At 34.4% G+C, this 141927-nt stretch overlaps 14 protein-coding genes, 2 long non-coding RNA genes, 3 other non-coding genes and 4 pseudogenes across 21 annotated transcripts; 9 read left to right on the plus strand and 14 right to left on the minus strand.

The window, feature by feature from the left end:
* The first annotated feature begins 6805 nt into the window (after window positions 1-6805).
* LOC125583466 lies at window positions 6806-12897 on the plus strand. The gene is made up of 2 exons (XR_007320501.1): window positions 6806-12208; window positions 12394-12897. It is a non-coding gene; the product is annotated as an uncharacterized LOC125583466 (long non-coding RNA).
* Window positions 12898-13979: 1082 nt separating this feature from the next.
* Window positions 13980-16994, plus strand: LOC106390006 (UDP-N-acetylglucosamine transporter UGNT1-like). Its single transcript, XM_048750439.1, has 10 exons — window positions 13980-14340; window positions 14438-14514; window positions 14775-14936; window positions 15040-15173; window positions 15661-15791; window positions 15866-15910; window positions 15994-16091; window positions 16175-16282; window positions 16440-16496; window positions 16590-16994. The coding sequence occupies exons 1-10, from the start codon at window positions 14190-14192 to the stop codon at window positions 16662-16664; spliced, it is 1038 nt and encodes a 345-aa protein (XP_048606396.1). The 5' UTR covers window positions 13980-14189; the 3' UTR covers window positions 16665-16994.
* A 110-nt stretch (window positions 16995-17104) lies between these two features.
* Window positions 17105-17177, minus strand: TRNAR-UCU. The gene has a single exon. It is a non-coding gene; the product is annotated as a tRNA-Arg (tRNA).
* A 12-nt stretch (window positions 17178-17189) lies between these two features.
* On the plus strand, window positions 17190-21814 carry LOC125575685 (annotated as a pseudogene).
* A 182-nt stretch (window positions 21815-21996) lies between these two features.
* LOC106384786 (E3 ubiquitin-protein ligase KEG-like) lies at window positions 21997-25267 on the minus strand. Its single transcript, XM_022697703.2, has 5 exons — window positions 24734-25267; window positions 24296-24639; window positions 24131-24222; window positions 23586-24059; window positions 21997-23080 (listed from the first exon to the last, which is right to left on the minus strand). The coding sequence occupies exons 1-5, from the start codon at window positions 24789-24791 to the stop codon at window positions 22099-22101; spliced, it is 1950 nt and encodes a 649-aa protein (XP_022553424.2). The 5' UTR covers window positions 24792-25267; the 3' UTR covers window positions 21997-22098.
* A 135-nt stretch (window positions 25268-25402) lies between these two features.
* LOC111203709 (E3 ubiquitin-protein ligase KEG-like) lies at window positions 25403-32971 on the minus strand. Its single transcript, XM_048750440.1, has 3 exons — window positions 27971-32971; window positions 27426-27899; window positions 25403-26920 (listed from the first exon to the last, which is right to left on the minus strand). The coding sequence occupies exons 1-3, from the start codon at window positions 28048-28050 to the stop codon at window positions 26080-26082; spliced, it is 1395 nt and encodes a 464-aa protein (XP_048606397.1). The 5' UTR covers window positions 28051-32971; the 3' UTR covers window positions 25403-26079.
* Window positions 32972-42478: 9507 nt separating this feature from the next.
* LOC106390007 (pantothenate kinase 2) lies at window positions 42479-48469 on the plus strand. The gene is made up of 23 exons (XM_013830376.3): window positions 42479-42579; window positions 42726-42974; window positions 43060-43275; window positions 43349-43401; window positions 43644-43760; window positions 44044-44163; window positions 44257-44351; window positions 44427-44520; window positions 44609-44740; window positions 44842-44954; window positions 45037-45229; window positions 45954-46162; window positions 46283-46327; window positions 46420-46468; window positions 46582-46664; window positions 46754-46870; window positions 46947-47010; window positions 47099-47245; window positions 47326-47484; window positions 47563-47646; window positions 47732-47926; window positions 48006-48077; window positions 48165-48469. The coding sequence occupies exons 2-23, from the start codon at window positions 42728-42730 to the stop codon at window positions 48264-48266; spliced, it is 2706 nt and encodes a 901-aa protein (XP_013685830.2). The 5' UTR covers window positions 42479-42579; window positions 42726-42727; the 3' UTR covers window positions 48267-48469.
* Window positions 48470-48572: 103 nt separating this feature from the next.
* Window positions 48573-50517, minus strand: LOC106390008 (putative exosome complex component rrp40). The gene is made up of 8 exons (XM_013830377.3): window positions 50370-50517; window positions 50222-50296; window positions 50054-50140; window positions 49635-49691; window positions 49368-49460; window positions 49179-49251; window positions 49020-49095; window positions 48573-48929 (listed from the first exon to the last, which is right to left on the minus strand). Exons 1-8 carry the CDS (start codon window positions 50418-50420, stop codon window positions 48716-48718), a joined length of 726 nt encoding a protein of 241 aa, XP_013685831.2. The 5' UTR covers window positions 50421-50517; the 3' UTR covers window positions 48573-48715.
* Window positions 50518-64011: 13494 nt separating this feature from the next.
* Window positions 64012-65701, plus strand: LOC106390009 (vesicle-associated membrane protein 711). The gene is made up of 4 exons (XM_013830379.3): window positions 64012-64514; window positions 64735-64925; window positions 65014-65177; window positions 65357-65701. The coding sequence occupies exons 1-4, from the start codon at window positions 64298-64300 to the stop codon at window positions 65442-65444; spliced, it is 660 nt and encodes a 219-aa protein (XP_013685833.1). The 5' UTR covers window positions 64012-64297; the 3' UTR covers window positions 65445-65701.
* A 1726-nt stretch (window positions 65702-67427) lies between these two features.
* On the plus strand, window positions 67428-69841 carry LOC106390011 (uncharacterized vacuolar membrane protein YML018C). Its single transcript, XM_013830380.3, has 8 exons — window positions 67428-67755; window positions 67868-68227; window positions 68298-68515; window positions 68780-68850; window positions 68966-69067; window positions 69185-69302; window positions 69429-69564; window positions 69648-69841. Exons 1-8 carry the CDS (start codon window positions 67675-67677, stop codon window positions 69708-69710), a joined length of 1149 nt encoding a protein of 382 aa, XP_013685834.2. The 5' UTR covers window positions 67428-67674; the 3' UTR covers window positions 69711-69841.
* Window positions 69842-73887: 4046 nt separating this feature from the next.
* On the minus strand, window positions 73888-74793 carry LOC106412926 (glutathione S-transferase T3-like). The gene has a single exon (XM_013853795.2). The coding sequence runs from the start codon at window positions 74791-74793 to the stop codon at window positions 73888-73890; it is 906 nt and encodes a 301-aa protein (XP_013709249.2).
* A 1950-nt stretch (window positions 74794-76743) lies between these two features.
* LOC106390012 lies at window positions 76744-79054 on the minus strand. Its single transcript, XM_048750441.1, has 5 exons — window positions 78576-79054; window positions 77565-77621; window positions 77411-77479; window positions 77262-77330; window positions 76744-77136 (listed from the first exon to the last, which is right to left on the minus strand). Exons 1-5 carry the CDS (start codon window positions 78942-78944, stop codon window positions 76966-76968), a joined length of 735 nt encoding a protein of 244 aa, XP_048606398.1. The 5' UTR covers window positions 78945-79054; the 3' UTR covers window positions 76744-76965.
* Window positions 79055-80031: 977 nt separating this feature from the next.
* LOC106386225 (60S ribosomal protein L39-1) lies at window positions 80032-80796 on the minus strand. Its single transcript, XM_013826102.3, has 3 exons — window positions 80673-80796; window positions 80417-80520; window positions 80032-80286 (listed from the first exon to the last, which is right to left on the minus strand). Exons 1-3 carry the CDS (start codon window positions 80673-80675, stop codon window positions 80238-80240), a joined length of 156 nt encoding a protein of 51 aa, XP_013681556.1. The 5' UTR covers window positions 80676-80796; the 3' UTR covers window positions 80032-80237.
* Window positions 80797-82674: 1878 nt separating this feature from the next.
* LOC125583468 lies at window positions 82675-84114 on the plus strand (annotated as a pseudogene).
* A 1093-nt stretch (window positions 84115-85207) lies between these two features.
* LOC125583299 lies at window positions 85208-86479 on the minus strand. Its single transcript, XM_048749951.1, has 3 exons — window positions 85820-86479; window positions 85435-85751; window positions 85208-85268 (listed from the first exon to the last, which is right to left on the minus strand). Exons 1-3 carry the CDS (start codon window positions 86111-86113, stop codon window positions 85208-85210), a joined length of 672 nt encoding a protein of 223 aa, XP_048605908.1. The 5' UTR covers window positions 86114-86479.
* Window positions 86480-86502: 23 nt separating this feature from the next.
* Window positions 86503-88058, minus strand: LOC125583469. The gene is made up of 2 exons (XM_048750442.1): window positions 87628-88058; window positions 86503-87391 (listed from the first exon to the last, which is right to left on the minus strand). Exon 2 carries the CDS (start codon window positions 87387-87389, stop codon window positions 86526-86528), a length of 864 nt encoding a protein of 287 aa, XP_048606399.1. The 5' UTR covers window positions 87390-87391; window positions 87628-88058; the 3' UTR covers window positions 86503-86525.
* Window positions 88059-95263: 7205 nt separating this feature from the next.
* Window positions 95264-97275, plus strand: LOC106384790 (annotated as a pseudogene).
* A 5989-nt stretch (window positions 97276-103264) lies between these two features.
* Window positions 103265-103347, minus strand: LOC125584918. The gene has a single exon (XR_007321820.1). It is a non-coding gene; the product is annotated as a small nucleolar RNA R21 (small nucleolar RNA).
* Window positions 103348-103481: 134 nt separating this feature from the next.
* LOC125584919 lies at window positions 103482-103553 on the minus strand. The gene has a single exon (XR_007321821.1). It is a non-coding gene; the product is annotated as a small nucleolar RNA R21 (small nucleolar RNA).
* A 1632-nt stretch (window positions 103554-105185) lies between these two features.
* Window positions 105186-107854, minus strand: LOC106390013 (xanthotoxin 5-hydroxylase CYP82C4). Its single transcript, XM_013830382.3, has 3 exons — window positions 107169-107854; window positions 106358-106830; window positions 105186-105999 (listed from the first exon to the last, which is right to left on the minus strand). The coding sequence occupies exons 1-3, from the start codon at window positions 107767-107769 to the stop codon at window positions 105373-105375; spliced, it is 1701 nt and encodes a 566-aa protein (XP_013685836.2). The 5' UTR covers window positions 107770-107854; the 3' UTR covers window positions 105186-105372.
* A 5065-nt stretch (window positions 107855-112919) lies between these two features.
* Window positions 112920-115344, minus strand: LOC125583470. Of its 3 annotated transcripts, XR_007320506.1 has the most exons (3): window positions 113904-115334; window positions 113680-113750; window positions 112920-113588 (listed from the first exon to the last, which is right to left on the minus strand). It is a non-coding gene; the product is annotated as an uncharacterized LOC125583470 (long non-coding RNA). The 3 variants fall into 3 exon arrangements; XR_007320505.1 differs by having other exon boundaries at window positions 112920-113747; window positions 113904-115344; XR_007320503.1 differs by having other exon boundaries at window positions 112920-113750; window positions 113904-115344.
* A 21243-nt stretch (window positions 115345-136587) lies between these two features.
* LOC125583300 lies at window positions 136588-137960 on the plus strand (annotated as a pseudogene).
* Window positions 137961-138119: 159 nt separating this feature from the next.
* On the minus strand, window positions 138120-138980 carry LOC106384791 (early nodulin-like protein 1). The gene is made up of 2 exons (XM_013824701.3): window positions 138710-138980; window positions 138120-138625 (listed from the first exon to the last, which is right to left on the minus strand). Exons 1-2 carry the CDS (start codon window positions 138894-138896, stop codon window positions 138288-138290), a joined length of 525 nt encoding a protein of 174 aa, XP_013680155.2. The 5' UTR covers window positions 138897-138980; the 3' UTR covers window positions 138120-138287.
* Between the last annotated feature and the right edge of the window lie 2947 nt (window positions 138981-141927).

Below are 141927 nucleotides of genomic sequence, written 5' to 3' on the forward strand. Positions count from 1 at the left end.
AAAGATAATCATGAGATTTCTATTAATTACATCCATAATAAAAGGATATTGAATAAAAATGAACAAAATGACCTTGATGATGTTTTCTCATATATTGTGTCAAGTGAAATAAATGAAGAAATCGATGATCCAGAACCAAAATCTGTCTATGAATGTCAAAAGAGACATGATTGGGAACAATGGAAAAATGCAATACAAGCTGAACTTGATTCGCTTAATAAACGAAAAGTATTTGGATCTATTGTGCTCACACCTGCAGATGTGAGACCAGTTGGGTACAAATGGGTTTTCGTTCGAAAGCGAAATGAAAAAAATGAGATTACGAGATACAAAGCTCGTCTAGTGGCTCAAGGTTTTTCTCAAAGACCTGGAATCGATTATGAAGAAATGTATTCTCCAGTTATGGATGCCATTACATTTAGATTCCTGATGAGTCTAGCAGCTGATAAAAATCTAGAGATGCGTCTCATGGATGTTGTTACAGCTTATCTATATGGATCATTAGACACTGATATCTACATGAAAGTTCCTGATGGATTTAAAATGCCAGAAGCATTAAGTTCCAAACCTAAAGAGTTATGTGCAATAAAATTGCAAAGATCATTATATGGGTTAAAGCAATCTGGACGTATATGGTATAATCGTCTCAGTGATCATTTAACAAAAGAAGGATATGCGAATGATGTTATAAAAAGAACTGAAATTTTATTATATCGCAGGAATTTAAATAAGGAAATATTTTATACCCGTAGGAAGAAGATAACACTGATAACAAGAGAGGATGTGTTATTGAAGGAGAAGGATGGTGTGTAATACAATGAACGAAAAACGTCCGTATATATAGAAAGAAATTCATTGTGCAAATAGTGCAGCGGACCCCACATCTTTTATATTTTCTACAAACGCGGCTGCTCCTTTTTTTTTTACTTTCATAACACTCCCCCTTGGGGGCCGGTGTCACTATCCGCTCTCGCTTAACGTCTTTGTTGCCTCGTTAAAAACCTTTCTAAGGAAAACCCAATGGGAAAAACCATAGTAAGGTAAAAAGAGTACAACTACGTAAGCTCCCCCTCGAATGAGCAGTCATAGATCCTTCAGATGACGCATTCCAATGTTACGAACATGTTTTCTGAATACCGAAGTCGGAAGTGATTTTGTGAAGAGGTCATCTGCATTGTCGCATGATTGGACATATCTTACTTCAATCTCTTTCTTCTTTACGAGCTCTTGAGTGTATGAGAAGAACTTCGGATGAATATGCTTCGTTCTATCGCTTTTAATATATCCGTCCTTTGTTTGAGCAACACATGCTGCATTATCTTCATATAGAATAGTTGGCTCCGTATATTCGCCAATCCCGCTGCTTGAACAGATGTGTCGGCTCATTGATCTCAGCCATACACATTCTCTACTTGCTTCATGGAGTGCAATGATCTCAGCATGATTTGAAGAAGTAGCCACGAGCGTTTGTTTCTGGGAACGCCAAGATATAGCAGTGCCTCCGATCGTGAAAACGTATCCTGTTTGTGATCGGGCTTTGTGTGGATCTGAAAGATATCCTGCATCTGCAAAACCAATCATTTGACTTTTTGAACTTTTAGGATAAAACAATCCTAAATCAATGGTCCCTTGGAGGTAACGAAAAACATGTTTAATCCCATTCCAATGTCTTCGAGTTGGAGATGAGCTGAATCTTGCCAAAAGATTCACAGCAAATGATATATCAGGCCGTGTACAATTTGCAAGGTACATCAACGCTCCAATTGCACTTAGATATGGTACTTCCGGACCAAGTATCTCTTCTTTTTCCTCAGGTGGTCGAAATGGATCACTTTCAATATTAAGTGACCTAACGACCATCGGGGTGCTAAGAGGAGTTGATTTATCCATGTTAAATCGTTTCAACACTCTTTTAGTGTATGTGGATTGATGCACAAATATACCATTTTGTGAATGTTCTATTTGTAGGCCAAGACAATACTGTGTCTGTCCAAGATCTTTCATCTCAAATTCTCCTTTGAGATAGTCTGATGCCTTTTGTATTTCTTTTTGAGTTCCGATAATGTTAAGATCATCAACATATACCGCGATTATTACAAATCCGGATATTGTTTTCTTGATGAAAACACATGGGCATATAGGATCATTCACATATCCTTCTTTTGTTAAATGATCACTGAGACGATTATACCACATACGTCCAGATTGCTTTAACCCATATAATGATCTTTGCAATTTTATTGCACATAACTCTTTAGGTTTGGAACTTAATGCTTCTGGCATTTTAAATCCATCAGGAACTTTCATGTAGATATCAGTGTCTAATGATCCATATAGATAAGCTGTAACAACATCCATGAGACGCATCTCTAGATTTTTATCAGCTTCTAGACTCATCAGGAATCTAAATGTAATAGCATCCATAACTGGAGAATACGTTTCTTCATAATCGATTCCAGGTCTTTGAGAAAAACCTTGAGCCACTAGACGAGCTTTGTATCTCGTAATCTCATTTTTTTTCATTTCGCTTTCGAACGAAAACCCATTTGTACCCAACTGGTCTCACATCTGCAGGTGCGAGCACAATAGATCCAAATACTTTTCGTTTATTAAGCGAATCAAGTTCAGCTTGTATTGCATTTTTCCATTGTTCCCAATCATGTCTCTTTTGACATTCATAGACATATTTTGGTTCTGGATCATCGATTTCTTCATTTATTTCACTTGACACAATATATGAGAAAACATCATCAAGGTCATTTTGTTCATTTCTATTCCATATCCTTTTATTATGGATGTAATTAATAGAAATCTCATGATTATCTTTCGATTCATGATGCTCTGATTCATGATGCTCTGATTCATCAGAATCCTTATCATTTATTTCTTCCAAAATATTTTCTGCTATTTTGGGTGCATCATATATTTCAGCTTTCTTCTGTTTCCTAGGATTCTTATCCTTAGAACCAACAGGTCTACCACGCTTCAGGCGTGTTTTTGGCTCTCGTGTGCCATCCTCCTTTTCTTGTTCATTTGGCATTTTGATTCGAGCAGGAGCATTTGCAGCTGGTATATGAGATTTAGTTACCGTCTTGGTATCTACAAATGCATCAGGTAGCTGGTTAGCTATACTCTGTAAATGCATAATTCGTCGAACTTCTAGTTCTGACTCTTTAGTAGGAGGATCAAGATATAACAATGATGGTACACTCCATTTTATATCACTTCCAACATTTTTGTTTTCTCCCCCTAGAACTGGGAATACATTTTCGTCAAAATGACAATCAGCAAAACGTGCTGTAAAGACGTCACCAGTCTGTGGTTCTAGGTATCTTATAATTGATGGGGAATCAAAACCAACATATATTCCCAATCTTCTTTGTGGTCCCATCTTTGTACGTTGTGGTGGTGCTACAGGCACATATACCGCACAACCAAAGATTCTAAAGTGGGAAATGTTTGGTTCTCGACCAAACGCTAACTGTAGTGGGGAATACTTATGGTATGCACTCGGTCTGATCCGAATGAGTGCTTCTGCATGCAAAATGGCATGTCCCCATACAGAGGTTGGAAGTTTTGATCTCATGATCAATGGTCTTGCAATCAATTGCAGACGCTTAATTAAAGATTCAGCCAAACCATTTTGCGTATGAACATGAGCAACCGAATGTTCAACTTCAATTCCCATTACCATACAATAGTCATTGAATGCTTGGGATGTGAATTCACCAGCGTTGTCTAGTCTAACTCTTTTAATAGTATAATCAGGAAACTGTGCTCGCAGTTTGATTATCTGAGTTAGAAATCTCGCAAATGCCACATTTCGAGATGATAATAGACAAACGTGTGACCATCTACTGGATGCGTCAATTAATACCATAAAATAGTGGAATGGTCCACAAGGTGGGTGTATAGGTCCACATATATCGCCTTGAATTCTTTCAAGGAACTTTGGTGATTCTTTATCGATTTTGGTTGGCGATGGCCTTACGATCAATTTTCCTAGAGAACATGCAACACATGTCATTTTATTCCCTTGAGAAATCTCCTGGATTTTCAGTGGATGACCATGTGAACTTTCTATGATTTTACGCATCATTGTAGTTCCTGGGTGGCCAAGGCGATCATGCCATAACGTGAACTCTTCTGGGTTCCGTTCTACTACAAGATTTGATTCGATCTCATCGATATAAGTATGATGTAACCCCGAAGGAAGCTCTGGAAACTTTTCCAATATGTGTTTTCTGCCACATTTCTCAGAAGTTACATACATGTATTTCTTTCCATCCTCAGTTGCAGACTGAGTATCATATCCGTGAAGATATATGTCTTTAAAACTTAACAAATTCCTTTTAGAACTTGGAGAATATAGAGCATTATTTATGGAAAATTTTGTTCCATTCGGTAAAGTAAAGTTTGCTTTACCAGTTCCTTCAATCACGTCTGCAGGACCTGATATTGTATTGACGACAATTTTTGTCGGTTTTATATCAGAGAAATATCTCTTTTGTCTCAGAATAGTGTGCGTTGTTCCACTATCTGGTATGCATATTTCACGAATCCGTTTCTTGGATTTTGCTTCATTAGTATTCTGATCCATTTCTGAAATTGTCATAAATATTAATAAAAGAAAAACATAAAATTCATTCATATAAGGAAACACATAATAATTATAAAATAAGATGACGTTAAAAACATCATTATTTGTTTAAAACATGAAATATAATAATTATACATGGTAATACTGAAAACTATTCAATACTCTTATCATAGGCATTTCGATTCTCTTCAGGAGTAATCTAGTCCAGCTCATTAGCGAAGTCGGAGGATTCAAGGTATGAGGTCCCTTCAACATTTTCCGTGAGGTTCACCTCTTTAGCCTTTCCTTTTATGGACTCTTGATATAACTTGCACAAATGTGGGGGAGTACGACAGGTACGGGACCAATGTCCTTTACATCCACATCTGTAACATACAGTCTCACTTTTCTTTGTGGTATCCTCTTCGGTTTCTTTGCCTTTAGGAGGTTGTTCAGATCTAACCCATTTGTTAGATCTAATACTTTTAGGATAGTAAGGCTTTCCACGTTTGTTGTTGAAACGCCGACCACGACCTCGGTTGGTCTGGTTTCTCCTTCCCGAATATTCTACCGCTGTAGCATTCACTTCGGGAAATGCCTTGGCTCCCGTAGGTCGGGAATTATGGTTTTTGATTAATAACTCATCGTTCTTTTCAGCCAACATGAGTGTTACAATCAATTCAGAAAATTTGGTGTACCCACATTTTCTGTAAATTCGGGATAAGACGTTGTGTTCTTTGTGGAAAGTATTGTATGTCTTGTCAAGCATTTCTGCTTCGGTGACAGGGTTACCACAATATTTTAATTGTGCAACTATCCTCAAGATAGTGGAATTGTAATCTCTAACCCTTTGGAAATTCTGAAACCTCAGGGTTTTTCACTCTTCAAGAGCGTGAGGGAGATTGATTTCCTTTTGATTATCGAACCTATCTTTCAAGGCTTGCCATAGTACGGTTGGGTCCTCAACGTCTCCATAGTCGTGAGTTAGATTCTCTTCTAAATGCTTTTTCAGGAAGATTATCGCTTCGGCTATATGCTCGGGTGGCGATTTGTTACCGACTTCTATCGCTTCAGTTATCTTTTTTATTACAAGATAAGGTTTCACATTTGTGGCCCATCTGACATAATTTTCGCCGGTTACTTTCAGAGCCGGGAACTGGAGTTTCTCGATGTTTGCCATTTGTATTTCTAAAACACAAAATAATAATTTTATTAGAACTTCATAATTTAAAAACCGTTTACATTAATCATGCAAGCAATTACAAGGAGAAGTGATGTAAAGAAAATTAAACCGATATTCATCTTAAATTCACTCGGAGTAAATTCTCCAACGAATAAACCATAAATAGAAACACAAATAAAAATGGCACATAAAAACAAAAGTGTGTGAATCATCTTTCTTGAAATGAAAAATCGGAGGAGAACGATTTGAAATTTTTGAGAGAAGATGAAATGTTTTGGATGATGAAATGGAGTGAAAATGAGTTGTATTTATAGATGAAAATTACTGTTCATGACCGTTGGAGAAAAGGGAAAATTTTTGAAAAATTTTCTTTGTGACCGTTGGGGTCAAATCGAGTGCACTAAAAATCAGTCTGAAAATATCGTATTAAACAGTCAATCAAATCTATAAAATTTCATAAAAGTAAAAAATTATGGCAATGAAATATTTATGTTATGACAACAAATCATGTGACGGCTCAGCCGATCAATGCAGAGTAATAAATAAATTATACGGCGGCTCGGTCGACCAATTAGCAGTAAACAAAATATAAGGCGGCTCAGCCGACCAGTTAACAACAAACAGAAAATAAAGGCGGCTCAGCCGTCCAGTTAACAATAAATAGAATATAAGGCGGCTCGGCCGACCAATAAATTAATTAAAATATTAATAAATAATATAGGCGGTATTCCGGCTATTAAAACATAATATAAATAATAGTACAGGCGGTATACCGACCATTATAGCAGGGTATATATGATACAATAAATTTTACCGACGTAGTACAGGCGGTATACCGACCATTATCGCATATAAAAAGAACTATAAAACCTTATCTTCTTAGGATATCGGTATAGTTCGTCATGTCTTTTCCACTACAATCATACAAATGATCTCATTTGATATCATTATGAACGTTGAAGCCGTCAACGTACAACTGAGATTTCTCTCTGCTTTTTCTCTTATAAACTAGTAGTACTAATTAATTAATCAATAATGGGTCGCTTAATTTCAACAGAAGTAACAATTAAAATCAATAAGAACCGAGAAGCTTGCGTTAAAAAACACATTTTGTGTCCGGATGCACATTGTCTAGTTGACACACTTTGTGTGGACAACTGTTTTATTTATGACATAAATAACCTTTCCTTTGTGTAAGTAGAAGTCAACCGTAAGATAACTAGGTTTGTGACTTGTTGCAATTAATGATAAAATCTTAAACAAAAAAGTAGGTATATAGGTATAAGTGAATGGTCTGGGGACGTCAGATCTGTTTTTAAGTCATAAGATCTAACGGTTGAGGATAGATCCGTGGATGTTGACATAAGTTTGTGGATATATAAATATTAAAAGAATGAGAAACAAAAAAATATTTAATTTGATTTTTTTTTTAAAGTATTTTGGTTTTCTTCAATAGTTTTTTTTTGTTATTATCTAGTATTATGATATGTAAATTTGATATATGATATATATAGTAAATTATAATTCTTTTTTCTTCTATGTTTTGAGATCCATATGTATATATTTATTTTGATATTTTATTTTTTCATAAAATTTAAAATTGAATTAAGTGGACAGAGCGTCGTGGACAATGTGTTGTAGACGGTGCAATTTGAACAATTCGTATTTTAATTTTTATAAAATATAAAACTGATTTAAGTGGACACACTATCATGGACAATATATTGTGGACAATACAATTTGAAAGAATGTATTGTAACGGTGCAATTCGAAAGAATGAGTGATAGACGGTGTTAGTTATGGATGGTGCGTATGTGGAAGTGTATGTGCAATGTGAAAGAATGAGTTATGGATGGTGCTAGTTATGGATGGTGTGTATGTGGAAGTGTACGTTGGTTCATATAGATGATGACCAAGATCTACTAAAACAACTAACCATTTAGAACAATAACATTGAAAAGAAAGACACACTGATGTAGTTCCTTTAAAAGAGAAAAATAACAAATAATCATTTAGGACAATATGCTGAAAACAATTTAACATTGATGGAGTAGTTCTTGATACAAAACATATATTGATGAAGTTTTTCCTAGTTTATGTGTGTGTGTGGACAAGAGAGGTGTGGACTGCGAAGTTGGAGATGGACGAGTTGTGGACAGGGGATGTGTGTACATGGATGCCTTTGATAAAGGCGTGGACATGAGTACTGTGGGAGATAGATCTGTGGAGTTGAGCAGCATATTGAATATCGTGAGCTGTCCCAGACTTTTGTATAGTGACAATTAGATACCAAACATGGAAGCTACCAACCTAACTTCAAATCTAACATTGGTTTCAATAGTTAATGGACACAACATGGGCCAATCAAGCACATGATAGAACAGAGTAATAAAAGTAATACCTTGAAAGTGAACTCCATAGTTCATCTCTGAACAACATTAGCAGCAGATGCAACAACAAGAGACTATCTTCCAAACCCTTATTTGCTTACAAACAGAGAGAAGTCACACTTAACTCAAAATATACCAATGTTTAGATAATAGTTACGTCACATACATAGTTAAGTCATATCCAAAAATTGATATACAAGAGAGATGCGGATATGAGATTGATGGGTAAGAGAACGATGGGGAGGAGATGGATGGATACGAGCTTGGTGGACATGAAATTCATGGACGACAGCTTTGTGGATAGCCCATTTGTGGACAAGGAAATTGTTGGACATGAAAAGCATGGGCGACATGTGAATCAAATGTTGCAGGAGAGATATCGGCTTCGCTGTCTGCTTAAGAAGAAAATCAAAAATTTATTTATTTCTTATCTTCTTGTATATCAATTAGAAACAAGTATGAAAGAGGAAAAAAAAATATGTATATGAAATTCTCATAGTTCAATTAGAAGCAAACCTTGGATATATTCGGTGAAGATCTGGAATCTCCCAATCTGAGATTTCAGAATAGATTTTCCTTAGCCCCAACCTGAGGTTTCCATGAATTCCGGATTTAAAACATAAAGCGGCGAAAGATAAAACGACAACAGAAATTAGTGATTTAGAATTATAAAAAAAGTCTACAAATTTAGTGAAGAAAAAGAAGATTTAGAAGGATACGGAAGGTGAGAGATGAAGATGACGATAGATTGAGGCAAGATTGATTTTAAGGAATTAGGAAATATAAAACCAAAATGTGAAAGTTAAATGAAATTAATTATAGAGAATATTGAAAAAAAATTTGACACATGTTACGACATCTTCTCTCTATTTGAAGGGCAATTCAATAAATGAGCATAAGAAAGTGTTATTTTGACCCAATGTGTTGTAATTGATAACTCATAATGTGTCTTGGAAGGTAATTTTTTTGAAAATACCGGTCCTTTCTTGTCAAACTAATACGTAGAGAGTCAATTGGTCACCTATTTAAGTAATTTAAACTATTTGGATCATATCTTACGCAAAGTATGCATTTTGTTTCTTGTACTTCTATAACAATGGACTAGGCTGGGCAATGAGAGAAATTCCTCACTCAAAATCCAATGAGAAATAACTTTTGTGAGGATATTAATTCTTTACAAAAAGCTTATCCATTTTTTAAATCTTTCTTAGCCATCTTTTCAATAATGGCCTACTTGTAAAAATGCTGATATAAAAGAAGTGTCTAGATCAAAGATTCGTATTAGGTAAAGTTTTAAATTGACTAGGTCTTCCAAGCTGTCAAGAAATTAGTTGAGTTATGTTTCTGAAATCGAAATCAGTTAGATGGTTTTATATCAAAGGGAAATCTCTTGCCTTCGTTCTATATTAAAATGTGCACATGTGCATTTGTAAACAGAAGATATGTACATACAAGAGATTTGGTTGTTGAGATAGTTTTTGCATCTAAGATCTTTCTTCTTAAATTCAAACTCGAGTCTAGTTGTAGTATACATGATTAGTAAGAATTCATAGACCTATGTAATGTTCAATACTTAACTTTTCACCTTTTTGTATATCTCATGTAATTAAATTGTGAAATTCAAGGCCTAAACGTCAAACAAACAATTTCAAAAATCCACCAATAGTGCTAGTGGTTTAACGCAAGGAATTAGTTCTATCATGCTCCTAAATAATTAGGAAGAGATTTGGACCTGATCCAATCTACTCACAGTTAACATAAAAATAATTTCATAAATCTCTCACATTTGTGTCAGAAGCAATAATAGCTACCTTGACTGTTGAACAAGATTTAAGTTTAATTCTGTTGACCGCATGAGCTTTCGTTTAATGTGTCTCTCAGGATATATTCTTAACTTAAATACCCAACGTACATACATGGAGCGGTAGCATATGCATGGGAAGAATCTGAGTTCTTCAGTTTCAAAAAAAAGAATCTGGGCTCTTCAGGGAATGGTGTAGCTAGCTAATGGGCCTAAGCTGAGTTCAGTATAATCAGCCGGCCCAGAAAAAGCCCATATCACAAGAGCTAGTCAGAGTCATCATCAGTCACCAAAGAATCTGTTGGGCAGCAACGTCAACTGAAGTTCCTATCACAACGTCAGAGTCATCACTTCTTCTTTTTGTCTGCTATCTTCTATCCATCACACGCATAGGACCATCGATCGGATAGTAATCTCTCGGTTGAAGTGCGCCTAATAAAAATGTTGATCCAAAATGTACTTTATTATTAAAAACCTTCATGCAAATAATTCGTTAGACCTCTACGGCGTCGTGGTGGTGCACTCCTTCTCTGCTCAGGCCAGGTGAGCTCTGTTTTTCTGTTGACTGGAAGGCGAGCTGTGGACTGTTGTACGCAGGAGGGTTGGTACACGGTTCTCGTTCCGGTTCGTTAGGGTTTGTGGAGTTTGTTGTCGGGAAGTCGTCTATGGCTTTCTTGTAGCAGCTCGGCAGCTCTTCTCATCTCAGACACCCGGTGTTGTCACTGCCTGGTCCCTTATTAGAGATATATATCCCAAATCGGGAATTCTAAAAGACATTAAATAATATATAAAGGGTTATGAACAATCCACTAATCACCAATTGGTTTTAAATTAGAAGTCCATAACAAACCTAAATCTAACATAGTATCAGAGCCCAAATTAATGGCGGCCATTATGGAGGCTCAACTCTTGGGTTATGGCGGTGACCCTTTTGAGGCAATTGCACATCCCAGTGTCGGTTGCTTATCATTTGATTGCGATTGGTAGTGTTCTTGACAGCTTAAGTGCAGGTTCTTAGAGTTTCTAGGCAGTGTTTGGTGTCGAGTTCAGGTCCGTTTTTGGCGTCGAAGGTTTATATGTCTCGAACTTATATTGGGTTTGGGTAAAGCTAATAACTGTCCTATGGTAGGGTTTCAGACTAGGGGGATTCTGGATTTTACATCTACAATGCAGATCAAGCCGTGCACAGAATCCATACCGGAGAAATAACACTCTTCTCCTAGAACTTTCATAGGATAACGATGAATAGGCTGAGAAGAAGAGTACGACCTGATCGAATTAACAAACATATTTTGACCTGGTTTTGAGCAGAGTAGAAGACTTGGCTCCCGTGTAATTCCAAAAAACTTGATGAAACATGGATCGGTGGTGATCGATACCAAAGCTTCGAGACGCAACGTAAGAGAATCTCCGAGGTTAGATCGCTGGGTAACCAAAAACCTGACGTCGATTGTTTCTTCATCTTAGGTGAAGAAGACTCGGGAAGAGACTATAAGACCATGATTATAGCTGATCCTTAATGGAATTTTTAAACAAAATACTGATTTAATTTTTTTTTTTTGTCGATGGTTAATTATACTATTACAAACTATGAAAAATATTACGAGACGATTCTATAGCCGGCAATTCTACTTGTCTTATGAGGATTCACGTTTCACTGCATTATCCTGAGCCATCCTATGAGATCCATGTCTGACGGTATTCCATGCGCTATTTATATGATTTTCTCCATAAATATATATGCATAATTCGCCTTTGCTGGGATTCGAAACTCATACCTTCTGGTGTAGAAGCATTAATGAACCCTTAGTTAAACCACTGGACTAAGGAGCTTCCACAAATAACTGATTTAATTAAATCAAAACTAATTAAAAGGAAAATTATCCATCGTTAACTTGGGACTTTGGAGACCGATCTTTAGTATCATCAAACCATCAAACCTTTTTTTTTTCTTTTCTCACCGCATTCTCGTCTTCTCATTTTCTCCGTCAGAGGAGGAACCAAACCGATGACGGACGACCCTATTCGTCGCCGTCTCTGTTACTCCCGTCGTCGACCCAAAACGCCGTCGAAGCTGATTTAGTGATGGAACCTAACGATCAGTTTCACCGACTGAAAACGGCAGCGTAAGTGACGTGGAGAAGTTTCTCTGCGAGCGATTGGTGGACCAGTCGCAGCCGATCTCAGAGCGATTCAGAGCTCTCTTCTCTCCTCGCAACTTGAAAGGCCCCGGACCTCGCAACGCTCTAATCCTGGTTAGTTCAATCTCTGCTGCTCTCAAAACCAAAAGAAGTATGTTACTTTGTGTATGTTCTTAATGATATGTCTTTGCATCCAATAGTACGCCATGAGTTGAGTATATAGTTGATTAAGTTAAAATCCTATTTCTTCTGTATAAAAATACGGTTTTTGATTGTTTGTTAATATAATATAACAACAGGCAGCAGAATCTCTCGGAGCCATTGGTTTAGCTGGTAATGCTGAGATTTTGAAGCAAAGTTTGGTTCTGGATCCAGCACAAGAGGTTCGGGAAACGTGTGAGTTAGCTCTCAAAAGGATTGAAGATCTGAGTAGTGTTGATGCGGAGAAGGAGTTAGACACGACAAAGACGGCTCATGCTGCTGCTTTCTCCTCTGTACACCAGCTGAGGTTCTTCTAAACTTGACCAACTCTAAATCTTCTAGATGGTTTTTCAGTTTGTGATAGCTTATTTGATTAACAGCAGATTCTTCCAGATGAAATTAAAGGCATGTATGAGAGATATGCTGCACTTTTCGCTCTAAGTAATCATGGGGGAGAGTAAGCTGTTTCTGCCATAGTTGATTCTTTTGAGTGCTAACAGTGCCCTTTTACGTATTCCTTCGTTTGATGACTTTCAGTTTGTTCATGAACTTGCATAAGTGTTTGTGTTTGTTAAGAGCTTGAATCTTCAATCTTTGCTTCATTGATCTCCAAAATGAAATTGACTTTTTTTTTTTTTTTTTTTTGTTGATACGATTTGTCTAGATTGCTTATTTAATAAATAAATTTTATCTTTAATTTAAAAATTCTTAGTTAAGAAACTACCATTAGAGTTAGGTCTGGGCATTTTACCTGATACCCGAAGCTGCAGCCGAATCCGATCCGAAAAACCCGAACCGAAATCCGAACCGAAGTAGCAAAATACCCGAACATGTATTAATTTAAGAGAGATTGGATATCTGAACCCGAAAATAACCGAACATAAATATATATAACCCCATATTTTTAATTTAAATCTTTTATTTTACTTAAAATATTTATATTGATGTTACACATACTTTGAAATCATATAATATACATATAAGTACATATAAAATGATTTGATATTCACTTAAAATGCATCTCATGCTTTTTGTTTTATGTATTAACAAAAGTTACATTCAATGTTTTTTTTTAAATGACCAAATTAATGTTTATTTATTTTTGCAATGTTATCTCCAAATCTATTAATCACTCAATCTATTAAAAATAAAAAAATCAGTTAAGTAAAACTTATATTTTTAAATACAAGAAACTTAAAACAATGAATTTTTTTTTTTTTCAAAATCTAAATATCCGAATCCGATCCGAAATAACCGAACTCGAACTAAAAATACCCGAACCCGACCCGAAATACAAAAATACCCGAGCGGGTTCTATATCCCTATACCGAAATACCCGAAAATCCGAAATACCCGATCCGAACCCGAACGAGTATCCGAACGCCCACCCCTAATTGGAACAAGAAAATTAGGTGACTCTTAACTAAAATTTTTAACTAAAATTTAATACTTAAGTAGTTATTTTCTAGGGTTAATCATGCTCTGAACCCTAATTTATTCAGGCTGGGTTTTAATCACGTTGGGACTTGAGTATTATTAATAGCGTTAAAGCAAAAAAAAAAATCGAAAAAGTATGGATCCAATCAGGCTTAAGCCCATAATCTTCAATGGGGTTTAATTGGGCCTTGGACCACAAATAGAGAAACACGTGATATTCCCTCTTTAAATAATAAATAATTGCAAAAAAAGAAGGAGACAAAACAGAACAGAACACAGAGAGAGAGAGAGAGAGAGAGAGAGAGAGAGAGAGAGGTGTTTAACTCAAATCTCCCGTGTCTTTTACGGTCAGTATCAATCATAATCGGTGACGCGACTTTTCGCCGGAGAATTAGTCAGAGAGACGGCGAACGCGGAGGAAGACGAAGAGCGTGGAGAGAGTCTTCCTCTCTCGACCATGAGGAATCCTGTCCTTCCTGTTTCCGATCCTCCTCTCGCCGGAGAGAATGATACCTCCGACGGCAAAGGCGTCGACGATCGGCTTTTCAAAGGATCCGCCATGACCAAACGTGGCGCTTACGCTGCTCTCTCTTACATGGCCTGCGCTGGTGAATCTCTCTCGATCTCATCCAATTTATAGTGTTTCATCGAAATCCATGTGTTTGCTGCTGACATTGAGATTTGTATGTTCTTGTTGATTCGCAGTGATGCTTGTTCTGTTCAATAAAGCGGCTCTCTCTTCGTATCACTTCCCTTGTGTTAATGTTATCACACTCTTTCAGGTATATGCAATCTCACTTATGTTCTCTAAGGAGGGGCCGTTCATTTAAGGGCTGTAGACTATTTAATAAGAATTTTAATAAAAATATTTTTTTAAAAAATAAATTTAGGAATCTATAGTTTCTATGTAATTTTTTTCAAAAGTTTTGGGGTTGCAGGGCGAATGCTTGAGTAGACTATGTCCAGGACCGGCCCTGTCTGTGAGACTGTTTCTTTTCATTTTCCGACAGGAAAGCTTGACACTTTATTTGTTTTCCAACAGATGGTGTCTTCTACCTTCTTTCTATACTCATTGAGGCGCAAGAAGATCATCTCTTTCATAGCGGCTGATTCCTTTTCAGGTTCTGGTAGTACCTCAGCTTTTGTGCCGTTGAAGACATTGTTTCACACGCTTCCTCTCTCAATAGCATATCTTATGTACATGGTAACCATTTTTACTGAACATTTTTGGTTATATTTTGTTGTTGTTTTGAGTCCTTTGAATAGTAGCTGATCACAGATTTGTTTTAATGTGTACCTCCTGAAAGCTAGCTTCTATGGCGTCTGTTAGAGGGGTGAATGTTCCCATGTACACCACGCTTAGGCGTACCACGGTGGCCTTTACCATGGTGATTGAGTATATGCTCACAGGTCAGAGATATACTCAGTCTATCATCGGAAGGTGAATCACTTTTTACTATTATTTGTTTCTCTTCGTACTAAGAATAGCTCCCAGAATTATTCAGATAAATGTTCAAGAAATCGCTAGTCGGCCCTTTATAGGGGATTATCGATTAGGAGGGTGCGCTGACCAATTTTTTGAACGACTGCTAGACCGGTTTTAAAAATCGGTTTGTTTAAGCCGCCTAGACCGATTTATAGAACATTGGTTAACACTTAATAGTATCTCTTGGAAGAAATAGTCTCCTCGTGTTTGATCAAAATATATACGTGTATGGATTTGGGAGTAGTAGGTGAGAGATAATGTTAGCTCTATGTTACATGCTCCTGAGGTTTATGTGATATTTTATCCAGCTGACTGACACGCCTGTAATATAATGCTTTAAGTTTTTAAGTCCCTTCAAAGTACATGTTATTACCTCTAAAAACGAGAATCATGCTTCCTGGTTCTTATATGCACAACTAAACTCGTGTAAGATTGATGTCAGTGTCGGCGTTATCATCTTTGGCGCATTTTTCGCTGGAGCTAGGGACTTGTCATTCGACTTTTATGGATATGGTGTTGTTTTCTTAGCCAACATAACAACAGCTGTATATCTAGCAACCATCGCCCGGATTGGTACAGTAAAATCACCCACTTTCTTTGCTTTGCTCCTCTTCTCTCTTACTCTAGTCTAATGTCTGGTTCTACAGGGAAATCAAGTGGCTTGAATAGCTTTGGCCTTATGTGGTGCAATGGTAATCTAAACAAGATAGCAAAGTTGACTTTAAAATTCCAAGACTTGCTTTGAATTTTGTGAGTTTTTTTTTTTCAATGATAGGTATTATATGTGGACCTATATTGATGATTTGGACATCTATGAGCGGTGACTTGGAGAAGACAATTAGCTTTCCTTACCTCTTTTCTCCCGGTTTCATGGTATTGTAAATTGTTGTTGTGGTTTTATTATCTGTCAACTTTGTCTTTTGGGAGGCTGATGATCTGTTTATGTTCTCAACCAGGCTGTGTTACTCTGCTCGTGCGTGTTGGCTTTCTTCTTAAACTACAGCATTTTTCTTAACACCACTCTCAACTCCGCTCTCACCCAGACAATTTGTGGAAATATGAAGGTCGGTTTCAGTTCTGTCAAGTAGTAGGAACCTGTCTTGACTTGGGCTTCTTGAGAGTCAGTAGATACATATATAAGTATATATATATAGCTTGCATCTTGGAAATGATGAGACAGGCTTGTAGAGTTGCAATCTGACCATTACATCATCGTTGCAGGATTTATTTACGGTTGGACTAGGCTGGATGGTGTTTGGTGGACTCCCATTCGACTTGGTATGGCTCTTCACTCTCCCATTTACTCTATTGAACCAACACATACATTTTGCTACATCTCATTACTAATGTTTTGGGGGTTTATTCACGCAGATGAATGTGATTGGACAGCTTCTTGGTTTCTTAGGCTCTGGTTTATATGCATATTATAAGATCATTGGGAAGTAGGAACAAAGAAGAGCTAATAAAATAACAGGAGTGGCCATCATAAAGGCTCGATGAGAAAGAAACTAAGGGAAGCCTTAGAGTTCGAAGAGAAGTTGATGATAACCAGTGATGTTCCAACTTTGGTTTTTGCAGGTGAAGTAGACTAGTATTAATTAAATAATAATGCGATGCCTCATTTTTCGAACTTGTGTTACTCAATCAAGAAGGGCCAACTTTTTTTCATTGGGACTTGCTTACTCTTGTCATTTTCTTGCTTCTTTCCTTTTGTATATAAACCATAGACAAGTATTACTCAGTTTTCTTTGAATCTAATATAAATGCTTTCTAATTTTTGGTTTCCCTCGAAAAAAAAGAGGGTGAACTAACAGAAGAGTTGGACAGAGTAGTATATAATGTTAACCAACACCAGAAGTGGAAGAAAGAACAAAAATGGGAAAAAACACACCCAGTGGGACTCGAACCCACAATCGCTTGATTAGAAGTCAAGCGCCTTATCCATTAGGCCATGGGTGCATGTTGTTTATGTGTCCATGTATAAATGTATTTAACATATGGTTATCTATATTGCTTGCTCCAAAGGCAAAACATATCGAACCGGGAAAAACAGAGAGAGAGATCCCTTGACCCTGATTCTTTTCAAATTATCTCCACCATTCTCTCCTACCCTCCCATGGCAAAAATCTCCCACTCTGACTCAACTACGCTTATGACCAAAACGTTTTGGAACTAGACGTTTCTTAATATCAGCTTGTTGTTCTTGATTTCCGATGGAATCTCCACGTCGTTCTTTGGCTGCGTCTCTCTCGCCTCTCCGCCTGATCGATCGTAGGAGGAGTTTTAATTATAGTCAGATGCCTGAAGAGCCGATCTAACTCACTATTCTCAAGCTTGATGGATCTTCCTTTGGTACCATATAATTAATCATCTTTGCTTGCTCTGTTTCTAAGGCCTTGTGTGTGGGTTTTTTATTATCCTCTTCCTTTGTTTTGTAGATGTTGAAGTGTTGAAGACGGCAACAGTAAGGGAGGTCAAGATGGCTGTAGAAGCTGCGTTTTCTCACTTGCCCATCACAGTTCTTGGCAACGTCTCATGGTACAATTCTTTTCTTGATTTTGAGTTTAGTATTTAAAGACTCTTCTTGTGCCTATCTGTGAAGTGCTAAATGATTCTTGATGACACTGTGATTACTGTTTTGATGAAGGCCACATGTCTGGGGACAGTTCTGCTTATCCTATGACGATCAAAGATTGATCAACGAGGCTGACTACCTCGTTGAACTCGGCATTAGAGACGGAGATCAGGTTTGTAGTCGCCTCTTTTTTCTTGAGTGATGTACAACTCTTCGAGTGAAATGCATCCATGAGTCTACTCTTATGATATTGCTTAATCTTTACATTTTGATGTGGTAGAGTAGAGCAATATTATGTATAGTCAATTTTAGTTTCGGTTACATATTCCCCTTAGTTGTATTGTTTTAACAAGTTTTGAACAAACATCATTCAGCTTCGATTCATCTGCCATATATCAAGCTACTCCATCTTGATGATGAAGCACAAGAGCAAGACACCACCAGGTGTTTCTTCTTTGAAACAACTCAAACTGTAAGACTCTTTTATCTCTTCCATTGCTGTTTATGTTTTGCATTTGCATTACTCGGAATCTCCAAGTTATGAGACAGATGTACCATACAGATTCTCAGTCAAAACCGAAACATGGAAAAAGAAGAGAACACAAGGCCAAGAAGACGGAGTTGACTCCATAACTCAGACACAGGCACAGCCAAGCTTTCTCTCTACTGTATCAGGAGGTTGGCTCTCTTACAAGTCATCACCAAGTCAACGAGGGACTAAACACAGAAACGCCACTGCTTCTACTTCTGGTCACCTCAGAGTTCTTAACAAACTCATCACAAGATTTTCGTTTCAAGTGTTATTCGGAGAAAGATGTCTGGAACATGACCAAACTCATCTCTGAAACATGAACATTATCATTTGGTTCTTGTAGAGCTTTTGATTTCACAGTCTTCATGTTTACATGTAAACACTTGGACGCCTGGCCAATAATTTGCAAGGAACACTTTGATAAAAGTCTTTGGTTAAAAGCTGATGATAGTAATATATATAATTAACTAGGGTAAACCCGCCTTACGGGTGGACAAATAAATTAATTAATAATACCAACTTTTTAAAATGTTTGTATAAAGAAAATTAAAAAAAAAACTTTTTTAAATGTTTAATTTATTGTAACTAAAAGTAGCATTAACTTAGCTAATATAGTTTAACATTTGTATTTGTTTTTATTTGTCTTGTGTTGCTATAAAGCTTTTTTAGCTGAATAGTTGATGTAATTTATTAAGTTACTAAATTTTTGACATTTAGTGTGTCTTTTTGGATTGGTGATTTGTATTTCTTCTTTTAAATTATTAATTTTTGGTATTTTTTAAACGTTTTTTGAGAAATGTTTATTTTAATGGTTCAATATGTTTATTTTAATTTTGTAGTATAACCAATGTTATGTGTTTACGATGTTAACTTGTTTTTTTATGGGGTCACGATCCTAGTTTGGGTTTCATCAGGAGTTTAATTGTTCACGTGGTTATGGCTGCCATTTTATTGCAATAGTGTCCAACTACGTTTACCACGTTAATTCCATATGTAATTCCGTTTTTTCAATACAGTTTTAATATATGATGGTGGTCATATAATTACATGACAGTTTAAGTTACGATAGTCTTTTTATTCACAAATTTAGTTTTATTATTTAATGTGATCATTGTTGAATCTGCATTATGTTCTTTGGTGTGTTTGTGTAGATGCTGCTTTGGTTTCCGTCTCAACTTATATGTTTTTTTGTTGGTATCGCATGAATTGTTGACCCCCAGCAATTGGTGATTGTCGTCTTTTCGCATTGTGGGCACTATTTTTCATTCGAAGTTTTTCATGGTCTGGGTATAAATAATTTACGTTTAGTTAATATTTTGTATGTTATATTGTTAAAAAAATACGTGTATCACGTCCGTAGTTGTACGTTTTTAGATGTGAAGAAATCTTTTTTTTTTTTTTTGATCAAGATGTGAAGAAATCTAAAATATTTATTTGTCATGTTGGTATGAGACATATTGCAGAACACTTTCTACCTGCTCCACGCTTTGATTCCAAACTTTTCCTTAAGAAAGATTCAAAGTCTCGACCGTTATCATTTCTTGAAGTCACATTTGTGAATATTAAATAGATATGTGAAGAATATAAGGAAAACATCCAAGAAGCAGATCTATTTTTAGAGGATCATAGGGTTGACAGGATTGATCCCATGAAATCTGTTTGGGTGAAAAATACATTGAATTAAATGAATGTGAAAGAAATCTAAAATATAATTAGTTCTGTTTGTTTCCAAGCATTTATAATCGGTTACAAATTGATTTTTTTTTTTGTACGCAAGTTTAATAATATCTACACAATAAAGGTCTGATATACTGTGATTAACAAATAAAAGGTATATGAGATTCATCTTTGTGTCAACTCCTTTATTAAAAAATTATTACTGAAACCATTTGATTAGATAGCTTTCGTTCATCCTTCTAGCTTTCACAACACGTTTCCACGGTTCAAGCCATTTGGCTTTTTGAAGTTCCTTTTTAAGTCTTTCCACTTTAGCCACTTCAGCCCTACATATGTGAAGCATGAGAAGTCATTATTTACAGATCAAGCACAACAAATCTCTTGTGTGTTTACCTGCATTATATCGTCCAACTCTTTTCTCATTTATTTCAGCTTATACTGCTTAGCCCTATATTCCTAAAACATGAGAAGACATTACAGATTTACAGGTTAACCATAATAGCTATGTGTTTTAACGTCAAACAAACTAAGATGCATAACACCATTTTTGCTTACCTTTTTGAAAGACTTGGCTTTAGGCAACGACTGTAACATGAGAAGGAAAATCAGATGAAGAGACAGACAAAAGAAACAAATTATAACTATATCCTTTCAAAAAACACTAATTCTTGATTACCGGTTATGCTGCTTTATTTAGCTCACTTGGATAAATGATCAAAGCATTATCTGAAGGAAAGAGAATACACATACATATCTATCATAAAACCACTGAAAAACAACTGCTCCAATCATAAAACGAACCAAATGATCCAAAGATCTTATACAGCCACATACGCGAGTAGAATCCAAGACCAATTTTCTGCTGATCCCTTAAAATATATCTACAATACTCCTCTCCAGTGAAGAGAAATCTATTTATATCTAAGTTCATGGTAACAAACAAACAAACAAAGATGAATACAGGAACAAAAGAAGCAGGAGAGTGTTACCTTCAAGAGAAAGAGAAAAGAACCCATGATGTTATTGACCCTCTGAAACAAAAACAGATTCACCGTCGATATATCATAAGGAAGAGAAAACACAACTTTCGCATGGAGTATTGTCTTGTTAGAAAAAAAAAAGAAGGGGTGTTTAAGCATTTAGCCACCTATGTGTCTAAATGAAACGACCCCGACACAAACACCAGAAACAAAATCGAATACAAACCATAAGAACAGAACCGAACTACATAAACCCTAAGAGCAAAACCAAACAACAAAACTCCTAACAACAATAAAATATGGATGAAACCAAAAAAACGGTACCACTTCTATAAAGAAAACATAGGTAGACCTCGATAATTCATGTACATATGAATTTTCAGGGAATTTATAGTTGAAAATTTCACACGATGGCAGTAATGAAGATGCACAGAACGACAAATCGTGGGAGGAATGGGGGATGTTGTTAATGAACACATTAAAGACGACGACTGAATGCATCCGACTTCCGTAACGTTTCGCCTGCGACGATCTTTGATATTGCTTCGTCGGAGCAATAAAAACGAAGACCAAATATGGGTTTTAAGCAAAAAAAATATCATGGGTTTTAGATTTAAAGCCCCCACACTAAACGTAGCCCATATTTTTTAAATTAATAAAACGCTGAGTTTTGTTAAAGTGGACAGGTGTCGTGCTGTGGGCATCCGAATTGATGATGTGGCAGTATGTTAGTGCTATGGAGCGTGTAAAATTACAGGGGGATGTTCAATTGGGAAGATATCATTTTAAATATTCCTTTCTTTTTTTAATGTTTTTTTTATTTTTTTTCTAAAATACGATGAAAAAATTTACTGATTAGCCATTTTCCAATTGGCTGTTTTTGCATTAATTATTACTGATGCTTTATTACATTGCTTTTCTTATCATGAGAAGAGAGTGAATCTCTTCTTTATAGTAATAGATAGCCAAAATCATCAAACATAATACTAGAAAGTCTTATTAAGTTCAAAGAAGAAAAAGAAAATGTTATCATCTCATATAATAAACTCATGTATCCATTACTAACTAGACCATGTTTGAGACACAAAACCTAACCACATCCTTAAACACCAAAACTTAAAAAAACCATTTAGATTTAGATTTAGATTTAGATTTAGATTTGCCAGATTTCTTACGGTAAAGACCGACCCTATCCTGACCATTCCGAATCTGACAATCACATTGTCCACTCGAGCCAACTCGCTGTTTGATATCCTTTGATCTTCCCACTTTCTTCCCAACCAATAACCCTCCTAACGTCATTGCTGTCAATACACCCACGGCAATCAGTAAAGGTCTCACAGCCCAGTGAAAGTCCTCTAGATGCTGATATTTCTGCACAACTCCTCCACAAGTACTAAAATCCACAAGCTCTACTTCATCTGGATCAGCAAGACAGCTTCCATGTTCCTGTCCAAAAGGCAACGCTCCAGGGAACTTTACCTCGAGACAACCGTTTGGTAAAACATGATAGATTCTGCCAGTTTCCCAAACTCCTCTATCTTTACGTATCCATTTGAATCTTGGGGTAACAACAAAGGCTTTGATCTTCACAAACTGACCAACACTGTATCCTTTAGCCATCTGAAGCTGTGATGAAGTCCCTCTCCAGAGAGTTGGCAACCCTATAAACCCAACAGCTACAATTCCCTCACGGTTGATTGAATGGACAATGCCAACTGGAGAACACCTCTTGTCTGCCACTCCTACATACTTCAGACGTACCCAATCTCCAGAAGCCAAGTCTTTAGTTACCCTTTCAAGAACAGATACGAGAACCCTTAACGGATCATGAACACCATGGACTTTAACCAGAGCAAACCCATCTGAGTCGGTAGTGTCACGTTCTAAACCAACCACCTTTCCTTCTGGCACATCCATGTTCTCATGCTTACACAAATTGGCAGGCTTTCTTGAACGCACCGTGTCGCCTACTTGCAGTTGATCCTTTGAAAGGAACCATTCTGTGTAACCGAGATTAGCTGAGCTCTTCCTGATTTCTCTACTATCAACGCCTCTCCAGAAGGACCAGAACTCTTCCTCCTCTGAGTTCTGCAACCTGTATATCAAAAGTGTAATATGTCAAGAGGTACTAAAGCTAATGTTCAAAAAAATTGATAGGCGGTAACTAAACGATTTGTAAAAAGTATCCAGATCATTCTGAGGCACAAGCGAAACCTAGTTGTTAACAAATTACTGATTTATTTTTATATTTTTAAAGTAGTATTAGATATTTTAGTTTTAGGCTTAATTATAAAAGAATATTTTGATCGATTAAGTATTAAAACTAAATTTACAGAAAATAGACAAATTTTGAAATTTGTATTAATGTTATTGTTTAATTTAAGAGATTTAGATAATTTTAGATTGATCTAAATCAATTCACATCGTTTTAATCGATTTAAAACAGTTTTAACCGATTTGTTTCATTTCGGCTATGATCGATTTGCCCTCTGCGCCTCAACTTTAGAAAATTGACTAAGAAAATGTGTTAGTGATAACAAAAACACTTTTGCACCGATCTTATTCAAACTGAATATATATGGTGAAAAGGTTATATTTACCTCTTGAAGACGTGTAAGATGTCTGTCATAGAAGGTCGGCTTCGAAGATCATACATAAAGCAACCCTGAAGTAGCTTCTCAAGAGGAGGCGGTATGGCATTGGGGATAGTAAGCTTTTCTCTTTTTATGACCACTAAGTTGTATATTTCATCGATGGATTTACCACTCCAAGGTTGTACACCAGTGAGCATTTCCACAATGCTGCATCCAAACCCCCAAGAATCAGTCTCAAAGGACATGGGACCTCTTACTTCAGGTTGCCACTGTTCTGGAGCCATATAGTTTGGAGTTCCAAGTCTCATTATCATATCAGAACTTGGCAAAGGGATACTATGAAGTAGATAAGGGACTCCAACATCCCCTAGGATGGCCTTGTCGTTATCAAGGAGAAGAAAGTTAGAGGGCTTGAGATTGAGAATCAGAAACCCTTTTGCGTGAAACTCAAGAATCCCTGTAACTAGATCAATCCCGTATCTGCAAAATATAGACGAGAGGACATTAGTATTCTATATAAGAGCTGCTTAATTTTGTAATAAAAGACTTACCTCAATAAATCAGACAGTGAAAGCTTTCCTCTTTTAAGCAGCGCCATCTTGTCACCAACACAGCCCTCATAGAATTTCATGACGAGGCAAATCTACAGTATACAAATCTCTAATCAAACATGGGGGAAACTAGAGAAACACACATGTTTGTTTTTCTTTACTTACCCTTCCACTAATTATAGAGACTCCTCTGAGGAGACAAACATTCTCCATCCCTTGAGACTTAGAAACCAAATCCTTAAACTTATCTACCACAACTCTCATCTGATCCTTATTGATGGGATGAAGCATTTTGATGGCCACTTCATTGTCCTTTGTGGACTGATGATGAGTAGCCAGCCAAACATCACCAAAGGGACCTCTTCCAATTCGATGCCGAAGCTCCAACGTTGCAGAATCAATCCAAGGACTCGTGCCGGCTGCTGCTAAAGCGGTCTTAGACTCGCCTTCAATGATTTCGTAGTCAGAATCATCATTCTTTTTAGCAGAAATCTTTGAAGCCATATGATCTGAACAAGATAATGCAGTTTCAACAGTTAGCCTACAACTTAAATGGAACACAAGTCGAAGAAAGTGGATCCACAAGATAGAACAAACTCAAACCTAAGTTGGTTAAAGAAGAAGAGCCTTTTTTATCACTTTCCCTCGTCTTCGCCGTCATTAACTATATGGTTTAGGGTTTTTAAAGGTTTCTTAATCCACCGGCACTTCTTTATAGGCGTAAAGGCCACGTAAATTCTTTGTTGGACCTAATTTGGAGAATCCAGTTTTTGTTTGCCAATCTTTGAGATTAGCTTGAGGCCTTGTAAAGATAAACAATAATTTGGTAATCATATCTTATATATTAAAAGAGATATATTACAATATTTATTAAACTAACCATAAAATTAACTAGTAATCTATAAAAATATATATTTTAAAAAAAATAAAAACTATGAAATTACCCAATATGACTAAACTATATATGACAATTAATGATTTTGAGTAATAAAGATTGATAACAGTTTGCGTATCATCTTCTTTTTGTTTAATTTATATTATAAAAATAAATTAAATAATTAAAATTTAGATTTTTTTGTATATAATATATTTAAAATTTTAAAAACGAATATAAATTAAAAACTTTAAAGTTTCACATTGAAATTTTTGGTGGTCAATGTGGTAAATTGTTTTTATAATAAGATACAAATGATCATAAAATCACATGATTATGAAATTTCATTTAATAGATATCTATATTAAAAAATATATATCTATTTTAGTATCTTTAAATTAAACTATAGACCATATTAAAATAGATATATATATATATATATGATTTCAAAATTTAAGAAATATGTATTATACTTGATTTGATAAAAAATATATTTTACAATTTCAATTTATCAAATCATTAAAACATATTTTATACAACACTCTTAACGGATGATCTTGTTTTTCCGTCAAAACCAAAAATCTTATTTTCCAGTCAAAACCGGAAAACATGTTTTTTTGTCAATATCAGAAAATCTTGTTTTCTTGCCAAAACCGTAAAACGTTCTTTCCGCCAAACCCAAAAAATACGTTGTCTCGTCAAAAACCGTAAATACATTTTCCGTCAAAACCAGAAAATTGTATTTCCCGTCAAAATCGAAAATCTCATTTTTCCATTTTCCCGTTAAAACCGGAAAACCACAAACTTCCGTCAAAACCATAAATCGTGTTTTTCCACAAAATATGTAAACTTAATTTTAGATATATTTATTTGAATATTATAATTAATTTATTATTAAAAAAATAAAATCATGCTTCTTTTTAGTCTTTTTACCTAATAGTAATCAAATGCTATTATAATATAAAATGAACAATTTGGCATCTAGATGTTGCATCGGAATGCAAATAATAACTATAAAAATAAACAACATTTGGATGCAATATCTAGATGTTGTATGCTACAATTAGATGTTGCGTCAAATCCAAATATAAAAGCGAGCATGGTCTAAACCCCCTAACTTCAATGATGCCAATAGACCCATGGCAGCCAGTAAAGGACTCACAGCCCAGTGAAAGTCTTGTAGATGCTGAATTTTTTCCACAACACCTTCACAAGTACTAAAATCCACTATCTCTACTTCAACTGGATCAGCAAGACAGCTTTTATGTTCCTGTCTAGAAGGCAACACTCCAGGGAACTCCACCTCGAGGCAACCGTTTGGTAAAACATGAGAGATCCTACCAGTTTCCCAAACTCTACCTTTACGTATCCAATTGAATCTTGGGGTGAAAACATTAGCCTTGATCTTCACAAACTGACCCACACTGTATCCTTCAGCCATCTGAAGCTGAGATGAAGTCCCTCTCCAGAGAGTTGGCAACCCTATAAACCCAACAGCTACAATACCCTCACGGTTAATTGAATGGACAATACCAACTGGAGAACACCTCTTGTCTCCTACTCCTACATACTTCAGACGTACCCAATCTCCAGAAGCCAAGTCTTTAGTTACCCTTTCAAGAACAGATACGTGAACCCTTAACGGATCATGAACACCATGGACTTTAACCAGAGCAAACCCATCTGAGTCGGTAGTGTCACGTTCTAAACCAACCACCTTTCCTTCTGGCACATCCATGTTCTCATGCTTACACGAATTGGCAGGCTTTCTTGAACGCACCGTGTCGCCTACTTGCAGTTGATCCTTTGAAAGGAACCATTCTGTATAGCCGAGATAAGCTGAGCTCTTCCTGATTTCTGTACTATCAACGCCTCTCCAGAAGGACCAGAACTCTTCCTCCTCTGAGTTCTGCAACCTGTATATCAAGAGTGTAATATGTCAAGAGGTACTAAAGCTAATGTTCAAAAAAATTGATAGGCGGTAACTAAACGATTTGTAAAAAGTATGCAGATCATTCTGAGGCACAAGCGAAACCTAGTTGTTAACAAATTACTGATTTATTTTTATATTTTTAAAGTAGTATTAGATATTTTAGTTTTAGGCTTAATTATAAAAGAATATTTTGATCGATTAAGTATTAAAACTAAATTTACAGAAAATAGACAAATTTTGAAATTTGTATTAATGTTATTGTTTAATTTAAGAGATTTAGATAATTTTAGATCGATCTAAATCAATTCACATCGCTTTAATCGATTTAAAACAGTTTTAACCGATTTGTTTCATTTCGGCTATGATCGATTTGCCGTCTGCGCCTCAACTTTAGAAAATTGACTAAGAAAATGTGTTAGTGATAACAAAAACACTTTTGCACCGATCTTATTCAAACTGAATATATATGGTGAAAAGGTTATATTTACCTCTTGAAGACGTGTAAGATGTCTGTCATAGAAGGTCGGCTTCGAAGATCATACATAAAGCAACCCTGAAGTAGCTTCTCAAGAGGAGGCGGTATGGCATTGGGGATAGTGAGCTTTTCTCTTTTTATGACCACTAAGTTGTATATTTCGTCGATGGATTTACCACTCCAAGGTTGTACACCAGTGAGCATTTCCACAATGCTGCATCCAAACCCCCAAGAATCAGTCTCAAAGGACATGGGACCTCTTACTTCAGGTTGCCACTGTTCTGGAGCCATATAGTTTGGAGTTCCAAGTCTCATTATCATATCAGAACTTGGCAAAGGGATACTATGAAGTAGATAAGGGACTCCAACATCCCCTAGGATGGCCGTATCGTTATCATTGAGAAGAAAGTTAGAGGGCTTGAGATTGAGAATCAGAAACCCTTTTGCGTGCAACTCAAGAATCCCTGTAACTAGATCAATCCCGTATCTGCAAAATATAGACGAGAGGACATTAGTATTCTATATAAGAGCTGCTTGATTGTGTAATAAAAGACTTACCTCAATACATCAGACAGTGAAAGCTTTCCTCTTTTAAGGAGAGCCATCTTGTCACCAACACAGCCCTCATAGAATTTCATGACGAGGCAAATCTACAGTATACAAATCTCTAATCAAAACATGGGGGAAAACTAGAGAAACACACATGTTTGTTTTTCTTTACTTACCCTTCCACTAATTATAGAGACTCCTCTGAGGAGACAAACATTCTCCATCCCTTGAGACTTAGAAACCAAATCCTTAAACTTATCTACCACAACTCTCATCTGATCCTTATTGATGGGATGAAGCATTTTGATGGCCACTTCATTGTCCTTTGTGGACTGATGATGAGTAGCCAGCCAAACATCACCAAAGGGACCTCTTCCAATTCGATGCCGAAGCTCCAACGTTGCAGAATCAATCCAAGGACTCGTGCCGGCTGCTGCTAAAGCGGTCTTAGACTCGCCTTCAATGATTTCGTAGTCAGAATCATCATCATCATTCTTTTTAGCAGTAATCTTTGAAGCCATATGATCTGATGAACAAGAGAATACAGTTTTACCAGTTAACAACATACCACATAAATGCAACAGACAGATCAAACTTTATAAGCAGCCAATAACTGATCAATCACACAAGTCGAACCTAAGTTGGTCAAAGAAGAAGAGCCTTTTTTTATCACTTTCCCTCGTCTTCGCCGTCATTAACTATACGGTGTTAGGGTTTTAAAAGGTTTTTAATCCGCCGACACTTCTTTAATTATAGGCGTAAAGGCCACGTAAATTCTTTGTTGGACCTAATTCGGAGAATCCAGTTTGTTGTTTGTCAATCTTTGAGATCAGCTTGAGGCCTTGGTAAAGATAAATGATAAATCTGTAACGATCAAAGATAAATGATAAATCGGTAACAATCCCTTATATATTAAAAGTGAAACATTACAACATGTATTGTTATGTGTTATCAGTAGAATGACTGGTGATATATACTGTATATGTTAATATTTTTATTAAGAAATAAGTTCATCTAAATATATGTTAATACTTTTATTAAATTAAACATAAAATTAATTAGTAATCAATAAAAATATTATTCTTTTTCTCTTTAAATAAAATTTACAGCATTACCTAATATGACTAAAATATATATTACCATTAATAATTTTAAATAATAAAAATTTGATAATAATTTGTGTATCATCTTCTCTTTGTTTAATTTATATTATAAAAATAATTAAACTATTAAATATCTAAAATTTAGATTTTTTCCTTATATAATATATTTTAAAATTTTAAAAATGAATATAAATTAAAACACTGAATTTTTTTGTGGTCAATGGTTTATTTTGTGTCTAACTAAGGACTATGCATGTAAATTAATAATTACCTTGAGAACCTCAGGATCATTCCATGGACCTTTTTGTCAAGGGCATGCAACCTCCTTTGTCCTCACAAATGCAAGTGCCTCCAAAGAACTCTGGCAACTCATGTTTAAAAATACAAAAATCTAATGAATATAAAAAGATTCGATAGCATAATTACAAAACTTGTTTTTGATGATCCCAGAGACGTGTGATCAGGGGCGGACCCAGAAAATAAATTGGTATGTGGCACAAATTAAATTAATAACATAACAAAATATTCAAACTAATAGTTGTAATATGTTTTAGAATTTGATTATGGAACAATTTTCGATTTGAGCTTAAGCACAAAAAGTATGGATTTAGGAACCATAACTATTAGGTATTATTTGATTGATTTTGAAAAAAATATTTTTTAGTGTATTGGTAATGTTGTTCAAATATGGTTGTCATTCAAGAATCCAAATAATTTTTAATTATTATTTTGCGTTTTAGCTCATTATTTGTTAACTCTAATTTTAAATTTGTTTGTGGCTTTCTGTTCTACAAAAAAAGAGTAAAAAGTAATTACACAAAATTATATTTAATAAAATTACATGCATATAACAAATTATAATCGGTCATAAAGAAAAACTAAACACGCAATAACTACGTTACAAAAAAAAGTAAAAAGAAATAAACGTGGAAAATAAAAATAAAACGAAAAGTTAAAATGAAAAAAAAAGGTGCAGAGAACATCAATACTATTACCATAAGAATTATTAGTAAGTATACATATATATATATATATATATACAATTATTATATTTATATATCTACTCTCAACAAATAATTCAGTAAAAACATTAGCAATTGATTTTTACATTGCATGGGGCACACGATCTATAGGAGGCTCAGCAATTAAATTAATAAAACACCAACCAGTTAAAAAAACATAGTATGGGGCACGTGCCCCACCTACCTTACCTTGGCCATAGATCCGTCCCTGCATCGATAACTTCAAGCAGTTTGCTACTCCTTGAACATGAATCTTTGACGTAGTCTTGGGATCAAGAAACGACTTAACTATGCTCCGGAACCCGGAACCCGCATTGATGATGAACATCCGGTTCAACTTCTACAAAGAAATCCGGAACCAACAATTTTAATATATAGCTTAACTCGCGCACCCGCGCAGATGTAAATTTTTATTTTTATAAATTGTTTAGTGACTTTTTAAACAAATGGATTATTTGTCTAATATTAGGTTCCTATTAACCTACAATGACCTGTAAGAATCTGATTCGAATCCAGTCCGAAAACTTTATTATATCTAAACAGAGTTTTATTTTAAAACCTAAACTCAGTACCCAAAAACTGATATGTACTCTGAATATTCTTGCCTAACTAATTATGTAAACACATAAAAAAATATTTGTTAACCGGTTTGAATTTTTGTCACGAAATGAAGTAACTTCATTCAAATCTGTGAAATTATTATGGTTGATATGTAAAATAAATTATGTCGAATTATAGTAAATGAAATTAATAAAGTAGTTTGGAAAAGTGAAAAAAAGAAATGTAAAAGATATAATAGTTATATTTTGCAATTTTGTAATAAATGAAGTCGAATTAATTAGAAAAGTTAATAAGTTAAAGTGGTTATAATTAGGGAGATGTATTCAATATAAAATTTGAGGTGATTTGATTTTTAATGAGGTTTTAGATGATTTCACTTAATCGCAGATATTAAAATGATTTTTGTTAAACCACCCTAAAATATCACCTAAAACCATGGGATTTGAGTTTTAAAATTTTTAACTAAGGAACTCCACCCAAACACTTTAAAATCACTTGAAAACTTTAAAACTCCACAACTTAAAATATTTTCAATAACACTAGATTTGAGAGTAGTTAATAAAATATCAAGTTCAATAACACTGGATTTTAAAATTCATGTTTGAATAACAGTGGATTTGTTATTTTATTGCAAATCACCTAAAACTTCCAATTGAATACACCTCGCTTAGTCTAAAAAGAATGAAAATATGTAAGAAATCACTTAAAATTAGACAACTATTATTTTGTACTTCATTATAAATAGAATAGATTTTATCAAATTATGTATGTTATTTATATTAATGTATATATTTATTATAACTAATTTATGTATTTAAAATAAAAGTATTTAAGTAAATTATAATATGAAAAAATATCTTTATGAAATAGACCTAGTATGACTTTTATGGTATATAAAATTGTACTTCTCTTTTAATAGAGAAGAATATCATAAAAAGCGAACAGAACTCTTTGAATTATTTATTATTTATTTTCTATCTATGTGATACTATATGGGAAATAAATATTCGGTGATATATTTGTGGTTAACGTGGTAGCTGAAAATTAGGTTCTTCTTAAGTTAAGTTAATAGCTAGTTGATTGATTTTAGGAATATTTTGTAACTACAAAGATATTACGTGCAGTACACTTAGGGCCCGACTGGTTTAAACGCAGCGGTTGCGGGTGCGGGAGTTTGCGGATGCGGGTGATTGTGGTTTCAAGCGTTATTAAGCATTTTGTATGACTGGTACAACGTTTGAAAATTGTTGCGTTTGCGGGATATTTTTGATTTGTTGATTATAAGATATTGCATTGGTTTAATAATAAATTACTCATATTAACATATTATAACATTATAAAAATATAAAAAACATACTATTGTAATAAAATATAATAATTATCAATATAATATGATTAATAAAAATATTATTTTTATTTATAAAAATTTTAAATTAGTTGAAGGCTATAATTTTAATAAAATTTGCTTTGAAGATTTATATCAAAAAAAAAATTTAAAAAAAATTATTTCGTTTTATACTAGCTGATATTGTTTGTGAGTTTTAATTAATTTATAAAATATGCATATATTTTTATTTATAATATTTCCATTTTAAAATTTTAATTTTAAAATTTTAAAATTTTAATTTCAAAATTTTAAAATATTTTTGAAAATAATTTTATATTTATTTTTTCACCCGCCGCCCGCAACCGCAAACGCTACTGGAACCAGCTTTTTGGAGCGATTTGTAGCAGTTTAGAGCGATTTGTAGCGGTTTGTATGATTGTTTCGAAACGCTGTCAACCGCTACCAACCGGCTGCGTTTGCGGGTCGTAGCGGGAAAACCAGTCAGAACTTTACTAAAATAAAACTCCATGCAAGTTCGTATTTTTATAACTTAACACTAAACCGCAACTAAATTTCACAGTTGGATGTAAACCGAGTCACATTTATAATATGCATTTTTATGCTAAATGTACTTAATGTTAATTACACATAGGTTTGGTAATGCTTTTGTGTTTTAAGTGACAGAATGTATTTTATAATGTTAAAATATCAAAGGAATGAAAAAATGCAGTACATGCGGTAAACTCAACCGAGTTGTAGCCTGGTCTGAGGTTCAAAGAAATGATTAATTATAGTGGTCTTCGAGTTGGGCTGGTAAAGCCCGGTTGGTAAAAAACGTGAAAGCCTAATTACTTAGTAAAGAACTACACTTAACGTCGATGGCACAAGATGTAATTAAAATAGTGAATTCAGAGTTAATTTCTAATTGTAATTCAGTTTTAATAGATTAAGATAGATTAAGATAGACTTGTATTTTCCACCAGGTTTTCGTGTCAATATCCATTTATTCCCTAATGCTTTGCAGCCAGGTGGTAAATCCGTTATGTAATAAGTATAATTTTGCATGATCGAATCAAATTCACTCCTGACAGCTTCGTTCCAGAATGGAGCTTCTGGTGAAGCCATGGCTTCTGCCAAAGTTTTTGGAACATTTTCTACTAAAAATGCCATTAGGAAATCTTCTCCAAAAGATTTTTCTTTTCGAGCTCTTTTGCTCCTTCGAGGTTCATCTTTTTCTTCATTTTCTGAAATATCATTTATAGAAATCTCGACGTTTGTCTCAGTTTCCGAGTTCTTGTCATTGTCTCTTTCTTCTCGAGTTCGTTTTGAACCTTGTTTTTCCTTATATGGAAAAATATTTTCGAAGAAAGATGCATTTCTTGATTTCATGACTGTATTTACATGAATGTCTGATATTTCAGATTGATGTACCAGAAATCGATAAGCATTACTGTTATGTGCATATCCGATGAAGATGCAATCCACTGTTTTAGGTCCAATAGATACCTTCTTTGGTGGTGGTACAACAACTTTTGCTAGGCACCCCCACACTTTGAGGTATTTATACTAAGGTAAATTACCTTTCCATAATTCATATGGAGTTTTACCAGTTACCTTGTGTGGAATTTTGTTGAGGATATAATTAGTGGTAAGCAACGCTTCTCCCCACATGTTCTGGGGTAACCCAGATTCCTGCAACATTGCATTCATCATCTCTTTTAGAGTTCGATTTTTGCGTTCAGCAACTCCATTAGATTCTGGTGAGTAAGGAGCTGTAGTTTGATGGATTATTCCATGTTCTTTACAGAATGCATTGAATGGACCATTATACTCGCCTCCTCTGTCGCTTCTAACTATTTTAATAGTTGTTTTAAGCTGATTTTCGACCTCGAGTTTAAATTCTTTAAATTTTTCTAAGGTTTCGTCTTTGCTATGTAATAAAAATACATAGCAATATTTTGTGCAGTCATCTATGAAGGTCACAAAGTATTTTTTCTCACCTCTAGTTTGTAAGTATTTTAAATCACATAAATTTGTGTGAATTAAATCTACAGGTTTATTAGTTCTTTCAACACGAGGTGATGGCGTTTTCGTGAGCTTAGCCTGTACGCATACTTCACATTTTTGTTTACTTGTTTTGCATTTAGGAATTAGATTTAAATTCATTAATCTTTGTATAGATTTATAGTTTACATGGCCTAATCTTTCATGCCATATATTAAAAGACTCAACCAAATAAGCAACTGGCTCTTTCTTATTCATTGAAACTTTTGAAGCTACAACTTTCGGAGGGACTGTCATTACATTCAACTTGACAAGTCCACCCTTAACATACCCTCTTCCCAAATACATCCCATTTTTCCTAATCACGAGCTTGTCCGCCTCAAAATTTGTGGCGAATCCATTCTTGCTGAGCAAGGTTCCCTAGACCAGGTTCTTCCTCATGTCAGGCACATGCTTCACATTCGTCAGAGTGACCTCATGTCCAGATGTCATCTTCAAAATCACATTACCGCGTCCTTCAATCTTGGAGACTGCAGTGTTTCCCATTTTGAGCTTCTCCTCAATCATGCTTTTCTGATAGGTGCTGAACATCGCCCTATCGGTGCAAATGTGGGTGGTTGCACCAGTGTCATACCACCATTCCTTGGGGTTGTTGCTTTCAACCATGTTGGCTTCAGTCACCACAGCAACGAGATCCTCCTCTGTGAGATTTGCCTGAGCCTTCTCATCCTTGATCTTTTTGCGACACTCAACAGTCTTGTGCCCCACTTTGTGACAGTAATGACATTTCTCCCTGAACTTCTCCACATTCGCATTCGCATTGATTTCAATGCCTTTGTTCTTGAAGTTTTTTCCAGAAGCCTTCAGGGCTGCAGCAGTTTTGGAAGGCTTGGCAGGAGAATGGGCGTGTGCCTTTCCTTTGCCTTTGTGCTCAGCCATGTTGACACTGTGCTCCTTAGCAGTGACCTTGTCAGCAATTTGGTTTCTGGATTCCATCTGAAGCCTCATGATGAGCTCCTCGAGCCCCATCTTCTTCTTCTTGTGCTTCAAGTAGTTCTTGAAATCCGCATAGCTTGGAGGAAGCTTTTCAATGAAGCTGAGAGTTGTGAATGTCTCGCAGATGGACATTCCTTCAGCAGCGATTTCATGGCAAATGAGCTGAAGCGCTTCCACCTGATCCATGATGGGTTTTGAATCCACCATTTTGAAGTCGTGGAACTTTGAGACCACATACTTCTCGCAGCCAGCGTCCTCACCTCTGTACTTCTTGTCCAGTGATCTCCATAGCTCTTTCGCCGTGGGGATCTCACAGTAGACACGGTACAATGGGTCAATGAGACGACCCAAAATGTAACCTTTGCAGATGAAGTCGAAATGCACCCATATGTCAACAGTTGCAAGACTTTGAACATCATCTATTCCGTACGGAATCAGGGGCTTGTCCTCCTGGATGAACTTGTCCAGTTTCATCATTGTCAGAAAGAACATCATCTTCTTCTGCCACGTTTTGAAGCCTTTGCCATCAAACTTGTCTGGCATCAGTCCTTGAGTGAACAAGCTAGGTACAGCCGGAGGAGTTTGAACTGCCACCGGAGCACTTGCAGATGCTGATACTGAACCTGTCTGATAAAGACCAACACCAAATAGGCTACGGCGAGTGGTTTCATCAGCAGCATTTCCCGCAGGGAGGATAGTGCTTGTTGTTGCTGCAACGGTAGATGCTGTGATGTTTGTCGTAGCGGTTGTCACGCCAGTTGCATCAGTTGCTGCAGCGTTGAGTGGAGTCTGAATGACATCCGTGGTGTCAATGGGGGTGTTGTTATCGTTTGTCATTTTTCTATAGAGAAAACATGAAAAAACGGATTAGCACTCCATTCAACAAATAACATATTATTTTAAAGAAAATAATAGTCTAAAATCGATGTTCATTTTTGGTATTTGAACCAAATCATATCGATATAAGTCTGGAAAAAACGTTTTGCAAACTCGCTTAAAAGCGTTCGCAGAAACCATTTTTATAGACTTAGAATGTTTCACAAACTCGCTTAAAAAAACGGTTACTGAAACGATTCATGTATATAACGTTTGAAGAATGTATCAACGTTTTGCGAAAATGCTAGAAAGCAATCCGCAAAGCGTAATGAAATAAACCAGAAACGTTTCGCGGAAGTGCTCTAAGGCAAATCGCAAACACATTTAGGCAGAAATGTTTCGCGGATAAGCGTATAGCAAATCACAAACATCGTTGTGAGATAAGAACAAAACGTTTCGCGGAAATGCTAGAAAGCAAATCGCAAACACGGTTCCAAAACCCGTTTCTATTAATCGTTTATCAACCCAATTTAAGCTTTAAACATAAAGCGATTTTGAGTTAAGATTGTAAAAGTCGGAAAACCGGACCGATGTAAACGATATAATAAAAGCGAAGTTAAGGAAATAGACGAATATAGAAAAAACGAATACGAGGACGATAAGAAACCGTATTCGCAAATAGACATGGAGGCGAGATATGATCTCTTTCCTTAACTCAAAATATTCGCTCCGTTAGTGAGACAGGACTGTACGAATATAGAGTCCCAGGATACAACCATGGCAGACGAATCACGCCTCACTCGTGATCGCCCTATCGAACTATAAACTCTACGAAACACTCTCGCAATATAGACTTACGCAGAGGGATTTTTTGTTGTTGGATTTCGATCAGGAAAAAAAAATTAAGAAATGAAGGAAGAGGAGAGACGATATTTAAAGAGCCGGAGAAGACCCACTTCCTGCAACAGCTGCTGCACGTGGGCGAGAATCTCGCGGAGATCGAGGGAAGTTGAGTTCCGAAACTTCTTCCTCAAGACTCTCTCTTATCTCGTTTTAAATTTTCGAGAGGATAACATGCATGACGTTTTTTTAATTTTTAGACGAACTATTTGTCGTTTTAAATAAAATTGTATGCTGTTTTTTCCCGAAATAACTGGCAAAACGTTGAGCTTAACTTGGTCCAAAAAGAATAGTTCTTATCGGGCCAAAGGCCCTCCACCCAAGCCCAAGCCGAGCCGGCCAGACGGCGGCGGCGGCGCGCGCGTGGGGAGCTCTCTCTTCCTCTGAGCTGTTTAACCTCTCATGTCATGAAGACATATATATACTCCTCAAAATCAACTCTCCCAACCAATGTGGGATGTTGTTAACTTCATTTCATTAAAGCCAACAAGACTTTTTATAAGAACCCATAGACCCATTTCATTTTCACATTTTGCCATATATTATTTGAGCCATTAGGCTTATTAATTAGGCCCAACACTATTTTCTTCCATTTGATTCCTTTTTTTAGTCTGATGACAGTAACTAGCGTCTCAGGTTACTTTTTTTATCTAAATGCTCAGGGGCGTGTGAAGGTTCTCTAGCGTGTTAGACGTGCCATGTGATCGTTGGTAAAGCTAACAGACTTTTTCTTGCAATAAATTAATCATCAAGTGTGTTTTAACCAAACTGTGATTGAAAATTAGGACACTGAATACGACAACAAACCCGAAAGAGCCAACATATGAAGAGAATGATATGCTGGATCTTGCTTTCGGGTTAGCAGAAATGTGAGTTCTGTCTCTCTTATGCTTTAAATGGTCTCACTCAGGTTCCTTTATAAATGTTGTTGATATGTTTACTATAAGAATATGCAAAATCCAACTCTCCTATATTCCTGAACACGTTAGACTAGATCACATATTTTGTGGAACAGATAAACAAACTCTCTCCATATATGTTTGTATCGTGACCTTTGTAAATCTAAAGGAAGGATAATAGATTTCATGGTATCAGAGCCTCAAGCTCTTGAGACCTAAATTTTCTTCTTCTTCTTCTCTATTTCTCTTCTCCGTCTTCTTCCATTTTCTTTCTTCTCCATGACTGCTCAAAACATGGAAAGAGCCTTCGGCGTCCCAAAGATCAAATCTCATATCCCATTGGTATTGGATTTTGAAGATCACAATAACGATGCATAGCACGAACTGTTACAAACACCTTTATCTCTTCACGCTTCCATCTCTCCCATTCCTACCAGCCACCTCAAAGCCCTAAAAGACCCGAACTGGAACCCCTCTATGACAGTAGCGTATGATGCTTTGATTAAGAATAAGACGTTAGTCTAGTACCTAGGCCACCTGATGCTAACATTGTGAGTTCTATGTGACTGTATAAGCATAAATTTGGTGCAGATGGAACTATCCGACGTCACAAGTCTCGCTTGGTGGCAAATGAAAAATCGCAAGAACATGGCCTAGATTATGATGAGACATTCAGCCCCATGGTCAAACCAGTCACTATACGATCGGTTCTTCATCTTGCATTGCAAAGATATTGGGAGGTTTATCACCTCGATGTCAAAAACGCGTTCCTACACGACAAATTAGAGGAAACCATTTATATGCAACAGCCACCAGACCTGAAAGATGAATCACGACCACACCATGTTTGCAAACTAGAGAAAGCTCTTTATGGCCTAAAGCAGGCCCCCGTGCTTGGAATGAACGGTTCTCCACCTTTGTTGGACGACTGGGATTTGTGAAAAGCAGCAGTGACACTTCTCTATACGTCTACAGCAAAGGCAACAATCAGGCCTTCATTCTCTTATATGTTGACGATATATTGTTCACTGCTTCTACTCCTTTGCGCCAAACATTGACTACTTTTCTGAAGCAGGAATTTGAGATGTATGATGAGGGCCGCCTCAAATTATTTCTTAGCGTTAAAGTTGACTACAACAAATCCGGTATGCACTTAAGCCAATCCGCATATGACAAAGACAGTCTGTTGCGCGCATCAATGCAGAATTGCAATCCGGTACCCCCGTAGATCTCAAGTCAAAGCTCTCCTCAGACGATGGTGATCCTATACCGAACCCTACTGAATATCGTACCGTAACGGATTCACTTCAGTACTTAACTTTGACCCGTCCAGACATTCAGTACGCAGTACAACAACTCTGTCTGTTCATGCATGATCCCAGAACCCCTCACCTCAATGCCTTGAAGCGTGTTCTCTGATACCTTCAAGGAACACTAGACCACGGTTTACAACTCTTCAAGTCTTCATCAACTTCACTAACCGCCTATACGGATGCTGATTGGACGGGTTGTCCAGATACATGCCGCTCCACTTCAGGTTATTGCATCTACTTAGGAGACAACTTGATCTCTTGGTCTTCGAAACGCCAGCCAACAGTATCTCTTTCTAGCACCGAGGCTGAGTACAAAAGGGCCGCAAATGCTGTTGCTGAAACCTGCTACACACGGAACTTACTTCTCGAACTAGGATGCCCTCTCTCCTCTGCTACGCTTGTTTACTGCAACAACATAAGTGCTGTTTACCTCTCCAACAACCCGGTCCAATATCAACGAACCAAGCATGTGGAAATAGACATTCACTATGTCAGAGAGAAAGTAGCCATGGGACAAGTTCGGGTATTACATGTTCCATCATCATCTCAGTTTGCTGATATCTTCACCAAAGTTCTTCCTACTACGTTGTTCAATGATTTCAGACACAGTCTATCCGTTCGAGCTCCAAACGATTAGACTGAGGGGAAGTATAAGAATATGCCAAACCCAACTCTCCTATATTCTTGGACATGTTAGACTAGATCAAATATTTTGTGGAACGGATAAACACTCTCTGTATATAAGTTTATCATGACCTTTGTAAATCTAAAGGAAAGATAGTAGATTTCATTTACATTTGGAAATGTTTATAGGTCTAGATTGGGATGTCAAGTCATAGCCAAGCCAGATAGCTAGATGGAGTACGCTTAGCTGTTCCTTCGACCACAAGGAATTTCACGGTTGATTGGTTCGTTCCAAAACCTCACTAAACCATTTCAAAGTCTCTCACAGCAGATAATATTTTCAATCACTTGAGTTGAGAGTTTTCGAGTTTATTATCCGCAAATACCATAATACATGATAAAATCTGTGTAAAGAGAAATTGTATTTAAGAATTATGTAAACAAAAAAAAACAAATTGTGTTGTTATATGTAAAAATATATTATATTTCTCCATAGAGATATATTTTAATTATAATTACAAAAAAGACTATTTTGTAAATAAAAAAATATGTCTCTATTATAGAGAAATGTTACTTTTATCTCTAAATATAGAGTAAAAAATAGAAATCTCTAATTTAGGAGAAAAAATAGGGATGAGTTGGAATATATTTTACTTTATTATAGCATATAGAGACAAAATTAGCATAGGGTTGGAGATGCTATTAGAAGCAATTAGTAACACAAATTTAGATTTTTAGTAATATATTTATTAATAATAATCGTTTAAACAGTATAAGATTCATATATATAATTATCAAAATTTACTTATAATATAATCTATTTATATTTAAACAAAATATTTATATTTATAATATTTTCTTTGCTAGAGCTTAAATCAAGAATATTAAAATAATTTTTATAATTTTGTACTTTGTTATTAAAAATAATGTATTTTTTAATTATATATTTTTTATTATATTTTAAATTTAATTTTAGTATTTATTTTTTTATTTTTGAATATATCTTAAATTCTTAAAAGATATTTGTATATATATATTTATTTATAAAAATTTACAAAAATTTTATATGAGAGCATTGAACAAATAGCATTTGGAAATCATTTGCAATTTCTAAATATTAATCTAGTTTTTTTTTAATAATAGTAAGTATTAGATAATAATATACATATTTATACGGGAAATTTTGTGTTTACCACTTTTCATCTTCACCACAACTAAAAAGACATTTTCAAAAATACATTCTTCATTAAGTGACCAAAGACTTTTATATCATTGTTATCTATATATATAATAAATTATTATTTAAATAAATAAATAAAATAAAAAAATAATAATAATTTTTTAATTTTTCGAATTATACTTTTTTTAAATTTGAACTTTTTATAATTTTTTTTTTGAAATTTGTTTGTTATTTTTTCAAAATTTCTTTTTGAAAATCGAAAATTATGTTTGAAACTATTTTTAAAAATGTTTTTTATATTTTTTAAATATTTATTTATATATTTATCAGAATCCTAAATTTCACGTATCAAAAACCCAACTTCACCCCTCAACTTTAAACCCTAAGTATAGATTAGTTAACCTTAGGGGTATAAGTGTATCTTACCCTTCATTAAAAATAAAGGTAAAAGTGATCAGTGTAAACATAAAAAGTGGTACTATGAATGTGATATTTGGGGCAATTTTCTTATTTATATTTATATTATAACATTTAAAATAATAATAAATCACATTTTATTTAGGGAAAATTTTATGTTTACCACTTTCAAACTACCACTTTTCATCTTTACCGTAACTAAAGATATATTTTTAGAAATACCTTATTCATTAAGTGGCAAAAGATTTTTATGTCATTGTTCTTTATATATATAATAAATAAATATTTAAATAAATAAAAAATGTAAAAAAAAAAACTTTTTTAACTTTTTTCGAATTATATTATTTCGAAATTCAAATACTAAACCTTAAAATACGAATCCTAAACCCTAAACCATCAATTCTAAACCCTATTTTTTAAAAAAATACGAACCCTAATCCCTGAAACATCAACTCTAAACCCTAAACCCCGAAACATCAACTCTAAACCCTAAACCTTTAACTTTAAACTCTAAAACATCAGTTCTAAACGCTAAACCCTAAACCATCAACACTAAACCCTAAACTATCAACACTAAACCCTAAACCCTAAAAAGTAAACTCTAAACTCTAAACCCTAAAAAATTAACCCTAAACCTTAAAACATCAACTCTAAACCCTAAACCCTAAACTTTCAACTCTAAACCCTAAACTCCAAATCTTAAACTCTAAACTCTAAACCCTAAACTCTAAACCTTAAAACCCTAGAGTTGATGTTTAGGGTTTAGATTTGAAGGTTTATGGTTTACGTTTAGAGTTTAGGATTTAGGATTGATGTTTTAGGGTTTAGATTTGAAGTTTTAGAGTTTTAGAGTTTAGGGTTCGAATTTCAAAAAAATATAGGATTTAGAGTTTAGGATTTACATTTAGGGTTTAGATTTGAAGGTTTAGGGTTTAGAGTTGATGTTTTGGGGTTTAGGGTTTAGAGTTGATGTTTCATGATTTAGGGTTTAGAGTTGATGATTTAGGGTTTAGAGTTAATGTTTTAAGTTTAGATTTAGAGTTTAGGGTTTGCGTTTAGGGTTTAAAGTTGATGTTTTATGGTTTAGATTCGAAGGTTTAGGGTTTAGAGTTGATGTTTCGGAGTTTAGGGTTTAAAGTTGATGTTTCAAGGTTTAGGGTTTAGAGTTGATGATTTATGGTTTAGAGTTGATATTTTAAGTTTAGATTATTTAACCTTATGTTTTTTTTTTGTCAAAATTAATCAAACGGTTATAAATGCTTTTCATTAAAAATAAAATAAAAATGATTAGCGTAAACATCTCAAATAATAGCACTTTGGAAATAGTATTTTTTCGGCAATTTCTCTTTTATTTATATACAAGATAATGTAACAATTGAAGTAGAGATTTTGTTGAGTCTAAGACTTTGAAAGTCTTCTCAGTTCGTGTCCTGTCTAAATCCTCGATACAGACAGGGTGAGCTGTGTTCGGGTTTCTACCTTGTTTAGGAAAGTTTGTCTCTAATTGAACTTAGCAGTGTTAGGCTTTTGTGTTATTGTTGTTGGTGATCCGATCTTTCTGGCTGTGTTTTTAAAATATTTTATATATAAATAAATAAAAAGGAATGGCTGGTCGAGAAGATGATGAGCATGATCCACCAATTCTTGACGATAAAACAGAAGCTGAAGCAAAATCTAGTGAAAGAGATATGGCTCCTCCTGGTCCTGGCACTTCAATCCACAGATCAGGCTCTAGGCCACAGCTTGATCTAAGCAAAGCTGAGATTCAAGGGAACTTCGAGGAGAGAGACCCCACCATTCTCTTGCCTAATCAGTCTGATGATATCTCTCATTTGGCACTTGACATCGGAGGTTTGGTTTCCAGATTTGTTTGTGCCTTCTTCTTCTTTCCATTACCAGTCTTGTGTGTTTGAAAACACGTAAAACCCTTTTGCAGGATCTTTGATAAAGTTGCTGTATTTTTCGAGGCACGAGGACTACTCAAATGATGATGATAAGGGGAAGAAGACTATCAAGGAGAGGTTGGGTTTAACCAATGGGAAGTTGAGAAGCTATCCTGTTCTTGGTGGGAGGCTTCATTTTGTTAAGTTTGAGACTCACAAGATAAATGAGTGCTTAGATTTTATCCATTCAAAGCAGCTTCATCGCCGAGGTAATTGGCTTCATTGTTGAGTGATATGATTTCAAGAATGCCTAAACCAGTTCTTGTTTGAATCAATGAATAGATCCTTATCCTTGGAGTTCGAAGACCCTGCCTTTGGGGACTGGTGTTATCAAGGTAATGACATTTTCATGACTTGCTTGTTTTGATCGTTATCACCTTATGACACTCTCTTTGGGATATGTTTAGCTCCTTCTGTAACTTGAGAAACCAGAAAACATTTTAAATTTCTCATAATGATATTCTTACAATAGTTCATGTGTCTTGTATCTATGTCATGTGTTTTTCCGATTTGGCTTTGAGAGTAATTTATGGTTGCTTGTTTAAACATATGAGTGATGCGTAGTTATATCTTACAGGTCACAGGTGGTGGGGCTTATAAATTTGCAGACTTGTTCAAGGAACGGCTTGGCGTTAGCATTGAGAAAGAAGATGAAATGCATTGTCTTGTTTCTGGAGCTAATTTTTTGCTCAAGGTAAGTAAAGACCATTCTTTATTGTGGCTGCATATGTAGTTGCGTCTTTATTACCAGCCCTTGCAAAACAAAACAAAACATTAAGACAGGCTCTGATTATTGGTGGCCGGTTACTGATTTGTTTATGGAGTTCTGATTCACATGAGAAGAAGAGCTAGAAATCTTTCAGTGTGTTTTTGTGTACGCAGCTCTGATTAGACTATTGGATTTGTTTAGTATGGTTTACTTATTGTTTCCGTTACTTTTGGACTTTTGTCCTCATCTTTGCATTTTGAGTCTGCAGGCTATTCGGCATGAAGCCTACACGCACATGGACGGTGAGAAAGAATTTGTACAGATAGAACCCAATGATTTGTATCCCTATCTTCTTGTTAACGTTGGGTCTGGTGTTAGCATAATCAAGGTATTTGTTTACTTTGCTAACTCCACACAGTTAGGAGATCAGAAAATCTGCATTGAACAAATAGATTTTCACGTAAGGCTTTTCAAAGTATAGGTTGATGGGGAGGGAAAGTTTGAACGTGTAAGTGGGACTAATGTTGGTGGTGGTACCTATTGGGGCTTAGGAAGACTTCTAACCAAGTGCAAGAGGTAAATTAATTTGATTTTGTACTACTTCTTTATATTAGTCTTTCTATACTTAACAATGTTTTTCTTCTGTTTTAGTTTTGATGAACTTCTAGAACTCAGTCAAAAGGGAGACAACAGTACCATTGACATGCTTGTTGGTGATATCTATGGTGGCATGGATTACTCCAAGGTATGAATGGCTCTACTTTTCATAACATATCATTTAGTGAATGCTTTATCACTACGGTTGGAGTGATTCTCATTAATCAATTAAACAGATTGGCCTCTCTGCTTCAACAATAGCTTCTAGCTTTGGCAAGGCCATCTCTGAAAATAAGGAACTAGAAGATTACAGACCTCAAGACATTTCCTTGTCTCTTCTGCGGATGATTTCTTACAATATCGGACAGGTATGTTGCCGTGTGTCCTAAGTTCTTAAGCAAGAGAAACCTAATCATGTGATGCCATTTGGATGAATATTTTTTTTTCTGATTTGTATGTTTCTATGTAGATATCATACTTGAACGCCCTTCGATTTGGGTTGAAGAGAATATTTTTTGGAGGATTTTTCATAAGGGGACATGCATATACCATGGACACAATCTCCTTTGCTGTACATTTCTGGTAAAGCTTGGACCTAGACGTGATATGAGTACTCTACTTTCATCAACTCAGCTGTTTAATGTACTGTTCTTCACCACACTAGGTCGAAAGGAGATATGCAAGCTATGTTCTTGAGGCATGAAGGTTTTCTTGGTGCTATGGGTGCGTTCATGAGCTACGAGAAGCATGGATTGGACGATTTAATGTCACATCAGTTGGTTGAGAGGTTCCCAATGGGTGCACCATACACTGGAGGAAATATCCATGGACCACCACTTGGTGATCTGAACGAGAAGGTAAACCAGTTTAACTTATGTTCTATCAAAGTCTCAGATTGTTATATATAAGTTATTTAGCAAATTAAGGTTCTGCAGTATAATTCGAATCTTCTGATTCTTTTTTTAATTGTGCTCGCATCAGTGAATAATCATATGCTTATGCTTGTATGGATATCATTTGTTGTGAAATATGCTGATTCTTTCTTATTGATACAAATTACAAAGTATCTTTTTATGTGACATAAAGAATAACAAAGTATCATAAACCAATAACCATAGAATTTGAAATTTTTAACAATTGTTACAAATTTAGCTCCCACTAACACCCCCTAACAATCATAAGTTATTCCCTATATTAACCAACTTTTGCTATTCTATTACTTCGAGAGATTCATTGTTCTACTGATCTCTCTGATCATATGTAACATGCATAGTATTGTTCAAATCTTGTCTCAAAGTTGTATATATATTTTTGCTTTTTATGTATACATCAGAGGTTGAAATGAAAATCATAAGAGTATATATAGTCCAGTGATCTTTGAAAATAAGATGGAATCAGGTGCTCTTTCCCTTTTTTCAACTTTTTATTTTGGCTAATTATAAAGAGACATCACTTCAACTAGTTATCAGCGTTCTGTAACTACAAAGAGACATCACTTCAACTAGTTATAAGTGTTCTGCATCTTGACTCAAGTCTGGATAAGTTTTGGATTTTTAAAGAGACTTTCCTGTTTGCTTACAGATTTCATGGATGGAAAAGTTTGTGCGTAGAGGAACTGAAATAACTGCGCCTGTACCGATGACTCCATCGAAAACTACTGGTCTTGGAGGCTTTGACGTTCCCTCATCCAGAGGGAGTGCTCTAAGATCTGACGCTAGTGCTTTAAACGTTGGTGTTCTTCATCTTGTGCCCACACTAGAGGTGTTCCCATTACTGGCTGACCCCAAAATGTAAGTGGCGTGTCCCTGAGCACATATATATAGATATATATAAATCATGGTTTGGCCATTTTTCATGACTTTAGAGGATTCACTTTTGTGTTTGTGTTATATTGATTTGTTCTACTCCAGGTATGAGCCTAACACCATTGACCTATCAGACCAAGGCGAAAGAGAGTGAGTAATACATCAATATTAATCTTCAAAACATTGGTAATATTGGATGAATACACTGTTTCTTAGATTGCTTGTTTTGCTTTGGTGTTTAGGTACTGGCTCAAAGTTTTGTCTGAGCATTTGCCAGACCTGGTTGATACGGTAACTGCTAAAAAGTTATCACATAGGAATACTATTCCACCTTCAGTATTGTATATTCTTCTTTATGGGGCTGTAACTCATTCTTTACTGTTATTCTATGGATATGGTTATAGGCTGTTGCAAGTGAAGGAGGAACTGAGGATGCGAAAAGGCGTGGTGATGCTTTTGCTCGTGCCTTCTCTGCTCATTTGGCAAGGTCTAGTTTCATAATACAGCAAACTGACCACAAGATCTTAAACAGAAAATTCAAGAAGTTCTTGATTTTCTTTATGTGCTTTTGTGTAGATTAATGGAAGAGCCAGCTGCATACGGAAAGCTGGGGCTCGCAAATCTATTGGAGCTTAGGGAAGAGTGCTTAAGAGAGTTCCAGTTTGTTGATGCCTATAGAAGCATCAAGCAAAGGTATTATAACACAGTCCTATGATCTCTTTCCTGCTTGTAGCTTCTCTAATGCCCTCTCTATCTTCGAAATTGATAGGGAGAACGAGGCATCACTTGCTGTTTTACCTGATTTACTGGAGGAGCTTGACTCGATGACCGAGGTCTGTGACCTTTAACTTTCATAATGATTTGCTGCTAAACATTTAGTAGTATGCATGTGAGACTAACTTCTCCTGGATTTTTTTTCAGGAAGCGAGGTTGCTTACACTAATAGAAGGTGTTTTAGCTGCAAACATATTTGACTGGGGATCTCGAGCATGTGTTGATCTTTATCACAAAGGAACCATTATTGAAATATACAGAATGAGTCGCAACAAGATGCAGAGACCTTGGAGGGTAAAAGAGACAAGACCACCTATTTTATGTTTGCAAACTCTTGTTTTAAAGTTGAAATGAATGTTTATCCTTGACATCAGGTAGATGATTTTGATGCTTTCAAAGAAAGGATGCTTGGATCTGGAGGTAAGCAGCCTCATCGACATAAAAGAGCGTTACTCTTTGTTGATAACTCAGGAGCAGACGTCATTCTTGGGATGCTTCCTCTTGCCAGAGAGTTTCTCCGTCGCGGAACTGAAGTACATATCTCTCCCTAGCTCTTCTTCTTGCTGAAATTAGTTAAGGAAACACTACAGATTGTTACTATGCTTCTCCAGGTTGTTCTTGTAGCAAACTCTCTTCCTGCTCTCAATGATGTGACCGCTATGGAACTCCCTGATATAGTCGCTGGTGCTGCTAAGGTAGTCTTGGTTTTAACTTTAGACTCTTTGCAGTGGTTATAACTATCACGAAGCTAACTCTTTTGTTCTGTCTTTACTCTTGAAGCACTGTGATATTCTGAGGAGAGCGGCGGAAATGGGAGGCTTGCTTGTAGATGCCATGGTGAATCCGGGAGATGGGTCAAAGAATGATTCAACTTCAGCACCTTTGATGGTTGTTGAAAATGGATGCGGGAGTCCTTGTATCGACCTCAGACAAGTCAGCTCAGAGCTTGCAGCTGCTGCCAAAGATGCTGATCTTGTATATACACAAAAACATCTTCTCTTGAAAAAAACTTCAAAATAGACAATCTTTGTTCATTTTTTGATGATTTTTGCAGGTTGTCTTGGAAGGTATGGGAAGAGCTCTTCACACCAACTTCAACGCTCAATTCAAATGCGAGGCTCTCAAGGTTTGAAACCTCAAAGTCTGTTTCAACTCTAAAAATATTGCTACTGAAACTTCTGACTGAAACCTCTCTATTACTTTGTTTTTGCAGCTAGCAATGGTTAAGAACCAGAGATTGGCTGAGAAGTTGATAAATGGAAACATATATGACAGTGTTTGCAGATATGAGCCTCCCTCTCTATCTCAAATGTAATGTATCATAGGCCCTATATGAGTTCTTGCCTCAATAGTTTGTTGGTTCATTGTTGTATACTTATTAGGTATTCTTCAGTTGGACTATCAATATGTATACACTGTTTTAGCTAGACTATTGCTCGGTGTTCTAAAATACGATCTAGACAGCGTTGGTAATACATTGTACCATTTTCATGTTATACATTGTTTTACGTGGATTTATATAGTTTGGTTACATAATAGCCACTAAAGACGCAACTGTTTGATCCTCACAAGTTTGGAATTGTGGAACTCTCTAGCCTTTGAAGTTTGAAGATATTAGGTGTGAGCATCTCTCAATGAACAAGATACCTAAGTTTAGGTGAAACAGTTAACACATTGATAGTCTAATCCAATAATATCTGCTGAAAGAGCATCCAGCAGTTACATTTCAAGGAACAGTAAACGTTGTTATTGTCAACATTTTTTTTAGTCTGAGATTTTTGCAAGCAATTTCTCAACCATGATTCTCTGCTGAGTCGCGCTTAAGGTTTCAGAGTTCATTATCGCGTTGGCTACGATAATCACTGAACGTGGAGCAGCTGCATTTACCCACACTCTGCCGTTTAAGCCAGTGGCGATCTCGAAAGAGAGTTTCTTTCCAAGAGCTTCGAGTACTGGGCACGTTGGTGAACTCAACAACCTATAAGAAATCACAAATTCAAATCTTTTTTGAGTGAATGCGGATGAATTTTAAAGAGAGATCGTTTATGAGAAAGTAAGTATGTCTTACATTCTTGAAAGACCAGTTGAAGTTTCAAACATGAAACCATCTTTTAAGGGTCCAAATACTGAAGCTTTGCCACTTGCTAGTAACATAGAAAAAGGAAACAATTAGTTATGAATGCACTTACAGTAGAGCATTGTTTAGTCTCCTAAGCTTTTGACTTACCGTCGGTACCAGACAGCTCAGGGTTCATTCCTATGTTTGTTTTAACAACTCGAAGATAAAGCAGAGTGCCTACCTGTTCAATACACACAAGGATTTTTTTTAACATTCAGGAAACAAGCAATTCAAGGAGAATGTCATATTCCAAATGAGAAGTCAGAAGAGATTCATGATTGATCGGAAGGTACATGCCTCAAACTTGGGAATGCTTCTTCGTGTCGCTCCTTCGAATGCAAGACCTGGCAAAAGCGCTATCTGAGGACCTTTTATGTCCACCCAAAAATTCTGCAATGCCGTGAAGAGTCATAGGAACAATTCAGTACTAAAATAATCTTAGACCATGTGTGGTTGTGAAGCAAGTTTAAACATGGCTTTGTAAACGTATTTGGGGACTAAATTTAATAAAGTGCTTGATAGGGATACAAGAATCCATACAAGCAATGATTTCAAAAGACTTACATCTGCTTTATAATCCACCACAATTCCAAGAACATGATCCTCAGTGCGAGGAATGTACTGCAAAAAAAAAAAAAGAAAAACCATAAAGAACAGAGTCAACAAGAGACTTACATAGATAATCAACAAAGTGACCCCAAAACACATACAACAACAGTTTTCTAAACTAGAATGGTAGATGAACGGTATATCTCTCTAATCATCCAGATGTAATACGATCAATAACTAGGGCAAATTAAAAAAATTCAAAGAATTCTCCACAAAAAGAATCACCATACTGCTAAAGACTATCCTCTCTGATACCAATTTATTTGAGAGTTCACACTCACGAATTATGATTGACATAAGAAGGGATAATCCATCACAATGAAACCAGCAAGTCACATGTTAAATACGGTAATAATAAACCAAAGAGGTTTCACCCGTTTATGAGAACTCTCGACCCAATACTTATTTGGCTTGGAGTAACTAAACTTCCCAGCTCTCATTGCAGAGATAGCATCACTATCCTGAAAGAAACCAAATTACACATGTCAGTGTCTGCCGAATGGAAGCAATTGAGGACAACAGATAAAGGAAGAGGATGATACCTGACGGAGGCCACTGCCGAGCTTGATAGTCTGGTTAGTCATGTTTGACAAATCAAGAACAACATCACCTGGAACCTACACAAAAAGAAGTGAAAAAACTCATGTTTTGAATTTGAGTAATTGGAGAAGAAGAAGAAAAAATACGGACGACAATCTGATCGATGAGGCTTGTGGGCGACACGGAAACTTTGGAACTCATCTTCTATCTTTCGCTCTAAGTGTCTGCAAAGGCGAAAGGAACTAACTTGACGAGAGCTAAAACCCTAAGCCTTCTTGTCTTGAACCTTGTTTCCTTGACGACGATGAGAAGTTGAGAACCGGGGGAGATTACTTTAGGTTTTCTTGGACAAACCAGATCCGATTCTTCTTACTCTAGCTGAATTCGAACCGACAGCTAACAGTTAACATGGTTTGAACCAATCGCAATTATCTCGAACCGATTTGAGAAACAAAAATTCGAATCGAAAATCAAACTAAACCAATCAATTTTATGATCTGGATTCACTTTGGTTTGTTTATAAAACCGAAACCTCAAAAAACAACTAGATATAATCCCAACCGGAAATTCGGATTACCCTTCTACTGTTATGTTTTACATTATAATGAATGTTTTGTGGATTGGTTTTTATAAAAAAGATATAATTTTGCATAAATTTGTTTTTCATGTTAAGTTGTCTACACTAAATTTCAATTATATAACTAAAAAGGATCGAATTCTTGATATTGTTGGTGTTTTAATCCTAAATTGTAAGTTTTTTATAGTGTTTTAAGCTTTATAACACTATAAACGCATATAAATTAATCGGATTCAATCAAAATAGTATGAGATCGAGTTTTCTAATACCATTGTATCTTTTTGTGAGGATTTATAAAATAGTAGAGAATGAGGTATATGAGTCCCAAATGTTAAAACTCGAAGTTTATTGTGGGTTTTAATGTTTGAAATTATGGATTTAATGGTATGAGTTAGAAATTAACTAATCGTTAATTTTAATCTAAATAGTTTTTGTTTTGATCATCTATGATTTACGAAACCATATTTTTGGTTTATTTTAAAATTATTTTTATTGGGCTAACTAAATTTGTAGTATACAATCTTGGTTTCAATTTTTATTTTGAAACACATAATCTTGGTTTAATATTACATACAATTTTTATTAGTTTAACCGATGATTTAAATTTGTTATTTTTCATACCAAACTGAACCATTTTATGCCGAATTAGAGAATAAATTCAGCCAAAATTGAGCAAAGGAAGAACAAAGTGATATTGTCTACCAAACAAATTTATGGGAAAACATTTACAAATGAAAAATAAGACAAAAACAAAACTAAATGACAAACTTTTTAAACAAACGATCACATAAAACCTTACATCTAGAACATATAAATCAAGCCATGACTGCAAATTTAAAACGTACGACCTCGTGTTGGAGACCGGACTCTCTTTTTTTAAGCTTCTTTACCGGAGAAGAAGATTCTTCATTTTACATTATCCTTCTCGTGAGAACTGAAAACACATCAGATATAAATTCAACACATTCGTCAATCTCTTGGTTTCACTTCATCTGCCATATCCATCTTTTTTCTCACAGCGGATCTGTTTTATTAGTACTCAATAGACTTTTTTGCATTTTAAATATAAACTAGGATTGGATCCGCGCGTCCACGCGGGTAGTTGTTCAATTTTGTATGGTTAACATTTTAGAATGTCCATATTTATATGTTTTTAGAATTTCCTCAACTTGTTTGTTAATGTTTAGCTAATAAACTTATTTCTTATTGAAATTTTTTTTTGTCATCTTAATGAGATTGTTTGTTTTCAACAGCTTGAGTTCCTTGCTTATTTTATTTTGACAAAATAACACTAAAACGAAGCATATTAAAGTTCTAAGTATACTTTTTATTTTATTAAAGATAAATTTTCTTAGATAGTTTTTTTGGTTTATTTTCACAAAAGTAGTTTTCTAAAGAAGAAAATGACTAAAATAGGTTTTATTTTTTGAAGACTATTGTTGTGACAAAAACTTAAAAAAAAACTATTTGAGAGAATTGTCCTTTATTAAATCTAAAGATGGTTATTTGAACTTGAAATTTGTATATATAGTTCAAATTTTATTTTAAGACAATTTATATATGATTTAAAACAATATTATTATTTGTTATATGTTTTGATTGTTTATATTTATGTATAATTGTAAAATTGGATAGTTTGTATATGATTAAATGTGATAAACTTATAGTATTAGATAAATAAACTTAGGTATTGCTTTGAAAATTAGTTATATTATAATATATTTTAAAATTTCGCCCAATATATGAAAAAATTTGTCAAACATTGTGGACCTCATTCATTTGTAATGGCCAAGCCCAAAATGTTTTTTTTTCAATGTTTTTTTCGGAAAAAAAAACAGAAAGTAGGTTACCGTCGGTTGTTTCGTTCCACTGACTTCCTTTTTTACATTGAACTCTTTCTTTGTCTTGTCTCTTTCTCTTGTCTCTTTCTCTTCACCGGATCCTTTGCTCCGCGATCTTATTTATTATACGCTTTAGAAATATGGCTAGTATTGTATAATTAATCAGATAGCTATTGCTATATACCATCGCTTTTGACCTCAAGGTTAGACATGATGAGCAAACTAAACCCGAAAAAAAAATCATGCATGTCTCAGATTAGTAACGAATCAACTAAAACGCTTCGGCTTTTGGTTTATTATGCTGACTGATTTTAACTCAGTTTAGTTTACCCGTATCTATTTCCAGGACAGGGTCTGAATTACTGATAGATATATATTTTCTTAGAAAAAGAAGAATGTAAGAAGAAACCGACAACAAAAGCAAACATCAATTGTGTCAGAATGGAAGGAGATCATGCTTATCTATGGATTATTGCAGTTGATCGTATCTGACCAATAAGATGGTTAGTATACAATACTAAACTAATTGTTTTACATTCTCAAACCAATTCTGATTTCTTTCTGTGCAAAATATTAACAGGACCTTCATAAAGTGATACATTAAGATCGTTTGTTTTTTAAATATAGTAAAAATTGAAATTGTTTGTTAGGCGAGATCGAAATCGTTATAAACATTGCAGCTCGTTGAACTCGGTACATGTGAGTTCTTTTGCAAGTAGCATAGATTTTGTTACCCTTCAATCAAAACACGCATCATATTAGATAATAGCAAGAAAATATTAGATGTAACAAACTTTTAGAAACATAAGATACCAATTGGTTGGCTAAAACAATCTTGAAGGTACTTCCTCCAAACGATGTGTGTTACTTCCATGAACGTAAACATTTAACTTGAACCTGCCATGAGTTTTTAAAAGGTCTGAGTTTTGTGAGGAGTAAAAGCTGTAATCTTAAACATGTGTTTAGGTTTTTCTGCTTAGAATGATTTTCCTTTTACTCAATAGATATGAGATGTATATAGTTGGCATCGGAAAGTGTAGGGTAAATGAGAAATTATAACAAAATATTTAGTTAGTTATGATATGATTTGAATGCATTCAAAAGAGAATATATGTTTTCAGTAATTTAATATACGTTCCTTTTAAAGAATATATGCGATTTTAAAGATTACCCACACATCTTCATAACGTTTTTGTTATGGTTAATTATTCCGTAGCAATAGGAGTATATTTTGGAATGTTATTGAGTTAACTAAGAAATAATAATTATATATAGTATATTTGTTTTTAGAGATTATCCATACTTGATTTGCAAGTTTTGTCAACTTAATAATAAAATTGTGTTAATTGATTGATATCGTTTTTGTTTTTTATTTTTGCGTAGAAATAGGAATATTTTTATAATGTTATTAAGGAAAAAAAAATAGTATTGATTAATTTAAATATTTTCACCGTGAATATATAATGATATGCACTATATTATTTTAGGTATTAACTAACCGAATTAAGTATATAGAACCAAATAAATTATTTTATACATATTTGATGAACCATACGATTGTTCATACAAAGGAACATGAGAATACAAAGGAACATGAGAATTGAGAACAAAACTTATATGAGAAACATGTTGTTGATAATGTTACGATCATAATATGACAAACAAATAGACCAATGAACACAACTTTGTTTTTAATGTAATCATCAAATGAATTTGTATCTATCTAATATACTGGTTTTGATTCTGCAGATCAAGATTAGAATATTATTATCCCAATGGAAATTGATGGTTTAGTCATGTTATGAAAATGTATGTATAAATGTATTTATTGATGGTTTTGATTAAGTAGACCAAGAGACACCGAGGTCTTATCACGATTGCATTAATTGTTTTAGTAACACATAAGTAGATAGTGCAAAGTTATGGTTTTTAACGAATTTATGGTCTAGGAATCCTCTGTATATTATTTGAGAAGCATTGCAACATTTGTTTGTAGACACATGTCAACACTATAATGATTCTTAGAATCCTTAGAGAAATAGGTTGGTTCATCTAAATATATAATAAGCTTTTTAGTAAACCACAATAAATACATTATTAAATGTGCTTCATTATTTCCTTAAATAAGATTACAGAATTGCCTAATGTGGCTAAAGTATATATGACAATTAATGATTTTGAATAATAAAGATTTGATAAAAATAAGTGTGTATTATAATTATATTTGTTTAATTTTAAGCTATTAAAATAAATTAAACAATCATAGTAACTATATAATAAAAATTTAAAAAATTATTTATATATTATATTTTGAATTTTTAAAAATGAGTATAAATTACTAAAACTGTTAAAAGTTTCACATTCAAATTTTGTGATCTATGATTTAAAACTTTTGTAATGACATGATACAAATAATTAAAAAATAATATAAGTTGAAAGTCTCATTTAATAAGTATCAAAAATAAAAGATATATAAATATATGTATCATTTTAAATTAAACTATATGCCATATAAAAACATATAAATATCTTAATTTTGAAATTTACTTTGAACATTTTTTTGATAAAAAATTTGAAAAAATATTGACAACTTAATTTTTAAAAATATTATAAATTACTTAAACCACTAATCCCACAGTGAAAATTTTGTTATCACTAATTTAGATTTTTTTTGCTATAACAGATACAAATGATAAAAAAATATGAGTAAAAATCATCATCTAATAAATATTAATATTAAAATATAACATATATATGTTACTACCATTTAAATTTAATTATATATCACATCAAATAAAAAAATATTTTTCGATTTATAAAATTTATTTATATGTTTGCAACAATTTAATTATATAAGTAGATAATGACTTTTTAATTATTCAATATATATTTATTATTTCATAATATGTTATAAACATATAATATATAAAATAATATATATATATATATAATGTTTATTCCGCGCAAGGCGCAGGTCTTAACCTAGTGTAAAACGATTTGGTTAGCGAATTTATAGTCTAGGAATTAAAACGATTTGGTTAGCGATTAATGTAAAACGACCGTGTTTTACAGTAATGGCATAGAATAGTAATTTTTGAGGAAAATTTAGAGTCAAGTACTAAATGTACTCCTGTTTTAATAGTTTAGATATGCACACATATATATGGCATGACCGTATTGTGTGTGTAGATATCATTTTAAACTTGCATTGAAGGGAAGATCCTGGCTGAGGGTGTTAAGAATGGATTTACTGAATCCGTAACCGTGGGGGTTTGGTTGATCAAAGCGAAGACGAAACGATGCATCGAAACCCTACGATGATATTCATCACGTCGATTTCATAATCTCAAACCCTGGAGCGGCGGAGAACAAAAGTGTGGTGAAGATGGGACGCAGAAAATAGGATTAGGGTTTCTCGCTATAAGGCATGTTACATAAACATAACATAAGCCCATACACAAAAGAAGGCCACACGTATTGCATATTTCCGTTAATGAAACGCAACGGGTTGATTACTGGACATGTGTCAACCTCTTCTTTCTCTATTTGATGATGTGGCATCAATAGGAGAGAGAAATCTATTCTTTATATAAATAAAAATAAATTAGGTGAATGTCTACGATTTCGCGGGTTTGAATGTTTTGTAACAATATATTTATTATAATTTTTAATTATAATATGTTTTTATCATTATGTGTTTTTTGTTAAATATTTTTCTAAGAATGATTGTTTAAAAAAAGATGAATATGGCTATTTTAAATACTTTTTTGATATTTTGTATTGATAATTTTACTAAAATTAATTATAATATTCATGATACAGTTTTTAATAAAATTGCTTAAGTTTTGAAAGCATATAACACTGAAAATTTTGAAATATTTTATATAGTTTAGAAGTACTTGACAAGTACGGATTTGGCTAAAAATTGTTTTATGAAGCATTATATATAATAGAAATACTTGATTCCTAAAAATTGTTTTATGAAGCATTATATATATTATATAAATCAAATATTTAACTACCATAAATTATTTTTCAATATATTTAGATCATTTGGATAGTGATAAAACTCGTTCTAATTTTCTTACTCATAAAATAAAATAAATTGAAAATCATTAACAAATCAAATTATAGTATTATTTCTCAAACTCTCTATATGACCGACACCTAAAAAAAATTAATTAAGTGATTTCTCATTTAATATAAAATGAAATTTCAAAATAGATTTTATAAATTAATTTATAAGCTTGTATAAATGACTTAAAACCTCTTATTATAATTTAAAACATATGATAAGCTAAGATAAACAATTTTATTAATGTATTTATAATTTTTATAAATGATTTATAAAGCTTGTATGAATTTTATAAATTATTTATAAAGCTTCTCAATTAATATATATTAGGATGATATTTTAAATTAAATTTTATAAATTAATTTATAAACTCTCATAGATGACATACATACTCTTGTAATAATTTAAAATATACAATAAGCGAAGATAAATAATTTGATAAATGTTTTTATAAATGATTTATACTGATTTATATAAACTGTCTGTCATTTTTTATTTATGTATTTTATAAATATAAAAATGATGAATTTATTTCTCTTTCTATAATTTAAACAATTAGTTATCATAAATCATTATTTGTAATATTATGTAAATTATTTGGCAAGTGATATTAATTGGTTATAGATTTACCTTTCTTTTTAGATCTAAATAAATAAATAAAAATTAAAAATCATCGATCAATCAAATTATAACAATTTTGTAAGAGTTCACATATGATTGACACGTAAGCAAAAGTCAATAAAGTGACTTCTCAATTAATATATAGTAGGATATACAATAAGCGAAGATAAAATTTGTTATAAATGATTTATACTGATTTAAATAAACTGTCTGTCGTTTTTTATTTTATGTATTTTATAAATATAAAAATGATGAATTTATTCCTGTTTCTATAATTTAAACAATCAGTTACCTTAAATCATTATTTGTAATATTATGTAAATTATTTGACAAGTGATATTAATTGGTTATAGATTTACTTTTCCTTTTAGATCTAAATAAATAAATAAAAATTAAAAATCATCGAGCAATCAAATTATAACAATTTTGTAAGAGTTCACCTATGATCGACATGTAAGCAAAAGTCGATAAAGTGGCTTCTCAATTAATATATAGTAGGACTTTTCTTTTTAGATCTAAATAAATCAATAAAAATTAAAAATCATCGACCAATTAAATTATAACAATTTTGTAAGAATTCATCTATGATCGACACATAAACAAAAGTCGATAAAGTTACTTCTCAATTAATACGCAGCCGGATGTCCCACCCCATATTCTTCCGTGAGATTCGGTTTGGGTCGCGACTCTTGAACCATGTTTTGGTTTTGGTTTCGGGTTTCGGGTTTCGAGATGGGTTTATCTGAGTTCACTATGAGTTCGTAAGGCTAAGTTTTGTTGGGCTCAAGCCATTGGTCATTTATCCATCTTCATTTTAGTACTATTAACATTGTTTTTTATTTTACTTTTTTTTTAGTTTTTTTATTTTTTACATCAAAATCTATTATATTACTATGGAATCCTTAAGGGTGATTTTGCTGTATATTTATAAGAGAGAAAAAAAAAGAATATAGTCATGCTACAGATGCAAGCGGCGGATGAGACAATTTGTGCAAAAATTTGACTGAAATCTTCTTCTAGGCGCGTGCACTTGATGTTGACGCTCTAATGCTAAAGATGTGATACTATACTACATACCAAATAGTATAATATCCACAAAGGAGTCAACTAATTACGAAGTCGTTTCATCCATTAGATGACTATATTTTACATAATTACAACACAATATAGAATACTCGACACAAATATGAAAGCCCTTCATTTTTGTGTATGTCATCAATGTCTGACCAATTCAAAGGGACAAAGTTAGTATGCCGGCTTGAGAATGTTAACATTCATAACAACCGTATTAGGAGACAATTTTAGTTTTGTCGCAAAATTGCAGACATAAAACAAAGTTTACAAAATAAGATAAACAATATGCATGGAAAATTAAAAGAAACACCACTGGTGAGTGCATAAGACTCATGTAAGATGAAAGTAAACGACACAAAATCACTCATTGCGTGAGTAGGTCCGGGTTAAAGCTGTAGAATACTTCAACGGCACATGTTTGTGCTGCGACGCTAAGGGAGACTCACAACTGTGAGGATGGTGTATCGATCAAGTTGGCGTATCGCACTGAGTTCCAGGAGAAAAACGAGAGGTGGAGGAAAAGAAGAGACGGTGGGAGAGTTGAGGAGATAACGGATGGCGATGGTGGTGGTGGTGGAAGAGGAGACCAGTGGTGATGAAACAAATGGTAGTGGTGGTGGTGGCGGTGCTACAAGTGAGAGGAACAAAATAATACATATTGTGATACAAATCTATTCTATATGTCGATAATAGAATGGTTCTCTCAAAACAAAACAAAAAGTCCATTTGCAATGTAGTGATCGAAATTAAAGTTGTTGAAATAGTGAAGAAGAAGAATCATGCAGTGCATAAGGATATACCCTTAGCATAGGGTTGATGGAAGTGTCGCCAGAGTTGATGAAGTAGGAGACAAAATAACCATAAGAGTTGGAGGAGAAGAAGAGACAATACGAGGAGGTGAAGAAACAATGATTGGCGACATTAATGGAACACAAGACAATGAGCTGGTGGAATAGTAAAGAAGAATAATAAGGAGATGGACAACGGAAAACAATTTGAACAGACAAAATAAAAATATATCATACTATACTAATTATAAAATAGAATAAAACATGTCACAAATTTACTCATCTTCTCCAATTCAATCCATCACTTGATTCTTTATATGCTTAAAGATCTGTCAACTAAACTATTTCTCAACCCTCTAATTATATTCAATCATACGGGACTTACAATATTCAGTGATTGGGTTTTCAGTTATCGAACCGTTGAGAACCTTCAATGTTTATCTGTTTATAAAATTGATTCTTCCACTTATGCGAACAGTCTCCAAAACTATAACTCTTTCTCTCAGATATACCTTTTTCAGCTATTGTTCAGAATCGTTTCCGTTAGTTTTGTATAATAAGAGATGAACTTCATCTCATCTCTTTTCACGCGCAACTAAAGATCTTTTTGTATCTTTTCTGAATAATATATAATATATCATAGCCAAACACTTGCTATGGGTATAGACTTAATATTTTCTGGCTTATGTACATGACCGCCAATTTTCCCAGTCCATAACATTGTTTTTTATTTTTTTTACGAACTATATTCATCCGTACATTTTGGAAGCATTATGTTCTGCCTTCATTTAAATAATTTATCTATAGTTTTGTACGATTATTAACATTTTAATTTTGATATAACTCATGGAGTTTTAATCAGTACAAAGAGAAACAAAACACCAGCTTTTTTAGTTTGGTCTACGTATTTCCTCTTTGAAACTCAAATGAATAATATATGTAAATTCTGAGAATTAGTTTTGATAAATATAATAATTATAATAGCAATTAAAAAAAATACAGATACCAATTTTTAAATTTTTATTTCTGAAATATATATTAGAAATGAAATCATTCTAATCATAATTTCAGTGAATTTTTCTCTAGTGGCACAAAACTTTTCCTTTCACATTTGCAAAATGTATCATTTATTTATTTACACATATATCTTCAAACTTCAAAGTAACAATTTGTTATATCCGGTAATCTATCCTATACTAAAAGGGATATATGAGGAGTAGGGAGGCTGTCCACGTCCTCAATTAAATCGACCAATCAAAAGACTTTAATCTGCCATGTCATTAAGAGAATGGGTCAGCGACATTAGCTTTGGCACAGATCATCTGAGGTTATACTGGTTCTGGACCACTTTAAAGTCAGGCCCATCTATTTTTCACACCAAATTGGCCGCAATTAGGGATCATCAGCTTCACCTTCATTGTGTCTCCTCGGCTTCATATTCATCGTTCCAGTCCTCAAAGTAAAGCATTGATGTAACTCTTCATTTCCATGTAGTTAATTCGGGCTCCACCACTCCTACTCATTAAACTCCTTCTGTTATCGTTCTAGCTCCTTCTGTTTATCTCTTTATATAGATCTCTCCTCCGTTTTATTGCTCAAACACACATTCCGCAAGCTCCATACAACCACATCAGGCGATGGCGATGAGATTGAATAAATTCAGCTTCAGGTCTCCAGTTTCTTTGTTTTTTGGCGACACCATATCGACACCTCTAACGGGGGCTTCAAGATAGATAGAATCCTCACAGCCCACCATAACTTCCCAAAAGGCCAAATCTTCACGGCGTCTGATCTCCTTTAAGCCATCGTTCCTCTGGTGCAGGTAATTTACAAATCACTTCTCCGTCAAGTCCCAGTAGTTTAGGAGCGGTAACATATTGAACCCTCTTCATCTTCTCCCTCAACCTAACTACATAAACAGAGGGTGAGATTCAGGACCAAGAATTCATCACAACATTAGATTTTATTTATTTAGTCTTGGGAATGCTTTTGAAGTTAACCAGATTATTATTTTTTCTACAGGCTGATGAACTCCAATCTGATCACAACTACGACATAAAGGTGTGCGCACCTTTATATATCTTCTTCAGTTTTTTTTTTTGTTTTGTAATTCAGTTCGTGATGATCCAATGTTGAATATGCAGATCAGCCATTAAAGAAAAATTCATCTCGCATGATGTGTCATAGTTAACTAACAAAACTGTTGAGCAGTTAACGGGTGATGATGATGATGATGATTTGAAGGACAAGGTTAATTTTGGGTTGATGACGAGGTGGAAGATCAAAGAAAGAAGTGCATAAAGAAGGTACTATGTGATTAAACGCTTTACTCTCTGTTTATATTATAAAACTATAATACGACATCTGTTTTTGTTGGTTTCTCTTTAATTTGTTGCCATCATCAGCTGGGATGGTGGGTTTACATGAATTTGTTTTGTTTTTCAGTGTATAAGTATTTATTTTTGAATTGATTTGACTAAGATGATACAGAGCAATGGACTTTCTTCTTATGATTGTCTGTGCATCTTACTTTCAATTGTTTTCCCTTTCGAAAGTTTTGTAACCTTTTTAGCGATTTGTTCTTCTGCTGAATTTGAGAAATTATTTGTGTAAGATGATTTAGCTCAATCTGAATTGTTAGTTTGTTCGTGCTTTGCTGATTGGTTGATTTGTCCATAACAAGTTGCAGATTTTGGATGTGGACAACACTCATAGTCTCAGATGTCCTTGAGAACTTGAGTCTGACACTCATGAAGTGTGTCAAGTTTCTAAGGGAGATCCAGGCGAGTCAATCCTTCAGCTATATGAATATGGATATAAACTTTTAGTTTGTCATATTTGGTGGAGTAAATATTTATCTATTACTTTCTTGATTTTCATTGCAGAACCAACAAGATAAAGTTGGAACCAATGTTTTCGTGGAGAGGACAGCTCTTGGAGCTAAATAGCCAAAATTGAATCAGCTTTTGTCTACCAAGGTATGAAAATCATCTTTGATTCTGAGATTTCATGATGTACATGTGCAAAAAAAAAAAACTTCAAAAGCTTCTAAGTATTGTGTTCACCGTGGATGACTGACTGCAGGAAGACTGATCATTCATTCTGAAATGCCTGAAGAAGTTACCAAAGGTTTACAACTTTGTAACATATCTTTCATCCAAAAAAAAAACCCACTGCGAGACAAACATTACTTTAAGTTTCTAATCCACAAAGTTTACTCTTTGTTTTTAAATCTGACAGGATAGAGCCAGACTACCAAGAACTGTCGAATTCAAACATACCAAAAGCAGAAGAATCAATGGGAAGTCAAGCCCCAGTTTACACAATACCACCAACAACGTTCTTCGGATTCGCTATTGATCCAGGAGCTCAGTTCTATCAGGATCAGGAGCTTCAAAAATCTAGGATCGCGTTTGCTCATGTTCTAGAAAGCGGTAAAGGCGGCGCTGTTTTTGGCTCTTCTGAAAGCTCCTCCTGTTTTAGCACACATTGTTGTGTTCGGACCAGGGATACGGTGGTCTTAGCATGTGCATGGAACAAGTCATTTCGAAGAAATTGAGGTTTGTTATAATAGCTGGAGAACTTATTGGTAAACAAGTGCTTCAGTAGAGTCCATTCTTGATGAATACTCAAGCCGAGATGGATATGACCATTGAAGATTATCACTATGGAAATAATGGCTTCAAATGGCAAAGTATTAGAGGTCATATATAATGATCGAAGACTAACAATAATCACTATTTTATAAAAGAAATTGTATTTTTGCACTCTGAAATATGCCACATATGATAGTCGATATATTTTTTTTCTAAAACATGGGTTGCCTACATATTAATATCTCATGTACACATATGACATGTCACTTAAACAATCATCTTGAAAGAAACTGAAAGGCTTGATATGTTTCATTTTTGACTCCTTTTGAACATTTTTTTTTAACACAAACTTTTTTAACTCTTTAAATTTTTTTTTTTTTGCCTAAGTTCTTTAACTCTTTAAATTCATAATAACATCTTACGATGTTACATCTTTCTTAAAATAATTTACAAACTTTCTGTTTTGTGTAGTATTGCATTAATATATTGATGCTTGATCTTACATCTAAATATCGTACTGATGTATTTGTTCGTTGAGAACATATTTGTAAACTATGAACTTTTTAATCCTATGAATGCTCTCTCTGGGTAACATAGATTTCTACAATGGAACGTAATATTTTTAGTATTTTATGGACATTGTTATAGCTTGCAAAAAAGAAAGAATTTTAAAAAGAAAAAGAAAAGAAAAAGAAGTGAGGAGATATAAAGATACAATAATGTTAATTGGTTCGTATACCATTTGGTTTTAAGTATATGAGTTTGTTGTAGATGGTTGCCGAAAAAGCTGTAGATGCTAACTTTCATGACATGACTATTATTTCAAATAATTATAAGATTATGTATAGATTCTAAAACACCATACTTAAGAACTAGATTGTTAGTAAGAAAATAGAAATTCAGTGACTGGAAAAGAAAACCAGTTTAGTCAGTTGTGTTTAACAATTTATTTTTATGAGAACACAAACATGTAAAATAAAAGACTATTAAGATCATAACTAGCTTAGTTAACTCTTTATTATTGGATATTAAAAAGATAAAAAAATTGATAGTTATTGCATATTTGATATATAATTTATATTTTATATTTGATATATATAATAGTCATAGCCCGGGCGTAGCCCGGAAAACCCTCTAGTATTTCTAACAAATGAAACACATGTTTTATTGTCATTTTATAAATTTATTATACGTAACGTAGTCGGCAGAAAATATACTTATTAAACTAATACAAAAAAAAATATTTATCTCCGTAGCTATCCAAAATTCAATAATTTAAATCTGACAAAAGCGAAAAGATCTCTGCTCCAGCTAAACTCCAAGAGGAAAGAGAGAGATTCAATTATATTCAGACAGGTGAAAAGTTATTTGGTTCTCTCTCTCTGTCTGATTGATCTTGGCGATTCGTCTTGCTGGCTCGGTTTCCGCGGGAAACCTTCTTCGTTGACCTTCCATCCCTCTCTCACGCCTCGCTTCTGTACATTCCGCCGGTGATCCTCGGAGGATATGGCGATTCTGTACGCACTCGTGGCGCGTGGGACGGTGGTGCTCGCAGAGTTCACGGCGACGTCTACGAACGCGAGCACGATCGCCAAACAGATCCTGGAGAAAGTCCCTGGGAACAACGACAGCAACGTCTCCTACTCTCAGGATCGTTACGTCTTTCACGTTAAGCGTACCGATGGCCTCACCGTTCTCTGTATGGCCGAGGAAACCGCCGGAAGTAAGTCCCCTGATGTGTATTCGATTCGTTCCGTGGCTAATGTTTTGATCTTTCGTGAAAAATGGAAATGGAATCCAAAGTTCTAATCTTTTTTTATGTATCCCATGTCTGAATCAATACGATCGTCTTTGTCGGAAACAAGAGTTTATGTCCGAATCTCTTGTTACTGTCTGTCTTAACTGTTTTTTTTCTAAAGTTTTGTTTTTGTATGTAATCTCAGGGAGGATTCCGTTTGCGTTTCTGGAGGATATTCACCAGAGGTTCGTGAGGACTTATGGGAGAGCAGTTCATACAGCACAAGCCTATGCCATGAACGAGGAGTTCTCAAGAGTTCTAAGTCAACAGATCGAGTATTACTCTAACGATCCTAATGCCGATAGGATTAATCGGATCAAAGGTGAAATGAATCAGGTATGAGCTGCTCCTCTTTTTGTTCTGAGATTGTAAAGACCTTGTGTCTCTGAGTGTTTTGCTTTATGCTAACATAATCTTGGAACAGGTGCGGAGTGTCATGATAGAGAACATTGACAAAGTTCTAGACAGAGGTGAACGCTTGGAGCTTCTTGTCGATAAAACAGCCAATATGCAGGGGAATACATTCCGTTTCAGAAAGCAAGCTCGCCGTTTCCGAAGCACCGTGTGGTGGAGAAATTGCAAGCTCACGTATGCTTTCTGTAAAACCATAACATGTTATGCCTGAATTTTAGAACAGTATTGTGATTGTGCGTTGAGTCTAGTTTTGGCCTAAGTACACACTGAACTATGGCAAAGTGAAGTGCTTTAATCACCCTAAGTGAGTCTTTTTGTCTGATCTTTCTATGTGTTTTGTTGGGTCTTTGCAGATTCCTCTTGATACTACTACTACTGGTGATCATATACATCGCAGTGGCCTTTGTCTGCCACGGACCTACTCTACCATCTTGCATTTAAGTGCATATGTCTCTTGGAATCTCGGTTTTGTGTTTGTCTTGTATTTTGTATGCTCTTCTGATTTCAATCCATTTGTTTCCTCGAGCATTTTGACGTGATTTAAAAAAGCTCATGTCTTGCACTCGCCTATATGAAGTATTCTTGTTTATAGAGCAATGTGAAAGCCCATTGCTTTGCAATTTGAATTTGTGTTGCCATCATATTGTATAACTATATATACATAGTGTGAAATGAACAGGCTTGCTTTGTTTATACAAGTTTTGGAATCATTGCGTTCTGTGTGTTTGTCCACACTAACTTCTAAAGACTTTGTAACGGATTTGTTCATCGCTCGAAATATTTACAGTTCCAAATAAATGGTGCAAACAAAGAGGCTTTTCAAATTAAATCTTTAGATCGTTGATCGTTCAAACAAAGTCTTTCTCATGATGTGTCTGTCTAGTTAGTATCATGGGTCTGAATTGGGTTTGGGTCGGATGTGAAGACCATGACGACTTGTCTGCTTGGTATGCAATTTTTCTTTTTCTTTTTTGCTAAATATGTAAAAATCATTTCGAAAAAATTAACAATTTTTTTTACAATGAGTTGCTAACAAAAGCAGAAACTAAGGTAATTGGTTCCATGGCAAAAAAAAAATACATACAGTATATGCAAACAACAATCGGTAACACTTGAAGTTTAGCTTGTAAGCATGTTTGGTATGCAACTTGCAAAATGGTTTCACAAATCTGAAAAAAAAAGGTGAAGCAGTTGTACTTGATCATAATTGAATGTAGACAGTAGAAAAACAATGAAAGGATAATAAGATATAGGTGTCGTTCACTGTTGCCTAGACATCAAAACAATACATAGTTGTCAGTGTCACTAATTTAATACCATAAGCACCACACCACCAACTTGACAGTTCCTCATGCCACCTACTACTAGCAAAACGAATTTTCTAAATCATACTATGGTGGTTTTAACCCTTCTTGTTTAATTTATTCTGCAGTTTGATGACATATAAAACTGTGCTTCTAAAAGGTTTTCACTTTTTTCCAAAAAATTGTAATTTTAGTAATAAAAAAATATGGTGGACATATAGTAGATTGAGAGACTTCAAGCCGTAGAGATGACAAGCAAACTGAATAACCATAGGATAAGGGATCTTTGTATCCTCAACAACATTTCTAACATCCATTTCGTTTGACTCTCTTTTATGCTACTTTTCTCTTTTCTGGAATCAGTAACTCTTTACAAAAAAACGACTGATATAAAAAACGTTAGAATATATAAGAGAAAAAAATGATAGAAATATAAGATGACGGTAACTTGTACAACTATTAGCTAAAAATGGTCTGGAGAATTGCATTCTGCAAAAATGATTGAACTTTTAATGTAGGAGAATGTTCCAAATGCATGAAAAGCTCTCGTGACCCAATGATGCAGCTGCAATCCAATTTTGATAAATAGAAATTTTGTACTATTATCAAAATATTCACTTTGGTTCTGAAAAAAATTGTTTGTAACTTTCTGCAACTTTTTCCTTTTTTTTTTTTCTTTTCTCTTTCGGTTTAATCTAAAGCCTACCTATATATACACGTAGATATTACGATTTAACATTATTAAATTATAACCAGCAGTGGTAGTCCAGTCGCGCTTGAGAGAATAAACCCAATACGGCGAACCCTGGTGCGAACCCCGCTAGCCACACGGATATGAGTTATTGTTTTCGATTCATTTGAATGTCCAGGAGAAGGTCTATCCATGGACTGTACTTCTATCTGGGGTTAGGTTTGTGTCTTTAATAGATCCGAGTTTAATCATTTTCTTTTAAAAAAAAAAACATTATTAAATTATCGTTGAAAAAGGTTATATCACTCCTCCATAAATTTTACCATCCGATTTTTTTCTTTAATTAAAGTCATTACTACTAAACAAATTTTATTACTTGAAACGTGAATGTTTTTTCTTAGACATAAATATAAGTATTTTATAGTTCCTTGTCATAACGCTTTTTCCTCTCTTTCCTCCCCCCCCCCCCCCGCGGGTCACTCCTCCGTTTATTTCTATTTTAATTTTTCCTCATCCGGTCAATTCTCTGGTCGTCGTTTCTACACTTTGCCCCTTTCTCTCTTCTTCACTCCACCGTCTTCCCTCGATTACCTCTGATCTAATTGAATCCTCCCTCACCGCAAAGGACAAACCTTTTCGAAACGAACAGATCTTATCTCTGCAGATTGATTTTCCGATGGGTTGGAGATACAAAGCTGGTCTCTTTTTGATTGGTACCGTTGTTGTCATATGGGTCACCTCTGCTGAAGTTACTCAGGTACATCCATTGACTCTCGAAGTTTGATTCTTTTGAGGCTGCGGATGCTTGATCTGTTCCATTAGGCTTAGATCTCTGAAATTTTGGATTTTTTTTGAATTTTTTTCATCAGGATATATTTACAGCATATAAGCAGCCATTTGCAGTCACGTACCTTGGAGCTTCTCTTATGATTGTTTACCTTCCCGTTGCCTTCCTCAAAGACTGGCTTTGTCGGTACCTAGATCGAAGACGCTCTTCCAGAGCCAATGATGCGTCGTCCTCTGTTGTTGATGTCGGTTCTCCTCTGAGGCATAAAGTTATTGAGATGGGACTTCAAGGGACTATCACTAAGAAAGACAGCGAGGAAGATGTGAGACCGTTGATTGGTAGAGGGAAAGAAGAAACACAGAGACATGGGAAAGAGATCATCGCCACAAAGCAGATTGTGTTGTATGGTCTTTACCTCGCGCCGATTTGGTTTGTCACAGAGGTACGTTTTGTTTTATTACACGGTTTTTGTATTAACCCCCTTTGGTGAAATGATTATTTGTTTGCTGCAGTATCTGTCTAATGCTGCTCTTGCGCGTACAAGCGTGGCGAGCACTACTGTTTTGTCTTCGACCTCAGGACTGTTTACTCTTTTCATTGGTGCATTGTTGGGACAAGATACTCTGAACCTGTCGAAAGTAGTTGCTGTGTTTGTGAGTATGGCTGGTGTGGTCATGACAACCTTGGGGAAAACTTGGGCTGCTGATGACTCCCAACTAAACTCTTCACTGTAAGTTTTTTCTATGTTACTCATCTTAACCTGTTTCACCATTCATAGTTTCCGACATTTATGTCTTTATAACTCTGAAAGCTAAACCTGAACTGCTTTCTTAATTGATAGTTGACCTTTTTGTATCATCTAGAAAATTCAATGTGTAATAAAGTAATCTTGATTTTTGGAACGGTCTCATTCTCATAAAATTGGTGATTACATAAAAGTTTGACAGTTTCATCAACCATATTCTTTTAACGTACAGTTGATATTTGTGTTTAGCAACGGGCAACGGTCCCTTGTTGGAGATCTCTTTGGGCTTCTCTCTGCTGTCTCCTATGGACTATTTACAGGTTAGATGATTATTCCTTTAAAAATTTGATCCTTAAATGATTTGTAGATTTTGTGTGTTGTGGAGGATAGATATCCTGTGGCATGTACTGTATCCTTCTGTTATTGATATCACAGTGCTTCTAAAGAAGTTTGCTGGTGAAGAAGGAGAAGGTGTTGATGTGCAAAAGCTGTTTGGATACATAGGGTTGTTTACACTTGTTGCTCTCTGGTGGCTTGGTATAACAATATATCTTCCTTATAATTCAATTTTTTACAAATATTTCATCCATTTACTTAGGAAACAAGGAAGTGTCTCGTTTATTCAACTGTTTGTGTGGGTTTTTTGGGCTTCAGTGTGGCCATTAACAGCATTAGGGATCGAACCAAAATTTACCATACCACACTCTGCCAAGCTCGATGAAGTTGTTTTGGCTAACGGGTTCGTTGGAAGTGTCCTCTCTGACTACTTTTGGTATGTTTCAATGACTTCTAGGTGTCCGCTTTTATCAGATAAACTTACAAGTCTTTAGAATCCTCCTAGAAAGAGGTGTGTATGGTTAGAAACTGACTTGGCTTTTTTTTTTTCCTCGTAATTTAGGGCACTTTCTGTGGTGTGGACGACTCCGCTAGTAGCGACACTGGGCATGTCTCTGACGATTCCACTGGCGATGGTTGCTGACATGATGATTCATGGTCGTCATTATTCTGCCATCTACATTCTTGGCTCTACTCAGGTAACTAAAATATTGCACTCTATTACAAACAATAGAGGATGAAGAGTTTCTTGCTGCTCAAGAATTTGAGTTTCTTTTTGCAGGTGTTTGCTGGATTTGTAATAGCCAATATATCGGACTTGTTCTCCAAGAAGCTTGGTTTGTGACAGTTGGCGTCAAAGCTTTGTCAATGATTCTTTTTTTGTGGGTAGAAATTGTATCCTCTGGATTCATGGTTGGAATGATAAGGGGGTTCCCCTGTTTAATTGAATGAAAGAAAGAATGAATGTGATTACCAGTGAGTTTTTATTACAGTAGATAAATGTTGTGGCACCATTGATTGCTGCAGCAGAGCATAAGACGAGGTGTGAATACTTAAGTCTCTCACAGAACATAAAACTTTTCTCAGGGTTAACTGAAGATTGCTTAGGCTTGGCGATAATAGGAAGCAAACCATTTTGTATATGTTCCAGCTTGCTAACCGATGTAAATTCATTCATGCCGCAGACAAGTGTGTTCCATGGCTTGATCAAAATGCGTAGCTGGTCATTGTTTATCGTTGAAACGTATGCAATCTCTTGGCCAACGTAAATGCTCTCGTCAAAATACAGAACAAAACAAAAACTTTCCGTTCAATACGACATCGTTTGATTATTACAACGAACACTCTTTAGTACTCTCTCGGTATCACTCTAAGTGGTGTTTAGAGATAAAAAAAAAATTGTTTCAAAATAATTAATGTTCTCGATATTCTATGTAGAATTTAATATCTATTTGAATTTTATGACCAATTACAAACCATGTGCAAAAATCTTAAAAACCACTTAAAAGTGATACAGAGGGGAGTATGTTTTTTTAATTAATTTTCTGGAAACTATTTTTTTGCTGGAGGGATTCACTCCTCCTTCCTACAGAGAGTCATGCCGGGTCGTGTCGTTTTTTCTTGCCTTCAAAGACTTCAAAACCCACCACCGTTCAACATCGACAGAAGATATGGAGATTTTCATCAAAGAAGAAGGGAACAAGCTGCTCCAGAAACACGACAACGAAGGAGCGATGTTTTCATCACGACAAATCCTTAAAAGCTTTTGCCTAAGGACCATATCGATGATGTAGTTTATCTGAGAACCAGCATGGCTTCTTGTTATATGCGAACGGGATTAGGTGAGTACCCGGACGCTATTAGAGAATGTAATTCGGCCGCTCTTGAGGCTTGCTTCTCCTAGGTACAGTAAGGCGCTAATGAGACGCTCTCGTTGTTTACGGGGCTTTGAACAAGTTGAATTACTCGTTTAGGGATGCTAGGTAGGTTTGTACTGAATATGAAGCCGGAGAACGTGTCGGCCACTAAAGTCTTTGATAGGGGTATCGATCTGTTAAATGATGAATTATGTAAGTTCAGAGGATTTTCGGAAGAGCATAGAAGTTTGTGGAGATTTAGCATGGGAGGAGTTATAATAGAATAGTTGAGGGGGACTAAGGGCATCGGTATTGGTGGGAGTCAACCCTCTAGCCCTTAGCATTTTTTATTAAGTTTATATGTTAAGGGACTTAAGCTAAGAACATTAAAAAATTTGGTAGATTATTAGTGGGATTTTTCTGGTCTCTTAAGTTATTATTTAATTAATTTATTATTTTAATAATGAATAACATATAAAAAGAAGTTTTAAATAAAATATATAAAAGAAAAGTTTAATATTAAAATTGAAATCTTAAGAAAATTATTAAGTTGAAAAAAGAAATACCAAACATCATAATAAAAAAAAACACACACAAACATTTATTCCAATACAAATAGGAACTTATAAATTATATGTTATGTGTAAGATGTCCAAATTTAGCCCAAATATTTTCAATCAAATCATTTTTTAAATGTTCATGGACTTGTCTATTCCGAACGCTCGTTCGACGATTAATTGTACTCACGATAGGTGAAGGCATATTGACGGAAAATGTATCCACATCTTCTCTTTCTTCAAATTCATGAACGTTGTCCTCAGTTCTTGATGATCGTTCATCTTCGACAATCATATTATGGAGTATGATATATGCTCTCATAATATTTCATATTTTTTCTTTATCCCAAATATTAGATGGATTTCTAACAACGGCAAACCTAGCTTGTAGGACTCCGAAGGCACGCTCGACATCTTTTCGCACAGCTTCTTGGGTTTGAGCAAATAATGAATGCTTCTGACCTTGTGGTAGTCAGATAGATTGAATAAAAGTAGTCCATTTCGGATAAATACCATCTGTGAGATATTATGCCAAATGGTATGGATTACCATTAACATAGAAGTTAACTTGTGGCGCTATTCCGTTAATGATGTCATCAAAAACGGGTGATCGATCGAGAATATTAAGATCGTTCATAGTACCTAGAGCTCCAAAAAACGCGTGTCATATCCAGAGGTCATATGAAGCTACCGCCTCCAAGACAATCGTTAGTTTTCCGGTTCCTCGTGAATACATTCATTTCCAAGCCGTGGGGCAATTCTTCCACTCCCAATGCATACAGTCGATGCTTCCAATCATCCCTGGAAACCCACGTTGTTCTCCAATATATAGTAGTCTTTGCAGATCCTCCGGTGTGGGACGTCTTAGGTATTCATCGCCAAACAAGTGGATTATTCCCGCGGTAAAATTGTGCAAACTTCTTCGAGCTGTTGTTTCACCAATTCGGACATATTCGTCAACTGTGTCAGACCCACCACCATACGCCAATTGACGAATTGCTGCGGTACATTTTTGGAGCGGAGTTAGACTCGACCGTCCGGTTGAGAGACGATGCACAATACGCAAGAATAATGCCTTGTTCATTCGAAACCGTCGCCGGAATACATTGTGCGGGTATGTTGGAGCTTCGCTAAAATAATCATTCCAGAGCTTATGATGGCCTTCCTCCCGGTGTCTCTCGATAAAAAAACGTGTTTTTCGCTCTTTTGATTTTGGATTGAAATCAAATTCTTCAAATAAATCTTCAAATACGTCGTCTAATTCATCATCATCATCTTTGTGGTAATGATAATGGGAAGAAGAAGCCATAGACAATTTTTACAACAGAAAAAAAATGTTTAGAAATTTAGAGAAGATGAGATTTTCCACATTTGTAATGAGAGAAGAAGTCTCAATACTTATATGATAAAGAAGAAGTCTCTATGAACCCTCCCGTGAATGAATATTGATATAAACTCTTTAGTACATCTTGTGACTTATTGGTAGAAAGCAAAATAAACATGTGGCTTTGGATCATGTGTCTTATTGGTACAAAGAAACCCAACTTGTGACTTATGGTTATAAATGAAATAAACATGTTTATAAACAATCTAACTTATGACTTATGTTACAGATAAGAAACTTGAGATCATGTGACTTATGGTCAGCCATTCTATTTTGTTGCGAGCACAAATAAAAGAGTACAAAACCATATCGGTTACATCCGAGAAAATACAAAACAAAACCATGTCGGTTACATCCGAGAAAATACATCAATTACATAGTTAAAATCATCCAAACGTAACCACCAAGCCTATTACAACAACAAGAACAACTATGCCTATTACAAAGCACTCAAACCCATAACTAAAAGAAGATTTCTCCTTAGCCATATCACCCACAATCTTCTCTAGGTTTCGTATCTTCTGCTCTGTGTCATAGTCAGTCAAAAGGGTTAGGCTTTCTACCTTTTCACCCAGCTGAAGCACGTGTATATCTCTGGCTCTCATCTCCTCCATCAGCGCCTCATCCCACCATTTGTAGACATAGCATTTGCCGTCGTCTTTCTTCGCACAAGTGTAATATCTTCTCCCTGTTTCACATACGAAAAACTAGCTAAGCATATACACAAAGTAGCACATAAGCAAGTCAGTAACTAACTAGCACATACCTTGATCTTGCCTAGTGTTAGACGTTGCAAGCAGTGGCTAGCACCACAATAGCAAACCTGCGGGAAACCAAACTCAACGCCCGGTTGCGGAGAGTAGTGAACTACGTTCCAAGCGTAACTCAGCTTGGTCACGTCGTATGAGATCATCCGTCTCGCTGTAGTCACTGCCGTCATTGTTCCCAAATACATCCTCGTCATCTGATGGCTGCGTATAGCTGTAATGTCCCATTTTTACTTAACATGCATACATTGTCGAAATTTAAATTAGATACACATAGAGCTATAAAGTTAGAAACAAAGAGATATACACAAACATAGAGCAAACACATTAAAAGAAAATGATTCATTTATAAGAACCCATTTAAGGAAACCAGAACTACATAGAGCAAACACCAAACAAGAACATAGAGCATACAGAAAATTAAAGACATAAAGATACATCTTCTTCTTAATTTTTTTCAGAATAACTCGGCTAGGAGCTTATTCTTCACAACTTCTTCCGCCTCACTCAATGGTTGAGTCTTGCCAAGGAGAGTGTCTAGTATTGCTAGCCTCGACAGTCTCTCTTTCCTCACCAAATCGTCCTTCTTCATTTCCCAAACGGCCGCAATCTCAGCCACGGACTTCCCTTTACCCGTATTTCTTTTTGCCTTAGCAGCCTTGACACCTTCGGGTCTGCTCTCAACATCAACGAAGCCTTCGTTGGTAGAAGTTTGGGAATTTATCTCCACATTCTTCCTCTTCGAAACGCCACCCGCCGTGGGTGTGGTAAGGCTGAGCCACTTCTGTTCATACCTCAACACACACCAAGCATGTTCAAGTGTGAACTTGTGCTCTTGATCAGAGAAGAAACTGTCATGCGCCTTCTTCAGAACGTCAGTGTCAGTCTCAACACTTCTCATTTGTCGCTCTGCTGCCGAGTATGCGGCACAGAACTTGTTAACATCTTCATTGATTCTGTGCCACCTCTTCTTGCAACAACCGTGTTCTCTCACACCATCCTCTCTTCCATGAGGACTTGATGCATAATAAGCAGCAACCCGTTTCCAGAAGGCCCTCGACCTCTGCTCATTTGCAACAATAGCATCCTTGGAAGTGTTAAGCCACGCACTGATCAGCACCTCATCATCTGCTGGATTCCATTTGCGTCTTACAACACGGGCTGCTGGTGTCTTTACTGGTGTCTCTACTGGTGCGTCTTGAGATTGTTGTGAACTGAAAGTTGGAAAAGTTTGTGATTCTCCAAAGTTAACACTAGAATGAAAACTTTCGTAAGGAAAGTTTTCATGGAAAACGCTACCTTGTTGACTGTGAAGCAGTCTTACGTAGCTAGAGGATTGGCTACGAAGATTGCTTGGATCCATAACAGTAAGAAAATATAAGAGATTTCTTTGAGAAAGACTAATGAGATGATAGAAAAGAGAAAAGATAAGAGATTTAAATAGGAGGAAGTGAAGAATACAAAGTACATCACCGCCTTAATGGCAAATTCCGAACAAGAAATGTCAAATCCCAACTTATTACACAACTAAAAAGCTATCAATTTTCTTTTTAAACATATGTGGCTTAAAAATATATCTAACATTTAATATAAACATTAATCTATAAACTACGAACTATGGAAAATGCAAAGTCTCATGAAGAAAGCTAATCAAGACAAATGACATGAGATATTTAAATCTATACGAATCAAACTCTAAACTATTAGTCTATACGAATCAAATCTATACAAATGACATGAGCTTATTTTCACAGATTGGAATTTGCAGACATATCAAACTCTAAACCAGTTAAACAAATGATCTCGAACCATAGAAATCTATACGAAACAATCATACAGTTGTTCAAATCTATACTAAACAATCAAACTTAGAAATTTGAACCGAACAAGGATGTTTTTTTACCAACTAAACAATCATACAATCAAAACGAAACAATCACACAAGCTACAACGAAACAATCATACAATTGAACCATAGAAAGCTTTTGAAATCTATACGAACTATCATAAATTGCCGAACCCTAGAATCTATACAATTGTTCTCAAACCAATGAATCTATATCTTTTTGCCATCGAATCTATCAAACAACATCGGATAAATACCATTTTATTTGTTGAATTTCGACAAAACCCTAAAAAAAAATTTGAAATCAGATCGGACTTGAAAAACAAACCTTGTTTTTTATTCTTTTCTTGTTGGAGAGGATTGGTTCTCGTCGTATTGGAACGGAAGCGAACCTATGTGGATTGAGCTTTGGAGGAGGATCGGGGGATCAAACGACGCTGGAAGCTGCGACCTCGCCAAGGGAGATAAAGAGATCTCCCACTCCAGTGAAAGAGAGAAGACGCAGGGTTGGCTTTCGATTTGAAGAGATGGATTTGGAGATCAAGGCTTCGCCATCGCCTTCGCCATCGCCATCGAGCTTTTGATTTTTTTTTTTTGATTTCGATTTCGGAATTCTCGAGGAGAACAACAGCCGAACAACACCGATTCCATCGCCCACTCCCGTGCTGCCACGTCGCCTACGGGACGAGCCTGAACAGCCCTTACTAAAGGTCCGTCCCACTCTCTTTTAATTTCTTTTTCATTTATTATCGAACTATTTAAAACTATCGGACGGGCATAGGCCCCGATACCGATGCTCTAAAGAATGTCACCTCTTCTTTAATCAACCATGACTACTGACCCCTCGTTCTTTTCTTCTTTTTTGGTCAACTGTAATTAATATTTTTTTAACTATACTTTCTTAGTTGTTTCTCTTCATATTTTTGTCAAACATGCTTTCGCATTTATTTTTTAACTAAAACGTATGTAGTTTCTGATTTATTATTTTTAGTATACCTGTCATAAAACATTTAATTTGAGGCACTGAAACATATATTAAGAGTTTAGAAGATAATTTAACTTCGATTAAAAAAAAAAGAAGAAGATAATTTAACTTCGTATTCTTTGGTATCTCTCGACAATAATAACTTTGATCGAGACAAATTAGGTGATAACAAGTTGGCATCTGTTTTCTTTATATCCATGGACACGCCGACAAACCACCAATAACACTATACTTACCTCACAAGTTTAAATTTTGAAAATTTTAAATTAGTAGAATAATGATGGCTCGTGAGCTGGATAGGTCTCTCTCGTCTTGGGTTAGTTGAGCGGAAACTAGGGCTTTAATTTCAACTAGTATAAATAACATATGGTTGTTAACGAAATAAAAAGGAGAAGTTTGAATTTTGAAACATAAAAAGTCAACTAGCTGTTCTACTTTTTCCTCTTGACTACAACGAATCGATACGATAGTGAGAGAACAAAAAGTTAAAAGAACCTAATTAGTAATTTCCACCACCTTCTTAATAAAAACCAAGAAGTAATGAGTGTTTTACACCCAAAAAGGAACGAAACAAAACACAAAGAATGATGTGAGGAGACATTACACCTCTTATTACATTCACTTTTGTTTGTGCACAAAGTCTATGGCTCCCTTCTTGATTGTGATAAGCTTGAGATCTAAAAAATCTTTAGATAGGCTGCCACTTAGCTACTTCCATGCAATATCTCATCCTCGGATGGTGCCATGTTCAAATCAGGGAGGAAGAAGCTAGCAGTTTTGTTGCCCTCTACTCTGCAACATTTTGATTCGCGTTGTGAATTATGAATCAAATTAACCGGAGTCTCGTTCTTGACACGGCCTGAGTTCAAGTCACGCTGAAACAAGGAAACAAAAGAGTAGATTTTGATTCAGACAAAGACCAGCAGCAAATAAAGACTCCGAAAAATGAGAAGACAAAAAAAAGAGGGTAGGAAAAAATCAAAATGCTCAAAAAATTTACCTTAATTCTCTTCAACGTTTGGTTCCTTACGTTTTGTTCATCTAACGTTGCTCGGAGACTCGCAATCTCCTGTGGAAGCGACCATATTAGTTAGAATACGATTGGAGATAAAAGTGAGATAACAATTGTAATAAAACTCTCTTTTTTACCTTTTGAAGGTCGAGTCTTTCCATCAACTTCAAGTTCTCTTCGTATTTAAGCTCCGAAAATGACTTTAACTAAACAAAACAAAGTCTCAGCTCAGTTTAAAAAAAATTGATTTCATTTAGGATTTTCGTGGAAGAGAGTTTTGTATATTAGTACCTTCTTTCTCTTCAGTCTCTTGGAGAAGGAACTTGTGATTACGTTTGTTGGAAAAGCCTGAAAAATAAATAAAAACAAAAAACAAAAAAAAAACTCATTTCATTAGCTCCAAATCCAACAAAGTAAGTAAAATGTATTGCTGCCTCAGTAATTTAAGATGCCAAATCCGGGAATTTGAAAATATATTACTAAAGAATACAAATTAAATGCTGAAGACTAAACGACAACTGTTATAGATCCTTTACCGTATGATAATCAAACCAGATCTTAATTTTAAGATACCAGTAGTAAAGTTTCTTTTACCACAAAATATTTTTTTTATAAGTCAGAAAGAGAAAAAAAAACAAAAAAAAACTATTCTTTTAGAAACAAAAATACATATGCGAATGCCACATCATGAAAATCCCGTGTCCATCACTCTTAAAGACCACGTGATCCCACTCTCTCCGACAAGATTTTACTACTACCTTTCACCCAAAACGATACCGTTTCGGTGCCTCAAAACGTACAGTGATCGCGCACGTTTTGACCAATTAGCTGTACTACTACTACCCACCACCCCATAATCTAAAGAACCTTTAAAATTACTCCTCTCGAGACAAATCAAATTTTGACCAACTACGAGACGCTCACTGAGAAAGTAAGGTTAACCGAGAAGATTAACTGGTTAACCTCCAGGTTTTGTGAAAGATATTAGCAGTTTTTAAAGATTACAAAAAAAAAACATCGAAAAAGAAAGTAAGAAATATGGAAAAAAAAGTTAAAACAGGCTTTGACTTTTGGAAATGGAAGCTTTCGTATAAAACCTAAAAGAAACAGAAAAAAGAAAGCTCCGCCGTAACGTAACCCCCGGCAAAACACGTCGAGTGACGAAATGTTCCGGTGTGATTTTGAGATAACAGAGTAAAACACGGCCTGGTGAAAGGACTCTGTAACTCAAGATCGGTGAAAAATAAAGAGATATGTGTAGTGAAGGAGATGTTTAGAGGAGAAGAAGGAAAGAGAAAGTACCTTAGATCCGAATACTGTTGACGTGGAGCAGCTAGCTTGACGACTAATATCCTCCAATCCATCGGCGGAGGGAGATGCAGAGGCTCCGCCGCTCCATGAGAGAGGAGTCTTCGGACTGCCTCTTGCGGAATCTACATCCTTCTTCAACGTAACCAGAACGCCGCCGCCAAATCTTGAAGGTCGTGACCTCCGTCGACGAGTTCCCCACTGCAACGGAGGCAGATTCGTCCAAGGATTCTCTGAAACCGTCGTCCCCGCATGCTTCAGCCGTATGAGAAGCTCTACAACCATCTGGTCGTCGGTCATCGCCGCCGCCACCCACTGATCCTTTGCCGCCCTCTTAGTCGTTGCCGTTGTAACCTTCTTCATCGACGTTACGCTAATCAAAGGGTGTCAGATACAAAAGAGAAAGCGAAGAGAGAATGGCGAAGAAAATGAGAGAGAGAAGGAAGTTGAAATATCGATAAGGAGAAAAATACTGATGGATGTTGTTATTTTATATACGACGGCTCGCTTACATTATTCTCTTTATTTTTCTTTCCTTGTTTCCTTTAATGTCGATGCGAAATTGCAAGTCCGGGTCCACTTATTGCAGATTTGTATTTTATTTTTTAAGAAATGTATAAATAAATAAAATTATGGGACCCAAAAACTGAGTTGTATGGGAAGAAAGTGCATGAAAAACAATATGTAAAGATTCCCTATGAAAAACCATCTTGAAATTATAAAATTGCAAAATTAATGTAGAGCTTCTTACGGCCTTAATAAAGCTCAGGTACGCTCAAAATGTGATTACTCACTGGATATATTTATTTGCCTCTGTTAAGACAAGGTCTTCAAGTTTGTATCGTTCGTTGGTACATGACCAAAGACAGTAGGATATCATTGGCCTGATTATATATGGGGGAAACTTTCTGATGCAATCATTGACTCATACGACACCGTCAGCTGAGCTTTCATCTCAGTAGATAGACAATAACAAACGAAGTTTAAGATACCCTTTTAGCTTCATCTTGATCTTGATTGAAACCAGATGGCTAAACGAATAAGCTAGCTCACGCTATGATCCCTAGACATTTTGTCGAGAAAACTTTTGATTTTCAGTATCTCACAGGCATGCATTCTTGTATAGAGAGAGAGAGATTACCTTCGAGTTATATAACTTTACTTGTAAGCGTATATTGACATAAAAGATGCAGTTTGTATATGCTCAGAGGAGATAGGAGAGCGAGAACCCAAATCGTGTTTGATGTAGTCATTTACAATAAGATCTACAACGTCAGCTGAATAATTAGAGTGCCGATCGAATCAGATTGGTACTACCAATTAACTATGAAAGCTCCAGCTCAACCACATAGTACATGTAACAGCACGAGAGAAGGATAATGAGCACATTCTTCAGACATAAATATATTGTTAAACTCTAATCCGGTTTCTAAATTGGCTGAAGGTGACATAGAAGTAAAGATAATTAAACAATCGAATCACACAAAATGATATGATGTAGCTCTTGGCATAGGATATTTGGTAACATCATTCAAAATAGTGTAAAGTCTTACATAGATATTAAAATGTCACAGCTTAAAATTCCAAAACTTGAGAAAATCATAATCCCAAAAGAAAAGAAAAGAACAATCTCGTAGATAGCATTATCACTTTCACCTAGAAGCCGAGCTTGGTTCTACGCCAGTGCCTGCGCTTGGCATTGTACCTAAAAGAAAACATATATTGTTTCAGAACTCATTCACTATCTCTGCCCTAATCAATCTAAGGATGACAATGACAGCTACACACTCCCAAGACGGAACGAGACAAGCGCAGAGAGTAAAATTGGTTAGAACCTGATGGTGTTGTCGGTACGGAGACGAATCCAGTGAGGAATAGGCCTGTTCTGTCTCATCTTCTTCGCAAGTTTCTTCTTGATCATAAACGACTTGTGCGACGGCTGTTTCATTTCATTATTTCGAACAACAACATTAGACAAAATCAGTAAATGCATTCAAATTCCTAACTAGCATCAAAGTCTTAGCTCAATTCAAGGAGGACAAACAAACGATTGATTGAAACAAATATTGCAAGAGTGAGAGAGAAGCTTACCATCTTGAAGTCGTCCGATTTGCGGCTGCGTCGCGAGGCAAAAGAGATATAAAGAGGCGAGAAGCCTTTTTATCTTAAAAACAAGAGGAAGCCCTAAATTAAGCCCAGATTGGGCCTGTTAACATAACTCTAAAGGGTTCAAAATATCAATTTCTATAGGCCCCAAGGCATATTTTATACTTAGGTAAGTATCAACCTTCCCAAGTTTTGACTGTTTCGAGAATGTATTTTTCACTGTTTTTCAAAATAATAAATTTTATATAAAAAATTACGTTCAACTTTCACCATACTAAACCATTTTATAAAAATCTACTCTAAAATAGAGATCTCTATTATATAAGTGAAAATATTCCAATGTATGTTTATATAATAGAGTTCCTCTATTTTAGAAGAAAATATAGAGTAAAGTCACTTTTTAAATAGCATGTCTCTATTTTTTTTTTTATAAATCGAAAGAATCCTAGTATAAAGACATACATTAAAACATTTTCACCTCTATAATAGAACATCGTATATATAAATTATTTTATGGATTATATATTCTTTTATATATAATAAACTAATATATATATATATTGGATAATAAAAATAATCAGTAACTATTACATATATAATTAAATTGGTGTGAATACATAAATAAATTTTATTAATCCAAATGATCACTTTTTCTATTTTATATAATTAAATTTACATAATATATACGTAGATAAATAATATATTTTTAATATTTATATATTGTTAAATGATGCGTTCTATTTATTGGTATATTTTATAACAAAAAATTTAAATGGCTGATAAAAATTTTTCATTGTGCAATTTTTTTGAAAATTTTGGTAATTTATAATTTTTTATAAACATTCAATGCAAATTTTAAATTTTAAATATTAAGTTGTCAGTATTTGTTCAAAAATTTTATCAGAAAAAATTGTTCAAAGCAAATTTAAAAATTATACTCTTTATGTATTTTCTATGGTATATAGTTTAATTAAAATATATTGATATATATGAGACTCACATGATTTTGTAATAATTTGTATCTTGTTATAAAAAAAATTAAATCATGGATCTTAAAATTTTCAATGTGAGACTTTTTAAAAAGTTCAAAATATAACATATACGGAAAAAATCTAAAATTTTATTATATTGTTAATGTGATTGTTTAATCTATTTTAATAACTTAAAGTTAAACAAAAATGATAGAGAATAAACTAATTTGTATCAAATCTTTATTATTCAAAATCATTAATTGTCATATATACTTTAGCCACATTAGAAAATTCCGTAAATTTTTATTTAAGAAAAAAATTGAAAACATTAATAATTAATTTATGGTTAGTTTAATAAAAAGCTTATTATATATTTAGATGAATCAACTTATTTCTCTAAGAATTATAATAATCATTGTGGTGATAACACGTGGCTACCTCAAATGTTGTAATTGTTCTCTTTTAATATATACTAGGTGTTTTCTATATATTTATTGATGATGCATGAGCTATTACCTTATTTAAAAAAAGTTTACCAAAAAGAAATATCAATATTGAATGTAATATATGAATTATTACCTTATTCTAATAAGTTTGTCAAAAATATAAATCAACATTAAATAAAATTATCCATGTCATGTTTTTCTGGAAGTCATGTCATCAATTTCATTAGTCATATCATATTTGTTTTGTTAAATTGATTTTAAAGAAGACATGTGACAAAATCATTTCGCAAATATTGTTTAGAGGATAAGATATAAAGATAGAATAGAGATGGGTTAGAGATGGTCTAAGTCATTATATTTTTTCTTTTAAAACTTTTCACTGGTATAAAAACATTAAAGAACGTTTAATGAAATTTCTTCATTTCAAAAATTGTTTCGGGAAGATAAATTTATTTTCTGCAAGTTTTATTTTGGATCGTTAGCCAAAACAGGCCCATGTCGTATTTATCAACCAATGAGGAGTCGAAGCGATTCGTATTCCTCTCGTCTTGAGCGTTGAACGCCTTTAAAAGCTGTGGCTGGAGTGTTCCATGAGTTCATCGTCTGCGTCTCGCAGTGGTAAACACTTAACCACTTTGGTTGTTTTATTCTTTCATTTCCTTGACTCTGTTCGATTTGTCACGCATGATTATTTTTAGGGAAAGCAACTGTTAGCATTTGTAATCTCAGTTTGTGTTTTGGTTTGTTTGATTGTCCTAGTAAAGGACTTGTATGTTTACTGTTTAGTAATCATCATCAAGAGCAATGGGGAATGAGGCTAATAAGAAGTTTACTTGGGTTGTTAAGAACTTCTCATCTTTTTCTTCTTATAGATCTGATACTGTAAAAGGTAAGAATTAACTACTTGTTTACATATTATAAATGTGATAGGTAGCTGCAGATGACACAACTTTCCATGGTTTTGTTCTTGCAGGCGTCTTCTCGCCTATCCCAAATGAAAAAACTATCATAGAGATCATTTGTCTCTGTATATGGTTGTTCCTAATCCTGAATCTTTGCCTTTTGGGTGGAGACGACAAGCTAAATTCTCATTTACTCTTGTGAATCAAATTCCTGGAGAACTCTCAAAATTGCGAGGTGATATACATATATATAGTTCCCTGTCAAGTTCTGAACATTTATGTCATGCTTTATTCGAAAATGATATGGCAGTGAGATCATCAAATTTGTCGATTTTTCAGAAACTCAGCACTGGTTTGATGAGAAGAACCACACCTTGGGTTATGATTTCATGATTCGTCTTTACGACCTTAATAGTAGAAAGTTTCTGGTGAACGATGAACTCAAAATTGTTGCAGAGGTTGATGTTCTTGAAGTTGTCGGTAAACTAGATGTCCCAGTGGAAACTACAGAAATGGTTGATATCAATGGGTCTCAAGTCCTTGCTTCACAAGTAAGGAAAACAGTTCTGAATAAGGAGTAAACATACAAAAATAAAACAAATCCTAATATTTTTCTTTTTGCTTGCAGGTAGAATCTGTAAACAGTTTGTTTAAAAAGCATCCAAACTTTACTTCAAATTTATGTCTAAAGAATCTACATCTGAGAACAACATACTTGAACATCTTACTAAGCCTGAATGAGATTCTATGCAAGTCCCCTGTGAAACTCTCCAACGGTGATCTGGCTGACGCGTATTTTTCTCTTAGATATGTAGCAAAAGCGGGGTTTAAGTTGGACTGGCTGGAGAAGGCACTGAAAGAGGCTGGGGAGACACGGATTCAAGAAGTTGAAAAAGAGTTGAATGGCTTGACTCAGAAGCGCGCAGACATGGATGCTCTGCTAGTGTTCTTGAAATTACGTTGAGAGTTTGGATCTATTTGTCTTTCTGGTCTGTTTGTTTTTCTTTTTTAGTTTTCTACAAAGTAATGTTCTTGAACTTTGGGAAGAATAAGAGTCTTGTTCGTTCTCGATTGAAAGTAACTGAATCCAGAACGGACTTTTAAACAATCACGTCGGATAAGTGCTAACAAAAAAATTTAGGGAAGTTTACTAAAACGAGTCAAATTACTAGGATAAATCTTAAAAATTCAAAATTACTAAAATATTTTTATGGTCGAAAATGTACTTTTTTACAATTGTGAGTAGAAAGGTATATTACAAAATTGCCATTTAAATTTTGAAAAAAAATTCGTCGGCAGATTTATTTGACAAAAAAACAAATCTATTGTAATATAAATCTGTTAATTAAACATGCTGTTAAATTTATATCTGCCGTGTATTTGGTAGCAGACTTTTAAGTTACAACATATATTTTAAAGAAAGCAGATTTATCTGTCCGATTTAATGTCATCAATAGATTTATTTGTTTTAGTCTATCGAATGAAGTGAGAGATTTTTTAAAATTGGCAGTTTTATATCGTATCAGTTAGATTTTTTAGACCGATTTAAAATTACCTTCAACCGACTTTTTAAGAGTAATAGACATAAATTTTTATGAAAGATATGTTTATCCGATTTAAATTTCTGTTCGACTTTTATATTCATTTGGTGGCAGATTTTTAAAATTGCCATATTTGACGGCAGAGTTTTAAATCAAATTTTAATTACCAGATTAAGACACACTTATTGTAGCAGACTTATCCACTCGAATTTCTGGTTAAATTCACTAAGATTTCGGTTTGGTATAACTTGGTTCAGTTTAGATTATTTTTGGTTTAAATGAATTTTTAATTTTGGTTGGAATCAATTTGTTTTCGGTTTAAATTAATTTAAACCTCCGGTTAAAACAGTTTTAAAAGTTGGTTTAAGTTAAGAATCAGATTACACCACGTTTCCAATTAGGTTATACGTTCTCTGTCGTCTTCTTCTTCTTGTTACCTCTGATTCATAAATTTTGGGTCCACTTTCATGGGGATCTACAACGGTATCTTTTAATTCATATTGATAGGAGAATAATGGATCACATGATTCTCGTCTCTGGGAAGTGGAAAGTTGAGAAAACTAAGTGGTTATTTGAAGTAGACAATGATCGAGGTAGCATAATAGTTGCTGCGAATGATGACACTCGATTTGAGGACTTTGTGAAAATTATATTTGAGGATTATGGAGTTGATTTTGCAGAAAACGACTTGGAACTGAGGTACCTTTTTCCGAAGCAGAATCTACACAATCAAAGCATCAATACACCACCTGTGAAAATAGGAAACGATAGGCAGTTTCATGCATTCTTGGGTGTTTGCAAAGTCGAGAACGTTCGGCTATGTGTGGAGTTTAAATTGAAAAAAATTGCTGGAGAAGGAGCTGGTGAAGATCAGAAACAACCCATACATGGAGATGACTCGTTGTCTGAAGACGAAGAAGATACGGACGAAGAGGGTGATCGATTCGATTACTGCGATGATTCTGATGGAGCAACATCTGATGATGAAAACTTTACTACATACGGGCTTCAACCAAACCATGTAGAAGAGGTTCATGGATCTTCTACAAAGCTGATTTATGCAAGAAAGAGAGAAGAAAGAGACTCTCCAATGAGTATGTCCGATTTTCCCTGGCATCGTCTTGTTAATCTTCTTCTCCTTTTTTACGACACGTTGTATTGGTAAACCATCAACTGAACCTTTTTTTGTCTGAACCATCCAGGACTGTCAAGTATAAAAAATCAGTTAGTATTTTGTATAAAAAAAAACAGTAGATGACAATATAAACATACCATCGTGTTGCTACAAGCGTCGTCGTCTTCATGTGCTTTGGAGTTGCCGGCATTGGATGTAACTTTTTCTTCATCCTTCCCTTTAAGAACATTTATGTCTTCCTCTAATATGGCCATTTTGTTCTTCATCTCAGTCTCAAATAAAGCCATTCTAGCTTCCACCTGAGCTTGTACAGAAGCTTCCAATGTCTTAGTAACCCTTTCAGCTACACTAACATCCATGGTTTCTACTCTTCCAGACAAGTTGTTAACAGCCTCAACCAACTTTTGTATGATGCCGTTGTTGATGGGCATATCAGTATGAGATTCTTCCTTCAAAACTCACAAACCAAAAAAGTTTAGATACTAACAAAACAAAAATGTTCAATAACACGTGATACATACCATTTCTGGTGCAGTTTCTTTCTCCTTCCTTCGTTTTGTGGAGGGGCTCGTATCCACTCTTTCGGGAACACTAGGTGCACTGACTTGATGTTTTCTCTTCCGGCACTTGGTAAGTGGCATTACATCCAAAAACTTGTCGTTTAGCTGATCATTGAGGATGTCAACTATCATGTTATCCAAATCATCAGGAGGTTTATCTTCGCCCCATTTCGGATATCTATCCTCCATTGCCTTTACAATCATATGCCTTACATGAATCTGCATTGTAAAGTACAACACTAATTAAGTAAAAAAATAAGAAAAATAATTGCAAAGAAAATAATCATACCTTCTGATATTTTTTCTTTTCTTGTGCACAGAAGTTTGGGAAGTTGATACGCTGACGAGAACCATGCCATGACAGAAGCGGAACCTCAGCTTCCTCTATCCGATGCCCATATATCTCTCCTAAACCTGGCACAGACTCGTATATCCAAATAAGCAATGCATGAACACAGCCATGTAGTGTGTAACTCTTCTTTTCTTCGTATGTCACCACTTTAATAGAATCCACAAGGCTGGTAAATGCTACACGACCCCATGGATGGCGCTCGAAAGCTGCTGGATCCATCACCCTTTTCGCCAAATGCAGAGGTATTCTACTATTGCTTGAAATGCCAAATATGCCAATGGATAGTAGACACAACAAGCCAACCATTACACGCTTCTCTCTAGGCCAATTTCTGATGATCGGAAAAAGGGCTTGAAGTTCATTCAACTTGGGTCCTTCAAAAATTGGAACTTTCATCTCCACCCAAAAGTCTTCATGAGCCACATCCCATTGTTCTTGTGTGTCAAAGGGATCACAATTTAACCCTGTAATATCTTCAAACTCATACAGAGAGAACCTCAATGGCTGGTCTTCTATCAAAGACCAAACTTCATGACTGCACTGAATCGCCAATTGATTCACCAGAAAATAATGAACATGTTTTGCAGACCAAGTGTACTCCAACTCCTTCAGCTTGATAATCACGCCTACAGCTGATTCTCTTAACTCAAGCCAAACGTCTTCGCCGACAGACTCTTTCATTACTTGAAGGTTGGACAGAAAACAACTGTGGTTCATGCTCCGAGATTGAATAGGCGTTTTACCAATCTCGTAAAGCCGCGGAGGATACTTCTTGGTCCCCGAAGATGAGGCCATTCCTTTAAAAAAAAACAAGAACAAACTTAATAAATATCATTCATCCAGATTATACACAGAGAAATTAGAAATTAGAAAAGACAAATCGATTTTCAATCTGATAATTTGGGTTTTGAAAAGAAAAAAAAAACAGAACCAGTTTTCAATTTGTCAGAAATAAAATTGGAAATTAGGGTTATTGAAATTTAACAGGGAATCAAAGAAAATATGTTAAGAAATGAATATATTTAGCACTTACAGTTTCAATTTTCTTTGATTTTGAGGCGGATGTGACGAAGCCAAATTGGAGTTAGGGTTTGGAGTTAGGGTTCATCGTGTGCAGGGACGACGCCGGCTTAGAGAGGAGGTAACGAAACGCAAGGCGACTGCAACTGAGATGAGGTTGTCGGAGATGGAGGTTCAATGTGGAGAAAAGGAAAACTGAGATTAGGAAGGAGAAGAAGTGTTGACAAAGGGGTTTTGCTTTTTTAGAAAATATTAGTCAATTAATATTATAAATTAATTCAATGGCAGTTTCGTTAATACTCAAAGGAATGCTGATTTTTTTGTATTTTGGTTACCCATGTGATTTAGTACAGTAATTAAAAAAGTTTATGCATTAGTATAGTCATTATATGTATCATTTGAATCATTATAGGTAATTTCGCAAAAATTTAAGTCTTATTATTATTTTGGTTTGTTTGATAACTGCTTTTTGCTATGTTGATGATCAAATCAAATTAACAGTAGTAGAAAAATTGTCTATAGCCATGCTCTAGTCACGTTATGTACGTGGCTATTTTTGATTAGTCACAAAAAAACAGTCACTAAATTTAAAATAAGAAGAAAACGTCACCAATTGTGACAGAAAACGTGACCAATTGTGACAGTTTGGTGACTAAATAGTCACGAAAAAATCACGGTAGAAAATGGTCACGATCGTATAGCCATGGTTTTTTAGTGACTTTTCGTGTCTATGCACTATATAGTCACAAAATTTTAGCTTTAGTCACGAAAATTACCATGACTATAGACAATTTTTCTACTAGTCAGTTCTCTCACGTTAGTAAAAGATAAGGCTGATGACTTGATTCAGCAGATATGTACTTCACGTATGATTAATGTTTGCGAGTAAGTTACTTTCTTTGATGAGCAATTGACCACATGTAACCAAATCCTCTTCCTTTCAAGATCTTTGGCTTGCCTTTCTTCTTACGCATTCCCACAAAATCTAACTATTAACCAGTCTACTGTAGATTATTTTCTTGTTTATGCACACCGGAAGAAACCTAGAGCATATAATGAAGAGTATTGACATGATAGTAAAATCAGGACTTAAAACCATTTATTATCAAGATTTCAACTGATATCAAACCAAATTAGAAAAACTAAGAGCATTCGACTTTTAAAAAATCAGTCACAGTTTAAAAAATCTTCAGATTCTGAAGATTTTATCAAGAAGAAATCAGTCACAGTTTAAAAAATTTCATAATATTCAGTCATCAGTGGGGTGCAACAAATACGGTTTCTTTCATTCGAATAACTAACCAAACGGGACTGGGACAACAACATAACATCACAGGTGGTAGGCGCTCCGGAAGTTTTCTTCTCGTTTCTGGTTCGTCGACCTAAGGTGGTGGCGGGTGGAGCGGTAGCAGCGTCTAATCCCTCAGATCTGGTGTCTTGAGCTTCATCGTGCCGATTATTTTTCAGATTTGAGATGGATTTGGAGACGGTTATGTGTCGGTGTGCTTCTTTCTCGGGGTGTCCTGAGGGCGGTCCGTCGCTTGTCTCTCTCATGTGGGACTGTTCGGTGGTTCTCTTCCGTTTCAAGGTGTGCTCGGTGCCCTGAAGCCGTCGTCTGTCAGCTTCTTGTTCTCCGGTCTCAGTGCGTGTAGGTGAGAGGTCTTCAGGTGTTGGTGTGTCTATGCATCTGACGCTTCTAGGCTTTAAGCCTGCTCCCCCCTTTCGTTTGCTCATTCCTCGTCCTCTCTGTTCTTCTCAACTCAAGTAGGCAGTAGCTCCTCTGTTTTGGGTCTCGTTACCTGCTCTCCGCCGCTGCTGGTTTCGTGTCACCGAAAGTGTGCAGTCTTTGGGAAAGAAGTTTATGTCCTCTGGTTCTCAGTTGATGCGCGGGTTCGGTGTTGTGTTCCTCTGTTGAGTCGACAAGTTATGCTTTCCGATGACAGCTCGTGGTGAAGTTGCTCCATCCCAGTGTCGTCTTAGTTTCCGCTTGGTTCTTGGCGTCAGGAGCAATTTGCTTTCTTCTTTGCAGGTAACTATTGGTTCGGTTTGGTTGATATCACTTTGCCCACTTTTTGCTGCGGGAACTGGAGACGGGAACTCTCTCCTTCACCGGTGGTGTGGACCCTATCCAGGAATGAACTCCGCCCTTCATTTGTAGTTTGCGCATTGGGGAGTTTCAAGTTTTTAGTGTTTGGAGTTTGGCTCGGTTGATCGCTTTTAACGACTTTGCTGGAATGGCCTGGTCTTGGCCTGTGCTCTTCTCTTGCCACCTATTCAGTCTGTGCTCTTCTTATGCCATGTGACAGCCAAGGCCGGGGAAAGCTTCGTTTGTAAGGGTTATCAGCTGTTGCCGGCTCCTCTCTCTATCGTTGGTGACTGGTCTTCAAGTGATTGTTTTCTTGTTGTCTACCATTACTAGTGATAGAAAACACTAAGAGATTGGGTTTAGTAATTCTTTCGGGTGGGAATTGTTGTTTCAATTTGAGTTTTTGTGCTCTAGTTCCCTGTATTTTCTTCTGTTTTCTTGCTTGTATGTTGTATTTCAATTCAATTTATGAAAACCCTTTCTTCAAAAAAAAAACATAACATCACAGATGATAGCACGTACAAAACAAAAATGCAAATAATAATAGCTTAATTCCTCAAAAAGTTGATTATTTATCAAAGATATAATCAGTCGCTACTTTTAACATTTTCTATTATTAATCATCTTTAGATCTAACTAGGATCATCTCCAACCCATCTTTATTTTCACATCTATATTCTTTTCTAAGATAGAGAATCTCTATTATAAACTTGAATTTGCTCCAATGCATGTTTCTATAATATTTCCTCTATTTACAGAGAAAAATATAGGGATGTACTATTTTCACCTCTAAACATAGAGGCAAAAAATAACATTCCTCTACATTTTCCTCTAAAATAGAGGAACTCTATTATACAGTCATACATTGGAGCAAATCCACATCTATAATAAAGATCACTATTTTAGAAAAAAATATAGCGGCATACATTGGAAATGCTCAAAAATCCATACAAATGCAAAATCAATACTTTATCAAAACAAAAACTTCAAAATTAATAATTGATACAAGAACAAAACATGGTAATACAAGAAAAAAAGCAACGAAACGAACATGCAAAAATATATTTGCATATACACGTATGATATCCTACGTTGCACGGAAGCTTCATCGGACGTCCGCTTCCCGCTTCGGAACCGGAATCGGAATCGGAACCTTGTGGAAGCTTACAAAATCTCGCTTCCAAAACGCTTCCAAAATATTCTTTTTAAAAACACGTTGGAAGCTTATGATTCCGTTTTGGAACCACGCTTCCGTTCTTTAAAAAAAAATACAAGGTTGAATATCAATAAAAATATAATCGTAGTTATTAATTTCTGTAAAATCAAAATTTTAATAGTAATGAATAGAGAGGATATAAATATATAAATATTAAAATTAATACTATAAATTATCTTTATGTATTGAGATTTTTATTAAACATATATCATATATTCAAATATATTGTGTCAATTATTTATGAAGCATTAACAATAATTAATATAATAATTTCTTGTAAACTTAATTTATGTCTATTTTCACAGTTTTAATATGAAATCATTACAAAATTATTACAAATGAATAAATAATTTATTTAAATTTATAACATATAATTTTTAGTCCTAAGTTTTTTAAAAAAATATTATATTTTTTTTATATATATATATATATATATATATATACATATATATATACATATGGATATACGCTTCCAATACGTACCCGCTTCCTAATTTTTCAAAAAATCTCGGTTCTGCGCTTCCATACGCTTCCGCTTCCGCGTATCCGCTTCCGTTTCCATATAATATCTCAAAATAACAATATTTTGGTGTTAAAGCATCTCCAAAAGAAATTCTATAACTTCAAATATATAGTTTTTTGCTCTCCAAAAAAGAACTTCAAAACTTCAAATTTGAAGTTTTATATTTTTATTTACATTTTGGTCATTACAATTAATTACACATCATATTTATAATTTTTATGTATTTTCTCATTTATCGTTTTAATCCTTAATTTTTTATATCTCATAAATATTTTAATCTTTTTCTATAAATTCAAGTTTTACACATAAAAAATAAATAAAAATTTTAAAATAACATTTATAATATTTCAAAACTAGAATTGGACAACAAAAATATTACAAAAAATAGTATATTTTTTAAAAAGTTACATGAAGACAAAATTGTTACACAAATTGAAATATCACCAAAAAAAAAAATAGTCTGGTAAATTTTCTCCGGAACCTCCAAAATCTCCAAAATATTGTCCAAACAACTTTTGTATAACTGAAAATGGAGTATTACGGAAATAATTTTATGGAATAATGTGGTATTTTTCTTATATTTTAATATCTAATTATGTTGTGTATTAATAAATTTATATTTTAGTGTATGATTTTATTAATTAATAGTAGTATTTTTATATATGGGCTAGTTATATATAAAATTTATATGGATTTACATATTATGACAAATATAAGGATTATAGTGTTAAATACAAATAATTTTGAAGTTAAGTTTGAAGTTTTGCTTTTGGAGAAGAACACTTTGAAATTTCAAATATAGAGTTTTAGAAACTTCAAAATATATAGTCTTTTCGAAGATGTTCTTAGTAACTTCTTTTTAAGAATTCTTGCGTTAATGTTGCTCTAAAGTCTCTTGACAAAGATACTATTCTCATCTCTTGGTTCTCTTTCCTCCTTTTTCTACTTTCTCTTAGAACATCTCCAAGAAGGAACCTCATTTTAAGGATGGAGAATCTTTAAAATGAGAGTTTGAGGGTGAGTTACTCTAAGAAGGAACCTCAAATGTATCTTTAAAATTTTATGTAATTTACGTTTTAGTCCTTAGCTTTAATATAAGCTACTTATAATCACTAAAGTTTATACAGATTAATAATATGTACACATTGAAAATATTAAACAATATTTCTTAATACAATTTATTAGAACAAAAAATACATAAATATAATACATACATTAATTCATAAAAATTGAAAATACAAACTACTCACTATTATTATTTCTATAGTGTTCTCATACAAAGTACTCATTAGTTTATATTAGTTTATATTTTATTTTAACATATTTATTTATTTTATGTATTAATAATACATATATATATATATATATATAAATAAAATATTTGAATACTCAAGTGAAATATAGTTATAAGGATTAAAGTAATAGAAAAATTAATATTAGCATAATTATATGTAAGTTATAAAAGTAGAAAAACTTAAATGAAAAGTAAATAGTATTTTAAGGGTCTGAATAGTGAAACTTCAAATTTGAGGTTTTATTGTTGAAGCCCTCAAAATTGAAGGGTTTGAGGGTTTTCTAGAGAACAAAAAACCTTAAAATTTGAGAGTTTGAGTACATATGGGAGATGCTCTTACATCATTTCCCCTTTGACCCTTGTATTATCTATATTTTAACAGTTTACTATAAAAGTTTACGTTCAACTTTTTTTTTTTTTTTTTTTTTTTTTTTTTGTAACTGGTTTACGTTCAACTTACGCCATACTAAAACATTTTATAAAATCCTAGCTTATTAACCCTATCTGAATCATATTAAAAAGTTATTTTAAAATTTTCATTAATGTGTAAAGTGTAGTAATGAAATAGGTCAAGTCTTGCGCCATGTATAGATATATATATATATAACTTTTACATATTAAAATTTATTTTGTGTTTATTTACGTATTATGTACATAATTAAATTAGAATACACGCATAAATCAAAATAATAACTCTTGTTTATTGACAATATTTTTTTTGGTAACTAAATCAAAAAAATCATTTTGTTTATTATAAATATATAATTAAATTTCATTGATATTGAGATAGATATATAGTATATTTTAATATAAATTTTGTATCACTGAGACTTCCTATTCATATGATTTTATTAACATTTTTATATTTGCTGTAACATACAATTTAAACCATTAATCACAAAATTTTCAATGTAAAATTTTTTCGATGCAAATTTTAAAATCAAAATATCAATGTCTCAATACGCTTTCAATGCAAATTTTGAAATAAACATATTTATGTATTTTTATTTGGTATATAGTTTAATTTAAATGATATTAAATATATATATATATAGTTATTTATTTATTTAATATGAATATATATAAAACAAAACTTTATATTCATACGGTTTTATGATCATTGGTATTTTGTTATAACAAAAAAATTTAAACCATTGGTCACAAATTTTTCAATGTGAGACTTTAAACATTATTAATAATTTATAGTTATTTTAAATAATTCAAAATATAACATATAAGAAAAAAGTTAAATATTTTATTACATGGTTAATGTGATTATTTAATTTCGTTAAATAATCTCCTATACATTATTTGTGAAGTGATTTCACAAATGTCATCTCCACAATTATTTTCACCAAAAAAATGTGACATGACATACTAGAATTAATGACATGGCTTATGGTTAAATGTAACATGGCATACTACATTTAATGTTAATTTCATTTTTTGGTAATTTTAATAATATGTTAATAACTTATAAATAATCATTATAATAAATCCATCCAAATATGTCATTAAATAATATGATAATATAAATATGAAATATTTTTAAAATTTTGAAATATTATTTAAGTATATTTTTATAATCATACAATTTTTATTATTAAAAAGATTTTGAAATGTTATACAATCTTTTAAAAAAAAATATTTTTTTAATCGTACTATCATTTATTTCTTTTTGATATCTATAAATTTTTGAAATTCTGTTTAGTTTTATATTTAGATAACTATTAAAAAAATTATCAATTTTATTTTATTTTATACAAGTTAATTTAATGTATCTTAACCAAAATAAATTAATAAAAATATTTTATGATTTTAAATATAACTTAAATTTAATTTTAAGTAAATTAAATTATTTATTTTATCTTAACTTTATGTTTAACTAAATTAGTGCTTATATTAAAATATTGGTTTAAAATAATAAAATTTAAAACATTAAATTTTTTTATTTTTTAATATAATTTAAATATAAAATTTTATTGTTGCACATGGTGCAGAAAAACACCTAGTATAAAATTAAACCAAAAAGAGAGATGATACAAATTTTTTTATCAAATCTTTATTATTCATAATCATTAATTGTTATAAATATGTTAATTATATTAGGTAATTCCGTAGTTTTTATTTTAAAAAGAATGAGAAATATTTTTGTGTACACAACTAATCGTCCATATGGATGCGGATCTCCCCTTTTCTTTTTACATAGTCTATACGAGTCTGTGTTTTGCTGACAAAAAAAATAATCAATTTGAAAGTTAGTTTAATAAAAAAGTATAATATATGTTTAGATGAACCAACCTATTATCTAAGAATTTTAAGAATCATTCTAGTGATGTAATACTTATCAATTACTCCCTCCGTTTCATATTCTAAGTAGTTTTAGGAAATTTTTTTTGTTTCAAAATGTAAGTAGTTTTCATATTTTTAGGTAACTTTTACATTTATTGATTATAGTGTGACCGATCAAATTAAATAGATTTATTTTTTATTGGTTAAGTTATATCTAACCTATTTATTATATGATACTTTATAAAACATAATAATTTTCTTAATCTTTGTGCTTTTAGCCAAAACTACTTAAATTATAAAACGGATGGAGTAATATATAAGGGATCGACCACATGTATTGGAATCCCAAATTTTCTGGTATAAAACATTAATGAACATTTAATTTAAGTTACAAAAAAACATTTAATTGGACTTCCTAATTTCAAAAACAGTTTTGGGAAGATAAATTTCTTTTGTATCGCTATCAAAAAAGTTTCCCTTGTACTAGTATTTATCAACCTATAAGGAGAGGAGACGAAGCAATCCGTATCCTCTTGTCTTCAGCATTTGACGCCTTTAAAAGCCATGTCTTCATCTAGTCTATTATGATGTCAAAAAAAAAAAAAAGCCATGGCTGAAGTGTTTGATGATTTCATCTTTTGCGTCTCTTAGGGGTAAATACTTTGTCATTTTGACCGTTCTACTCTTTTAATTCCTTAACACTGTATAATTTGTCAAAAACGGTTACTCGTAGGGAAAGAAAACTTTTATCAATTTATCATGCGAAATCTTAGTGCTTTCTTTAATTGTCCTAGTAACAGATTTAGGAGTCATCATCAAGAACAATGGGGAATGAAACTGATAAGAAGTTCACTTGGGTTATTAAGAATTTCTCCTCTTGGCGATCCAAGTGTGTTCGGTCTCGTACATTCGTGGTCGGTCGATGCAAATGGTAAGAACAAGAACTTGTCTGCATGTGATACAATCGTGTTCCGTAGCTGCAAATGACACAACTTTTGCATGGTACTTGCTCGCAGGAGTCTTGGCGCCTTTCCGAGAGGAGTTGACCACGCTAGTTGTTTTTTATCTCTGTATTTGGTTGTTTCTAATCCTGAATCTTTGCCTTCTGGATGGAGACGACACGCTAAATTCTCCTTTACTGTTGTAAATCAAATTCCTGGAGAAGTCTCTCAACTGCGAGGTGATATATGTGTTTCTATCTATCTATGCCTTATTTGAGAATGTAACTGATGATGATATCCAATCTGTTTTGTGAATTTTCAGAAATTCAATACTGGTTTGATCAGAAGGACAGCATGCATTCGTCTTTCCGACCTTAATGCCAGAGATAGCGGGTTTCTTGTGAATGGTGAACTCAAGATTGTTGCAGAGGTTGATGTTCTTGAAGTTGTAGGTGAACTAGATGTACCAGTGGTAGCTACAGACGTCGTGGATATCAATGGGTTTCAAGTCCTTGCTTCACAAGTAAAGAAAAACACAAGAATAAAACAAGGCCTTAGTGTCTCTCACTTGAGTTTTACTCAACGTTTTTCTTTTTTTGCAGGTAGAATCTGTGAACATTTTGTTTGAAAAGCATCCAAACATTGCATCAAATGTCCGTGCAAAGAATTCACATCTGAGAACAACATACTTGAATATCTTACTAAGCTTGACTGAGATTCTATCCAAGTCTCCTGAGGAAATCTCCAACAGTGATATGGTTGAAGCATATTCTGCACTGAGATTTGTTATAAATGCGGGGTTTAAGTTGGACTGGTTGGAGAAGGCACTGAAAGAAGCTTGTGAGATTCGGATTAAAGAAATTGAGGAAAAATTGAGTGACTTGACTGAAAAACGAGCAGACATGGATGCTCTGCTGAACAGCCTAAAATGATGTTTAGAGTTTAAAATCTATTTGGTGTTCTGCTCTGTTTGTTTTCTGTTTTCGTTTTCTAAAATTCAATGTTCTTGAACTAGGGGGTGATGAAGAGACTTGTGTTGTTATCAATGTGCTAAATGTTTCTTTCTATTAACTTTTTGTTTCTTGACAATGGGAAATTAGGAATGCCAGTGTGTTTAGTATTAAAATAGACATTGTGGTTTAGGATTTGCATACATGCTAAAGGCCGTATTTATGGGTTTAATATGTTAGATTATGTTCTTTGCTAAGTTGATTATGGAATTAACTTTAGCAATTCGCTCACAGTAGTGAAAATTTAAGGTTAATGACTTAATGCACAGCAGATTTGTAGCTTAATGCGTTTGATTTTTGACCCGTTCACTCCGTAGGTGGGCGCAACAGAAGTGAATAGGCCCATAACCCACATGTCCCAGGAACAAAACCATTATGCTCCTCAGCCATACATGTTTCCTAAATAACAACCTTCCCTACCATCCCATCTAGTATACCATATGAAGTTTTTAGATGGAGGCTGTTGTTCAGGAGACATGTATGGCCGAAGAACAGAAACTCTTCAAAACTGCTCAGCCTAAGTCAAGAAAAATATTTTAGAATCACCTAAGAGGCTATGGGATCAGTCAGGTGTCCAGTGCTATAGTTGTAGATAGCTCGGAACGTTACAGTTACTTTCTTAAAATGAGTCAGAAGATATGACACCAAATCCTATATTAAGTATAAGAACTGTCTGACTTTCGACTTTCAAGTTCCAACTTAATAGTGTTAGTTATAGACAAGTCTTACGTTCGGTTTAGGTTCAATAGATTAGGTTTAGATTAGATTCGGTCTAGAATGGTTAAGCTTGTAATTGTATTGAACCGGGCTCTCTCTCTTATGTTAGGAAACACGCGTGCGGTTTGTGCACGTGTGACGGTTAGCTAACTTGATTCGTATAAGAGTTGGTTAGCTGAGGATAAGTGTTGATCACTTGAGCTGATTAGGTTGTTAGATCAGTGATCAAGAGAATCAACGAGAGAGAGAGCAAGGTGAACGAATTGTAAAGACGGTGGCTCGAGCTGTGATTTCATTCGTTGAAGGCTAGTCAGTTGCTGGTTCAATCCCATCTCTGATGAAGTATAGTGCCACTCCTAGTTAACGGAGTGGTGCGGTGAACACTGGGTCAACATCTCGCGTGTGCTACTTTGTTCTGTTGATTCAAGAAGACTAGAAGAAGAATATTGCAAGTCAAGGTTGCGTTGAAGATAGGACGATCTTCACAAATTGGTATCAGAGCGCGGTTAGTGTTCGATTTTGATTTCTCGATCGGAGTTCCAGATCTACGACAAGATGGAGAGTACAATGGCGACGCACAAGATGGAATTGAGTGACTATGTTCGACGGCACAGGCGACTTCAGGGTCATGAAGAAACGGATGCTTGCGAATCTAAGCGTCCAAGGATTGAAAGACGTTCTGTCACCTCAATCACAAGCTTTAGTGATGACGAAGACGGACGATGAAGACGAGGACTCCAAGAAGAAGAGAGATCTTGAACAAGTTGCAAGATCCGAAAGAGATGAGAAGGCGATGAACATAATCTTCATGAGCGTAGGAGATCATGTTATGAGGAAGCTAGACAAATGCAATTCAGCATCAGAAGCTTGGGAGTTACTCGACAAGTTATACATGGCGAAGACTCTGCCGAATCGAGTTCATGCTCAGCTCAAGGTTTACTCCTTTCGTATGCAAGATACAAGAACGATTGATCAGAATGTCAATGATTTCCTCAAGCTCATAACGGACCTGAACAATCTCAACATAGAGATACCCGAGGAGGTCCAAGCTATACTGCTGCTTAACGCTTTGCCTAGTAGATATGATTCCCTGAAGGAGACTCTAAAGTATAGCAGAGAAGCAATAAGAGTAGATGAGATTGCCAGTGCAGCGAGGTCTAAATAAATGGAGTATAAGGACTCACCTTCTACCAAGTCAAATGGTGAAGGAAACTTTGTCAGGGAAGGTCAGAAGGCAGGAGCAGAAATAACTTTGGAGGCAAGAACAAGTTCGAGGCTCGTTCATAGAGCAAGGAAGGCAAACGCCTATGTTTGATCAGCGAGAAAGAGGGCCATTTCAAGAAACAGTGTCACAAGTGGCTAGAAAGAAACAAAGAACAGAAGTATGGTCAAGACAAAGGTGAAGCTTCTCTAGCCAGGGATGATGCAAAATATTTTGTTGGACTACTAGTAACTGAAGCAAATACAGTGGAGGCAGATCATGATGAGTGGGTACTAGACACTGGGTGTACGTTTCATATGACTCCCAGAAGAGATGTCTTTGTTGATTTTTAAGAGACATCACAAGGAAGAGTAAGGATGGCAAACAACTCAGTGGCTCATGTTAAAGGTGTGGGATCAGTTCGGTTTCAGAATGATGATGGTACTACGTTTCTTCTATCCGAGGTCAGGTTCATGCCAGACATTGCAAGAAACTTGATCTCGATGGGAACACTTGAAGAGAAGGGTTGCGAATTTAAAGCAGTGAATGGTGTTCTCAAAGTCATCAAAGGATGCACAGTGGTAATGAAGGGAGTTAGAAGACAGTCCCTGTATATTCTTCAAGCCAAATCTCAGTCTCTATCCTCATACACAGGAGAAACCAGCTCTGCTACAACAACAGAGAATGTGGGCGATGCCACACAGTTGTGGCATAGCAGGCTTGGTCATTTAGGTCGCAGAGGAATGGATGTCTTATACAAAAAGGGAGTTTTTGGGAGCAGCAAGATTGAAGATTTGAAGTTCTGTGAAGCATGTGTTATTGGCAAAACACATAGGGTGAGTTTTAGTCAAGCGAAGCATGTTTCCAAAGATAAGCTCGACTATATTACTCAGACCTTTGGGGATCGCCAAATGTCCCTCACAGTCTCAGTAGAAATCAGTACTTCATATCGTTTACAGACGATTATACGAGGAAAGTGTGGTTATACTTCTTGAAATTCAAGGATGAGGCATTTCAGAGTTTTGTGGTATGGAAGACCATGGTCGAGACGCAAAGAGAGAGGAAGGTTAAAAGGTTGAGGACGGACAATGGGTTGGAGTTTTGCAACAACCAGTTTGATGGATTCTGCAAAGAGCAAGGAATTGTTAGGCACATAACGTGCACGTAAACGCCAAAACAAAACGGAATAGCTGAAAGGTTAAACAAGACTATCATGAATAAGGTTCGTAGTATGCTAAGTGAGAGCGGGTTGGAGCTGAAGTTTTGGGCAGAGGCAGCAGCAGTGGCAGTTTACTTGATCAACAGATCACCATCCTCAGCGCTGGAGTTCAAAATACCTGAAGAGTTGTGGACAACACATGAAGTAGATTTAAGCAATCTAAGAAGATTTGGATGTTTGGCCTATGTACATTCTTCAGAAGGGAAACTTCTTCCACGAGCTAAAAAGGGTGTGTTCACATGTTATCCAGAAGGTGTGAAGGGTTATAAAGTATGGCTTCTAGAAGAGAAGAAGGTTGTGATCAGTAGGAATGTTGTCTTTATAGAAGAGCGAGTTTATAAAGACTTCAAAAATGAAGAAAATAGCGAAAAGGAGATGAGCACTGAGTCTATTGTTATTGATTTAAAGTTGCTAGATTCTGAGAGCAAGGATCAAGAAACTAAAATGAAAGAGACAATAATTAAAGGAGGAGTTTCTCCAACTATGGAAGCGGGAGAGGAGAAGAAAAAAGATTTGGAGGAGTATCAGTTGGCCAGAGATAGGGTCAGAAGGACAACTAGACAACCTCCAACACTTTCAGATTATGAGTGTGATATTATTGATGGAGAGGATCAGTTTGCGGGTCTGGTCTGTCTCATATCTGAGGATAATCTGACAGAACCAAGCTCTTACCATGAGGCTATGGCAGATCCTGACAGTGACAAATGGACTGAAGCAGCTCAAGATGAAATGACTTCACTGGAGATAAATGAGACATGGGATCTCATTGAGAGGCCAAAGGGCCAGAAGGCAATAGGGTGCAGATGGATATTCAAGAGAAAGGCATGCATTGCTGGAATAGAACCACCGAGGCATAAGGCAAGGTTGGTGGCCAAGAGATACTCTCAAACAGAGGGGATTGACTATCAGGAAATCTTTGCTCCTGTAGTCAAACATGTTTCTATAAGATTCATGCTCTCGGCGGTTACACATTTTAACATGGAGCTACAACAGATGGACGTGAAGACTGCATTTTTGCATGGGAACCTCGATGAATTAATTGTTATGGAGCAGCCTGAGGGTTTTGTAGATAAAAGGTATCCAGACAGAGTATGCAAACTCAAGAGGTCGCTGTACGGGTTGAAGCAGAGTCCGAGGCAGTGGAATAAACGATTTGATGATTTTGTGAGATCAAAGAGTTATACAAGGAGTGAGTATGATTCGTGTGTCTACTTTAAGAAGAATGATAAGGAAGTGTATGTCTACATGTTACTCTATGTAGATGACATTCTTATTGCATCAGCGGACAAAGCTGAAGTTCAGAAGCTCAAATCTGTAATGGGAAAGGAGTTTGATATGAAGGACTTAGGAGATGCTAAGAAGATTTTGGGAATGGAGATAACACGAGATCGAGTTAAAGGAGAGCTGTCTATATCACTAGAAGAGTATTTATGGAAAGTTTTAGGTAAATTCGAGATGGATCAGTGTAAATCAGTTGCTACTCCTCTAGGTGCTCACTTCTCACTCAAGGCAGCAACGGATAAGGAGCTTCAGGATCAGGAGGAGTACTTGAAGAAGGTTCCCTATCAGAATGCAGTAGGGAGTGTGATGTATTCAATGGTTGGGACTCGACCTGATCCAGGATATGCAGTTGGTGTGATCAGTCGGTTTATGTCGCGGCCAATTAAAGAACATTGGCAAGCTGTAAAGTGGGTTCTTAGATACATAAACGGATCAGTTGACATTAAGCTAAGCTTTAAAAGGAAGGGTGATTTTGTAGTCAAAGGCTATTGTGACTCAGATTATGGTGGTGATTTGGATCATGCTAAGTCAACAACTGAGATGGTTTTTACAGCAGGTGGTAACCTTGTTAGCTGGAGGTCTTCTTTGCAGAAGGTTGTGGCTTTATCTACAACTGAGGCGGAGTATATTGCATTATCTGAGGCAGTGAAAGAAGACGTCTGGCTGAAGAGATTTGCAGAGAAGTTGGGGTTTTCACAAGACACAGTTGAGATATTCTGTGATAGTCAAAGTGATATTGCATTGTCAAAGAATGCGGTGTTCCATGAGCGAACTAAACACATGGCTACTAAGTACCATTTTATCAGAGACTTGATCAAAGTGGGGGAGGTTCAAGTGTTGAAGATAGCTGCTACAGCTAATAACCCGGCGGATATTTTCACTAAGGTCTTGCAAGTATTCAAGATGAGAGAAGCATTGAAGATGCTTCGAGTTACCAAAGACTGAAGTCTAAGGAGAAGTCTTGAAGTCCGGTCAAGGACTCAAGGAGGAGCTCCGTGAAGAGTTTCAAGTAGAAGCTTCGTGAAGTACCAGGTACGTGATATGTGAAAGTGTTTTGTTCTGGATTAGAGAATGAGGTTATCATCCAAGCTTGTGATAAGGAGGAGATTTGTTGGTTATAGACAAGCCTTACGCTCGGTTTAGGTTCAATTGATTAGGTTTATATTAGATTCGGTATAGAATGGTTAAGCTTGTAAGTGTATTGAACCGGCCTCTCTCTTATGTTAGGAAACATGCGTGCGGTTTGTGCATGTGTGACGGTTAGCTAACTTGATTCGTATAAGAGTTGGTTAGCTGAGGATAAGTGTTGATCACTTGAGCTGATTAGGTTGTTAGATCAGTGATCAAGAGAATCAACGAGAGAGAGTGAGCAAGGTGAACGAATTGTAAAGACGGTGGCTCGAGCCGTGAGTTCATTCGTTGAAGGCTAGTCAGTTGCTGGTTCAATCCCAGCTCCGGTGAAGTATAGCGGCCACTCCTAGTTAACGGAGTGGTGCAGTGAACACCGGGTCAACATCTCGCGTGTGCTCCTTTGTTCTGTTGATTCAAGAAGACTAGAAGAAGAAGATCACAAGTTAAGGTTGTGTTGAAGATAGGACGATCTTCACAAATAGCTATGAAAAATAGTGCAGATTATTTCTTATCGTTAAAGCATAACTGAGGAAAAAAACTAGAGCACGAAATGACGAAAAACAACACTTCAATCAACATTTAAACATTCCACTGATGTCAAACCAAATTCGAAAAATGAAGAACGTGAAATAATTTCAGCTAAAATCCCCTCATATTCCGAAGATTTCATCCTCACTTTGAAGAAACCAAACGGGGCAACCAGATCACTGCATATAAAAAACAGAGAAAATAATTGAGGAATCCCTAAGAATTTGATTATTCGTCAATATATAATCAGTCACTACTTTTAACTTTTTTTTAAATTTCATCATCATTGGGATTCAACCAAAAGCCACACAAATGAAAATTCTATACTTAGATCAAACACACAAAAACTCACTGAATTAATATTGATAAGAACAGATTAACAAGTAATACAAGATCAAAACAGAGAAGCAGTTAAAAGTCCCTCAGAGTCAGAGTTGAAATATCGTCAAAAAGATATCAGTCGCTACTTTTAACATTTTTAATCATAATTAGTTATCATAAGCGTTTCATTAACGCTTTAAATCGAAAAACCTAATAATAAGCATTTAAAAGACTTGGTTTTAATTTGATGATGAACAATTCCGATTTATGAGATGGCTTGGAAAACAATGGTTTTGATATTGATTTGATACCATCAAATAGAATAACAGAACGAGAATTAAAAAATATGAACAATTTCAGCTTCTTTGATTTTAAAGAGAAAGACACTACAAACAAAGTGATGAGCTGCGCTTAAGATAAAAAACTAGGAACTAGTGTTGTAACATCCCATCTCGTGGTATAAAGTGATTTACTGTTGGCTGATTATTTGTTTATGAATTATGCATTAAAATATTCTAGTAAGATATCATTCCTACCAAACCCAGGGACCGTGACTGGGGAATTAAACAGAGAGGATTGTAACGTACGTATGCATAACGTAGGCTTCTTTTTTTTTTTTTTATAAGTATGTGAATATTCATTACCAAGATAATGACACAAGGAAGATACAATCAGTTCTTGCAGAAACAAAATCTTATGCATCTTAAATAGCTAGCTAAAGCAGAGGTCAAAGAGAACCCCCAAAAAAAAAATAAAAAAGACTCCCAAACACAAAAAGGTTTAATCCAAGCCCGAAGGCTAAGATTAAAGCTTGGCAAGACAAAGACTAATTGCAGCAATCTAAATTCCAGTAGTTCTACGCTTTATCTCGTCACCGGACCTGCGACAAGAGCGACAAACATTAGAGAGAAACAGCCGGAGAATAATTCCAGGTTCCGAGAATTATCCCGAAGACGACTCCAGAAGGGCTAAGAGGCGAAGCAGGCTTGGCAAGTTCCTGGTCCGGCTTTCACCCAGAGGAGTCCACTCCAGACGCCGTACGTCTCCAGCCGTGCTCTGAAGATCCCAAACCAAAGACGAGAAGCTAGTATATAAAGCACGGAGCATCACCGGCGGAAGCAAGCAGAGATTTTAGGCACTCGAATCCGGTCCCTTCACACGAGATAAGCTTTGAAAAGATTCCAGCTTCAAATCAGAGATAAGGCAAAGCACGGGACTGTCAACTTCCTTTTGAAACTCTGAAGAACAGAGGAGTTGGAAAACTCCAAATCAATAGGCGGCACACACAGCCACCACGCTTGCTGCAACCAGAATCCGAAACTAAAGAAGTCCCCAGCGAAGCCTCGGTTCGCCTTTAACATCATAGATCGGAAGATCTCGATGGGGAAGTTCTACAGTAGCAACCAACAGAGGACATAACTAGAGACAAGAGGAGGCTGAACAACTGACCAGAGAGACAAAGGCAGCGACGCTTTGTTTCCGGCAAACCCTCCACGGCGGATCTGACCCAGATCTGACCGAAATCGAGTCAAGATCTGACCTCAAGTTGGAGCTTCCTGATGATAAGCGGCCAAGCACGACATCGCCAACACTCCAGGGAAGCTGAGCACCCACCCAGCTACCGTTTAGATCTACCGGATCCGGCCGCTATCCGGTGGAAATCCACAGATGTTAAAGCAAGGAAAAAGTGAAATAACCGCTTAAACGACAGATTATGAGGCTAGCAAGAAAGAGGGGAAGGAGGGGGTGGCGGCCGACGGTTGATAAGGCACCGTCAACCACCGGAGCTGAAATCTATAGGAGGCTACGAGTAAAAATACGTCGGGAGAGAAAGAGAAGAGAGAAAATATTCTCTCACCTCTCTCTAACTTTTTATATATAAGGTAGGCTTTTATTAAAACGGAAACATCAAAAACACCTTCAATAATAGCATTGAAGCCTTACGTTTAGCAAAGAGAAATACACACACACACACACATATATATACATATATTTATATCACGCAAAAAGATGTTTCTCGAGACGTGGACTGATCATAACCTCAAGAGGCGTTGCTTTAGGAATGGTCAAGCCAGGGCTCTCACTCATATCAACAGCCACATCCAAATCAGTTTTCACGTCAAACGAATGAAGAAAACGAGCAAGACCTAGATGAAGCACTTGCATAGCCAATGAAGACCCTGGGCATGATCTTCTTCCCGAACCAAACGGGATCAGCTCAAAGTTCTGTCCTCTAACATCAAACTCTTTTGCTTCTCCTGTAAGAAACCTCTCTGGTCTGAACTCGTTTGGTTCTACCCAAACTTTCGGATCTCTTTGGATTTTCCATACGTTCACTATCAGTCTTGTGCCACAAGAAACGTGGTAACCTGCGATTGTACAATCTTCCATCGCCTCTCGAGGGCCTAAGAGAGGACCAGCTGGATATAGTCTCAATGTTTCTTTGATGATCGCTTGAAGATACCCCAGATTTTCTATGTCTGAATCCTCGACGTTCCTATCTGTGCCAACTTGGAGGTCTATCTCATCTTGCGCTTTCTTTAACATGTCTTTGTTGTTTAGAAGAAGAGCAATGGCCCATGTGAGAGTTGAAGCTGTAGTGTCACTTCCTCCAAGAATCAGTGCCTGGCCATTCAAATTTGTAGCATTATATACATCAGAAGAGATAAAACAATAAATAAATAACGGAAATCTTTTAAATTTCACAAAAGTATAATAATATAGCACATAAGAGGTCAAATCCACAAAATAATGTTCATTAGAAGATAAAATGACTAAATTTATTCAAATCCCACCCCTTAATTACACACTAAACCGTACACTTATTAGTCACTAAATCATGAACTCAAATATAAAATAAAAAGTTCTTTAACTTTTAATAAATGATATTTTAGAAAAAAGTCTCTTTGATGTTACTTTGGAACAAGAATATGTTTTATTGTTATAGTGTTGTATTTTTGCAAAAATTGGGTTAAAGGTGTACCAGACAGGTAGATTTGATGCTAGTATTTGCATCATATTGCAGATGGGAGAGTTTGCCTTGTTCCGCAAGTGACAACATAACATCAATGAAGTCTGAATCGTTCTCTTTATTTCCTGAAACTTTTCGTTGTTGCCGATGGTTCTCGATCCATCTTTCGAGAATAACATCTAGTTCGCTACCCGTTTTCTTCATCTCCTTCTCATGTCCTTGCAGATCAAACCACCCTAGAGTCGGAAAAGCATCGGACATTGTGAATATACCGATGAGGTGAAAGAACTTTGTGATGGCCTTTTGGCATTGCCTCGCCTCTTCGGTGTCTTCAGGGGTTGTTGAACCACCGCCAAAGTATCGTTTTCCGGCCACCATTCTTACGATCATGTTCAGTGTCATGTCCTCTAACCACCTCTTTAGATCAACCATTACTGGTTCTGAACCACCTTTCTTGACCCACAAGGAATACAAATCTTTCACACCTGCATGCATGTGAGACATCACATAGTATTACAATAACGTAACAGTATTCAACAACTATTGTAATAGATTATATAAGATATGATTGATAACAAAGTTGTATAAATAGACACTAGACCGTAATAATTGTCGCGCAAAACCGATTATGAACACGACCGAATAAAAAACATTAGTCTTGACCCCTAGATTTCAAAGTTATATGTTGCATGACTCCTAAACTGTCGAAAATTTCTTTTGTTAAAATTAACATTAAGTTTATTGTCTTCTAAATCTGACATCCGGCCTTCCCAGATATATTGTTTTTAACTAAATCGAATTTTTTACATGTTTTTTGTATTACCCATTGAGATTTCTGAAACGCGGACGTGCTTGAGCATCTGAAGCCGCCGGTTAGAAAGTAGCTCGATGGTTGCGATCTTACGCATCTCGCGCCAGAAAGAACTGTATGGTGCAAACCCGAAGACAGCATAGTTGTAGCCCATATGCTTTGCGGCGGCAGTCATAGGTCGTGAAGCCAAGGCTTTGTCATTCACAGTGAAACACTCTTTAGCAACCTCAAAACTGCTCACAACAAATGCTTCACTGCTCCCGAGTCGTAACGACATGGCTGGACCGTAACGGTTAGCCATTTCTCCTAAAGTTCGATAGAGAAGTTGTTCCTTGCCACCGAGAAGGTGAAGATGGCCGATGATGGGCCATGCACCGCTTGGTTCGGGAGCTTTTACATGTTTTGGCTTCTTTGTTTTCTTGAAAAGAGCAATCAAAACGAAAACGAGGAGTGGAGATAATAAGGAAAATAAGAAAGCATCCATAGCGCTTTGATAGTGAAAAGAGATGTGTTTGGTGGGTTCTATGTTTCGAATGATCATCTCTATATATATATGAACTGTACAGTGAGATGCAAGTATGAGGCACCGAATGATCCTGCAAGATCCATGCATGAATTTACTTTGTTCTATCAAATATCATATATCTATTGGTTACACGCAAGGAATTTCGAGTGATTACTTATTTAATGCATTATTTGTTGTTTCCCTAGTGAAGTGCATGTGTGGACCTCGTCACCAAAATTAGAAATTTAAAGTTAAGTCAACATTGTGTTTGCACAATATTAGAAGTCAGTCATATCAGTGGGTTGGTAATGATTTTCAACTTGCAAAGTATATAGTTACTACGAGTTTCCGTGCGCCAAGCGCAGAAATAATAATTTTTAACATAACATTTTTTATTTCAAAAGAAAATTTTGATTTATATTTCAACATTATTAATTTATATTTTAACTTCAATAGTTATAAAAAATCATAAACGTATTTTTGTAATCTTATTTTTTTTATTTGGTATAATTATTTAAATTTGATTTGATTTAATTTTTAATAAAGGTAAAATTAGATTTTATAAAAATAGTTTTAATTATATTATTGTGTTTAATGATTATTTATTTTAAATATACATATATATATTTAAATATAAATATAAATTCTAATAAATTTGAGACTTTGTTTGTTTTAGTTAAACTGAAAAATCTTTTTGTTAATTTAAATGATGAAGATGAACGGATAAATTTAAATAATGTTTAAATATTTAACTATCAATTTTTTTTTGGATTAGTGTTACTTTATTTAGTTTATTTTTATTAATGTGAGATACATATATACATATATATTATTATTTTAATTATGATATATGAATTATTAATATATTTAATAGTTTACCATTAATAAATATTTATATGGAAAATTGACATTAATGATGATATATGAGTTATTTTTATTACCATATTTAAAATTTCTGCAAAAAAATTTAAATTTTTATAAGGAAATTTTACATCTCACAATTAATATGATGTCTTGTCACTATTTTCTAAAACTATGTCATCTATTTTAAGTGTCATGTCATCTTTTTTCCAGCGAGAATGATTGTAATGACGACATGTGTATAAATCATTTCGCAAATATAGTATAGGGGATAGAAAAGAATACAAAAAAAAATTGCAGGATATTTTGAAACATTAATTCATAACTAAGACAGGTCGGATTCGATGCCATGCGTGCTTTGGATAAGAGTATAATATACGCAGTACTAAAAAAATTCAAAGAACATTAATTGTATTATATTCGAGTAGTGAAATGTTAATTCTTACTTAAAATGTAGATTCTTTAGATAAGCCGACAACATTTATGGTCTTAAACATCTACGTTTACTATATTTTTTTACAAACTTTAAAAGACTACACAAACGCAAAATTGGGGTTTAGAATTAGAACTATGAGCATCTTTATCCAGGGATACTAGAGGGGTTCTTAGCGTGTAGGTCCCGCGTATGATCCATTTTTTTTTAAGAAACCGTTTACCAAAACTATCAAATAGATGATTGCACAAAATATTGTTATGTATATTTATTACATAGCAAAGACGAAACCTTAGAAAAATTTAAAGAATTTAAACTCGTGATCAAAAATCAGCTTAAAACAACTATTAAACTAGTTAGAAGCGACAGAGGAGGCGAGTATGATGGTTCATTCAATGCATTCTGTAAAGAACATGGAATAATCCATCAAACTACAGCTCCTTACTCACCAGAATCTAATGGAGTTGCTGAACGCAAGAATCAAACTCTAAAAGAGATGATGAATGCAATGTTGCAGGAATCTGGGTTAACCCAGAACATGTGGGGGGGGAAGCGTTGCTTACCACTAATTATATCCTCAACAAAATTCCACACAAAGTAACTGGCAAAACTCCATATGAATTATGGAAAGGTAATTTACCTTCGTATAAATACCTCAAAGTGTGTGGGTGCTTGGCAAAAGTTGCGGTACCGCCACCAAAAAAGGTCACTATTGGACCTAAAACAGTGGATTGCATCTTCATCGGATATGCACATAACAATAATGCTTATCGATTTCTGATACATAAATCTGCAAGATCAGACATTCATGAAAATACAGTCATGGAATCAAGAAATGCATCTTTCTTCGAAAATATTTTTCCATATAAGGAAAAACAAGGTTCAAAACGAACTCGAGAAGAAAGAGACAATGTCAAAAACTCAGAAACTGAGACAAACGTCGAGATTTCTACAAATGATATTTCAGAAAATGGAGAAAAAGATGAACCTCGAAGAAGTAAAAGAGCTCGAAAGGAAAAATCTTTTGGTGAAGATTTTATAATGGCATTTTTAGTAAAAAATGTTCCAAAAACTTTGGCAGAAGCCATGGCTTCACCTGAAGCCTCATTTTAGAACGAAGCTGTCAGGAGTGAATTTGATTCTATCATGCAAAATTATACATGGTACATAACATATTTACCACCTGGCTGCAAAGCATTAGGAAATAAATGGATAATGACACGAAAACCTGGTGGAAAATACAAATCTAGGCTTGTAGTTCAAGGATTCCGACAAAAGGAAGGTTTGGACTATTTTGATACATATTCTCCAGTAACGAGAATAACATCAATAAGACTGATGATAGCAATCACAGCCTTAAGAGACCTAGAAATCCATCAAATGGATGTAAAAACCGCTTTTCTAAATGGTGATTTGGAAGAGGAAATTTACATGAAAGAACCTGAAGGTTTTGTCGTTCCCGGACAGGAAGACAAAGTATGCCGACTTGTAAAGTCACTTTATGGACTTAAGCAAGCTCCTAAACAATGCCATCAAAAATTTGACAATACAATGATGTCAAATGGTTTCGAAATAAATGAATGTGACAAATGCATATACTACAAAACTACAAAAAATGCGTATGTTTTGCTATGCCTATATGTAAATGATATGCTCATTATTGGAAGCAGTAAATACATTATCAATCAAACAAAAAACATGCTCAAAGGGACATTTGAGATGAAAGAATTGGGATTAGCAGATGTAATTCTCGGGGTTAAAGTCACAAGAAATTCAAACGGAATTATCTTAACCCAATCTCATTATGCTCAAACAATATTAGAGAGGTTTAAAAATTACTCTAATAGTACGGCAAAAACTTCGTTAGATCCCCAAATGCGCTTGACAAAGAATTCAGGTGAAGTGGTTTCACAAAACGAGTATGCACGTGTGATCGGAAGTCTTATGTACTTGACCAATTGTACTAGACCAGATCTAGAGCATGCAGTAAACGTACTTAGTCGATATACAAGTAATCCAGGTCATACACACTGGAAAGCTATAACGAGGGTACTCAATTACTTGCGCTACACCAAAGATTTTGGGCTTCACTGTGGTAAAGAACCAGCAGTTTTAGAAGGATACAGTGATGCTCACTGGATATCAGATTCTAAAAACTCAAAATCCACGAGTGGATATGTCTTTACACTAGGAGGAGCAGCAATATCATGGAAATCTACCAAACAAACAGTGTTAGCCAGATCAACCATGGAATCATAGCCTTTGACAAAGCAGCAGAAGAAGCTGAATGGCTTAGAAATTTTTTGGAAGATATTCCTATGTGGGAGAAACCTGTGCCAGCTATACGCATACATTGTGATAGTCAATCAGCTATAGCTCGGGCTGAGAGTAATCTCTACAATGGTAAATCTCGTCACATCATAAGACGACATAAAACTATTAGACAACTTACCTCAACTGGTGTAATCACAATAGACTACATCAAATCGGCTGACAACCTAGCGGATTCATTTACTAAAGGTTTGTCACGAGATGTTGTTGCTAAATCATCAAAAGGAATGGGTTTAAAGCCTATAACGAATGAGGATGCTTGATTGCAACCCTACCTATCATGACTGGAGATCCCAAGACGTAGGTTTAAAGAGAAAACAAAATCAAACAGTATCTAACCAAAGCACTTGAGACAAGTAGTCTCTTCCCAGCTCCTAAGATGATAAAAGTGCTAACAAATGAGAGAAGGATAAGCATAAGTTTTTAATGATTCTATAGCTTCTTAAGCGGAGTATTACTCAATACTTTTCATGGTCAATCACCTAATGAGTGTGAAATGGGGCCGTTTCTAGGAGAATGAATGCAAAGCTATATTCTCTAAGTTCACTCATGAAAACCAAGAATAGTTCAGGGCCACAATGAACACAATAGAGAACTAAGTTATACGAGAAAATGAAGCTGCGTTATGCATGTTGTCTCGATCTACATAAAACACCGGTTGGTTCAAGACATCATGTTCACCTTCTGGTAAAGTAAACCCGACAGATATTAACTATGAGTGGTTCAATACTTAAAAATGCCACCAACTCAAACACAGTGAATTTTTCGCAAACACTCTCGATAAGTCTGTCTAGTCTAGTCAGGATTAGAATAAGTATTTTTTTTAGAGTCTATCGAGTCTGCATTTAGTCTACATATGTTTAGAGTCATTTCTATTCATGTGGGAATTGTTGGACCAATATTTTTGGTTATATGTGAAAACGAAATGGGCCATTGGGCCAATCATCTAATAAGCCTTTGAGGCATGATGATTAATGAATGGAAGGAGAGAAAGTCCCACATCGGGGAGAACTGGAACAAATGAGGAATATATATATGTACTCACTCTAACTCTTGTTCAAATGGCGCACATGAGAGGATAGGCTCGCCCCCACGCGCGCGCCGCCGCCGCCCGGCTCGGCTCGGCGTGGGCTTGGGTCTTGGGTCTTGGGTCTTGGTGGAGGGCCTCCGGCCTGATAAGAATATTCTTTTTGGACCAAGTTAAGCTCAACGTTTTGCCATTTAATTTGAAAAAAAACGACATGCATTTTATTTAAAACGACAAATAGTTTGTTTAGAAAATAAAAACGTCATGCATTTTATCTTCTCGAATTTTAAATGAGATAAGAGAGTCTTGGGGAATAAGTTTTCGAAACTGATCTCCGCGAGAGTTTTCGAAACTCTTTAAATATCGACTCTCCTCCTTCTTAATTCGGAGAACTTTTTCGGTATCAAAATCCAACAGCAAAAATCCCTTAGCGTAAGTCTATAGTTCGAGAGTGTTTCGTAAATTTATAGTTCGATAGGGCGATTCACGAGTGAAGCGTGATCGTCTGCCGTGGTTGTATCCTGGGACTCGATATTCGTATAGTACCGTCTCACTAACGGAGCGAATATTTAGAGTTAAGGAAAGAGATTATATCTCGACTCCATGTTTATTTGCGAATACGATTTCTTATCGTTCTTGTATTCGCTTTACAAATCGTCAATTTCCTTAACATGTTATTTTGTTATATCGTTTATCTCAGTCTGGTTATCCGACTTCTACATCATTTTCCCTTGGCAGGCATCTGATATCCAAAGCCATGCTGGAAACTTAGTTGGGTGAGGGTCAGAGTCTGGTTGCCTATCGATAAAGAGTAAGCATTTTGTATTTTATCTTAGGAGTTATATTTGATTTACATCAATGCAATCCGCTAGTCTATGTATTTTTCCTGTAGATAGCTGGAACTGGACTAACACCTTCGGTAGTTTGTCCATGCTTATAAATGAATATTGGATTTTTGCTGCACGTATTTTAAAGCTGTGATCAAATTATATGATTCTGCTAAGAAGAAACATCTCGTAAGCCCAATTTTATCAGTTTCCTCAATAACACTATGTTTTGTTCTTCTCTTTTGTTTGTGGTGAACCATTAACCCACTGATTGTACATATTCTTTTGTATGAGGAAGAAGCTTCCACAGAGTAAGTGTTACTTCTCTATTTTCGATGTTATGTGGCACTGGAATAGAGTAACTATATGTTGTTTTTAGATGAATTTGCTACTCTTAGGAGGATGACCAAGCTTGGTAATTCTCCATGCAGGCCTCAGAGAAAGAAAGCTAAGACAAGCAAGCAATCAAAGATGGAATTGTTAGGGAAAAAGTAAATGAAACTGAAAGCAAATAGTTTAAAAAGTGTTAAAAGTCCTACAAGATTGTTAATTATAATGCTTCTGATTTGGGGTGGTGGAGCTGGTTCCAGCAAGTCTAAAGCTGCTCCTGCTTCCAAGTTCGCCAAGTCCCAGGATGACAAAACAGAGAGCAAACCAGAGGATTCAAATGTTAGCAGAGAAAAAGAGGATAGCTCTGAAGAGGAAAACCTCAAAACCGTAGGTAAATCAGCCGGTGCAAAATCCAGAAGCAGCAAAGAGATACCAAAAGCTGGAACATCAAAGGACCAAGGAGACTCTGGCAAATCCAAAGCTTCATCCAAGAAAAAAGAAGAGCCGTCCAAGACTACAATGATGTCTTCAAAATCCAAGTCAGGACCTGCAAAACCTTCATCGGCCAAGGGCAAAGCAGCAAAAGGCAAGCAAAATCTTCACCTTCCTCCAGGGGCAAGGAGAGCGTTGTGGAGTCTGCATCAGAAGAGACACTGAAGGCACCAGAACCATCTAAAAAGGGAAATCAGTTGTTTTCAGGCAAGTCGCAGGCAAGTCAGACCAAGTCCGCTAAGAAGAGGAAGCGATGAGTTTGGCCTCAGGATAGGCTTGCGATCTTTTCTCCATATCAATTATGGATATGTAATTTAAAGTGGAAAGCTTAGGGCGGTGGACTTGGATTGTGGGACATTAGAAGTGTAGTAGAAACATCTTTTAGACAAGAAGCATAGTATTGTGTCTTTTGCACTTAGGTTTTGATTTCAGCTTATGTAGCGTGAAGGTGGATGCATAAGTTGGCTTTGGCTATTTTTTTAATTTTTTTACCACTTTTTCTATCATCTCTCCGATAAATCTAGTTTATATATTTGGTGTGATGGATGGCTTTGGCTTTTTTTTTTAGGGAAATTGGCTTCACTAGCCATCAAATAAAGTATAACTAGATGATAATCCGGGGTGAGTTTTTATAATAATGTTTATTTAAGAAATGATTTTAACATTTTGCCACACTACGATCTTTATCAATTATAAAATGATGAATACAAATGTTGGTCTCTTAAATATATCATCGTTGTTGAAGAGTTAACGTATTGCATCTCATTTTAATTATTTTTAAGACTTCATATACACAAAAGAAAATTAAGTTTTGCGGCAGACACAAATCACCAAAACCAAATAGGCAACATCAATTGTATAATGACAAAAGGAGATTAGGTTTTCTGCACTCGATTTGTTTACTATTGACTCTCCGTAAGTGATTTCATTTTCTACATCTATAGAATTGTACTTTCGTTCTCGTCTTTGTTTCATTGATATGAGTTAAGTTTTTTTTTTAACTTCTTTTATGAATTCAGTGAATTACATAAGTGTCAATTTAAAAAATGTACATCTGTAAAAATTAGTTTCACTCCATATACATATCTAAGAATCAAAATTTTGAAAAAAAATCACCGGCAAACTATATTAATAGGTTAGTGTTCAAATCTAACATATCAAAATGTTATAGAATATAAGTGCAAACTCAAAATATAAATGTTTGTCTAGTATATATTCACCAGCTCGGTCTAAAAATAATCAAATTAGAACAACAAAACAAATTACTTATTTCACCAGTTCAGATAATATTTGAATTCGAACGGGTAATATCCGAACCCGAATGGATATCCGAAGATAACCAAACATAAGTATACTTAACTCTATTTTCTTGTTTATTTCTCTCATTTTATTCAAAATATTTATATTAATGATTCTTATTGCTCAAAATTAAATAATATACATATAATTATGAAAAAAAAATTATTTGCTACTCACTTAAAATACATATCAAGTTCTTGTTTCTTGCATTAACAAAAGTTGCATCTAAAATTTCAAAACAACAACTAAATTAGTGTCTTTCTATTTTTAAAGTCTTATCTCCAAACCTATTAATAGTTTAATCTTTTAAAAATTAAAAAAAATAGTTAAGTTAAAATATATTTTAAATACAAAAAACTTAAACAATGAATAATTTATTTATTTTTTCTTCAAAATTTAAATATTTGAATCCGACCCAAAATATCCGAACCCGAACATAAAATATCCGAACCCGACTCAAAGTACAGAAATACCTGAACGGGTTCTTTACCTTTATACTGAAATATACGATACAAACCGAACGTGTATCCGAACGCCCACCCCTATGATATATGATCATTTGTATCTTCTTTGAACAAAAAAAGTTAAACCATTGATCACAAAAAATTTAACGTGGGACTTTTACCATTTTTAGTAATTTATAGTCGTTTTTAAAAATTCAAAATATAACATATAAGAAAAATCTAATTGTTTTTATTATATGCTTAATGTGATTATTTAATTTCTTTTAATAGTATAAAATTAAACAAAAAAAAAAGAGGTTAAAATTTTTTTTAATCAAATATGTACTATTCATAATCATTAATTGTCATATATATGTTAACCATATTAGGTAATTCCGTAGCTTTTATTTAAGGAAATAAAAAAAATTCTTTTGTACACTATTAATTAATTTGATAGTTAGTTTAATAAAAAGCGTAGTATATGTTTATATGAACCAACTTATTTTTCTAACAATTCTAAGAATCATTCTCGTGATGACACGTGACTACAAAAACATGTTGTAATGCTCTAGGATTAATATATAGGGGATTAGGTATCTAACTAAAAAAACACTCTCCATTATTATTACAGTATATACCCATATTACATTTTCTTGCCGATTAATAAGTGTATAAACTATTTCTTCTTCAGTTACCTACCACAATCACTAATTCTTCCAATTCACCATCACTTTCTTTTAAAAAAAAAGTTTCAATCATTTGGATCTCTTTTATCACCTTAGCTATTATCATGATTTTTTTAATTAATAACCAAATATGTAATTTTTTCTTTCATATTTTTGTTTTACATCCTTCAAAACAACCACCATCTAGTTAATATTAGTCATCACCTCTACCGTCGTAACCACCACTCGTATGTACTGTAAGTTCTGGGTTGTATTATGCTATTCGAACAATATGTACTACACTATTTCGTTGTTACTATTCTATTTTCATATTACTTCATATTATATACTATGTGCATATTTGATATTTGGTTAAAGTTTATATTTTTTTTAGGGTTTAGTGATTAGTGTTTTGAGTTTAGTTTATGGAAGGTTTGGATTGACGTTGGAGTAAACATTACCTCCTTCCCTACAATTATAAATATTTCAAAATTTGAACAATATTTACTATTTTATTTCATTTGTTACTATTCTATTTTGAAAATACTTTGTATTATGTACTATGTACATATTTTGATATTTAGGTTAGTGTTTATATTTATTTTTAGAGTTTAGTGATTAGTGTTTTAGATTTAGTTTATGGAAAGTTTTGGTTGACGTTGAGGTAAACATTACTTTATTCCCTACAATCATAGACATGTTCATAATTTGAACAATATGTACTATGTTATTTGTTTTTTTCCTTTAATTATATAGAGATATTGTAACCCCTCAGAAGTGGTCCAAACTATTCACGTGGTACCACGTGTCGGTCCTCTATCCTTGGCGATGCCGAAATATTAATTTTCCAGTGGCCGGAATTCGAACATGGTGGCTTCACCGTATTGGGTTTTTGCACTCAAGTTTATCACCACCAGGCCACAAGCCTTGGTTTTCTATTTGTTTGTTACTATTCTATTTTAATTATGCTTCATATTATGTACTATTTACATATTTTGATATTTAGGTTAAGGTTTATGTTTCCTTTTAGGGTTTACTGATTATTGTTTTAGATTTAGTTTATGAAAAAAATTGGGTTGACGTTGGATTTAGTTTTGTTAATTTTGGACATATATAGTATATTAATATATTTAAATCATTTTATAATTTTATTAATATAAACTATACAATTTAGCATGTTTTATTCTATTTATATACTACCACGATAATCATTATCATCATGGATGTCATAGCCACCACCACTCTAACAACACTTTTTATTTTATTTTTATGTAAGTGACAGAGCATATCACCGTCAACCGGCTTAGCAAAAGGAAAAAACCGGAAGAAAAAGAAGAAAATACTAGGAAATCTAATAATGTCAACATCAATGTTGTATTCTTAATTTTGTTTTCAAAATTAGCTATTACACAAATTAACTCTTTTCAAAACTTTTTTTACCACTATTTCTATTATCTCTCCAATAAATCTAGTTTATATATTTGGTATTGTGGATGCATAAGTTGGCTTTGGCTATTTTTTTAATCTTTTTTTTTACCATTTTTTCTATCATCTCTCCGATAAATCTAGTTTTTTTTTCTTTTTATCTGGAAGATTTATTAATGGCACTACGCTTAATAGGGCAAAGCCCAACACAAAAAGAAACAAAAAGGGAAAACGAAGCCCAAGGGTACAATAAAACATAAAGGCCAACAGAAGTCCGATATACAGAAACTTGTGGCCATCAGCCGACAAGATCAAACCCGTTGAGGAAGCAAACCAAGCACGTCAATGAACATGTGGACGATCGCCGGGCTACCAATTAACACGCGTCAAAACGAGGAGCCTCTTTCTTCCTCCGGAGGCAGAGAAGAAACAAGGCGGAGCTCCGCCTTCAGCGAAGATGAACCGTTGAAGCAGCCGCTCAAAACAGAACAACTCTCAGAGATTCAAGTCGATGAGCCTAGACTGTCGGATCTACGCTTCAGAAAATTAAACAACCGCCTACAATCGATCTATCGTACTCCAATTAACATGCATGAAACATCTTACATCTTTAAAGATAAGAGTAAGCTTGAAGATGTAACGGCCCTAATCAAGGGGAGGAAATAGTCGGAGAATCAGATCGAGAGGCAATTGAATCAAGGAAGAGAGAAAGCGAAGAACGAAGTAACCAGAACAAAAATCCCGGAGTAAAGCCGGCGAAAATAGAGCTGCGAGAGCCACCGTATCCTGGAGTCAAGAGCCGGCGAAGATGATGCTGACGAAGCCACCTTTTTCCGGAGACCAAAGCCTGATGAACGGGAGGCAGAACCGGATCGAAGACCGTCAAACAAAAGAACGGAACGCTTTCTCTCTTTTCTATGAAAGGTATAAGAGAGGAAACAAAGATGAGAGAGAAAGAACGGACGCGCTGTGTAGAACGATTTTTAAATCTATCTAGTTTATATATTTGCTTTTTTTATCTATTTTTATACTAAATAAATACTCCAAATGATATATAAATGAATATATATATATATATATTCCGAAAGAAAACATCTTTTCATTTGGACTCTTTGGCAAACACAAAATACATGTATTAGAAAGATTTGTGTGTGGAGAAAAAGTCAGGACTATTCAGACAACAATATCTTATCAAATATTTATTACTCATGAAAAGAGTTGGAGTTATGTCTCTGCCATCGGGAAGTAGACAATATTTGACCTTAGGTCCAACACAAAGTTCTTACTCTTTTTCAGTTTTTAACCTTTCACGCGTTTCTTTAGATATGTTTTCCCCCTTGACAATTAATATTGGAAACGACACAATCATGCGTGCTAAGCCATTTTCTTTATTAGGCCATGGATATTCGGCGGATTAGGGTTTTTTTTTTGTCAAGAATTAGCTTTTATTAATACTACTAGGATAAGACAGATCTGCGCTTTGTGCAAGATAAATTTATTTGTATATATTATCGATAATTTTGTTTATATATTTGTTCATTTTATTTATATATATACGATGTTTTTTGTTGGTATTATATAATTTCTTTCTGATGAACTGATCAATTTTTATTAAAAATTGTAGAACTAAACTATAATTAAAATATCATTGATCGGATTTGACATTAAACAAATTATGACACAAAAAAATATTTTTTTCACCGAACACATTCTTATAAAAGCGATCAGTATTATTTTCACAGTTGAATTATTTTGACATTTATCTTCCATATGGTTTTGAAAGGTTTTTGAAGCGCGTGATTCCAATAAAAACAAGTTAAAGCATATAACTAATCACTTTTATTATTTGAATTTATTCACAATGAAAATGGCAAAGGTATAATATAGACGTGCGAAAAAAGCATTACATTTTCGTATATAAAAGAGGAGACAGAAGACAGCAAGACAAGTGGACAAAGTCAAACGACTAGTCAATTAATTACATCTCATCCACCAATTCCCCTTTTTCCCCTTTGCCTAAACTAGCACTATCTTATTGAGATACCGATAAATTCGGTTCTGGTTCGGTTTTTTCTCCGGTTTCGATTTTTTATTCCAAAATATCTAAAATAATTTGAAATATTCAAATATTTTACCTGAATTGTTCTATTTATTTGATATTTTTCCAAATATTTGATATTTAATCTGAATTATCCAAACTATCTGAAATAACCATTTTGGAACTGAAACCAAATCCGAACTAAAAATTATCAGGTAGTAAATTGATACGCTAGTCCTCTATTTAAATGATCCGATATTTGAACCAAACCGAACTGATATCTGAAATGTGCCGATGCCTAGTACACACATTTGGGGTTTTTTTTATTTTTTTATGAAATGGAAAAAAAACACTGAGTTCAGAATTGTACAAAGAGAATTGCAATTATTATTTTATTGCATTATTTGTATCTGAAGATATAAATACGTAAAAAGAGCCAATGGGAAAGTTGCTATTAGAAATTCCAAACCGGACGTGAAAGTATTTATCAACAAAAACTCACTGTTGTCGGTCTTAATGACAAGATAATTACTCTGTTACAAGGATAAGACATACGCCTTACGCATGATAAGTTTATTTGTATATATTATTGATAATTTTTTTTATGTATTTGATTATTTTAGTTATACATATACAATATTTTTTGTTGTTATTATATAATTTCTTTCCGATGGATTAGATCAATTTTTATTAAATATTATAGAACAAAACTATAATTAATATATCATGGGTTGATCGAATTGGACATTAAACAAATTATGACACAAAAATCTTATTTTTTCCATCGAACACATTCTTGAAAAAGTGAACAATATTGTTTCCACAGTTGAATTGTTTTGACATTTATCTTCCATATGGTTTTGAAAGGTTTCAGATCAACCATCGAATTGATACATGTCATTTTAATGCTTTTAGTCGTATACTTAAAGAAAACTTACATTTTTGTGATTTAAAGTCGTTTTAAAAAAAAATCAAAATAAAACATATAAGAAAAAGTCTATCATATAAGAAAAATATAACATATAAGGTTTCATCATTTTTGTATTTTAAAGTCGTTTAAAAAAAATATAACATATAATGTCTCCTCATTTTTGTAATTTAAAGTTATTTTATAAAAATCAAAATATAACATATGAGAAAAAATCTAATTTTTTTATTATATTGTTAATGTGATGGTTTAATTTTTTTTAATAATATAAAATTAAAAAAAAATGAAGAAAAATGCAAAAATTGTTATCAAATCTTTATCATTCATAATCATTAATTGTCATATATATGTTAATCATATTAGGTAATTCCGTAGCTTTTATTTAAGAAAATAATACACACTTCTTATATTTTAGGTTAATATAATGTTCCCTAGTAATTTGATTTGGACCAACATTTTTTTAATTGATTCTTAAGCTGCCACGTAAGCTAAATTGACATCTTAATTAAGTGACACCTAAGCAGTGTCACTTTTTAATTAGTACAAACTTAAAGTTACAACTTTTTAAACGATTCTCGATTAATATATATGGGATTTTCTTTGTACATCGATATCATGCGAATACTGTTATTCTCAATGAAAATTAGATAATCATTTTACCTGTGCACAAATTTTTTTTTTTTTGAAAAAGCATATTTTAAAACAGAAACATTTAGAACTTTTTCTCAAATTTATATTTTAAGATCGCCTAATAGAATAGAACAAAAAAACATTACATTGCAGAAGAAGAGGAATCACGAGGCAGAAAAAAAAGATATGATTACAGAGAAACTATTTGAGTTGTCGGAGTTGATAAGAAAAAGAAACCAACACATAAAATAGAATTGAAGAAGAGACGGTGGAAAAAGTAAATAGATCATGAATGGTGGCGATAGTGGAAGAAAAAACAGTGGTGAAAAGAGAAGGTTGCGACAATGGTGGAAGAGAAAATAATGGTAGAGATGGTGGTGAAAAGGAGACATTAGCAACAATGATGGAACCGAAGATGGTGGTGAAGAACGAAACAATCGGCAAACGGTGTTGGTGATGGTCTTATAGATGGAGGTGATTGCGGCATAACAAAAAAGTAAAGTGATTGGAGATGGAGTAGATGAAATTGGTATCAAAGATGAAAGATCAAATAATACAAACATGCACAAAATATTATAGCCAACTAGTTTTAATGGTTATAAGCTTAATTAGTTAATTTTGTTGGTTGTTATGTATAGGTAACTAAATATCTCTTAAATTGGAAATACATATATAGATATAATTGTTGTAGCAAATATACAAATATTAAAAAAATTATATGAATAGAAAGTGTCGCTAATAAAGATTTATATTAAAATATACTATATATATATATATATAGGTCAATATCATTAAAGTTTAACCATATACCATATAAAGTAAATAAAATGATTGTTTTGATTTATATACCAAAACATGATTGTAAATAAACAAAATGTATTGATTTTGATTTATGTGCTTACTCTAATGTATATATTTTTATGCATACAAATTATTTTTTAATAAGTGGTTTCCAATATGTTATTTGATCCTGACAATCCTAGAAATACACTTTTCAAATCGAAGTGCTTTTAATATTGGAAGCACTATATATATATATTATTCATTTAGATTAAATAATTAAGTCTTGATTTTTATTCTTAAAAAAACTTTTAATGAAATATCATGACAAGATTTTAATCACCTCCTTTTGAGTTTGTTCGAAGAATGAAAGATTTGATCATTCGTTCTTTTTTTTCTCTCCTATCTAGCTATTATAATCGTAAGAATGAGAGATTTAAACTATTTGTTATAAGTTTTTTGGTTTATCATTTAATGAATCAAACAATTCTTAGTTTATACAGTGCATAGTTTACGTATACTTGAATGGTAAAGTATTATATATATTTTTTTATCGGTATACTATTAAATAACTAAACCTCAAATCGTAATTTAATAAAATATGTAATTTGTTTTGTTTTTCTAGAATAAGATGATTTTTAGACCGAAATGGTGAATATGTACTAGACAGACATTTATATTTCGTGTTTGCACTTATATTCTATAACAACTTGACATAGTTGATTTGAACACTAACCTGTGAATATAGTTTGCCGGTGATTTTCTTCAAAAATTTGATATTTAGAATGTATCTGGAGTGAAACTATTTTTTACGGATGTCATTCTTTTTAAATTGACACTTATGTAATTCACCGAATTCACAGAAGAAGTTAAAAACAAAACTCATAACAGTGAAATAGAAACGAGAACAAAAGCACAATTTTATAAAGGTAGAAAATAAATCACTTATGGAGAGTCAATAGTAAACAAATCGATAGCAGAAAATCTAATCTTCTTTCGTCATTTTACAATCGATGTTGTCTATACGGTTTTGGTGATTTGTGTCAGCTACAAAACTTAATTTTTTTGTGCATATGAAGTCTTAAAAATATTTAAAATGAGTTGTAATACTTTAAATCTTCAACAACGATGATATATTTAAGAGACTAACATTTTTGTTTATCATTTTACATTGCAAAATGTTAAAACCATTTAATGAAAAAACGTTAATATACAAAACTCACACCGCACATGTGCGCGGATTGTCATTTAGTATATATATATATATTGTATCATATAGCAGACTTAAGGACTGATGAATATTTGTGACAATTAATGTTTTTACTAGGTAAGACACGCGCCTTGCGCGGAATCAACATTATATATAAAAATTGTTTTATGTATTAAATATTTTACATATTATGAAATAATTAATATATATTAAATAATTAAAGTTCAGTAACTATTAAATATATAATTAAATTGATGCGAACATATAAAACAATTTTATTAATCCAATTTTTTTTTATATTTGATAGGATATGTAATTAAATTTAAATGATACTAACATAGATAATATATTTTAGTATATTTTTAATATAAATATCTATTAAATGATGATTTCTACTCATATAGTTTTTTTGATCATTTATATCTTTTATAGAAAAAAAAATTAAATTACTGATAACAAAATTTTCATTGTGATATTAATAGTTTTAGTAATTTATAATTTAAAAAAAAAGGTTGTCAATGATCGTTCAAAACTTTTATCAAAAAAATTGTTCAAAGTAAATTTTGAAACTAAAATATTGTATTTTATATGGTTTATAGTTTAATTTAAAACAATATATATATTAATCTTAATAATTAATTAAATTAGACTTTTTACTTATATAATTTTTGTAATCATTTGTATTTTGTCATAACAAAATTTTTAAACCATGGATCATAAAATTTGAATGTGAGACTCTTAACAGCTTTAGTAATTTATAGCCGTTTGTAAAAATTCAAAATATAACATATAAATAAAAATCTAAATTTTTTATATGGTTATTGTGGTTGTTTAATTTATTTAATAGTTTAAAATTAAACAAATATGATAGAAGATACACTATTTTTTTATCAAATCTTTATTATTCAAAATCATTAATTGCCATAATACTTTAGCCACATTAGGTAATTCCGTAAATTTTATTTAAGGAAATAATAAAGTACATTAACGATGAATTTATTGTTAGTTTAATAAAAAGCTTATTATATAATTAGATGGACTAACATATTTCTCTAATGATTCTAAGAATCATCGTAGTGATGACATGTGGCTACAAAAATAAGTTGTAATGTTTCTCAAATAATATATAGGGGATTTGATCAGTTATATGCGTTTTTTTGTAAGATCATATATGCGTATAAAAGAAAACAATACTGTTTCATTACGTTTCAAATAAAATAATTTTTTGGCTAAGAACACAACTATATATTATTTGTTACCATAATATAGTTCACGGTATAATAGTTACCATGTAGTTCTAAATCTAATATGTTTTTTCGTGGACATAAAATAGAATGATACCGACAAAATTTTCATGATCTTTGCATTTTGCACAAAGATGATGGATGATACACGTAAATACAAATTTGTATCGTTAAAAAACTACTAAATTGAGTGGAGATCCCACATTGAAATCATGATAGTTCACAATCGCGGTCTAGCAAAATCACCAAGAGTTATCTACAATTTTCTTGGAACAAAATCTTTTGTGCTAGTGTATGTTTTCTGGGATCTGTCTTTGGACTTTGCTTTTATGGGTGGCTGATATATTTATTATTTTCACTACAGTTCGGCATATTTCTATCGGCAATGGGCCTCAACTTTTTAACACAATCCAGTAACCAAACCTGCGCAAAAGAGGAAATACATTAATGTCGGTTAGTCAAATTGGTAAGGCAATGACTAAAAGAAAAACTAAAGATGGTGGACAAGATTATAAATAGAGATTGGTGGTCGAAGCTAAGGGATCATCCGAAACACAAGACCAAAGAGAAAGAGAGCTAAAGTGAGATCGGGTAGAGAAGAAACTTAGGGCAAGAGACATTGTTCGAGTTATGTCTCTTCGGGACAGAGTTTCTCTGATCTTTCTTGTTCTTTGCTGTGTCTTCCCATTGAGCGCTTAGAGCGTTTGTGTAAACCCTTTGCTTGATAGTGGAAGTTGTGGGAGACGGTTCCCTCCCGAGACGTACCGGTTCGAGACCGGGAACTCGGTGATCAAATTCTTTGTGTTAAAGAATTAAGCAATCCAACGAACAAGAATTCCTAACAAGTGGTATCAGAGAAATCTAGGTTTTGATTGCGGGTGTAAAAGAGATCACAGAGACTAAACAAAATCACAAAGAAGAAAGATAAAGGGACCTATATGTTCTTCAAGAAGAGTGTGAATCGTTCAGCTCCAAGGTGATCGTCTTCTTGTTTGAATCTTCTGTTTGTTTACCTGTTGCAAAAGGTTAAACAAACTAGTCAGGCGGAGGCAACACAGAAAAGAGTTGAGATTGTAAGATCAAAGGGTGACATGGCTGGTTTAGGGAAGTGCGAGGTGTGAATGCAATAACATTCATCTCAAAGGAAGTTGAGCAAAGTTCAGTATCGATAGTCTTCTTAACCAGGTTGAAAGTTAAGCGGCGGGTTCCATTCTTAGTAATGGCGGTACAAAGCGTGTTCAAGGTTGATCTATCGAAACAGGAAGTTGTTACTATCTATGTTTCAAGGGATTTCAGATCAAGGTGGAGATGATGTTAGAGCTTCAGGAAAGGTGGTGGTGTTTCGTGATCGTTTGTGAACATCGGAAGAAGTCGACGAAAAAGCTGTGATGATGGGCTAAAGGAAGTAAGGCGTAGGAGACTGCATGTTCTGAGTGAATTGGTTCTCAAATTTTTAACTCGCAATGAGAAGTGCAATAGGTTTTGTATCGATAGTCTTTCTAACAAGGGAGTTGGACGGCGTGTCCTGTTTTTCATAAACAGCGGTACAAGACGTGTATATGTTCGCATTGCTGGAGGGGATGTCAAAGTTTTGTGACATCTAGTATTGAGTTGGATATTAATGATGTATTAGTCTAAGTCTATCACTTTGAGAACATGAGGAAGGCTCTGAGATAGAAGAAGCCAAGATTCTTTATAAGGAGAATAAACGCATAAGTTAAAGCTGCGTGGAGAGTAAGAGACAAGTATGGTTATACATGTTTTCTTTTGGCATCACAAGAAGAGAACTGAAAAAATTCTCTAAGGAGGACAAGGAAATTAAACTCACGTGAGGAGGGAACAATATCAAAGACATGTTATATGGTATTGGTAAATCAGAAGAAGTCTGATGGTAAGTCCGAAGGCTGTTGTGATGCAGTGACCAAAGCGGTTGGGTGTTAGTAATACAAACAACGAGTATTGCAGGGAATGGTTTTTCAGCTAGGAGAGATATCATGGAGAGCTGTTAGAGAGAGAAGTGTCAAGAACGTCACCGGAGCAGTTGGCGTGAGACAAGTTAAAAGGAAACAAGGAGAGCGGTGCTAAATGGTTAGAAAAGATTAGGTTAAACAAGATGTTTGGACTGGGGTTTGTGTCGAAAGTCTGTCTAGCAGGTTAGCTTGATGGTGTGTTCTGTTCGGGATAACGGCGGTACAAAGAGGAGTCCAAGACTATGTTGATTTAAGGCACAAGTGTGTTGCACCAGGGATTGCTTTAGGGTTCAAAGCATGTATGGTTCTGTTAATACAACAGATTCAAGGAAGAGTTTGATTCTAAGATCAAGTGCACATGATAAGAATCAAAGGGAATCAAGTTGCAAGGTTTGATAAGGAAAAATCAAACGAGGTTTCTGAAAATCTTAGAAGTATAGTGAGTGAGAAGGTTACATGCGACAGTTATGAAGCTATGGTGAAGAGATATTTGCTTCAGGTGGAGTAGTTACAGGAAAATTCAGGTGGAGTAGCTGCATGAAATCAAAAGAAACCAATATAGAGTTTCATAAAGAGTCTCAGAGATTGGAAGAGACAAAGGCATAAGAAGATGCAGATCAGGAAAAAAGGGTTTACCTGGAATCATCAAAATAGCGGATAAGACGAAGAACACGGGTTAGTGTTTCATGGTTCCACAGAGGGAAAAAGCAAAAAAAAAATGTTTACCTTACTTCTAGATGCGCTGGGAAGTTTTAATGGTGTCTGAAAAAGCTGAAATCAAAGAAGCATGACGTATTAGAACTATCGTAGAAGAAGATTAAGCTCGAGCATTACAACAAAGAGTTGTATAGAAGCTGGGAATCGTACTTCAGAGTACTGGTGGTATCAATGGTAAGTTTGATACCAGGAAAGGCGAAGGAGGAAAACATTGTCTGAATCACAGGGGAGTGATTGAACTTGGAGCAGAAGAAGACAAGCTTCACCAGAGGCACATACATTGATTCGCCGGGCATCTCGGGTTTACGTTGTCTGGCTTTGCTTCAGAACGTAGTGGTGATAGATGATTCACCGTAAGAACCATGGATTCTGGCCAGAAACTTATTACGGTTTATTCTCAAAGCAAGCTAAGAAGAGACAAGGGGGCAAGCAGAATTCGTCACAGAAGGAGATGAAGAGGAGCTTAATAATACCTGAGATTACAAAGGGTCGGCATCGGAGGAGTATGCCAGAAGATGCAAAGATTGCATCAAAACTCCATTATCAAGGGAAAAGTCAAAGGATGTTAAAGGATGGACGGCTTAACGAAACCAAAAGTCCAGAGTTCTTAAAACTGATCAGCGACGAAAGTCTCACCGGAAAGTGAAGACGGCGAGGTTGGTTATCTTGCTAAGGATTGTTGTGACTGCAACGGATAGTGGTTTATGTATCTCCAGAGTATGTGAAGGACCGGAACAGGTTCTGTGTTTCACCATCGGAAAGGCAAGCATGAGGGAGAGTCGCGAACTCTCTCAAGCTCATAAGCTCAAGGTGGAGTCACTTGCTATGGAGGTTGACATCAAAGGAAAATTCTTCACAGTTGCAGGCTTAAAAGGAGAGATTCATTGGGACACCGGAAGTATTCCGGAATCTCATCTGAGATCGAAAAGCTTGTCCACTCGGAGCTAACGAAGATGGACTTCGGGGCTCAGGTCACTCCAATCGTTAGGCTTGGGGAGGTTGCCGTCACGACTGGTGACGAAGACGCCTGATATATGGTGTTTTTAACACCTTTGTATATATGTTTTCAAAAGGTTTTCAGTCAGTTATCGAGTCTGTCTAGTCCATTCTTAGTCCTTTCAGGTATGGAGTAGGTTGCTGAGCAAGAGAAGGGTGCATGAAGAAAAGAGTGTAATTTGGAATTTTTCACGCACCCGATCGAGCGGAGCACCCCGAGTGCTTGTTCCCGCGGCAGAGATTTATAAGGAAACTACAAGTCATTACGGAATTTGCCCTAATTATCCCATCTTTTTCTCCCAGCCGCCTGTGGCTTTGATATATCATATTTTTCTCTTTCTTTTTACATTCTACGAGACAAGGAACCAGACTTGAGCATTTAGAGATTTGTGATTTGATACTTTGTAAAGGGAGAAAGCTTCATCTCTCTCTCCATAGAGAAGAACCCCCTGAACCCTTATTCTATTTTATCTACACATGTTTTATTCAGTCTCTGTTTATGTGTTTTCTTGTTTCATGGCTGAGTAGTCAGCTTGCTTAGTCTAGGGTGTTAGGGTGTTAGATCTATGAGCTAAATATAAATAAGTTAATCATTCAATTGTCTTCATTCATAATTGTTCTTATTACTTGCATTAAACTGGCCAGTTATTGTTAGATCCTAGGTTTAACCTATTCATTAACCGTGTAATAGTTTGCTAGATCTGTTATGAATGAGCCTTGCATCCCTAACCAGTGAAAGTATATGTTAGGGTGTTTCGTGAACAGATCAGACTTGATCTTAATGTTTGTCATCGCGTCTCAGTCCAAACGAGAGTTTATGTACCGAGATCAATTGGCAAAAGGTGAAACACCACGACAGTGGGCTGATCTATCTTAAGTGATCTGAGTTCTAGATTAGAGCTAAATTGAACTTTAATAATTGTTTGGCTCTCACTTGTTTAACATCCAATCAATCCACCCTAGGCTAGCATTCTCTTTATTCTGAAAACTTTAATCCAATCTGTTACTTCTTTAAACTCAAAACCCCCCATATTGTTTTAGCTTGATATTGTTTTTATAGAAATAAAGTGCTACATTGACATACCATTCGATCCTAAAGTGCTACATTGACATACCATTCGATCCTAAAGTGCTACATTGACATACCATTCAATTGTGGTAGGAGAACTGCCTTCGGTCCTCCAAACTGACTTATTCGTGGCAACCTTCCGGCCGCCCAACGACCTATAACGCTAGTCACTACTCCCACTGGGGCTAGGAAGTAAGCCCCACAACCCAACGTATACATGTAATATCAACGCCGTACAAGAAATCGAATTAACGAGGGCAGGAGCAGTGACTTACCAACAAAGCAACTCCGCGAAATTGTCACTTTCAGTCATCGTTATCACCACAAAGAGGAAGACAGGTTGGAGTTAAAGTTTAGGCCAGGTGGATATTATTGGTAATGGGCCTCAACTTTAACACAACCCAATAACCAAACCTGCACAAAAGAGGAAATACGTTAATGTCGGTTAGTCAAATTGGTAAGGCAATGGGGAAAAGGAAAACTAAAGACGGTGGAAAAGGTTATAAATAGAGATTGGTGGTCGAATCTAAGGGATAATCCGAAACACAAGACCAAAGAGAAAGAGAGCTAAAGAGAGATCAGGTAGAGAAGAAACTTAGAGCAAGAGACATTGTTCGAGTTATGTCTCTTCGGGACAGAGTTTCTTTGATCTTTCTTGTTCTTTGCTGTGTCTTCCCATTGAGCGATTAGAGCGTTTGTGTAAACCCTTTGATTGATAGTGGAAGTTGTGGGAGACGGTTCCCACTCGAGACGTACCGGTTCGAGACCGGGAACTCGGTGATCAATTTTTTTGTGTTAAAGAATTAAGAATTAAGCAATCCAACGATCAAGAATTCCTAAAAATTCCATATTCCATTTATCCTTATCTCTCAAGCATTTAGCTTAGCACCAAAAAAAAACGATTCAGTATCTCAGAAAAGAATCAAACGAGCGAAACAACTGGATTGTATAACCGACGTCTTATTTGCATGAACACTTGTGGAGCTGAATGAGTTATTAGAATTTAACAGATAACGCCAAAAAGTAAGGTAAAGTATCATAATATAGCAAATCTTTCACACTTATAACGTGCAATTTGTAAATTGAAGATACACTAGATTTTGATCTGCGCTTTAAAAGCGCATGATAATTTTTGTTGTTGATAGTTTACTAACCCGTCGTTTGTTCAATAATTTGTTTAGGCATATGTATGTCTGGTGTCCGGTTTAATTTTTTTGTTCACTAATTTTTTTAGGCGTGCATGTTTATTAATTCTGAAAATGTTCTTCTAAAGCGTGAGATTTGTTTGTTAATTATTTTTCTTGTTAAAATTTAATTAGAATAAGATATAAAGATCAGTACATTGTAGAATTGTGTGTTTCAAAATATTTGTAATCTAATTACGTGTATAAATTTTATGTTAATTATATATGTTTGTAAAATAGAAATATGTATTATACAAAATCTACTTATGTGTATAAAACTACTATAATATTTTTAAAGATAATGAATTTAATATTATATTTTAGATATGAACTATAATTGTTCATTTCTAGATTTTTTATTTTGGTTATAGAATAGCTCATTTCTGGTTTTTGTTAAAAGATGTTTGTGGAATTAGGGGTTGATGATGAAAAAGGTTATGCTTTTGATTTTGAATGATTTGTATAAAATTCCATTTGCTTATTCATAAATCCATATATATATATATATATATATATATATATATATATATACATGTTTCTTCTCATAGATGGATCATAGGTAATGTTATTAATATATATCCATTGAACATATATATTAATATATATGTTTATTTCTTCCCTTAATTAAAAAAAATCCAAACTGTTTCCAAAAATAATGTTATTAATATATCTTATATGTAAAGAAGAGTAAAATCAGGAGTTATTGTTTCTTAACAAATTTGTTTGTATCGATTCTGTTTATATTTTTTCAAATATATGGTTATTATTGGATTAATTACAATTACAAATTTAAGACCCGGGCATTCAGTTGTAAATATATAGAAAAAGTTAAAGTTATTTTTAATGTGTACTTCAGTTTTAATAAATTAGATTTGACTTTCGTATTTTATATAAGCTTGTTATCCAAAAGCTAGAGTAATAAATTCTAGATCACTATTTCGAATATTGAAGTGACAAAAATTAATGTTTGTAGTTCTTAGAATAGTTTTAAGTTGTGTTTTTAAAAACCAATTTACTATATCAATTTTTTGGAGACATAAATTGATCGATATAAAAATCAGAATATGTATTTAGCTAGTTTTTTCTAAAGCTAATATATTTTACTAGCTTTGTAGCAAACATTAAAATGTATTGAAATTTATAGGTTTTTAAATCATCATTTTGTTTGTATTCCGATGATATCTTTTATTTTTATTTTATATTCATGAAAAACTTAGAGGAAATTCATATTTACCATTTTCAAATTAACATTTAGAGAATAACTATTTCTATAAATATCTTAAGTTTATTATTAAAAAACAAATTAACTTTCATAAATTATCATTAAATCTTAAACTCAAATACTAAGCTGTGTTTGATTGGGTGTATTTTTAAAAAGTGATATCCAGTTCAATGAGTTTCAAATAATTTCTCATAAATTTATGAGATATAATACTATTTTGTTCCAAAATAGATTATGTTTTGAATAGTGTTTGATCTTTCAAAATATATAATGTTTTGGTATTTTGATATTAATTTTAGTTTAGTAAAAAAATTGTGTGATCAGTGATGTTCTATAAGTTTTTTTATGATTTGGCTAAATTAGTTTTGATTTATATTTTAATACAGTTTTTAGAAAAATGTGCATATTTTAATTTTTGTGCCTTCAACCAACACATAAACTATTTTAGACCAGAGAGAATATTCTTTTTGTTTTATAAAATATATGATGTAGAAAATGTTTGGTGTTTCAATATATAAGATGTTTTAAATTTTATTTTAAAATTTTGTTTTATCAAAAATTCCAACTATTTACTGTATTTTATAACTGATTAAATTATTTTCGATATAAATTGTCAAGGATGGATCTTAGAAGAAAAAGACTGTAGATAAAAAAAACAACATATAAAAAGCAACTCAAAACTAAAAAAATAAAAGTTAAACATACAAAGACCATTTTAATACTATTAAAATATTTATTCATTTCATAAGTGTTATTTTAGTATCTTTTACACAAAGAGAATCATTTTACAATATTAATACAATTTATATTTTGTTTAAATTTAATATTATTTATAAGATATATTGATTTTGTAAATAATTTATTTATTTAAAATACTACTCGTTGAATAGCTGTAACTACTAAGAATATAAATACATTGTACGAATTTTTAATTTGTATGAAAAATGTTAAAATAACATTTTTAAAACGAAAAAATACATATATGTATTGCTTTTTTCTTATTTTCTTTGTTTCATATTATGATATTACATGATGTTTTATATCAGTACAATATTTTAAAAATTACATTTTTCTAAAATATATTATTAAAAATATAATTTAATTTAGAAATAGTAAAAATTTAACTGGTAGTTTTTGATAAATATAAAAGTTAGATATGTGAAAAAATTTTATGTTGTGAAATAACAAAAATATGTAAAACATCATTTTGTATTAAAGGGAGAGATATGAAAAATGAATATTTTAATGTTTTCATTGGCTGTATTAAAAGAAAAAACTATTGCAAACTAAAAAAACTTAAAATAATAACTTAAATCAAAATTATGTAGGAAAAAACATAATTCAAAAACATGATTTTGTGAATAAAATAATAACTTAAATCAAAATAATAAAAATGTATTAAATTTATTGTCACTTAATTTTTCATTACATATAATTATTTTACTAAATATAAAAAACTCTTTATGTTTCACTTAATTAGACAAACACACAAAAAATGTCTTTTTTATTAGTTTATAAAATCGGTTATAATGAACATTGGCTATTCACTTAGGTACGGGTTGTTTTTTTTGAATATCATTTTCTTTTTAAATTAGGTCCTACTTGAAATATCATAAATTTATGTGTAGGTTTTGAGTTGGGTCTTTGAATCTAGCTGAGTTTGGTTCTGATGTATAGAAAAATTAAAATATCTAAATAACAAATGTATCTTAAAAAAAAATTATATTAGTTGATTTGATCGAGGTCTTTTGAATACATTACAATTCATCTAAAATATTATAATTCATCTAAAATATATAATACTAATTATGAAAAACAAATATTAATGTATAGAAATATAAAATTTAATATATTTGCGGATGCAAGGATCAATCTCTATATTAAAAGGGAAAATATGAAAAAGAATATTTTAATGATTTCATTGGCTGTCGTTAAAAGAAAAAACTATTGCAAACTAAAGAAAAAGTTAAACACGGAACGACTATTTTAATAAAAAAAAAGAAGAGCAGATTCCCAAAAAGTAACGTTATCTCCCATCGTGACCAAAATTCATTCGCAAAATTCGAGATCTTTAATAGGTTTTGTCGTTGCTGTTTATAGGTTACCACCATAAACTGCAATGATACTGTTTCAATCCAATCCCAAACCACTCAGATGTCTCTCTCTCCAGACATCTGTCCCACTGAATGTAAGAAGGAGAGAACAAAGAGACAAAATCCAAAAAAAAAAAAAGATAAGACTCGAAGAGAGTGAGAAAGATAGAGATAGGGTTTTCAATTTTCTTCTTTAAAAGAGATTCTTCCACTATTCTCCTCTCTTCTAAATCTAATCGTTATCCTCGAATATCTATTCCTTTGTTCTTTTTTTGGTTAGTTTTTTCCTTTCTGGATTTGGTCAAAAACCCTAGATTTGTGGGTATATTAATAAAATGAATATAACTTTCCTCTTTTCCTTCGATTATAAATATTCCCTCCGGTTTTCTCCTAACCCTAAGCCTCTCAGATCTAGTAGCTCTACAGCCTCAATGTCTCCTCCCTTCACGCTCAGAATTTGTATTGGTAAATTAAGTGAGTTTCGGAACAAAAGTTTAGAGAAGTACAACGAATTTGACAGAAGAGAGTGAGCACACAATCGCACTGCATGTTCGATGCACTTGCTTTTCTTGCGTGCTCACTGCTCTATCTGTCAGATTCCTGCGCCGATTCTTTTTGGGCCGTTCATGTCTTCTTTAATTGTGTTCCGATCTCCCTAATTTCTCACTTTCTCTCTCTTGTGTTCATCTCTAACTAAATACGATATATGATAGGTTTCTCTTATATATTCTAACATATATAGGTTTGATTTTTTTCTCAAAAAAAATAATATATAGGTTTGATTTCAAATTGCATGCGGGTTTGATTTTTTCTCTTTATATTTTATGAGATCATTTGTATCTAAAAAAATTAAATCTGTGTGTGTTTAAGGCTTTGGTTAAGCGAGATTAATATGGGACCATTAACGTTATAAGCTAGTTTCTTAGGCTGGTCCTAAACTCTTTTGAATCCTTCAATTTCTATATACATGCTATATTATTAAATATATGGTCTTCGATTCCTCCTTTTTTATGTTTCTCATTAGCCTTTGTAATCTGTGACTTAGTTTCTGATTCATAAGATTTATCCTTTTGCTTCATATGATGATCACTTCTATGTTCAATCATGGATCTTGCAAGAGTACTGTTCATAATCTTCAGTTGTTGGTTTTCTAGATTACTTATATAGTTATATTATATGCTCGTACATTTTGATTCCTTGAGGTCTATATGCATATAAATTATCCTGTTGTATATAGCTTACTGTGTAATAAGATGTTATCTAGTTTATGTAATTGATTCCATGTAATCACGTTGTGAATTTATATTTTTGCTAAATAATCACGTTGTGAATTTTGTGATAATTTTCTTGTGGGGTTGGTTCTTGGTCTAGGAACATGTTGGGCTTGTTTCTTGGTTTAGCAACATGATCTATGCATTTAATCCTCCAAATGGCGATATAGACCTTTTTAATTTGTGTGCTTGTCTAGTGCATCAAATACTTTTGGGGTTCCGGAAGAGTAATTAGTATGTTGACAGAGATCAATTCAATATACCAGTGAATAAGAAATCTACAGAATTTAATTGCTTTACGAATGCTTCATTTTTGCATTTCCATGACTAAATTTTAAAGAAGATTAACCTTCTGTTTTTTATTTCTTTCTGCCAAAACACTATTCCAAGTTTTCATTTTAAATTATATATTTTCATACATATGGTAGGGATGAAAAGAAGTTCATCTTGGGATTTGTTTCCGAGTGACGGGTTATTAATATTTTACAAATCATGTGAAGTACTATCTAATTATTGTTTCTCTCTTGTACCACTATGTGTCTCTTTGTCATGAAGCTCTTGCTTCCTGTCTTGTTTTCCACTCTTTACCGAGTTGAAAATTAAGAAACACTTTTTTATATTTTCCTGAGGCAACCATTGGGTTTTAACTTTTTCGAGAGAAAGATATTGCTTTTTTGGTGCGTGTGAAATGTGTTTTAATCCTCAGTGTCATGTATATAACAAGTATATATCTAACGTTAAGCTTCCCATATTTGTAATTTGAGTCTGTTGGAAAAATAGCGAAGAATCATTCGTGATGGAGTACAGTTTGCAAAATACTTATTTATTTGTATTTTTTGCTAAAAAGTACTTACATTTTTGTATAGCATTACAGTAATTTAAAAGTTGTCACCAAAACGTGTTTGCGTTCAGATGGGATAATTAGAATCACATGGTGCATTACAGGGTGCGCTATGAAAGACAAAATCAAAATGACTCGAACCTAACGTTTGTAAGGGTTATGCATGTGTTGACATGCTACTTGATTTACCTCATTTACTCGACGTGCAACTTGGTTTGTTTCCAGATTGCACATGCTATGATCAGGTGGCTATTTAAGGTTGTGCTGTTGATCGACCTTCTGATGCATTTTGTTCATTATGTTCAGTTTAGGTCGCTGTCCGATTCAAAATGTTAATGTGAAGCCAAAGAGATCATTGCAAGTGTTTGCGTTAACCTTTTGGGATGTTGATTTAGGTTTTATGCTTTGTTCTAATAACATATTGCCGTATAGGCGTATAGTTTACTTTTATATATATATATATATATGATTGTTCTAGAGACGAGATGTTGAACTGTTTGACAAAACTTTAAGGTGAGTAGGATCGTCCAAGTCCACTATATATGGGGATACAGTGTAATAATTTTATTCGTTACACGTTCCAGGAATTGTCCAAGATTAATGGTATTAGTCATCCAAAGGTATTGAAGTATTAGTACCTAGAAAGTTTGAAAATGTACACAACCTAGGATCTTCGTGATATACACCCCCAAAAATGAGTTCTTTTGAAAATTTTAAATGTAATCTACTTTGGTGTAATAGATGTATGCAACCGTAATACTTGTTGACAATATCTGAGAGAGAAAATTGAAAAACTAATATTCTAATCAGCCGTTTCAAAATAAACTACACTAGCAATCAAAGGACAATTTTGAGTAGGGATTTCTCTTCAAAATGCATTTGATCAGAGAACGTTATCGATCGTTTCAGCCTCTTCTGTAAGCAACTCTGTGTGTATATCAACTTGATTCTGAAGCAACAAGAGTCATCTCGTTGTTTGAAGTTCTGCATAAAATGTTTGCTCTTGTTGTTATAGAATAGATGAGATGATGCAAGGACAGAGGATGGCGAGAACTGGCGTTTCTCGGTGACAAGGTTTCTTGTTATAAACCTGATGTTTGGGCTTTTGAGGAAGTAACCTTTGCTACCTGCCTATTTTTTCAGTCTCACTTCTTCAGTGTTATGTTCAACTAAGCAAAAGTGAGGTTAGATGTCTAAGACTTGTGCTTTTGTTATCACAACTGGGTACTCCTCATTCTGATTTCCCTGGACCTAACTCTGGGATCACAGCATGTGTAGCTGTTATTAGACACAAACAGCTTGTTGTTTCGAATGACGGTGACTAACGTTGAGGGGTCGGGTAAAAGTAGAGGTTTATTAAGCATTTTGATTAATACTTCGGCTTTTAAAGTGTGTATGTTTTGTGTGCGCGTATAAGCGTACAATCTTTCTAGAGATCACAAACCAGATCTTGAAGCTGAGAAAGAAAGGATACTGATGAAAGCTGGTTGATTTATTCACGCTGGTTGAGTTAATGGAAGCTTCAATCTAGCAAGACCTATCGGTAACCTTTCTTCTTCACACAATGCAACTTTTTTGAAGCTACTCATTGCCTCTTTACAGGTGACATGCAATTAAGTTTTTACCAACTGAAAAGCAAATATATAGTTACCGCTAGTCCACATATAAACACTGAAAGTGGGTATAACGCCTCTTATCTTTCTCCTGAAACATCTTCTCTGTGTCACATCTTTATCTTCTGGTTGAACTCTGCGATGATGAGGATGATTTCCTTGTTCTTGCCTGCGATGGAACTTGGTAATCATCTTGTTCTCCAGAAAAGTTCATTTTGTGATAGTGATACTGAAGGAATGATTGACTTGTTATGTTGTTGGCCTTAAAGAAGATATCATCATCATCATGTAAACACAAAACAAAGCAATATGACATTTACACAACGTTATGTTTTGTACATAGACACTCTGCCAATGCTGTGGAGCTCTAATTGTATTAGCTGTGCAACTTGTCAAGCTACATCATCGCATTCTAAAGTTTTCTTCTTCTTTTTGGGTATTAACTTAATTCAAACGTCTTAATCATCTTTAATTTCACTGTTGTTAACACTGTTGATAGGTCCACTATAACTTATCCAGAAACAAGTGCAAAAGCCATTCTGATTATATGAATAAAATTAATTTAATCTTGTGAATACTAAATTAGTAACAACAAGACTAGCAAGAGAACAAAGGGTCATGCCTTCGTGTTCGAAATTAAATAAATAGAATAAAATTCATTAATACAACAAAATAAATAAGCTTATCTCAGAACAAGGCCAAGAATCCAAGAAGAAGGCCAACAACACTGAACACGCCGGTGAGCTTAGCAGCACCACTACTAGGAGCAACAGCGGGGCCGCCAGATGGAGAAGGAGCCGGAGAGAAAGCAGAGCTACGAGGAGAGACGACGACAAGGCGTAGCTTCTGACCCTTCTGACAGTGACCCTCTTTTCCACTGATGAAGTATACAGGACCTGGTTGTTCAAGCTTCACCTTGGTGTTCCCATCATTGTGGCTAGCTTTCGGGCTCGTGGTGTTGCATTTCTCGTAACTCTCTCTTGTCACTTGAAGCACCGAGTCTTTACCCGCTTCGTAGCTGAAAACTGGAATAAACATGTGCCAATGTCATAAACAGAGTAATATTCAAGAGTGCAAAAAGAGAAAGTGATGAGGCATTGAAGGTATACCGAGAATGTCACCGACTTTGAAGCGAGCCATTTGAGCCCATTCGTTGAATGAGTAAGAAGAGGAAGGAGGGATCTTCCAGTCACCTGATTTTCCACCGACTGTAACCTCATTTGCCTTTACAGACAATAAGAAGAAGAATGAGATGCAAAAGAAAATGATGACCAGAAGAGAAGAAGAAGAAGCCATCTGTTTCAAATTTAACACCTCAAAAGTGTTAGTATGTGTACGTCTGAATGTGTTGGAGATGAAGGGTCTGAGAGAGTCTTGTGTAGTTTTTATAGACCTAGAGAGACTTGGGAACTAGCCGTTGATGTTTTTTCTTAGTAAAGATGAAATGTATGTAGCCGTTGGTGAAAGGCAACGTAAGGAATAGGAAAGAGACACAACATCAAATCTGATCATTACTGAAGACTGGTCAAGTTAGATGTTTCTGTTTTTAACCTTTTCCATTTTGTCTGCTAGTGAAACTGGGCTTCTATAGCGTTGGGTCTACACGTTAAAAACTGAATTAAAGATGTATCTCCCAAAGTCCACAAAAAGCAGAAGACCAAAAAGAAACCTCCATTAAAAGTAAAACATAATGATCAAATGAAACACTTTTGGCACCTGGCTATTAGCTACTTAGAGCATGATCAACCCATATACTCATATGGGTTTCTTAATCATTATTTAACTAATTAAAAGTAAATAAGAAACTCATTAAGAAACGTTTAAAATTTTGGGCCTCCAATGGGAGTCTCTTATTTAGAGGTTCTTATTTTTTAAAAAATTAAAAATTTTTATAAATGAAATTTTTATTTATTAATTAAGTTACATTTAAAACATAGAACTTAAAAAAAAAACATACAAACAAAGATTACTACATTAAACGAGAATATAAAAAAAAAAAAATTGAAGCTCAGTTGTTGTCTTCATCAAGTCCAAATTTACGCCATATGTGTTCAACCAAATCCGCTTTCAGTTGCTGATGCATTTGTCTATCCCGAATTCTAGTTCGAACACCCATCATATTGGCGATATTTGTAGGGATATCTGTAGAATACGTGAGATCGACATGTGAACTTCCGGTGTCTTCTCCTTGTTGGAACTCTGAAACATCAAATAGAGTATAGCCATCTCGTTCGTCTTCTACTATCATATTGTGGAGTATGATACAAGCTCTCATAATCTTTCCAATTTTGACTTTATCCCAAAAAAGTGCCGGATTTTTAACTATGGCGAAGCGAGCTTGCAAGACTCCAAAAGCGCGCTCGATATCTTTGCGGACAGCTTCTTGACGTTGAGCAAATAAAACCGCTTTCGGTCCTTGTGGCATCGGAATAGATTGGATAAAAGTTGCCCATTTCGGATAAATACCATCGGTGAGATAATAAGCCAAATTATACTCTCTTCCACTGACATAGTAAGTGACTTGCGGAGCTTGACCATTTATTATGTCATCAAAAACAGGTGAGCGATCAAGAACATTGATATCATTTAAAGTACCTGGAGGTCCAAAAAACGCATGCCATATCCAGAGATCATACGAAGCAACCGCCTCTAAAACAATTGTTGGTTTACCCGAACCACAAGAATATTGCCCTTTCCAAGCGGTGGGACAATTCTTCCACTCCCAATGTATACAATCGATGCTTCCTATCATCCCGGGGAATCCACGATGCTCTCCAATATCAAGTAGACGTTGAAGATCAGCCGGTGTTGGTCTTCTTAGGTACTCATCGCCGAACAAATTAATTATTCCTTCCACAAAATGCTCCAAACAAGACCGAGCTGTAGTTTCACCGAGCCGGAGGTATTCGTCGACCGTATCAGCCGCACTACCGTATGCAAAGAGACGAATGGCTGCTGAACACTTTTGGAGTGGTGAGAGACTAAGCCTTCCAAGACTATCTTTTTTTTGGCGAAAGAAGTGAACTTCGTTGGAGAGTCGGTCAACAATGTGCATGAACAATGGCTTGTTCATTCTAAAACGTCGTCGGAATAGATTTTGAGGATATGTAGGAGTGTTACAGAAATAATCTTTCCATAACCGTAAATCGCCTTCTTCACGATTTCTTTCGATATAGACGCGTTTCTTCCTTTTTTTTCCTCTCTTCTTCTTGATTAACATAATCAATGGTAAAATTCTCGAAAGTTTGATGGAAATATTGATCGAAAGTTTGATCAAAATATTCATCACAAGTATCATCATCTGATCCCTCAAAAGGGTTATGAGAACCAGATGCCATTGACTTGTATGAAACGTAAAATTTTATGTAGAAATTTTGTGTTTTAAAAAGGTGAAAAAAATAAAGAGAAGGAGATAAGATGAGAGTAGTTATAAAAAAGACTTGTGATCACAATTATATAGGATCACCAAGAGGCAGTGATCAATATTGTTTACGGGAGCTTGAGAAGTGAAGAAGACAACTAGAGAAGGGAAGAAGAGATGATGAGATAACAAAGAGAAAGTGATGACAATTATATAGAGAAGGTGACTTATAAAATTTAGTGACATACATCCTTGTAATTACTACAACCCCGTGACTACTACAATACAAAAATCAAACGTAAAAACACACTCTTGTGACTACTACAAGACAGACCCTACTACAAGTCAGACCCTACTACAAGAGAGTAAAACACACTCCTGTGACTACTAGAAGACAGAGGCGATGCAAGACAGACCCTACTACAAGAGGGTAAAACACACTCCCGTGACTCCACTCATTCACTTCCCGTGACTCCACTCCACATCTTGTGACTGACTCCTGTAAAACCAAGACAAGAACATTAAGCATTTATATAAACCATAAGAACATTAAGCATTTATATAAACAACTTAGATTTAGACTAATAAGACTTAGACTAAATAGATTTGAACTAAATTACAACACTATCTTCACCTAATTAGAGACCAACTCATTGATGAGTTTCTGTTTCAAGGTTTCTTCATACTCATCAAGCGGCTCAACTTTTGCAAGTAGCCTATCAAGGAGCTTCATCTTCGACAGCCTTTCCTTGATAGCCATATCCTCCTTCTTGATGCTCCACATACCCGCAAACTCAGACAACCTTTCCTCTGCCTTTCTCTTCTTACCATTGGCCTTAGCTGACTTAACACCCGGGGGACGATCAGTCATGGATTCAGAGGCGTGAGAGGTTGCTGATTGTGCGCTGTCGTCGAGCTTCCTCTTTTTACAGCCACTCTCCGTTTTAGAAGTTGACAGGTCACACC

This window comes from Brassica napus, chromosome C3 (assembly GCF_020379485.1).
Source record: "Brassica napus cultivar Da-Ae chromosome C3, Da-Ae, whole genome shotgun sequence".
Lineage (NCBI taxonomy): Eukaryota > Viridiplantae > Streptophyta > Magnoliopsida > Brassicales > Brassicaceae > Brassica > Brassica napus.

Bases quoted from the DNA above. Each gene is read 5' to 3' on its own strand.
- LOC106390006 (XM_048750439.1), top strand. From the start codon at position 14,190: ATGAGGAATCCTGTCCTTCCTGTTTCCGATCCTCCTCTCGCCGGAGAG. The intron at 14,341-14,437 runs GTGAATCTCTCT...GTTGATTCGCAG, and splicing joins CTCTTACATGGCCTGCGCTG to TGATGCTTGTTCTGTTCAAT. The intron at 15,174-15,660 runs GTGAATCACTTT...GATTGATGTCAG, and splicing joins ACTCAGTCTATCATCGGAAG to TGTCGGCGTTATCATCTTTG.
- LOC106384786 (XM_022697703.2), bottom strand. From the start codon at position 24,791: ATGACGGCGAAGACGAGGGAAAGTGATAAAAAAGGCTCTTCTTCTTTA. The intron at 24,640-24,733 runs GTTTGAGTTTGT...TATCTTGTTCAG, and splicing joins TTCTTCTTTAACCAACTTAG to ATCATATGGCTTCAAAGATT. The intron at 24,223-24,295 runs GTAAGTAAAGAA...TGTATACTGTAG, and splicing joins TCTCTATAATTAGTGGAAGG to ATTTGCCTCGTCATGAAATT.
- LOC111203709 (XM_048750440.1), bottom strand. From the start codon at position 28,050: ATGAAATTCTATGAGGGCTGTGTTGGTGACAAGATGGCTCTCCTTAAA. The intron at 27,900-27,970 runs GTAAGTCTTTTA...TATATTTTGCAG, and splicing joins TCACTGTCTGATGTATTGAG to ATACGGGATTGATCTAGTTA. The intron at 26,921-27,425 runs GTAAATATAACC...CTTGATATACAG, and splicing joins ATCTTACACGTCTTCAAGAG to GTTGCAGAACTCAGAGGAGG.
- LOC106390007 (XM_013830376.3), top strand. From the start codon at position 42,728: ATGGCTGGTCGAGAAGATGATGAGCATGATCCACCAATTCTTGACGAT. The intron at 44,164-44,256 runs GTATTTGTTTAC...TTCAAAGTATAG, and splicing joins CTGGTGTTAGCATAATCAAG to GTTGATGGGGAGGGAAAGTT. The intron at 44,352-44,426 runs GTAAATTAATTT...CTTCTGTTTTAG, and splicing joins CTTCTAACCAAGTGCAAGAG to TTTTGATGAACTTCTAGAAC.
- LOC106390008 (XM_013830377.3), bottom strand. From the start codon at position 50,420: ATGAGTTCCAAAGTTTCCGTGTCGCCCACAAGCCTCATCGATCAGATT. The intron at 49,692-50,053 runs GTGAAACCTCTT...TTTTTTTTGCAG, and splicing joins TCGAGAGTTCTCATAAACGG to TACATTCCTCGCACTGAGGA. The intron at 49,461-49,634 runs GTAAGTCTTTTG...ACGGCATTGCAG, and splicing joins TGGTGGATTATAAAGCAGAT to AATTTTTGGGTGGACATAAA.
- LOC106390009 (XM_013830379.3), top strand. From the start codon at position 64,298: ATGGCGATTCTGTACGCACTCGTGGCGCGTGGGACGGTGGTGCTCGCA. The intron at 64,926-65,013 runs GTATGAGCTGCT...ATCTTGGAACAG, and splicing joins TCAAAGGTGAAATGAATCAG to GTGCGGAGTGTCATGATAGA. The intron at 65,178-65,356 runs GTATGCTTTCTG...GGGTCTTTGCAG, and splicing joins TGGAGAAATTGCAAGCTCAC to ATTCCTCTTGATACTACTAC.
- LOC106390011 (XM_013830380.3), top strand. From the start codon at position 67,675: ATGGGTTGGAGATACAAAGCTGGTCTCTTTTTGATTGGTACCGTTGTT. The intron at 67,756-67,867 runs GTACATCCATTG...TTTTTTCATCAG, and splicing joins CCTCTGCTGAAGTTACTCAG to GATATATTTACAGCATATAA. The intron at 69,068-69,184 runs GTATAACAATAT...TTTGGGCTTCAG, and splicing joins TGTTGCTCTCTGGTGGCTTG to TGTGGCCATTAACAGCATTA.
- LOC106412926 (XM_013853795.2), bottom strand. From the start codon at position 74,793: ATGGATCCAAGCAATCTTCGTAGCCAATCCTCTAGCTACGTAAGACTG.
- LOC106390012 (XM_048750441.1), bottom strand. From the start codon at position 78,944: ATGAAGAAGGTTACAACGGCAACGACTAAGAGGGCGGCAAAGGATCAG. The intron at 77,480-77,564 runs GTACTAATATAC...TGTTTTGTTTAG, and splicing joins AGAGACTGAAGAGAAAGAAG to TTAAAGTCATTTTCGGAGCT. The intron at 77,331-77,410 runs GTAAAAAAGAGA...TCGCTTCCACAG, and splicing joins AAAGACTCGACCTTCAAAAG to GAGATTGCGAGTCTCCGAGC.
- LOC106386225 (XM_013826102.3), bottom strand. The intron at 80,287-80,416 runs GTTCTAACCAAT...GTTTTCTTTTAG, and splicing joins CGTACCGACAACACCATCAG to GTACAATGCCAAGCGCAGGC.
- LOC125583299 (XM_048749951.1), bottom strand. From the start codon at position 86,113: ATGCCCATCAACAACGGCATCATACAAAAGTTGGTTGAGGCTGTTAAC. The intron at 85,752-85,819 runs GTATGTTTATAT...TATACTTGACAG, and splicing joins ACGCTTGTAGCAACACGATG to TCCTGGATGGTTCAGACAAA. The intron at 85,269-85,434 runs GTATGGGTTGTT...TTGATTGTGTAG, and splicing joins AGACAACGAGTCATCTCCAT to ATTCTGCTTCGGAAAAAGGT.
- LOC125583469 (XM_048750442.1), bottom strand. From the start codon at position 87,389: ATGGCCTCATCTTCGGGGACCAAGAAGTATCCTCCGCGGCTTTACGAG.
- LOC106390013 (XM_013830382.3), bottom strand. From the start codon at position 107,769: ATGCATGGATCTTGCAGGATCATTCGGTGCCTCATACTTGCATCTCAC. The intron at 106,831-107,168 runs GTAATACAAAAA...ACATGCATGCAG, and splicing joins CGTTTCAGAAATCTCAATGG to GTGTGAAAGATTTGTATTCC. The intron at 106,000-106,357 runs GTACACCTTTAA...TTGAATGGCCAG, and splicing joins GCATCAAATCTACCTGTCTG to GCACTGATTCTTGGAGGAAG.
- LOC106384791 (XM_013824701.3), bottom strand. From the start codon at position 138,896: ATGGCTTCTTCTTCTTCTCTTCTGGTCATCATTTTCTTTTGCATCTCA. The intron at 138,626-138,709 runs GTATACCTTCAA...TGTTTATTCCAG, and splicing joins CAAAGTCGGTGACATTCTCG to TTTTCAGCTACGAAGCGGGT.